Source organism: Dipodomys merriami, unplaced genomic scaffold, assembly GCF_024711535.1.
Source record: "Dipodomys merriami isolate MVZ:Mamm:240054 unplaced genomic scaffold, mDipMer1.0.p SCAF_9, whole genome shotgun sequence".
Taxonomy (NCBI): Eukaryota; Metazoa; Chordata; class Mammalia; order Rodentia; family Heteromyidae; genus Dipodomys; species Dipodomys merriami.
The window spans coordinates 22154704-22284526 of NW_027206512.1; the positions used below are offsets into that span (position 1 = coordinate 22154704).

At 39.3% G+C, this 129823-nt stretch overlaps 2 protein-coding genes and 4 long non-coding RNA genes across 7 annotated transcripts; 4 read left to right on the forward strand and 2 right to left on the reverse strand.

The window, feature by feature from the left end:
* Nucleotides 1-7669: 7669 nt before the first annotated feature.
* On the reverse strand, nucleotides 7670-9763 carry LOC138821074 (permeability factor 2-like). Its single transcript, XM_070013183.1, has 4 exons — nucleotides 9532-9763; nucleotides 9313-9436; nucleotides 9115-9198; nucleotides 7670-8456 (listed from the first exon to the last, which is right to left on the reverse strand). Exons 1-4 carry the CDS (start codon nucleotides 9635-9637, stop codon nucleotides 8441-8443), a joined length of 330 nt encoding a protein of 109 aa, XP_069869284.1. The 5' UTR covers nucleotides 9638-9763; the 3' UTR covers nucleotides 7670-8440.
* A 5791-nt stretch (nucleotides 9764-15554) lies between these two features.
* On the reverse strand, nucleotides 15555-17644 carry LOC138821058 (growth-regulated alpha protein-like). The gene is made up of 4 exons (XM_070013158.1): nucleotides 17426-17644; nucleotides 17207-17330; nucleotides 17004-17087; nucleotides 15555-16139 (listed from the first exon to the last, which is right to left on the reverse strand). Exons 1-4 carry the CDS (start codon nucleotides 17520-17522, stop codon nucleotides 16124-16126), a joined length of 321 nt encoding a protein of 106 aa, XP_069869259.1. The 5' UTR covers nucleotides 17523-17644; the 3' UTR covers nucleotides 15555-16123.
* Nucleotides 17645-32010: 14366 nt separating this feature from the next.
* On the forward strand, nucleotides 32011-54021 carry LOC138820685 (uncharacterized). Its single transcript, XR_011369947.1, has 3 exons — nucleotides 32011-32110; nucleotides 53431-53722; nucleotides 53883-54021. It is a non-coding gene; the product is annotated as an uncharacterized lncRNA (long non-coding RNA).
* A 20303-nt stretch (nucleotides 54022-74324) lies between these two features.
* LOC138820597 (uncharacterized) lies at nucleotides 74325-82557 on the forward strand. 2 transcript variants are annotated; one of them, XR_011369932.1, is made up of 5 exons: nucleotides 74325-74903; nucleotides 77031-77165; nucleotides 79939-80103; nucleotides 81325-81531; nucleotides 81806-82557. It is a non-coding gene; the product is annotated as an uncharacterized lncRNA (long non-coding RNA). The 2 variants fall into 2 exon arrangements; XR_011369931.1 differs by having other exon boundaries at nucleotides 81325-82557.
* A 14700-nt stretch (nucleotides 82558-97257) lies between these two features.
* Nucleotides 97258-104364, forward strand: LOC138820715 (uncharacterized). Its single transcript, XR_011369964.1, has 4 exons — nucleotides 97258-97379; nucleotides 100337-100469; nucleotides 103299-103518; nucleotides 104073-104364. It is a non-coding gene; the product is annotated as an uncharacterized lncRNA (long non-coding RNA).
* Nucleotides 104365-110739: 6375 nt separating this feature from the next.
* Nucleotides 110740-111868, forward strand: LOC138820914 (uncharacterized). Its single transcript, XR_011370018.1, has 2 exons — nucleotides 110740-110830; nucleotides 111768-111868. It is a non-coding gene; the product is annotated as an uncharacterized lncRNA (long non-coding RNA).
* The last annotated feature ends 17955 nt before the right edge of the window (nucleotides 111869-129823 follow it).

The following is a 129823-nucleotide window of genomic DNA, read 5'->3' on the forward strand; positions in this document are numbered from 1 at the left end:
CACAGGGCCTGGGTATAACCGAGGTGGAGTTGGGTGCTACTACCTGAGGCGGAAATGAAAAAAAAATGGAGATAACAATCCTGGCACCAAGGCACTGCTATTAACAGGTTGTCTAACCTTGGGCAAGTCAGTTCCTTTCTCTTTGCTCAATGCTGTTCACACACACCATATAGTAAAAATAGAGTGATTGTTACCATGACACCCGTTAGCCAAATAATACTTGAGGGACTGAGGAAATGACTCTTGGAGGCAGTAACATATAAAGTAATAGTGGAAGCGTAGGTAAAAGTTAACCACATGGATGGACTAAAGATTGAGAAGATGAAAGAAGTTCCAGTTAGAGCAAACAATACATGCAGACAACTTCCCCATTAATAACTAGGCTAAAGACTTAAAGAGAGATTTCTCTGAAGAGGAAAATAAGAATGGCCAATAGAAATGCTCAACATGAAGAAATGCTCAACATCTCTGCCATAAAAGAAATACAAATCAAACCAACATTGAGATACCACCTCACTCCAGTTAGAATGGCTATAATCAAGAACTCTAATCACAACAGATGCTGGAGGGGATGTGGACAGAAGGGAACCCTACTGCATTGCTGGTGGGAGTGTAAACTTGTTCAACCACTCTGGAAAGCAGTATGGAGGTTTCTCAAAAGACTCCACGTAGAGCTCCCCTATGACCCAGCAATCCCACTTTTGGCCATTTACCCAAATGATCACAAACAAGACCACACTAAAGCTACCAGCACAACTATGTTTATTGCAGCATTATTTACCAGAGCTAAGATATGGAACCAACTCAGATGCCCCTCTAAATCTATGGATCAAGAAAATGTGATATATATGTTTACTTGAAAATTGCTTTTAAATAGACATTGGGAACAAGAACAATAGGCATTCATAAGCATCATGTTATTTCAGATTGCTTCTTTCCCACAAAGATTAGAGCCAAAGCTGGGTACTGGTGGTTTATGTCTGTAATTCTAGCTGCTCAGGAGGCTGAGATATGAGGATTGTTGTTTCAAGCTAGTTCAGGCATGAAAGTCCTTGAGACTCTTATCACAATTAACCCCCCCACACACACACGATCCCGAGGCTCAGGCTCAAGTGGTAAAAAGCACTAGCCTTAAGCACAGAAGTTCGCTCTCCCCCCTTCTCTGTCTGTCTCTCTCTGTGTCTCTCTGTCTCTCTGTCTCTCTGTCTCTCTGTCTCTCTGTCTCTCTCTCTCTCTCTCTCTCTTTCTCACACACACACACACACACACACACTCATACAAGTTAGAGAAGGAACTCTATTATCATGCTAATTGAAATGGACCTTTGGGAAATTTAGTTGTTCTCTCTCTACCTAGCTTTGAATTAGCATTCTCAATGGCCCAAGAGTTAAAGCCTGAGGCACTTATGAGCAAGTGCAAATAGTTCATAAGCTTGTGAAAAGAGTCTCATCTTCATGCATAAAAATGAAAATGGACATGAATACCATACAATAACTTTATATCGAATCCTTTGATAACAATTGGAAAAAATCTGACAGGACTTCTAAAGAATGACCGGGAGGGGACTTCCTTGAATTGCTTTTGGAAAATTAGTAAATTAGAAAATTTTTGGTAAAATTTAAAAATTAGAAAATTTTTGGTAAATTAGTACAACCGTTTCGAAAACTGTATGTTATTTAGTGAATCAGACATCCATACCTTGTAAGCCAGTAATTCTACTTTTACATATTTATCTTTGAGGATGTAATCAGACATCAGTACAAAGGTGTAAGCAACTCAAATGTCCATCCAGCTGTGGATCAGATAAATCAGCATTGATGTCATAATGATAACCTACAAAAGTGATGAAGACTTGGAAGTTTTGTAAAACTGGATCAGCCTTTGATCGAATCCGTAAACATGCACCTGACTGAATCAAGTCAAATTTCTGTAGCATTTTCCTATTTGACCAGGAATCAAAAGCAAACAGAAGTAAGGAATTGTTTAGAATCTCAGTCATAGAAACAAATGGGAAATTGTGAACAGTGAACTCAAGATCAGAGTGAAAGTTGGGGAATGTAACAGAAACAGTATTTGGCTAAAATTCTTTTTATTAAGTTGTTTCTAGTTAATTTATTATGCAAAAGTAGAAGGATAAGAGCTGGGAAAGTGTAAGAGAGTGTGTCTGGTTACACAGGTAATGGCCATGTCTTGAAGTGGGAAATGCACATCATTATTTTGTTACTCTTCCTAGAAGTGCATGCCAAATTATGTGTGTGTGTGTGTGTGTGTGTGTGTGTATATATATATATATATATATATATCTGTGCATATCATAGATGTATGTATACATAAAATGTTTTATTTGATCTTTTATATAATTCATGTAAAACAGGCTTATATCTTAATACAACATGTGTTATATAGTCTCTCATGTTTGTGAATTTTGTGCAATTAGAGAAACTTTAACTCTGAAAAGTCATGTTGCATGAGGTTTTGTTTTTGGTCTTTTTTGTTTAGTTTTGTGGAGCTAGTCACAGCATGCATTTCCTTGGCTTGTTTGTTCATGGCTAGGGCCACAGCTCCTCCTCTGGGTTTTGCTAGTTAATTGGACATAAAGTCTCAAAGACTTTTTTTTACCTAGGCTGGTCTCAAACCATGATCCCTCTAGTCTTAATCTCCTAAATAGCTAGGATTACAGGTATGAGCCACTAATACCCAGTGACATCTTTTTAATATCTTCTATCTAAGTTCATAAGATTTCTGAATTACTTGCTCTCATTGATCAACATGTGTTATTGCTTAAATTGTAGATGCTCATGGAGTCAAAATTAATTCCCATTCTAATTGATACTTTATTCATATTACCATATCAGACTGCTTTTTTAAGGTTTCTGAAAGTTTCTATAATGGGAGCCTTAAACATTGAAGTTTGTTTTCTTCTGCATAATAAAAGAATGCCTAGACCTCAGACTCCTATATTCATAGTTGAGTGAAGTTTGTAAGTATTTTACTTCTAAAAACAGCCATGTAAATGTCCTTAATTTCTTCTGTTTTTTGTACTTAGTTTCTTTTGTTATTTCAGTCACAGCAAGAAACATTCATTACCAGGCTAGGTATGTTAGTATAATCCTGCAATCCCAGATACTCAGGAAAGAAAAAGAGAGCAGACCATTGGGGCAAAAAGTTAGCAAAGCATCATCTCAACCAATAAACCAGCTGGGTATGGTGTGGCCCATCTGTAATATCTATAATCCTAGTTCAATGGAAGGAATGAGACTAGAGGCTGGCCACAAGCAAAGCCACAGTAGCCTATTGGAAAATAACTAAAACAGAAAAACAAGCAAGAAAGAGAGGAAAGAACAAACGGAAAGAAAGAAGGAAAGGTGGGGGAGGGAGAAAAAGAAGGAGGAGAGAGAGAAAAAAATCTCAAGTATAAACTAGGTATTGTCAATGAATTTGGGAGAAGTAAACTATGTCTGAATATTGCAATTCTTAACCATCATCAGCTGTATGAGGTAAGTATAGTTGAAATTCTTAGTGAAGATAAACAGTCCATTGCAAAATTGTTTAATACTTGGAGTCAATTTGGTAAGTTCCAATATTGGATTAACATTCAAATCTTGATAGCAATAGCCATATAAATTATGAAATATCAATTGTTTGAGAAGTAAACTATGTCTGAATATTGCAATTCTTAACCATCATCAGCTGTATGAGGTAAGTATAGTTGAAATTCTTAGTGAAGATAAACAGTCCATTGCAAAATTGTTTAATACTTGGAGTCAATTTGGTAAGTTCCAATATTGGATTAACATTCAAATCTTGATAGCAATAGCCATATAAATTATGAAATATCAATTGTTTGCTAATACTATCTTAATATAATAATAAATATGCATTTATTAACCTGAAACTATAAAATAATATTGGATATACCAGAACAAATATTGATTCCCTAGAGGCTTTTATTATCACCAAGACAATAACTTTACATAAGTATAAAAGAAATGCTTGAGTCCAGTGAAAATTTTTTAAATGATCATTAGATGTTAGATCTCCTCCCATGTACTAATAAGCACTTTAGACTTAATTGGAGTAACAATTCCTACTGCATTTCTTACTAGAGGTGATAGTAAGAAATACAGATTTTTGTACTGAGGATTTCAAAGTAATTAAATATATTTGTTTCTATTTCTCTATGGACTTTGGTGCTTAACAACCTAAGGGCATTATGACTTTCTTTAACTTCAGACTTCATGTCTTACTTAAAGTAGGGTAGCCATGTCTCTTTGGTTTTCTTTTATTTTTAAAGAAATGTCCCAATAGGCCAAAGGAAAGAAGAAATTATGTGAACAGAGAGCAGAAAAGTGTTTTTTGTTTTGTGGGGGGAGGATGGAGGGGGATCCATGGCTTCGGTTTCCTGATCTCTCTGGATTGGCAATGTACCAGGCTCAAGAGTAGCTTTTATTCCCTTCTCCCTTCTTGTGGAAGAAGGAAAGGAGAAGTCAGTTTGGTCTGAGTCAATAAGGAAGTAGAATTTACTTTCTCCAGTTTGTTTTACTTGGAAGGGATGAAAAATCCCAAACATTACATTTGTCAATAAAGGTATGAACATTTTTTTCATTTCCTGGAGGTGGAGCTATAGACTTTTGCAGGCTCAAGGATATTTGAAATTAGTCATCATTTAAGAAAGGTTTTTCCTGAAAAAGAAATTGGTGTCTCTTTAAGGAAAAAAAAATCTAGAAAATGAACTGTATAACTTGTGGGGGGGGGGGGAAGGAAAGGGCTGACATTGACCAAAAGAAATGTACTCATTATGTGATTTATGTGACTGCAACCTCTCTGTAAAAACAGTAAAAAAACTGAAAAAATTATAGTGATGAATGCAAATCAGAAATAGCACTATTATATCTCTTTCATGGAAGAATAAAGTTTAAATGTATCAAGAAAGTTGACCTTCAGATCAGTTACAAGCTGTTCCCATATCCACTCAGTCCATTGTACCCTAGGCTCTTAATCACCTTGTGAACTAGCTGCATCTCCTTTTCTTCTTTCCTTCCGGGCACCAAGTTGTTAAGTTCTGGGAGTATCTACTTTCCATACTTTAAAATTTGATCCTGAGTGACTGTGAGAAGAATTGTGACCAATGACACATTTCTTATTAAATACTTTACAGTAACTAAGTCTGTTACACCTCTTGCTGGTCAAGACCTTGAGGCAAGGCACTGAAAGTCACATTGATGGCTCTGCTCTAGAAACCAGCCTCTCCACTGAATAGCTAAGAGAAAGAAGAACAGTGCTCTGCTTAGAAAGCAGAAGGAGGAGGCAGGGCATCTCCCCTCCTAAAAGGGTCTCCAAGAAAACAGATCACACCTGTGTCTTAGTTTTATATTAGCTTGGGTTCTATTTTGTTTCATTGTGGCCAGTACCTCACTATGGAGCCCAGGCTGGCCTCAAATTCGCAACCTCCTTCATGCTCCAAATTACAGGCAAACATCACCTTTCCCTCTTCAAAAACTAGACAGACATCCATTCACTCCCGACTCTCCCACGTAGAGCACCTCTCAATGCCTAAGGCTTCATCTCTTTTGACCTGTAAATAACTAGAAGGAGCACCCCTATCTCCCCATCCCTGGGACTTAATCTAGAGATTTAGTGCAAGTTGCCACTTTCCTTAGAGACATTGGGAAAATCTACAATCAAGAGCAATTATCTGTACAAAGGGCAGTGGATTTAATCCTCCTGGTTTGCAAAGGTAACTTTTCCCTGCTAAATCCTTGGAAGTTTTATCTCCCATAGCTGAAAGCACAGGTGGCCCTTGAAGCTTACAGAGTTGCTACGGGCTAACTTTGCTACAGAACTTCCGGAATGACTTGCATTTGTTTATCTCTGGACAATGTAAACACATTTTCCCATCCTTTTTCACTCATTTAGAAGCAAATCCTGTCAAAGGAAGAGTCTGGTATACTTTCTCTTCAGAGGAAGAAGCACAGTGTCCCTGGTGTGGTTGGTTCCTGCCTGCAGCTCTGGGGCTGTGCGAGGGGTGGATCAGCCCTCCTTCCTGCTGCTTCCTGCCGTAGACTAAGCTTCAGAGTCCAAAAATAGGTCAGACTCAAAAGCTCCCCTCCCACATCCACATTCCGTCTCCTCTCTTTCTGCAAGTGGACAGACTTCCCTCCTTTTCTGGGTTGGAGTGTTTTCCACACAATTCAGACCTTTTCCTACCATGAGATGGCAGCCTTGTCTTCTGTTGGCGAGGCCCCGTGTGCTTCTGCTTATTCCAGGCAATTTAAGTTCAAATAGACAGGCTGCCACTGCATCTAAAATAGTGCCATTTTGGAAACCATCAAAACGACATTAAATTCAGTGATTGTTGGTGGTCCCTGAAGTTTAGAAAATGAAAGCCTATTCAGCTACTGCCTTACTTATATAGATTTCTTTCCTGCTTATTATTATTATTATTATTATTATTATTATTATTATTATTATTATTATTATTATTATTATTAGTTGCACTATTTATGTTCTGGAACAGAATCCTCTTTATTCCAATTCAACTCTCAACTTCATTAAGAGGAAGCAGAATTAAATGGCAAATATGATTGAAAAACATTTAGTAATTTACCTAAAAATCTCTTTTAAAATAACTATTAAAATTTTTATTGTGAAAATACTGTACAGAGGGGTTACAATTACATGGGCAAGATAATGAGTACATTTCTTATCAAGCATTGTAGCCTCCTCCTTTGTTTCCCCTTCCCATCCCATCCTCCCCCCACTCCCCCACCCAATCCTCCTCCCCCCCACCATCAAAGTTGTAAAGTTCATTTTCAACATCACGACTTGTACGTCTCTTGTTGCAATGGGTCCACCTGTATCCCTATTTAAATGATTTGTTTTTTCCCTTCCCCTCCACAAATTATAACAATATCAAATACAGTGAAAGCAGGGTTTATACCATGGGGGGGCATACAAAGCAACAAAGAAATAATCTTATAAATGTGTTAGAAACAATCGCATGAAAGAAGAAAAAACATTTGAATACATATCTTAGGGTTCATTTCCCTAACATCACGTTATCTGACCTTTTCTGCTTGACTCAGACATATATTAGTTATTGCAAATAAGGGAAAGCATGGGACCTATGTTTCATTGGGCCTGGCTTACTTCACTTAATAGAATTTTTTCCAAGTCTTTCCATTTCCTAACAAATGGGGCAATGTCATTCTTTCTGATGGAGGCATAGAATTCCATTGTGTATATACCACATTTTCTTGATCTATTCATCTACTGAGGGGCATCAGGGGTGGTTCCATCTCTTAGCTATGGTAAATAATGCTGCAATAAACATGGTTGTGCTGGTAGCTTTAGTGTGGTCTTGTTTGTATATTAATTTTTTTTTAAAGATTCAAGTTCTAGAATTAAATAGGAAAGTGGTTCAAATAAAACATGATTAACACATTATGTAAAGTTAGGTTGCTTAAAGTGGGGACCACTCAGACTTTGAAAAAAAACATTAAACACACCTTTTGAGAGAAATAAGGGAAGTGCCAACTAGGGACAGTAGGTATTATGGTCTAAGGTCTGCTACGGGTTCCTGAAACCTGGTATCCCAGAGGAACAAAGAGTTGAAACACACAGAGTAATTTTCTTCAAGCAAAGTATGTTTATTTTGTGAACAGCTTTATTTTTTACATTATTCAAATTAATACATTAATAAATAAATATCTCAACTCCAAGACATGGAGGACATTGTATTATTATTGCTATGGAAGGCATTGTGCCTTACAAAGAAGACATAAAATGTCCAAGGGATAAATCGAACATCAGAATTCTTAAAAGTTCAGCATCAGAAACGCTGACCACATACTGGGAAAGTATTACAATAAGTGGCAGCTGACATTCTCCTAAACAGTTATCAAAAAAATAGTGTACACACACACACACACACATACACACTTCCCCTTAGCTTGACAGTGATCTGACTACATGCATCTGGCTCTTTCCCTACTGATCTTCAGTGTTCACCACAAGGGCTTACCACTGTCTACTGCCCAACCCTCCCCTCCAAAACTTAACAAACTAGCAACATCTTACATCCATCACTTCCAAAGAAATAACAAGTAAAATAAAAATTCATCATCCTCCAATTAAACATCATCCTCCTTCAGGACTGAAATACCTGATTGAGCATTTCAAAAAAGAAATGACCATCTATGATAGATATCAAGCCCTACAGTTTATCACCAAACACATTCATGTCTTTAAATATCACAATAAATAGGACTCCAAAAGCATCAATTAAATAAATAAATACAGATATAAATAAACAGAAAAGCTCTCATAAATAAACACATCAGACACCGATGGTTCAGCTATCTCCAGACAGAGCTTGCTTCTTTCCCTCTTCACTTTGATCTTTCTTCAGAGGATGAACAGAAGCAGAGAATTTTCCAAATCAATTGCTGTTGTCTCTGTGTTGAAAAAATGGTTGCTGTTAGTAGATATCCCCAAATAGATGGAGCAGCCCTTTCTCCCACCTTAATGTAGATATCTCCACATATAGTCATCCCCTAGCTCCACCTGACGATGGAGCAAACCCACCAGGCTTTGGATGCTGTGTAATTAGGGGTCACAATTCTCTCAGCATCCAACATCCCCAACAATATTGCAAAGGTATAAAGCTAAATGTATGTGACCTCACTGAAGCTTCAGAGTAGCCTTGAACGATGACTACTTTCCCATTGAATGACAGGACGAGTTAGAAGGGAAAGGTAGATTTCAACTCAGAGGGGTCTTAATACAAAGCCCCTGATCCTCCTCAGAAAGATGTAGAAGGACATTGGCATTAAACCAGGGGTTCCACTTTTCAGGTCTGAGGCTCCTAAGAGACTGAGGTAAATATTGCACCCCAATAGGTAGAAGACTTGCATTCCTAGACAATTCTACCTGATGTTTCAAGGACACATATTGGTCCATTTAAATATCTATCTGGCGCTGAAGTACATTAGTGATCTTAATAGCAAGATGAATCGTGATTGCTAGTCCCACGTTGGTCCTGAGTTTCTTTGGACACGGGCCAGCCTGAGCCTCGTGACTGCAGTCCCACGTGTAAATAGAAACCAGACTCACTTGTTCAACAGCTTCTGGATGATTTTCTTCACTATGGGGGCTTCAGGGTTGAGACAAACTTGCTGTCCATTCTTGAGAGTGGCTCTGCAGAGAGAAAGCGGGGAGCAGAGTGAGGCAGGAGTTGGGTCTGGGGTCAAGGGTGGGGTGATGGGGAGGGTCTGGTGACTCAGTAGCCACAGAGGACAGGGAAGAACTTACACGACTTCGGTTTGGGCACAGTGGGGTCCGGCGACCGTCACCTTCACGCTTTGAATATTCTTGGGGTGAATCCCTTGCAGGGTTTGCAGGCACTGGCAGCGCAGTTCACTAGCCAAGGGCGCCCCTGCGGGGAGGAAAGACCAGGTTAGCAAGGGCTGTCCTTGAGCTGGGCGCCCTCCCAGCCCTGTCCTTCCGTGGGACCAGAGATGAGGATCTCACCTGCAGTGCATTGGCTCCTGGTCAGCAGGAGCAGCAGCAGCAGCAGCAGCGGTGCCACTCTGAGTTGCTGCGCAGCGCGGGCAGAGAGGGAGGCAATGCGGGCCATCACGGAGCTTGAGCAAGAGGAAGGTCGCAGAGCCTGGAGCTGGAGAGCTGATGGTGATCTCGGATGGATCTGTGTCTCCCCGAGAACAGAGAACCCCTTTTATGCATGGTTAGTGGGAAATTCCAGGAGCCCCGGTGTTTCCCCACAGTCCGGAAGGAAGACACCCGACCACGCCCTGATTCAGAAGGAGCTGGTTGGGGACACGCAGTGACGTCGCTTTCACCCTCCTGCCGAACTCTGACTGACGGAAGCTGTGACTCTTGACTTGTTGGATTTCTGCTCCAAAGCCCCCAGGGGGAAGTGATAGGCTAAGGTGACAGTGTGTCCTGGGGCTCCCTGTAAAAGTCTGTGTCATCAGAGCACCCCTGACAGTTTGAGGATCTGTCTTTAGGGCTGGAAGAATTTAGGGAAGTGTGTGGAGGGGGAGAGGTGGTAGATTTTTTTTTTTTTTTTACTTCTGTAGATCGTAGACTCCTAAGTATTTCCGATGGAAGGTTTATTCGATCTGCATAGGTCTGCTTTGTTTCTGGTATTTAACAAGTACAAATACATCATTTTGTATCATTTTTTTTCTCCCTTGAGAGTTCAGGGGGAAAGGGCCACCAAAAGTTGTGTGTGTGTGTGTTTTTTAAAAAATTCCTGTGTAATTAAGGTTAATATGATGTCATCTTATGTAGCTTCCTTTCTCTGTGAAATTCTGGAACTTCCAAAACTGGAGTAAATCCAAGAGAACCATTTCTTGAAGTATGAATGCGCTGATAAGCCCTTGACATAGGATCTGGCCACAGTGCTACAGCCGCTGGGGGAGGGGTATGGTGACAACTCGCAGGTGTACACAGTTCGAGGTTTATCCCAGGGGCCCCCCACAGGTCACAAATACGAAAGACTAATACTGCAGTCATGACCGCTGCAATCGCTAAGAGGCAAAAAAAAAAAAAAAAAAAAAAAAAAAAAATCCCAAGGGGATATTTCATCTCACTTTGCTTTGAAGAGAAAAATTAATTCTCATCTCATTTCTGCCTTTTATAGACCCTTCTCCCTCTGGTAATTTGATTTTTGTTTCTTAGAGAAACAGCGTGGTTATGTTTTGTTAGATTTCTAATAAGACATTTTAGACCATTACCTGGTGCGTCCCGTCATTCATTGCTCCTTTTCCAGTCTCTGCTCTAATGTCAGGTTATAAGTGGGTGCTAGGTGGTTTCCTGTGGCTCTGAATACAAGCTGAAAGAGGTTGAGGGACATTCTGTGGGAAGGTTTGTGGGAGGGCAGACAGAGGAAGTTGGATGCCTTAGAGCTGCAAAGAAGTACAGACCGGGACTCTACTCCAGATGACTCCAATTACAGTCACAGGACATTCTACCTGTTCATGCCTCAGTTCTTCGTCTCTAAATGGCCATAGTGGTACATATCTACCTTGAAAGATCGTTAGAAACAATAATATGTTATTTGTAAAACACTATTACATATTAATGCTCTAAATAATTACACGTAAACACAATAGAAATGATTTTGTGTGTCAGGTCTGAGCACTGTCCTCGAGTTTGGGGCTCAAGACTAGCACTCTATCAATTAAGCCACATCTCCATTTATAACTTTTAGGTGGTTAATTGGAGATAAAAGAATCTCACAGATTTTCCAGGGCTGGCTTTGAAGCATGATCTTAAGATCTCATCCCCCTGAGTAGCTAGGATTATAGGCATGAGCCACCAGTGCCCAGCAGAAATTACTTTTATCCCTATGTCCTAAGCAAAACTCACCTAGAGATGAAGTTCTTATCCATAGGGGAAAGATTTTTTCTTTGTGTTATAAGCATCCTCCAATATAAGAAAATGTCATTTAGGTTTGGTTTTCTTAAGTGGAAATTTAGGATGAGTTTGCTTTTTTATATGTTTTTAATTATTTAATTATTTCTAATTATGGTTTTAGCAATTTCAAGTACAAAATGTGAATCAAAGTAAGGATATCCCATACTAAATGTTAGGAAAAATAACTAGATTCCTGTCTTTACTTACAGTGATCATTAGTGCAGTCTTGTATAAAAACAAAAAAATCCCCAAGAATTTAAAATATTACTTTTTCTAAACATATGAAAATTAATGTGAACCTAAAATGTATAAAGTATATGAGTAATTTAACTCATCAGTAACAGAGTATTTGTATCACAAATAATCCCTACTTTTCTGAAATTCACTGTGCACTCTTGAAATAATTAGTAGAAATGCAAGGTATTATTTAAAAATATAACAGGACCTTATGTTGGAAATGAACTTTACAACTTGAGAGGAGGGGAATGGGGAGAGGAAATCAGGTGAAACTGAGGAAGGGGGTAACAGTGTTCAAAAAAGTAATGTACTCACTACTTTACTTATGAAACTGTACCCCCTCCTGTCCATCACCTTTACAATGAAAAAGAAATGCAAAAACAAGTTGTAAGTACGATTTCATTTTTCTGCTTATACACAGAAACATGGATTAATGTAGGAAAATTATGAAGCATAGAAAAGATTAAAAAATTTCATTAACCTTTTTCTAGTTTAGCAGATCTTTGCTTTTCTCTGCAACATCCCTAGAAACTAGCGTATTTCATAAGATGCTAAGTAACATAAAATATCATAAATAACATTTCAATCTAACTGCCAATGTTCTTAGGAGAGAGAGAGAAAGGGGGGAGGGAGGGAGGAAGGAAGGGAGAGAGGGAAAGGGAGAGAAGGGGGAGAGAGAGAAAGAGAGAGGGAGGGAGGGAGAGGGAAAGGAAGGGGAGAGAGAGAAAGAGAGAGAGGGATGGAGGGAGAGGGAGAGGAAGAGAGAGACCCAGATCCTCAGATCTCAGCTTCCTGAATAGTTAGGATTACAGGCATGAGCCACCAGTGCCCAGCTCCAAGAGTCTTTTAAAAACACATTTCAATATAAAATTGATATTCCTATTTTCTTAAAATTGTGTTCTTGGAGTTGTTAGAGCACCAACCAAAGGGTGAAACATGACTGAGTTTGGTCTCAGACCAAAAAGAAATGTTCTAAGTTTTGTGAAGGTACTACTAGGGAATTAATTTTTGTTGTGTTCATATAATGTAAGTCAAGAAATATAGGATCAAGATGCATTGTACTCACAAACTGACTGTTGAATTGAAATCTCATTTGTAAAATTACTCTAACACAGTGAAAATAAGAATAAAACTTTAAAAAGAAATGACCTAAAAATAAAAAAGAAGAAATATGGAAATGCCCAATTACAGAAAGAGTATGTCAGATAAAAACTTCAAGAAAACAAGGACAAACAGTTTGGCCATGGAGATATTTTCATCTTAGGAGATATTTTGCCTGAATATGGAAACAGCATGATGTAAAGTAAAATTTAGGAAGTTGAGAAATGAGTTATAAGCCACAGGAAACAACACGCACAGGGTGTATTCATAGTGCCTTTCACAAAATTCCTTGTGCAGTGAAAAAGCAGATTGGATTTGTACAATTGCTGAGTCAATTGTACAAGTAGGCTTGATGGTATTGCTTAAGTCACGCACAATATTACTAACTTTTTACAACTCTGTTGATTAAACATTGAAAGAATTTGTTCACATATTTCATGTGTGCATTTGTCTAAGACTCATTTTTGATCTTTTCATTTTGCTTTATGTATTTTTATAATACATTACTAACTTCAGAACACTTAAGGGTATTTTGTCAATTGTAGAATTGAGTTAGTCTTCTTTATCTCTGAGATGACTCATTTCCATGATTCCTTATAGATAAATCAGACCATCACTAATAAACCAATTAGTAAATAATAATATATTGATAGTTATGAACAATGTATGATATACAGTTTCTTTCAGTTAGTTTTTGCATGATTCAACACTCAATTCTTTCAGTTTTTTTTAATTTCTTTTCTCTTCATTTTTTTTTTTATTGTGAAAATACCATACAGAGGGGTTATAATTACATGGGCAAGGTAATGAGTTATCAAACATTTCTTATCAAGCATTGTTGCCTCCTCCTTTGTTTCCTTTTCCTATCCCTTCCCATCTCCCCCCCTCCCCCACAAAGTTCATTTTCAACATAACAGGTTCCTCAAAAGACTCCACATAGAGCTCCCCTATGACCCAGCAATCCCACTTTTGGGCATTTATTCAAATGATCACAAACAAGACCACACTAAAGCTACCAGCACAACCATGTTTATTGCAGCATTATTTACCATAGCTAAGAGATGGAACCAACCCAGATGCCCCTCAGTAGATGAATGTATCAAGAAAATGTGGTATATATACACAATGGAATTCTATGCCTCCATCAGAAAGAATGACATTGCCCCTTTTGTTAGGAAATGGAAAGACTTGGAAAAAATTCTATTAAGTGAAGTAAGCCAGGCCCAAAGAAACATAGGTCCATGGTTTCCCTTATTTTCAATAACTAGTATATGTCTGAGACAAGCAGAAAAGGTCAGATAAGTTGATGTTAGGGGAAATGAATCCCTAAGTATTCAAATGTTTTTTTCTTTCTTGCGATTGTTTCTAACATATTTATAAGATGATTTCTTTGTATGTCCCTCCACCACGGTATAACCCCTGCTTTCATTGTATTTGATGTTGGTATAATTTGTGGAGGAGAAGGGAAAAAACAAATCGTTTAAATAGGTATACAGGTGGACCCATTGCAACAATGAGATGTACAAGTCGTTACGTTGAAAAACGAACTTTACAACTTGTGTTTGTTTCTTTACTGATACCAGTGTTTGAACTCAGAGCCTTACACTTACTCTACTGGCACTGTAGCCCATCTTTTTTGCTGATTTGTTTATCTAGATATTTTTACCCATACTGACTTCAAACCATAATCCTCAAGATCTCAACTCCCCCAATTCTTAATTTTAAGTATCTAATACTTAAAGTTACCATACTGGGGTTTGAACTCCAGGAACTTGTGTGCTAGGCAAGTGCTGCATCATTTGAATCATGGTCCTTTTTGTTTTTATTATATTTTATATCCTCCATTATATTTTTTTCAGTGATGATCCTGGGGTGCCATAGCTCCACTTGTAGTTTTTTGATTAATTAGGGATAAGAGTCTCATGGACTTTCCTGTCTAGTCAGGCTTTGAACTGAGATCCTCACATGACAGTCTAGAGTAGCTAGGACTACAGCCTTTTTTTAGGTTTTTAAATCCTGAAGTTTGTATTTTCTTTTTCAGGGTTGGCCTAGAAATTATTTGCTCTTACTCCATTTAAATTTTCTATCATTGCTTTCCTAACAATTGAAGGACTGTGTTAGGTTCCAAATCCATTAATTACATGTCATTTCTTCCTTTTGTCATATATTTTACTTTACAGTCTGTAATTACTTCCATGGCTCATGATTGTTGCTGGCATTAAATTACCTAGGTTGTTATTTTTTGTTTGAGTTCTCACTTTAAACAAATCCACTTTTCATTCTCTTGCTCTCAACTTCATTAAAAGGAATTACATAATTTTCTGAAAATTTACTTACTCAAACTACTTAATAGAAGTCATTATTAAAACATGTGTAAGTATTTAGAAATTTGTGAAGAACTACTTTTGAGCTTGATGGTGGTGTATGGCTGTAATCCCAATAGGCTAATGTGGAAGTCTCATGAATTCAAAACTAATATGCTCAATATACCAAGACATCCACCTCATATTGGGCAGTATGAGAAACAGCAGTGTTTCATTACCACTAGAATTACCAAGGTAATTACATCAGGGTAATGATTGTTTCTAACCATATCAACTTCCTTTTTAAATAATAGATTGTCAGGGGGAAAGTCAAGCAGGAACACTCATGAGATTAACTACAGAGATCAAAGAGAATAAAACAAAAGATATTCAAGTTACATTTTAGTAAAACTTTTATTTCCATGTCAGCTGTAAAAATGTAGCAGTAACTGCAACTTTTCTGTGCCAAGACAAAGAAAACCACTGAACAAAACATATTAAACAAGGCATTATGCCCTACAAGCTAGACATAAAATGTCCAAGGGAAGTTTCAACATACTGTTGACCATATAATACAAAGACTTCAATAAATAACAATTGACAACCATTTTCAAAAGTAAAAAACCAAAATAGATGCACATGTATTGCCATACTCTCACAATAGTCGTACTCTCTAATTGCTTGGATCCTAACCACAGACCCCAGACTTCCAGCATGGTAGCTTCTGGAAGTTGATGATTTTCCAATAAATATTAGTATAATAGCACATTTATAAACCCACCATCTTCAAATTCAACAATCAGAATTGAGCCATGTATGATGAAGTACATTTATCACTTTAAATAGTAATGTAAAATATTAAAATACAGGCTTGGAAAAATAAATAAATATAAACACAAATAAATAGTGTGCTCATAAGAAATAATAAAATTGCATTAAGGTCTTTCCAGGAGTCTCCAGAAGCCAGTTGTTCTTTGTTTTCCTGAGGATAGGGACAACAGGCTGGAATCACCACAGCAATCTTCTCACTTCTTTCTAGATCAGTTGGTGCTGCCCCTGTGAAGGAAAAAAAAATAAGAAAAGATGATTGTTACAAGGGTGAAGGAAAGTTCTTCTTTTATCCCAGCCCCGGAACCTGGAGGGACTTGTACATGCATCTCTTGCCTGGCCTTGCCCCCAGAGAGGGTGGGGTTGTACCCACTACCCTATGCAACAGAGTGATGCAGCTCCTGAATGTTTTTGTTCATGGAAAAGTGGACTCTAGAGTCAATGCTATTATTTACTGGAAAGAATCAAAATTGCTCACTGATCATCACATTGGCTTAAAATTTACATGCATGGATTCACTTAAGCCGCACACACAAACTATGCAATGGCTACAAGATCTTCCCTTTAGCATCATCTCCTCTGGATGTTTTTGAAGTGAACTCCTTGCACAGTCTGCAGCTGGATTAAATTGCATTGATAGAGGGTCTGACCTTGAACTCAGAAATATCTTACTGCACAAAGCCCTGTTCTTTATCAGAAAGATTAGAAGTAATTTTACAGGTCGAAGGTCCATAAAGGACAGAGGGAAACATTTTTCATTAATATATTATTATTACTATTTATCATCATCATCATCATCATCATCATCATCATCATCATCATCATCATTGGTCTACTGTAAAACTTTCAGTAGCGCCCATCCTACTGAGATCCATTTGAGTGGGGTTTGGACATGGGGGGTGGAAGGCATTGGAAATATCTTTTTGGCATCAGTCTATATAAATGATTGGAATGGCTGATGTAATTTAATTGTGAAAATAATCCTCGTGATCGCTAGTCTTGCCACTAGCCCTGAGTTTTTCTGATATTGTCAGGACACGAGCCCCATGAGTGCACATCGTGTCCCACGTGCAAAGAGAAACCACGACTCACTTGCTCAGCATCTTCTGGATGATTTTCTTAACCATGGGGGCTTCGGGGTTGAGACAAGCCTCCTGTCCATTCTTGAGAGTGGCTCTGCAGAGAGAAGGGGGGGGTGTCAGTGCAGAGTGAAGTAGGAGGTCGGGCTGGGGTCATGAACGGGGTGGTGGGAAGGGTCGGGGTGAGTTAGATCTTAGCAGCAAGGTAAGACTTACAGGACTTCAGTTTGGACGCAGTGGGGTCCTGGGGGCGTCACCTTCACACTTTGGATGTTCTTGAAGTGAATTCCATGCATGGTTTGCAGGCATTGGCAGCGCAGTTCACTGGCCAAGGGAGCCCCTGCCGGCAGGAGAGATCGGGTTAGTGGGTCTGCCCTTGGACTGGGTATTCACGGATCCCAGTCTTTTCAGAGGACCCCCAGAGGAAGGACCTACCTGCAGTGCATTGACTCCTGGCCAGCAGGAGCAGCAGCAGCAGCGGTGCGAGCCTGAGCAGCTGCAGAGCGCGGGGAGAGGAGGCAACGCTGGCCATGGAGCTGATCGCGAGGGTAGTGGCAGAGCCTGGAGCTGTAGAGAGCCGGCGGGGAGCTGCTGTGATCTCCGATGGACCTGTGTCTCCCCCAAAACAGGGAGCCCCTTTTATGCATGGTTAGTTAGTGGGAGAGGCCTGAGCTCCCGGGCAGGGGAAATTCCCGGAGTCCTGGCTCTTCCCACAGCCGGGAAGGAAGACACCGCCCCGCTGTTGTTGCCTGATTGACCTGGCAGCAGACTCAGGGGGAAGTTGCCAATGTGAGACCTTGGCTTTCTGCCCCAACCCTCCAAGAAGAGGGCATTGCCTGTGGCGCTGGGGGGATGTGATGGGACCTTGAACACCCAGTGACCCCAGTAGGCAGGAGCGGTGAGGAGGGGATGCTCAGACCCTGTGTACCCCGTGGGGGCTGCCCTGGGATCCTCCTAGAGCTGGCCCTGGTGGAGGGATGGGGGAAGGGCAGCCTCCCTTTCTTCTTTCTCTTGAGTTCTGTAGATTTCATTCATCTCTGAAATAAAGTGTCTTCAAATAATGAAGACACCTGGTATCTGAGACTGCCAAGTGAGAATGTTGGGTTCTTCCCCTTCTCCTCCTCCCCCTGCTCCTTTCCCCTCCCCCCTTCCATTTTCTCCTTCTCTCCCTCTCTCCCCTCACCCTCGTGTTCGATCACCTCAAATAAATCATTTGGTGCTGTGGATCATGGGAAGATCGTGAAGGGATCCCCACATGGTTATAATTCAGTGTTGATTTTGGAATATAGATGTCCCATCTGCCCTCTTTTGAATTCTGGAACTTCCCAAACTCTCATTGTTCTTTCGAAGAGCAGCACCCTTTTGTTGTTCGTGGGGCTGTGCTATTGATTCAGGAAAGTCCACTAGGGACCTGGGAGAGGTGGGTCTCCTATTCTAGTATTGTCTGTTCCGTAGGGAAAAATATCTGTAGAAAGCAGGAAGCTAGGGCAACGCCACCTGTTCAGCCCTGTAAGTGCCAATAGTGATGTCTTTGTCAACTATGTAATACTAGTTTGCAGGCACAAATGCCATCTGCCTTATCTACCTTGAAGGATTGAGTCCCTCTTCATAGATCATGATTGATATATGTTTTTAGCTCTCTGAGAATAAAGCACCAGTAAGTCTGTCTACCTGATGTTGAGGAGTTATGAATAAATGTTTGACTATCCGTGTGGAGGCTCATTTTTAGTATTCAGTTGTAGCTTCTGGGTAGACTACATTGGTACTCCAGGGTAGACATGGGACCCAGGTGAACTGTGAAGAACTGTGCAGTCCCATGAGGGGATGAGGAAGGGGCCTGGAGTAAGAAGTTGCTTGCCTCAGGAACAGGTGGTCCCTTTGTGCAAAGTGACAGACATCTTGGCTGCAAGACCTGCTGTGTGACAGTTGATCATTTATCCAACCTCTCTTGTGTTTCTCATCAGTGAATGGGAGTTAATAGGAGTACCTTAGTCACAGGGTTGCTACAAGTATTAAATGTAACATATATATGTACATCTATATGTATATATTTATATATACATATATTGTTTCCTTTGTAGGTTGCTTTGTACTCAGAGAATGCTAGAAAGTGAGTTTTATTTTAAAAGGAGGAAAAAGAATAACAAGGTCTTTCTTACAAGTAAAGCTAAATTCAAATCCAAGACTGTCTAATTGAGAAACCCATTGGCTTAAAACCAGTCTTTATCTAGATAATAAAAGAAGTAATGAGAAGGAAAGTTAAAAAAAATCTTAATTAAGTCTATGGAGGGTACTTGAGGATCATTTTTTAAAGCCTTCCTAAAAATCTGTATTAATTAAAAAAAGTCTACCCTGTTTGTCTTAGAAATCACATAGAAATGTAGAGATGAAAAAAACAAGTTACCTCCAGAGTCCCAGCAGCATGGGGCTCCTCTGCTGTGGCTTGAATGCCTCCTTCCAAGCTGAATGGTTTTCCTTCTTTTCTTTATCTCTTTCCTTCCTTCCATCCTTCCTCTCTTCCTCCCTTCCTTCCTCTCTTCCTCCCTTTCTCCCCCTTCCCTCTTTCTTCCTCTCTTCCTTCCTTTCTCCCCAGATCTCTCTTTCTCCCCCTATATCTTTCTCTCCTCTTTCTTTCTTTCTCTCTTTCTTACTGCCAATCCTGGGGCTAGAATTAAGAGCCTGGGCTCTCCCTGAGCTTCTTTTTTGCTCAAAACTAGTGCTCTCCCACTTGAGTCACTGTTCCACTCTGTTGTTTTTCTTTTTTGATAGTTTATTGAAGGTAAGAGTCTTAAAGACTTTCCTGCCCAAGCTTCCTGAGTAGCTAGGATTATAGGCACGAGCCACTGGCTCCCAGCTTTCTTGCTGGGAATTTAATTGCCACTATAATCATGTTGAGAGGAGTGGCTTTGAGAGGTTATTAGGTCATGAAGCCTCTGAGTGGATGAATGCTGTTATCTTAGGAACAGGTTGGTTAGAGCTGGAGTAGGTTCCAGATAAACTGATGGGTTGAACCAATCGTCTCATTATGTCACATGTTTTGTTTTCCCTTCTACTATGGTTTGGTGCCCAAGGAAGTTTATTGTTTGATGCCAGCACTACCTTCATGAACTTTCCAGTATCCAGAATTATGAGAGATAACGTCTTTTCTTTTTATTTTATTTTATTTTTATTTTATTTTATTTTATATCGTCTTTTCTTTATAAGTTACTCAGTCTGTGGTATCCTGTTATAGTGACAGAAAACAGACTAAGACCCTTACTTTTTTTCTGGTTTTGCTCCAGTATACTTCAAAGACTCCCAATCTAGGTTAGAATGTGATACTCAAATTGAGAGCAGACAACAGGCAAAGTAAATAAAAGATTTAGCTGGTTTGAGTATTGTAACTCTACTAGCCATCCAAGTGTCTTGGAAGGCACTAGAAAGTAGAGTCGGATACAGATAGAAAATTTGGTTCTGTCAGGAGAATAGAGAAATGTTTACTAAGTTGTGACCCCTGAGTGGAAAATAAAATCAATTCTGAAGGTTGTTATCATTCTTTAAAATATAATGGAATAAACTAGGTGCTGGTGACTTACACCTATAACCCTATAACCTATTACTCAGGAGGCTGAAATCTGAGGATCTCAGTTTGAACTCAGTCCATGAGACTATTATTTCTAATTAACAACCAAAAATCTGAGAGTGACTTGAGCGTAATAGTGCTAGCTTGAGCCAATAAAGCTCAAGGACAGCACCCAGGCCCTGAATTCAAGTCCTAGGACCAGCACAATTATATATGTAAATATATATATATATACATACATATATACCATGAAAAATTATATATAAATTATGTAGAATATATATATATATTGAGGGGGCTCAGGTCATGGGTCCTGAACTCTGGGCCTGGGCGCTGTCCCTCAGCTCTTCAGCTCAAGGCTAACGATCTACCACTTGAGCCACAGCGCCATTTCCAGCTTTTTTCTTTTTGCTTATGTGGTGCTGAGGAATCGAACCCAGGGCCTCAGGCATGCAAGGCAAGTGCTCTACCACTGAACCACCTTCCCAGCCCTAGAATATATTTTTTAAACCAAAAGGTTTTATCACAATGCATCCATAATATTAACCATTGTTTGTGATATTTTGTTTTAAATATATAAACTACCATGTAAAACACAGATATAGAAGATATAAGAAAACTTTCTGGAAGCAAAAATATCCCCTTAAATGATTTTATTGCATCAATCAAAGCTGTTGCTAATTTGTAGACTTTACCTGCCAAGAATTTCCAGTCAGGAAAAAGAAAACAAAGTTGAAGCACATTCCTTTCTGATTTCCTCATTCCTGAAAGTTTGCACAGCAAAGGGCTTCATTGAATTTGTGTGCAACCTGGGCTTTTCCCAGCATCAGGGCCTGATTTTTATGCTCTTGGTGGTAGGACAGCACCATAATGGCATCTTCAGTAGCTGTAAGATGAACATGGCACCAACATTGGTTGATTTGGAACAATTGGGGTCTTTTGGTCAGTTGGATCATATCTATATCATAACTATTATACTCGACTGTGGCTTGTGACTGGCAAAAAAGAAAACAATTAAAATCATTATGCCTGTACTATATTCCACTTTCTAGTAAGTTAATTATTTATAAAAGTCAGTTGAAATACTTGAATGTCCGTGTTAACGTTCTCTACTTATTTCTGCCACAATGTTTTCACTAAATCTCTTATACAATTCATTAGATGTTATTGTTAGTATATATATAAAATAATGTTCATATGGTAATTGTATGTATTCACAATCACTAACATTGGAGAAAAACATAGTTTTATGTCTAAAACAGGACTGAGATTGTACATTCATGTGTGTGTATGTTGATTAAAGAATCAATATATACATGCCATAACTAAACCTTTCAAGCAATTAGCAGTTTAACGATGTGAATATCAGGAAACAGAAACCAGACTGCGGAGACAGGGTTAGGGTAGGGAGGGGTAGATAAATGCAAAAGAGAACAGCCAGAATACACAACATGTGTATGTAATATGCGAATCGGGTCTTTTGGAGAGGGACAGATGGAATTGGAGAGCATGATGGAAGGGATGACACTGATCAGGAAGCAATGGGCACTTAAGTGGATATGATAACTTGTAACTCCCAAGTACAACCTTTTGAAGTCCAGAAACTAAAATAAAAATAAATTATTATTTATAGCCAAAAAACCCACTTTGGATCTTATATTGTAGGCAAAAGAGAAATTTTTAATGTGTGTCCCTAGTTGACTGCTAATGTTGGATTAGTATTTTAGCAAAATGAGTCTTGTGGCATTGAAGGGGAAAGCTCAAAAAATAGCAAAACTCTTAGAGAAAGAGTTTTCCTTTCTGAATCACATATCTGCCCCACCCTTCACATGCATTCCATATACAAAGACGCATAAACTATTCTCTAATAACACAAAGGCCCTTTGGCTTCAGTACAGCTAGAGTGGCTCCCCTCTAGCATCAGTTCTAGTCTTCCTGTGACCTTTAGCAAATCTTCATCATTCTATTCCAGTGTAAGCACATCTGTTGGTAGTTCTAGGAAGGAATTTTTTTATACGTCATTTGTGTATATGAGCATGATAATGGCATAAAATTGGGAAACCAGCCAGTTATTTTTCTGCTTGTCACATATTGTGATAAGTTGCTTTGGGTAAATTTCTTAAAGATTCTGAGATTGCTTTCTTAATTTTAACATGGGAAAGTCATTATCTAACTTAAATAGACTATGGATAAAATGTTTCAGAGATTAAGAGTTCAGATGGAAAGGCTGTGCTCAAGGTGAAATATATGTTTTGCTTTCAGTTATAATTCCTTGGCCAATTAATAAAATATTATATAAACCTATAATTAATTCTTGATAGCACAGTCTAATGTGGCATCAAAGAAAAAGACAAATGATTATTATCATGATTACTGGTCCCTCAAAAATCCTTGAGATTTTTTTGTAAGAGAAGATGGCCAGAAATTAGGTTTAGTGAATGAGAATTATATTACTCATCTGCTTTAAGACAGCTAATATGGTTTGGTTACTCCAAGTATTCCAAGATACTGGAATTTTGACAAACGGCAATTCAGCTCTGAAAGTAATGCAATCAGGCCTCATATAAGAGATATTTGCTTGCTCGTGAATTAATAGATTGATAGTTATTGTTGTTTCCTAGTAGCACACTTTCAGAGTGTGGGAGAAAGCTGAACACAAAGTACTCTTAGATATGTGTCTTTGGCTATAGTTTTGAAGGTTTGAGATTTACACTGAATTTATGAAAAACTATGCCTCTAAAATGAGTAGAGAGGTATCTGCATCCTAATGTGATTTGATCAAAGGGACAGGTTACATACTGATGTCCTCAATGAACTAACACTTCTTTCTTCCATGTACTGACTCAGAAAACACTGCTTCATGAGCTGTATCTACTTGTCAGTCTTATGACTCAACAGATCAAGATGTTACTCAAATGAATCCGTTGCACAATGCAGGATGCTCATTCATAGCACATGCTATATTGGATGTAATCATACACAACTGTAGATCTGCCTGCTTTTTGTCCTGGCTGCAAAGGGCAACAGGGTGCCAACAGACAAGAGGCCATGTTGTTTCCCTTTTCTATTGAAAGTCAGGCCTGCAGCAAATGTATGCAAATACAACATGGAAAGTAATTCTTGAAGGCTCCTTGTTACTACAAGATGTTTCCTAGCTTTCTTTTGGCCTGGCATATAGATGATATTCATTTATTTCTTTAAATTGAGGATATTATCAACTTCCTTGAGCAGCATTCATTTCACAGAAGGGTCCAGGTCTAAGATGCAACAAGGCTGGGGGCGTGAGGCTCCAGGACAAAGTGGGTTCAGGAAACTGTTTCACCGACCTCTCCATCCATTCTCTCTTACCCTCTGCCTCAGAGAAGCCAGAAGAAAAATCATCATACCTAAATCTGGAAACAGAAGTGTTGCTGCTTGACCATTGACCTCTTTACCTGATCCAAGCTCGTACTTGAAAATTTCCTCCTGACTAAGAGGATATGAATACCAACTCCCTAGAATCAAAGACATTGACCATTTCTCTGAAAAAGTAAAGAAAAGAAACCCAAGAAAAAAAGTAAGTATTCAGTAACTGGAATCATCCTCCCAAGGGTCTTTGGGAGGCAGTCCTTGGCCAGTTTTTGCTTCTCAGCATCCCTTGTCAATTCTGTGCTCAGCTAGCTACTCACAGGCCACAGAAGCTGATTGCTAAATGGTTGGAACATTTCTGGCGATTTACTACTACTACCAAGGATTTGACCATGGTAAGAATATCCACACAATAACAATCAGCAAATGTTTGAAACCTATGCAGTATGCTTGCTTTTTGAAAGCTAGTTTACCAACATACTATTGCTTGTAGCTCTGCATGAACACGATCTGTATATCAATGTGGTCCTTTGGTTTTTCTGATTATAGCCTCTGTCATCTACCTAGATTTAGATCATATGAATACATACACACACATATATATACATAAAAATACATATATACATATATACATACATATACAGACATATGTACAAACCATTACATCTAAATATATATACATGTATACACATGTCCCTATGCACATATACATATGTATGTACATACATACACATGTATCTCAAGTGGTTTTCTACCACTCGATCCATACCTGCAGAATATTTTCCTTTTTTTTGGTACGGTCTTGTTTTGTGTTTGGCCTCAGCTTGGGCTGCTGTGCTACTGCTGTGATACTGCTATTTGTTCTTCTCTGTGTCACTGGGAATTATAAGCATGTGCTTTCCTTGTAGGTTGAGATAGGCATAAGCCACTGTGCCCAGCTATTGGTTGAGATGGAGTCTTATGAACTTCTATGTCCAGATGGTCTCAAACCATAATTACTTCAATCTTTACCTCCCAAGCAATTAAGATTATAGGCCTGAGTCACCAGCTTCCCTAGACTTTTTTATTTTCTATTTTACTCATTGATTTTCCCAACTTATGCCAAAGATACTGAGGAGTTTATTCTTAGGTATTTCTTTTCTTTCTTTTTTTTTGTACAAAATCTCTAGGAATGGAATGCTATAGGTTGAAGGATTTCCTCCTCCAGGACCACATATATGGTTACTCCCTGCTTCATGTCCTGTGGCTGGGAACACATTCTACTGTCCCCCATATTACTGCTAACCGGCAATGAGTGGGAATTCTCAGTGACTTGTTCTCACAATCAATTTTTCCTAAGCAACAAAAGAGAGAAAACACACGAATATAAAATCAGGTGCAAAAATGAACACTTATTTTGTATAAGAAAGTAAACAATATCAAATTACAAATTTATAAAGGTGAATAATGCCACAAATATAACACACATGCAAGTGTATATCTTCATTAACAAATTGCCTATGTGTTGTCATATGAAGAAACTAAAGATGATATTTACATAAGAGAATTGGAACATTTAAATAATATTTGGGGACATTTTTAGTAAACTAAGTCAAACCAAAATTATTTAGTAAATGTCTGAGATAAGAGAAAACATTACCAGGTCAAATGGGCCATACAAAGCACTTATCAGAGTGATTTTATGTTTTAAACATGGAAACTTTTAATGTCAATTAAAGAATGCAAATTAGTGATACATATTTTTCTTTTTCTTTCTTCCTTTTTGCTGGTACTGAATGAATTAAGGGCCTCTTGCTCACTCAGGACTTCTGCTCTGTGCAACTGATTTTTTAAAGACAATGTTCCATACAAACAATAGAAGGAATTTATCTTTTCCTTTAGGATTACTGCTCAGCATTTGTTCTCATTTAACAAAACAAATAGCTGTTGGAAGGATACGGTCCATACCTATAATCTCAGGTATTGGAGGTTGGAGATCATGAAGATCGAGACAGTTCAGGCAAAAAGTTAGCAAGAAAACATTCAACCAATAAGCTGGAAGGCATAGGTAGGAGGATTGTGATGCAAGGTCAGCCGCAAGCAAAAATGAGGCCTTATCTAAAAAATAACTAACGCATAAAGGACTAGGGGAATAGCTGAAATGTATAGTGCCTGTTTTTCAATGGCAAGGCAATGAGTTCAAACTGCAGTACCTACACAAAGAGATAAATGAAGGACATGTTCTTGTGCTCTAAGGATGTAAACTTAAATAGTGAAATTACATTTATAAAATATTACATTATAAATAATATATAATAAAATACATAATAAATACAAAAATATTCATAGCTAGATGCATAAAATATACTTTACATACTGATTTGCTCCGTCATGATACTATATCAGCATGCTTTTTTTTAACATTTTTTTGGGGGGGCAGTCAGTCGTGGGGCTTGAACTCTGGGCTTGGGCGCTGTCCCTGTGCTCTTCAGCTCAAGGCAAGCACTCTACCACTTGAGCCACAACACCACTTCTGGTATTCTAGTGGTTTATTGGAGATAAGATTCTCACGGAATTTCCTGCCTGGGCTGGCTTTGAACCACAATCCTCAGATCTCAGCCTCCTGAGTAGCTAGGATTACAGGTGTGAGCCACCAGCGCCTGGCTTTTAACATTTGTATTCTATTACATTCTCTGTAACATGATCACATTCTAATCAAACATGGTCATTCCAATAAGAAAGGAAAATATAAAACATTTGCAATCACTGGCCCTGCATTATTGAGTGTATTTTAGACATGGAGTTTATTTTTATCTAGAATTGATGGAAACTTAACTCCCTACTTATAACTTTTGTTTCTGATAGTTGGAAGAGTTTCCACAAGCTTAGATTCCAGCTCTGTGCATATCAACCTCATTTCTCCTATTCCTGTGCCATTGTGCTTTGTTAGCAATAAGGAATTTGTAAAAGGCATTCTCACTTTCTGGTGGCAAGTCAAATCAATCTTATAATATGAATGTAAACCAAAAAAAGTGTCATTAAACATAACCAAAATTTACTTATCCCAACTCAACTTCCCCTTACACAAATCTCAAGAATGCTTACAACTAGTCCAATGTCCTCCAACCGGAAGAGAAGTATAAAGAAGTCAGGAAATGAGAATGAGATCGAGAAAGGAAGCAGTGACAACAAATTTGATGAAAACATATGATTTCAGCAGATTTTATTTAAAGAAAACAATGAACACATTGCCTCTTTCAAAGTTTGACAAGCTGCCCAACAAAGGGTTAATCGGCTTCACGGAAGACTCACTAATGAAGTTCTGATCCATCTGGTTGGCATTGTTGCTCAACTTATATAAAACCTTCACAGTGATATTTCTTAGTAATTTTGATTCTTGACAGTGACAGACGTAAGAAGATTAGGTTGTACAGCCAAAGAGATGAATCAGACCCATGTCACCACAATGATTTCATGGAACACTTCCATTAGCCTAAGTCTGAAGTGATTTTTCTTTCCTTGGCACCAAAGTGGTCATTTGAATGGGTGATAATTGATTCCTGTCTTTGTGAATCTCTACCCAACACAGTCTAATGTCTGCTCTGTTAATGGTTAAAACTTGCATTTAAGTTTTATTTCCTCAACTCTGTAAATGAAATGCTATTTTGTAGTTCCTTAAAGAAAAATGGTTGTGAAAAATGTTCTGATTTATCCGTAGAGTTGCAATACTCCATTCTTTTCCTCTGGGAGTATCTGTGCTAGAAATGCTTAGGGCAAGGGATTTTAAAGGGAGATTTTCAAGTCCTCGGGAAATTCCAGAAGTGGACTGTTTTGGAGCTGTGACAATAAAGGATAGTGTTCAAGACTTAGTCGCAGATCAGGCATTTGAGAGTAAAACTGAGCCAACAGGCAGAAGTTGGCTTTGGACCCAGTCATCCTTGGCTGACAAACCACAATGACTGAAAACATTAACTCTATTTCCGCAGATTTTTCTTGAATGTTCTCTATGTGTGCAGTTCTTGGAATGCAGCCTTTGTGGTTACAAGGCACAAACCTAAGAAGTCGCTATGGAGTGAGTAGAGAGGGTTAACAGTGGGTTCCCAGGCTGGGCAGAGCAGACCAAGCTTGAGAGCCCACTTAGGGAGGTGGTGGATGAAAGCATGAATGGAATTTCAGGAAGTGCCTGAGCAGTAATGCTGTCTTGCCTGCATGCTAAAGCTTGAACAGGTTATAAAATGCAGAGCAGGGGAATGTACTCAACACAGTCTTTCCATAAGCAAAGACACAAGAGATACGAGAATTTGAGTGACTCAAGCTGGGGGGTGGATGCAAGAGTCTGGTAAATCCAGAAAGGGTCCTGAAAGGCACAAACTGGTCACCTAGAGAAAAACTGTTATAAGGGCCAGGACATAAATTATATCTTGAAGAGAACGGGGTATGAATAGACACTGAAAGTTAAGAAAAGGGGAAGACATGGTTGTGTGTGTGTGTGTGTGTGTGTGTGTGTGTGTGTGTGTGTGTGTGTGTGTGTGTGTATGTTGGTCTTTGGGCTTAAAATCAGGGCCTGAACACGTCCCTGAACTTTTTTGCTCAAGGCTAGCATTCTACCACTTGAGTACAACTCCATTTCCAGCTTTTTGGTGGTTAATTGGAAATGAGAGTGTCACAGACTTCCCTTCCCCAGGCTGTCTGGAACTGTGATCCTCAGATCTCAGCCTCCTGAGTAGCTAGGATCATAGGTATGAGACACAGGCAACAAGCTAAGTTTTCCTTTTAGTAACTTCAGTTGGCAGAAGTGAGGAGAAAGCTTGAAATCAGATAACTTAGGAAATTTCTACAGTAATAGGCAAAGAAAGGGAGCTTGGTTTAGCACAGTGGGGCTACCAAGGGAGAAAGACTTCACTAACCAAATGAAGAAAAACAAGTCTAGGTCAAGTTGTGTGTTGCAATAATTTTCAGATGCACATAGAAATAGGAATAATAATGATAATAATGAAGCAGGAGTCCTTAAGGATATTATGAAGATAATATAAATGACAAAAACTGATAATACCATAATTTTTCCACACACATAGTAGGCAAGATTAAAAGGAAAGACATCTGAATACTAACAGCCTTAATCTCTGATGATGAGATGGCAGACTTTTTTTTTCTTTTTTTCTTTTTTGCCAGCCCTGGTGCTTGAAATCTGGGCTGGGCGCCGTCCCTGAGCTTCTTTTGCTCAAAGCTAGTGCTCTATCAGTTGAACCACAGAGCCACTTCTGGCTTTTTCAGAGTAGTTTATTGAGCATAAGAGTCTCACAGACTTTCCTGCCCAGGCTGGCTTCAAACCACAATCCTCAGATCTCAACTTCCTGAGTAATTAGGATGACAGGCACAAGCCACTGGTTCTTGGCTGTTTTCTTTTTTTATATACTTTTCTATACACTGAAATATAGGTGTACTAAGGAACAACAAGAAATGGTTAGAAGAAAAGAAGAATGGAGGAAAGGGAAGAAGGAACGGTAGAATGAAGGATGGGGGAGGAAAGGAGACACATTTGAGCGTCTTTAAGGAGAGGCACTCAAATGCACATGGTAAGTAAGTATGGTTCTGCTAGTCATAGTGCCTACAGAAGCCCTTCTACAGATGTAACAGTGGTTTCATTACACTAGTAGGGAAGAGTAGACAAGGTGTGGGGACTAATGTGGGAGAGTTGAGTCCTCTGATTGTCCATTTGTCGGTTTCTGATGTGACTAGGATAGAAAATGTGCAGTTGGAAAGTAGCAGTATCTGAGTCTGATTTCTTGCCCTGATGAAGTCAATCTCCTGATTGGCTACCCAGCAGGTGGTGTCTAGTCCATGACTAGCTTTAGTTTCCGCTTCCCCACACAAGGCATTTGATGCCCGGGTTGTTTGTATATTTGAGAATGTAAAATGTATGGGACAGGACATTGTGGTAAATATATAGCTATTAACTCCCTTGACAACTGCTTAGTTTTTTTCTTCTGAGTCCTTAGAAATTATGTGAATACTTACTATTAGGTGAAGAATAATAACGATAAGGATGATTAACAGAGGCAGATACAATATGTCTTGCAGAGGACTTAGGCAAAAGATTGGCATCTCTACTGAGTGAAGCTTCAAATATGTTTGGATCATCTTTTCACAAGAAGAGCCCGTAAGGGGGTCTTCGAGTCCATTTGGTGACTTTTCCTATTGCTGTAGACTCTGAAGCAGGCTTTGTGTTTCTGAAGGGCAGAAGACATGGAAGCAAGTACTCTTGTCTTCCTAGGAATTCTTCTCTTTTCTCCATGTCATGTTTGCCTTGAAAATTTTATGCTGAACTCTGTTTCTGAATTTCTAACTCAGTTCTCCCAAGACAGATGGGAAAGCCTGTGCTCATGCTCTGATGAGCCCCAAAGTTAGCTTTATTTACAGTTGCCTGCAATTGCTCTTTTCTTGCTTGTCCATAGCCTTACTACACTAAAATATTCACAAAGGAAGGGGTATTTTACTTATTGTTGGAATTATAACCCCTGGCACGGTGCTTGGCACAAGACATATAGAGAAAGTATTTTTTAAATTATAACAAGCACTAGTTTTAATCAATATAATTGAGCCAATGAAAAAATAGCTAAGTTCAGAGAACAAATAAAAGTTAAAAAACATTAGAAACTAAGTACTAAATGGAACAGAGACATTTGCTTTACTCTCCAATGAGCATATCAAGAGATTTCAACTTGTTTTTCCACCATTCCCCCATACGTACACGTGTCTTCCATTACCACATTAAGTTCTGGGAAAGAAAATACTTCCCAATTATAACAACATAAAGTTCTAATTTTATCCAGTGACTGAAGCTAATCAAAGCAAGATGGACAAAGGAGATTCATGTAGTAGTAGGGACCAAATTTGTGCATCTTCCAGAATTTTTATGCTGAAGTCTATGGCCTTCCTTCTAGATTGTATTTGGAGATAAAGCCTTTGAAGAGTTAAGTGAGGTCACACAAGCTGGCCTTTATCCAACCTGACTGGTGTCTTTATAAGAAGAAACACCAGGGATGCATGCCCACAGAGGAAAGACCATGAAAGGACAAGTCAGAGACAGCTGTCTGTAACTCAAGGAGACCCTCGAGATGAAATAAAATGATTGATATCTTGCACATTTCTAGAACTGTAAGGAAAATAAATTCCTATTGGTTAAAACGCCAAGTCTGAGGCATTTTGTCATGTCAATCCTAGAAAACTCACATGCTCAGCCTTTTTTCCCCTGGGCAAAAGTTGATACTTCAGCATTCTGTTTCTGAGGGGGAAGTCTTTATAAACTATTTTTTTGGCAGGTGGAACTAGGGATAGAACTTGATGTGATGCAGCAAGAGATAACATTTCTTTTCAAATTAGAATCACAAATTCATTGGTATCAGTGATATCACTGTTGCACTGTTGAAAACATAGACAAACTTAGGGCAAAAAATTGTTTTAGAATAAAGGAGACAAAAGAAAAATGGCTACCAAATCTAACAATGTGATACTGAATTGAATCTTTTATCTGATCTGTTTATTTGTCTGTCACTCTTTCTGTATCTATCAGTTTATCATTTCATCTATCTATCATTTACCAATCATCCATCCATCTATCCATCTAATGGATATTATTAGGCTCATTGCCATAATTTTAATAAGTCCAGACCATTGTGTCACCATTTAAAAATTTCTAGTTTTGATAAATTATACTCCAAATTATAAGAATTTTTTTTTCTTAGAAAAATCTAGGAAATCTTATGCTCCTTTTATTCCTTTTAATTTTATTTCTACAAGCTTAAAATTATTTCAAAATATTAAATGTCTTAATATTGGAAATATTTTTAAAAGCACTCAAAGTGAGCTGCATATACATCTAGCAAGGCCATCATTATACTAAATCAAATTAATATTTAAGCTTTCTGAAAATCAGTGAAAAGGCCAGAGTGTTGATTTCTCTCAGGGCTTGTTCAGTACAAGGGACAAAGGGCACAGTGGGTATTGGATTTTGTGAAATTTCCCGTAAGACTGTGTAAGAATGAAAGCTCACACACGTTTAGTGTTGCAATAATATAAAATGTCCAAGGAACTACTCTGCCAGCATCAGATCACAGGCCAGTATCTGGGGCTGTAGGAAACAGGAGATAAAGGATTTGGGGTAAACAAGACTTTCCAGCCTGCTGTTGCTCCATTTCACTTTGCAGTTTCCCACTGGGCACTGGGAGAAGGTAGGCATATCTTTCTGATAAATAGGATTTTATTCTGTCTGTGATTCACAGGAGGCAAGATTATTCCAAAGGTTTTGAGATTTGCTAAAAAAAAAATCTCTATTTGTATTCACTTAATGTTGGCTGTAATGCAGAATGACTTCCATAGGCTCCAGACATTTTTACTTTGTGGGATTCTCCTGCCAAAATATTGATATTAAAAGAAGAAGTATCTTAGATATAATTATAAACATGACAATAATCTTTTTTTTTGTTTTAGAAAACATTTAGAGATTTTTTACAGACCTTAAAAGTTTTATCTTTTTCTGTTGCAAAATAATATTTTCTTCAATTCTAAACCTTTATTTTTTTTCTTCTGACTTCAAAATAAATGAAAAAAATTGACTCTGCATAATGTATACTTCTTTACAACCACAACTACTCTACTTAAATAAAATATAATACTTGGTCATTGAAATTCAGAACTTGTATAGTGCACATGTAATACATGCCATTTACGAATAATATTGTATTCTGTTGGGGGACACAGTTGGTAATTATTGCCCATTAGTATTGAACCAGAAAGTCCATATAATTTTACATAGTGTTCTAGTGATAAAGATTCAGACAAGACTCATTTACTCTGTTTTGAAGCTCTCTAATAATTCCTATAATCTGAGAAAAGTGGGTGTCAGGGAGAAAATGCAGTCAAGAATTCAATACATATCCTACAACATTAAAAAAAAGTGAAGCAAGGGGTAGGATGGAAGGAATGAGTGGGAATATTGAAAGGGATAGCCTTGATCAAAATACATTATATTCAGAAACTGCTTGTTGAATGGCAACTCCTTTGTACAGATTCTTAAAGGAAACAAATAGATATGTAAATCACACACAAAAAACAAATACTGTTTTTGGTATGCTGTTTCTCTACTTGAATTTTTTTTTAACCAGAAACAACTATTTTTAAAACTGTAAGACATCTCTATGAAATTGTCGAGGTTTCTGTTAATTCTTTCCAAAGGTGATTTCTGCGTCAACGAAGTCTTAGTTTATGTCCTATGAACAACAGTTTGTTCCCATAGAAGATGCTATAAGAAACCAAATAGAAGAAAAAAATGCCATATGGACATTCTATGAATTTTAAATCCTATATCACTATTTAAACATAATTTTTGTAGAAAACTTCTTGTTACTCACAAACTAGATAATGAAATTAAAACCTTATATGAAAATTTAAAATTTTATGTTAAAAACACAGAAATTCTACTTGAGTGATTATAAATACTTGATTTTCTTAGAGAAATTTTTGTTTCAGAGCCTGATCATGAAGCACTAGAAAAAGCATTTCAGAATGTAGGCACTTTTTTCTAATGCTGTTTCACAACCAGTGACTGAATTTAGCATAGTTTTCTTCTTAGACTCTCATGGAAGACTAAGGAAAATGCAAGTTATGACTAGTTTACCAGCTAGATATAAAGAAATGATCCATTTGTAAAGTAAAGAAAAACCTCAGACAATAAGTTCCTACGGTATATTTACTAACTTTTATTGTGTAGTCCACTTTTTTTCTTTTCTTTTCTTTCTTTCTTTCTTTTTTTTTGGGGGGGGGGGTCCGGTTGTGGGGCCTGAACTCTGGGCCTGGGTGCTGGCCCTCAGCTCTTCAGCTCAAGGCTAGCACTCTACCACTTGAGCCACAGTGCCACTTCTGGCTTTTTTTTTTTTTTTTTTTTTTTTTTGCTTATGTGGTGCTGAGGAATTGAACCCAGGGCCTCAGGCATGCAAGGCAAGCACTCTACCACTGAGCCACCTTCCCAGCCCTTTCTTTTTTTTTTTAAGTCAACTTTTTTTCTTGAGTCAGTTTCTACATAACCCAGGTTAGGCATGAACTCATAATCCTCCTGCATCAGCCTTCCAAGTGCTGGGATGTTTTCTTATTAACTCTTCACAGTAAGGTCACATTTAGATCGTATTCCAATTTTACTAATGATTAAATTGAAGCTAAAGAAGTTTAATAATCTGCCAAGCTTATCCAAGTGGAAGATAAAGATTGAATCTAATCAGGGTGTTTTCATTCCATGCTGTTATTACACTACCTTCAGGACACCTGGAATAAATAAATTGTGTTGTATTGATTCTAAGCTACAATGCAGACATGCTAAACATTGGACCAGCTAGAGTGTAGATATGTTAGACATTTTGATCATTGCGAATTCTTAGCACTTGAAGAATTCATTGTTCCCCCCGCTGTTTCTTGCTCCTGTTTATTTTAAGATATCTTCATGAGAAGCTATCTCATTACATTATGGTTAACCAAAGTTTAAAAATATGGTCATGTGGTAGTTTCTACTGACAAATAATCTTCAAAGAGATTATCTCTCCTTTAGACATGACTTCTCTTCATTTTGGTTATGCATACTAACTAAAGCTAATCAGGAAGTCCTCGCAGAGAAGATTCTTAGCCTTGAGAGGTTTCATTTTTATTCGCTCCCCCCCAGATATATGATACTGGCCTAAGTGATCTACAGAGTAGAGATGAAAATTAATATCTGAATGAGTCACCATTTTATTTTATTTTTTATTATTATTATAAAGGCGATATAGAGAGAGGTTGAAGTTATATGTCAGGTAATGAACACCTTTCTTTTTGGACAATGTCACTCCTTCCTTAACTCTCTCCTAATATTTCCCTCCTGTCCCCACCCATAAGTTGTATCCCCACCCATAAGTTGTATAGTTAATTTTCCACATAGTGTCCAATGAGTACTACTGCTACATTTGTTCACCCTTTGTTCACCTTTCATAACCTTTTCAATAATCAAAAGTACTAATCTTCTTCATAAATACTTTCCATATCCTAAAGATAATAGAATATTTCCAAAGGTTCTAAACTCTCCTAGATATTGCTATATTATCTGGATGTGAGAAAATACACAAAATTAGGGTTCAAAACATAAATCTATTTCCCTCTAAAGAGACAAGCTTGGGCTCCTAGAACTTAAAAGAACAATATTAAATAATATTTCTGGCTCCATCAACAAATTCTTTTTATTTCTTTGTTCTGAGATAGGAACTTTATCACAAAGGCTGACTTCAAAGTTGTAACCCTCATACCTCAGTCTCCTAATTTCTGTGATTATAGGTTTGACATTAGACCCCTATCTCCATCAATACATTTTTTTATTTTTCTGTTTTTCTGTTTCCCCTTCCCATCCCTTTCCATATTCCCTCCCCCCCTCACCTGATCCTCCCCCCACCCCCAACCAAAGTTGTTAAGTTCATTTTTCGACATAACGACTTGTACATCTCAATACATTATTAAAAAGATAAGGAAAACTTGAGCTGGGGAACAAATAACGGTTGAATTGAAAGGAGAGAAACAATATTAAAGCAGGCCTATTACCAAATTTATCAAATATTTAGTATCAATATTCCCTTTCTTCCACAGGTAGCAGTAAAAAAGAAAAAACCCAGGACCAGTCTCAAGAATTAAGTCTAGTAATTTTTTTACTTACTCTGATAAAAGCTGAAATAAGACACTGTACTTTTAACTGGTATGATTCAGCTTTTTAGGCACTACAAATGATATTTGTCTTTATCTTTTTTTTTTTTTTTGGTCGGGCTTGAATTCAGGTCTCTGAGTTTTTCTGCTCAAGGCTAGAGCTTGACTTATTTGAGCCACAGCTCCACTTGCAGTTTTCTGGTGTTTAATTGGAGATTCTGGTGGTTAATTGAAGTCTCATAGACTTTCTTTCTTGGGCTGGCTTTGAACCATGATCCTCATATTTGAGCCTCCTGAAATTGCAGGCAGGACACACCAGTACTCAGCATGTCTTTATCTTAAACATAGCTAAGGGAAAGGACAAAAAAACCAACAAAATTTGTCTGAAAATTTTTAATTCTAATTCAACTATCACAGCAGTTTGCAGTTTGAATTCATATACTCAATGACTCAAATGGGCAACAAAATCCTTAGAACTCACCACACATCACCCCTCCATCTTGGCTTCCCATCTCTATTTGCTATGAAAAATAAGTTTCTGTTTATCATAAACTTTCTAGTCTTTGAAATTTTGTTGTTGTAGCTTAAGACACACTAAGAAATTAGGGTTATTGACATATAGGGCAAATGTAGTAACTTTGTTGCCCTACTTGCTGTAAGTTTATACACAGCAATTTGTTCTTTCTTTCCTTTCTTTCCTTTTCTTTCTTTGTGTGTGTGCCAGCGTCCCTGAGCTTTTTTGCTTAAAGCTAGCATTCTCCCACAACTCCACTTCTGCCTTTTTGGTAGTTAAGTGGAAATAAGAATCTCACAGGCTTTCCTGCCAAGGCTGGCTTTGTTGAACTGTTAACCCCAGATCTCAGCCTTCTGAGTAGCTAGGATTTTTTTTTTCTTTCGTGGGGCTTGAACTCTGGGCCTGGGCGCTGTTCCTCAACTCTTCAGCTCAAGGCTAATGCTCTGCCATTAGAGCTACCGTGCCACTTCCAGTTTTCTGAATGGTTTATTGGAGATAAGAGTCTCACAGCAGTTCCTGCCTAGGCTGGCTATGAACCATAATACTCAGATCTCCACCTCCTGAGTAGCTAGGATTACAAGCTTGAGCCTTCCATACCTGGTTGTAGCTAGGATTACATAACACAGCCTGGTTTCTATTAAAACAGTTTCTAATCCAGAATCTGCTAACATGAAATTTTAAACTTTTAAACTTTTCCTGAATGTTATGTTTATTTGCTTGTTAATATTTTTGTACTTAGAACAACTCTGCAGTTTTTCACATTTTGAGATGAAATATTTTGAGATTTCTTCAGCTCCTATTTGCTTTCTGCAGGAACTTGAGGAAATTACTTCTCTCTAGACATTAGTTGTCTCATCTGCAAAAATAGAGATGCAATGGTAGTCAGTAGAGTCTCTTTGTTTGATGGTATAATGTATACATTTATATATATTTAGACATAGATACAGATATAGCTACACAAGTTTTGTTGCAGTGTTGGTACATAGAAACAAATAGGGGTAACTGATAATTTTTTGTCCAATTAACAACTTTACATTCATAAAAATCAGCATCATGATATCATTTTGAAAAATGTATTTGTCAAAAAGAAATATGATCTAGAAAGGGAAACCAAAATTCAAATCTTAAGAATTTGACTCTAAGACTTTTCTAAATTTGTCACAAGGTGGCCCCAAATCCATGTTCTTCACAACTTTACATTCATGAGAAGCAGAATCAAGCAGCAAGAAGACAGTGCAGCAAAAATCCACATAAACAATAATTTAATTATGTATATGTGGTCCACTTAGTGATCAGTTGTTTATTTGACTGGAAAAGAGAGAAAAACAGCACCCATGTTCTAGAAATGGCAGAAGGGGGGGGGAAGCGGTTGCATTTTTTTCAAGGCTAGTCTCAGTTAAAGTAGTAACTAAATCAGCCTATTGGCATTTGATGCTTCAATTATTTATACACCCTAGTCATATGCAGGGCTGGAAAAGAAAAATAATGTTTAGCTTTTCCTTCTTTTAAAGCAAATATTATTTAGTGTTTTTTTTTTAGTTTACCTTCAGACTTATAAGAGTTTCAAAACTCTGTCCTGAAATACAAGTAATAATATATAGGTAATAAGTCATGTAAAATCCTGCCAAAAAAGCCCCAGATTAATGGTTTTATAAGATCATGACATTTCTTCTCTTAGAATCCGTGAAGCCTTAAGATAGAGCTTCAAATATGTTCTCCCAGACAGTGAAAAATTCCTTCCAGATAAGTAATGTAAAGCTAGAAGAAATGCCTGGAACTTTATTGCAACTGAAAAACAATATTTAATAAGTGGTAGAATTGTTAATTAGAAGGTTGACATTACTCTTACTGGTGATATGGTTTGAGCAAGTAACTCCATGATAATATTTGTTTCCTGGGTCTCTCTGTGTGCATATGTGAAATAAATGAAATAGAGGCATGTGGTAGAATCTTTTTTAAAAATTTAATTTTTTTATTATCTTTAAGTAGTTGTACAAAGAAGGTGTCACTTAGCAAAGCAGCATATAAATACAATGCATCTTGATCTGTGTCATCCTCTTTAATGGTCACATGCCCAATCTCCCTACCTGTTCCACTTAACATGTAGTATATACAACGAATCCTTAACTGTATCCTTCCATGTCAACCTTTCATTTCCTTCCCCCTATTCCCCTAGCACTACTCCTTACAAATATCCATTTCCTGGTGCTGATTTTGTTGGGCTTTGACCTAGTCTTTCTAGAAAATGGTACCATTTGAGCTCTCCATAGAGTCTATTTTAATTCATTTAATTCATTCCCAACTGCTTGCATACCACCTGGCCTTTATACTTTGTATACATATAGATTCATAGGTATTTCTCTCTACCAGTGAGAGAAACAATGCAAAATGGTAGAATCTTAATGCTACATTTTCATATCCTCCCTGCTCTAACTCACAATACAATAAAATAATTCCAATTATGTGTTCTTCAGTGGCAAGATTCATACACAGCACTGCTATGTGTTGAACAGTTGAGATTCTCACCTTTATTTTAAAGTAAGATTCAAATACCAACTTCAAATGCACCACTACTTTATAAATCGTCCCTTTGTTGTGTTTGTTTTCCTGGAGGGAGGGGGTAGTCACAAGCTCAACTTTAGAGCAATTCAGCCTGGAATTTAGTGGGATGCTCTGAGTATATAGTTAAATAAAAAATTTAGAAGCAAAGTGAGCCAGATACAAAGAAACATAGGCTACATGGTTCGCCTCATTTGTATCAACCAGAATGTTTCTATAAATCTACAAGTAAATCCAATGGGTAGTAAGAACAAATAATTAAACTTGGACATGATTAATTAAACAACACTCTAAACAGTCACCCAGTGAGAACAAAGGAAGTATTCTTAGGAGAGGCTCACAATGACTCATTAATAGCTATGTGCAGATGACCATATAAAATGATGCTTATCAAAATGAATGCCAAGAAATGGAAATAAGAGGATTTTTATTTTATTGTTTTCAGTTATTTTTTCCTCTTTGGTTTTCTCCCCTTTTGTGGCTGCTTTTTATTTCTGTTCCCTTTATCTGACATGATTTGGGGAGGGAAGGGGAATCACAGAAATGGTGGACAAAGGGTGAACCAATTCAGTAGTAATACTCACTAGCTACTATGTTGGAAATGAACTGTACAACTTGGTGGGGGGGGGAAATTTTGGAGAAAATAAGGGGGGAGGTGACACTGTTCAAAAAGAAATGTACTCGTTACCTGACCCTACCCCTCTGTACATCACCTTTACAGTAAAATTTAAATTAAAAAATTAGAGCTTGTCGTTTTTGAGACTACCACAGACATAATAATGAAACAAAAGGCTAAAGATATAGGTCAGTGGTGGACTGGTGCTTAGCATGTTGAACACTCTGGGTTCAATCTTCAGTACCAAATGAATAAATACAGCAAATGAGAAAGGCTAGGTTTGGCTATGCACTCTCTCCTATATAGAGAGAGGAAGCAAGCCAGGCACCGGTGACTCATGCCTACAATCAGCTACTCAGGAGGCTGAAAGCTGAGGATCACAGTTCAAAGCCATCCCAGGAAGGAAAGTTCCTGAGACTCTTTATCTCCAATTAAACAGGAAAAAAGCCAGAAGAGGACCTGTGGCTCAAGTGGTAGAGTACTACTTAGACTAGAATGAATGCTCAGGTACAGTGTCCAGGTCCTGAATTCAAGACCCAGGACTGGCATAAAGGAAAAGGAAAAAGAAAAAAAAAGAATGAATACAAATAATGGGATGAAAAATTTGACTATAGTAATCCTCCAAATTGTCTTCTGCTTCTGTCTAGTAAGTAGTAGACGGTAAAATTAGTCAATCTAATTATAGTGTAGACCATCAGAAGTTATAATCAACTGACTTACCTTATGCTCAGCTTATTGTCTAACGGTCCAATGTTTATGGCCAGCTATCAAGAGAAAGGCCTTATGCTGCCTTTGGAGCAATAGATGGAGAGCTACATGTTTAAGCTTCCCCAATATTTTAGAGAAAGCTTTGCTCTGATCATCTTTCCAAAATGATTTTCATCAAAAAATAGCTGTTCCTGAAACATTCCAAAGTGGATTCAAATGTAATATTCATATCTGATCTTTTGAAGCTCATCAGAAGCTAAATTGCACTTTTAAGTGGAAAAAACTCTCATGCTCCTGGATTGAAAGGATCAACATTGTGAAAATGGCAAGACTTCCCAAGGCTATCTACAAATTCAATGCGATACCTATCAATATTCCAGCCTCATTCTTAGAAGAGACAATCCAAAAAATTCATATGGAACAATAAAAGACCCTAAATAGCAAAAACCATCCTTAACAGAAACAACAGTGCTGGAGGAATATCAATACCAAATTTCAAACTCTACTACAAAGACAGAGTAATCAAAACAGCTTGGTACTGGCACAAGAACAGACCTCAGGACCAATGGAATAGAATTGAAAACCCAGAAATGAACCCACAGACCTAGAGCCACCTAATATTCGATAAGGGAGCTAAAAAAAATAGAATGGAAGAAAGACAGCCTCTTCAGTAAATGGTGCTGGCTAAATTGGTTAATCACTTGTAGAAAAATAAAGCTCGATCCTTACATATCACCCTGCACCAGAATCACTCCAAATGGATCAAAGACCTCAAAGTCAAAGCAGATACCCTGAAAACATTACAGGAAGGAAGAGGAGAAACTCTAGGAATTCTTGGCACCAGCCAACATTTTCTTAATAGAGACCCAGAAACACAACAAATCAAAAAAAGGTTGGACATATGGGATTGCATGAAGTTGCAGAGCTTCTGCATGGCAAAGGACATAGCTAGCAAGATCAATAGAAAGCCCACGGATTGGAAGAAGATCTTCACTAGCCATACAACAGACAATGGTCTCATATCTAAAATACACTTGGAACTCAAAAAATTAAACCCCCCAACAACAAATCTTCAAAGAAACAACTGCCCAATAAATAAGTGGGCTAAAGACTTAAAGAGAAACTTCTCTGAAGAAGAAAGAAGGATGGCCAATAGACACATGAAGAAATGCTCAACCTCCCTAGCCATAAAAGAAATGCAAATCAAAACAACATTGAGATACCACCTCACTCCAGTTAGAATGGCAAAAATCAAGAACTCTAACAACAACAGATGCTGGAAGGGATGTGGACAGAAGGGAACCCTACTGCATTGTTGGTGAGAGTGTAAATTTATTCAACCACTTTTGAAAGCAGTATGGAGGTTCCTCAAAAGACTCCACATAGAGCTCCCCTGTGACCCAGCAATCCCACTTTGGGGCATTTACCCAAACAATCACAAACAAGGCTATACTAAACACTTGCTTCCAGCACAACTATGTTTATTGCAGCACTATTTACCATAGCTAAGAGATGGAACCAACCCAGATGTCCCTCAGTAGATGAATGGATCAAGAAAATGTGGTATATATATGCACAATGGAATTCTATGCCTCCATCAGAAAGAATGACATTGCCCCATTTGTTAGGAAACAGAAAGACTTGGAAAAAATTATATTAAGTGAAGTAAGCCAGGCCCAAAGAAACATAGGTCCCATGGTTTCCCTTATTTGCAATAACTAGTATATATCTGAGTCAAGCGGAAAAGGTCAGATAAGGTGATGTTAAGCGAAATGACCCCAAGATAGGGACTCCGGTGTTTTTTTTTCTTGCTATTGTTTCTAACATATTTATAAGGTACCATGTCCTTCCCCCATGGTATAACACATGTTTTCACTATATTTGATATTGGTATAATTTGGGGTAGGGAAGGGGAAAAAATTGTTTAAATAGGGATACAGATCGACCTATTGCAACAATGAGATATACAAGATGCTAAGTGGAGAAATGAACTTTACAATTTAGGTGGGGGTGGGGGATGGGGAGTAAGGGGGGGCTTGGTAACTGAGGAGGTGGGAGGGAAGGGATGATTGGGAAAAACAAAGGAGGAGGAGGCAACAATGTACTCTGCTCATGTAACTGTAACCCCTCTGTACAGTATTTTCGCAATTAAAAAAACTTAATTAAAAATTTACAGAAAACTAACATTACAACTTCTGCTGGGCGGGGAGGAGTTGAGGAGGTGAGGAGGAAAGGGATGGTAGGGGAAAAACAAAGGAGGGGGTAACAATGTTCCATAGGAAATGGACTAATTACTTTGTTTATGTAACTGTAACCCCTCTGTACAGTATCTTTACAATAAAAATAATATATTTTTTTAAAAAAGTAAAAAATTAGAAAACAGATGAACATAAGTTACTACTAACTTAATTATATACCTACCTATTTGCAATCATATTACATATATACATATTTACATATATATACATATATATACATATATATATATATATATATATATTACTAAAGCCTGTTGCTTTTTTAGTCATACTGGGAATCTAACCCACAAAAGCATTTGAATGCTGAGCATGAACATTGTAATCCGATGCTTATCAAGATTACTGAATCTTCAGCGCTCTTCTATTACTCTGCCCTTCTGCTTCCAATCAAGTCAACTATAATCCTAAATTTTTACTTACTCTTTGAATTGGAAATACAACCATTTCCCAAACCTAGCCTAGAAATTAATTAGGTATAGTATATATTTTCATTTCAATAAAATTATATCAATGTGGTACCTGGTGTGGTGGTTCATGCCTATAATACCAGCACTTGAGAATCTGAGGCAAAATAGCAAACTAGAAGCCAGCCAGGGCATGGTATGAGACCTTACCTCAAAACAACAATAACAATAACAGCAGCAGCAAACTGCATGTTTTGGAAATCATGTATGTAATACAAATATCTTAGCATTATTCTCATATGTTATGAATTCGCCTCAGAATTTAGCAGCTGGTCTTGTGGGTTTCTTATTTATTTAGTGTTTAATCACACTTTCCTAACAATTGTGGAATTTGTGGTGACTTAATCAGGAAAAAAACAGCAGTATATTACAAAAGTAGTGTTCTTATAACTGGTCAGAACTTGAGATTGAAAAGAAATGATGAAATCAATTATGCTTTCCCATAATTTCCCCCACTTTATCCAAATGTCAGCAGAAATGCTGAAAAGTGTAATAAATTAAAAAAAAATTAAGCGTGTTCTGTGTTAGAGAACCAGTCGATACTTAGATTTTACTTATTTTTTCCTTAGGCTACTCTTAAACTATCCACGACATTCTATAATTCAGTATCCTCCATCTGCATCTGCAAGAAATGATAAAATAACCCTTCTTGCTTTCCCTGAATCAAATATTTATTGAGCACCCATAAAGAGCTGGAAACTGGAATAAAATGTAAGCCTTCAAATATGAAAGGTTATAGAGAGAATGTCAAGGAAGCACAATTTTTATATATGGTTTTTATTGTGAAAATACTGTACAGAGGGATTACACTTACATGAGTAAGGTGATGAGTACATTTCCGATTGAGATTATTATCTCCTCCTTTGTTTTTCCCTTACCATCCCTTCCTTCCCCACCTCCCCAACTCCTCACCACCCCCATATTAGTTATTGCAAATAAGGGAAACCATGGGACCTATGTTTCTTTGGGCCTGGCTTACTTCACTTAGTATAATTTTTTCCAAGTCTTTCCGTTTCCTAACAAATGGGGCAATGTCATTCTTTCTGATGGAGGCATAGAATTTCATTGTGTATATATATATAGCACATTTTCTTGATCCATTCATCTACTGAGGGACATCTGGATTGGTTCCATCTCTTAGCTATAGTAAATAATGTGCTGCAATAAACGTAATTTTGCTGGAAGCAAGTGTTTAGTATAGCCTTGTTTGTGATTGTTTGGGTAAATGCCCCAAAGTGGGATTGCTGGGTCACAAGGGAGATCTATGTGGAGTCTTTTGAGGAACCTCCATACTGCTTTCCAAAGTGGTTGAACAAATTTATACTCCCACCAACAATGCAGTAGGGTTCCCTTCTGTCCACATCCCCTCCAGCATCTGTTGTTATTAGAGTTCTTGATTATAGCCATTATAACTGGAGTGAGGTGGTTTCTCAGTGTTGTTTTGATTTGCATTTCTTTTATGGTTAGAGAGGTTGAGCATTTCTTCATGTGTCTATTGGCCATTCTTATTTCCTCTTCAGAGAAGTTTCTTTTTTAAAAATAAGTTTTTTTATTGTGAAAATACTGTACAGAGGGGTTACAGTTACATGAACAAGGTAATGAGTACATTTCTTACCAAGCATTGTTGCCTCCTCTTTGTTTTTCCCCTACCATCCCTTCGTTCCCATCTCCACAACTAATCTCCCCCTCTCCCCCGCAAATTTTAAAATTCATTTTTCAACATAACATCTAGTCCATCTCATTGTTGCAATGGGTCAACCTGTATCTTTATTTAAACAATTTTTTTCCCCTTCCCTTCCCCAAATGATACCAACATCAAATACAGTGAAAACAGGGGTTATATCATGGGGGAGGGACATACAAAGTAACAAAAAGAAGTTTCTCTTTAAGTCTTTAGCTCACTTATTTATTGGGCAGTTGTTTCTTTGAGGATTTGTTGTTGGGGGATTTAATTTTTTGAGTTCTAGATATGAGACCCTTGTCCATTGTGTACCTAGTAAAGATCTTCTCCCAGTCCATGGGCTTTCTATTGATCTTGCTATGTCCTTTGCCATGCAGAAGCTCTGCAGTTTCATGCAATCCCATTTGTCCAACCTTTCTTTGATTTGTTGTGTTTCTAGGTTTTTATTAAGAAAATTTTGGTTGGTGTTAAGGAGCCCTAGAGTTTCTCCTATTCCTTCCTGTAATGTTTTCAGAGTGTCTGCTTTGACTTTGAGGTCTTTGATTCATTTGGAGTTGATTCTGGTGCAGGGTGATATATAAGGATCTAGTTTTAATTTTGTAAAAGTGTTTAACCCATTTTGCCAGTACCATTTACTGAAGAGGCTGTCTTTCTTTCATTCTGTTTTTTAGCTTCCTTACTGGAGATTAGGTGGCTATATGTCTGTGGGTTCATTTTTGGGTCTTCAGTTCTATTCCATTGGTCCTGAAGTCTGTTCTTATGCCAGTACCAAGCTGTTTTGATTACTATGTCTTTGTAGTAGAGTTTGAAATTTGGTATTGATATTCCTTGAGCACTGTTCTTTCTTCCAAGGATCATTTTTGCTATTTGGGGTCTTTTATTGGAACCACACAATCTTAAGAGGACACTCATGAATGCACTCAGTGTTTAAGTCATTCAATAAAACATTTAGTTGAGTCCTAAAAGAGCTTATGCAGCCTTGTGGGTTCCTGGGATTGGAATTCCATTCTTTACAGAGCAGATGTGAGTAGAAGTGTGAGTTGAAGTACGAATTCCAGGCATTCCATGACCTCTTCTCCATGCCATCCTTCATGGCCAATAATAGGCACAAATGAGTTATTACATGTCCAAACAACTCAGATGAAGGCTGGCGAACACCTGAAGGGAAAGTTTAAGGTAAGGCTGGAAGGGCTCCTGGATACATCAGAAAGGAATGAAGTGCTCAAAACTAACACGCATGTGTCGTAAAGAAAGAAAGAAAAAGGACACCTGAGCCAGCTTCAAGAAATAATTCTCATGGGGCATTGGAAATGTGAGCAAGAGTTTGGTGGCTAGGGGATCCTTAAGTCAAGTTGATTCCTGGTAAGATTGAATTCCAGGCAGAATACAGAGTCCTAACATGACCACAGTGAAGGTAAGGGTAAAGAACAGTTTAAGGAGCCCCGGTCAGGGGTGGGGGTGGGTCGGAGCTGGGTGGAATCAACAGGCATAAAACACCATTAAAAATACCACAGAGTCATAGGGGAGCTCTATGTGGAGTCTTTTGAGGAACCTCCATACTGCTTTCAAAAGTGGTTGAATAAATTTACACTCCCACCAACAATGCAGTAGGGTTCCTTTCTGTCCACATCCCCTCCATCATCTGTTGTTATTTGAGTTCTTGATTATAGCCATTCTAACTGGAGTGAGGTGGTATCTCAGTGTTGTTTTGATTTGCATTTCTTTTATGGCTAGAGAGGTTGAGCATTTCTTCATATGTCTATTGGCCATCCTTCCTTCCTCTTCAGAGAAGTTTCTCTTTAAGTCTTTAGCTCACTTATTTATTGGGCAGTTGTTTCTTCGAGGATTTGTTGTTGGGGGATTTAATTTTTTGAGTTCCAAGTGTATTTTTGATATGAGACCCTTGTCTGTTGTATGGCTAGTGAAGATCTTCTTCCAATCCGTGGGCTTTCTATTGATCTTGCTAGCTATGTCCTTTGCCATGCAGAAGCTCTGCGACTTCATGCAATCCCATTTGTCCAACCTTTCTTTGATTTGTTGTGTTTCTGGGTCTCCATTAAGAAAATTTCGACCTGCACCAAGGAGACCTAGGGTTTCTCCTATTCCATCCCGTAATGTTTTCAGAGTGTCTGCTTTGACTCTGAGGTCTTTGATCCATTTGGAGTTGATTCTGGTACAGGGTGATATATAAGGATCTAGCTTTAAATTTCTACAAGTAGTTAACCAATTTTGCCAGCACCATTTACTGAAGAGACTGTCTTTCTTCCATTCTATTTTTTAGTTGCCTTTTCAAAGATTAGATGGCTATAGGTCTGTAGGTTAATTTCTGGGTTTTCAGTTCTATTCCTTTGGTCCTGAGGTCTGTTCTTGTGTCAGTACCAAGCTGTTTTGATTACTATGGCTTTATAATAGAGTTTGAAATTTGGTATTGATATTCCTCCAGCAGTGTTCTTTCTGTTGAGGAGCGTTTTTGCTATTCGGGGTCTTTTATTGTTCCATATGAATTTTTGGATTGCCTCTTCTATTTCCTTGAAGAATGAGGTTGGAGCTCCCCTATGACCCAGCAATCCCACTTTTGGACATTTACCCAAATGTTCACAAACAAGACCACACTAAAGCTACCAGCACAACTATATTTATTGCAGCATTATTTACTATAGCTAAGATATGGAACCAACCCAGATGCCCCTCAGTAGATGAATGGATCAAGAAAATGTGGTATATATACACAATGAAATTCTATGCCTCCATCAGAAAGAATGACATTGCCCCTTTTGTTAGGAAATGGAAAGGCTTGGAAAAAATTATACTAAGTGAAGTAAGCCAGACCCAAAGAAACATAGGTCCCATGGTTTCCCTTATTTGCAATATCTAGTATATGTCTGAGTCAAGCAGAAAAGGTCAGATAAGGTGATGTTAGGGAAATGAACCCTAAGATATGCATTCCAATGGTTTTTTTTTCTTTCATGTGATTGTTTCTAACACATTTATAAGATTATTTCTTTGTTACTTTGTATGTCCCTCCCCCACAGTATAACCCCTGCTTTCACTGTATTTGATGTCAGTATTATTTGTGGAGGAGAAGGGGAAAAACAAATCGTTTAAATAGGTATACAGGTGGACCCATTGCAACAATGAGATGTACAAGTCGTTATGTCGAAAACGAACTTTACAACTTTGGTGGGGGGAGGCAAGGGGGAAGAATTGGGTGAGGGGGTGGAGGGAGGATGGATGGGAGGATGGGAAGGGATGGGAAGGGGAAACAAAGGAGGAGGTTACAATGCTTGATAAGAAATATACTCATTATCTTGCCCATGTAATTGTAACCCCTCTGTACAGTATTTTCACAATAAAAATAAAAAATAAAAAATAAGAATAAAAATACCACAGACGTAATCAGGAGCCATGACATGAAAGGCCTTGTGACCTTGTGATTTATTTCTAAGCACATGGACATCAACTGAAGAGGAAGGGAGCTGGTGGTGGATTCTGAACAGAGGAATGACCCAGGCTGACTTAACATTTTGAAGAATCTCACTGGCAAGTGTGTCAAGAACAGATATAGAAGAGCTTAAGGACTTATAAAGCTATTGCTTTTATATGATTAAAAATGGTAGCTCAGACCAAGAAGATAACAGTGCTCATGGTTACATGTGGAAAGTAAAGGAATCAGCAAAATAGCCTATTGGATCTAGGGCTATGAAATGGTATAGTACTTGTCTAGTCCCAAGCCCTTTCAAAATTCTAGAACCATAAAAGAAATTACTGGTTAGATTCCATCAATACAATATGTGAGAATAAGAGGTTAAGGGAAAAATTTTTATTTTTTTATTTTTAATTGTATTTTATTTTATTTGAGAACATATTGTACAGAGGGGCTACAATTACATGGGCAGGATAATACATACATTTCTTACCAAGCATTGCAGCCTCCTCCTTTGTTTACCCTTCACTTCCCTTCCCTGCCTCCCCCCTCCCGCCACCCAATTTTACCCCCCTCCCCCCACCCAATTATACCCCCCTCCCTCCCCACACCGACATTGTAAAGCTGGTTTTGACATGACATTTTGTACTTCTCAAAAGGGAAAAATTTTAAGTTATCCTACAAGAAATATTCTAGGCCATAGCTATTTGGATAGAGAGAAGAAAGCACAATGCTTGGCTTGAATGTTAAAGATATTGTAGAGTAAAATTTATAAGAATTGGCAGTTCCATTTTTGTTCTACTTTTTATTTAAAATGTATGTATTTATCAGTTTAAGGAACACCTCATAAATAGTTCTATCTTTATTTCAAAGATCTCAAAATGTACCCTCTTCTGTAGATAACTTTGAACTAACTGTCTCATTTCTCTCATAAGTCATTGATTTCTTGGTGTAGTGTAAAAGTTGATGCCTGTTATCCTAGCTACTCAGAAGGCTAAGGTCTGAGGATTATGGTTAAAGCCAACTTGGGCAGGAAAGTCTATGAGACTCTTATCTCCAATAAACTACTCAGAAAAAGCTGCAAGTGATGCTGTGGCTCAAGTGGTAGAGCCTTGAACATAAAGATACTAAGGGACAGCACCCAGGCCCTGAGTTCAAGTCCCTAGAATTGACCCAGAGAGAGAGAGAGAGAAAGAGAGAGAGAGAGGAATAAAGAGGATATGTTCTAAAAATACAGGAGAAAACTGGGGCAATGAGCTCAAATACTCATCCTGTGTGTGTGTGTGTGTGTGTGTGTGTGTGTGTGTGTGTGTGTGTGTGTGTGTGTGTATACATGTGTAGATTACACAAACCTTTTTCTTTTAAGAAGTACTTCGAATTTTGAGCTCAGGGCCTTGTACTTGCAAGCAGGCACTCTTACTGCTAAGCCATGCTTCCAGCTATGATTTTTGAATGCCTGGGTAGGAAGTCCCTATAGTAAGCTTTTCAGGAACTACCATAACAGGTAAGAGCCATTGCATCCACTTCTTTGTTGAGATGGGTGTTGGAGGTTCAAAAATACTTTGCAGTACTGGCTGATCTCTAGCGTCTATCTTCCCAAACTGAGCCTCCCAAATAAAGTAGGGTTATAGGTGTGAGCTTTGAGCTCTTGGCTTCTAGCTCCTTTTAAATAAACCCATCCTTTTCTAGTTGGAACAAGACTTAATGGGAAGACTTGAGGGAGCTGATAAAGAGATTTCTAATCTCCCTCTCATCTCTGCAACTTTGGGATCTAGAGATTCATCAACACCCTCTGGAATGTCAGCATTTCCCACCTGAAGTCTCACCCCACTCACCTAATAAACATTTCTTCTTTTCTACCTCAGTGAACATTTCAATTCCACACCTATGCAGCACACAAAAGAAGTCATGATCTTGAAAAATAATCTATCCTCAGAGACACATAAATTAGCTAAATCCTTATCAAAGAATTCTATAGAGCATTTGTTGAACTAAATGCTATCACCAACAGGAAAGTAGATGAATTAATATCTTTATTCCAGACCACCTTTTAATTGCACTCAAACAGCACACATATAAACCCAGCACACACACACACAAACACACATACACACATGTACACACGTGCATGCATGCCCTCTACCATGCCACAAAGTAACCGGACAAGAAATAAAGTATGAAGCCACATGTGGCCTTTGTTCCCATTCACCTTCTGTCTCCCTAAGTTACAGTTTCATGCACAGATTTAATGCAGAAACATTTCTGTTTGTGTCCTAACATTGCACCATTATACATTTCCTGGGAATGTCCTGTGGATTCATACATTGGTTTATTGGAATATCTTCACATTCTCCACCACTGTATCAAAGTGCCAATTATTCAATAAAAGTACAAAAAGTTATTCTCTTATTGTATAGTTAATCATATTTCCAACCACATCAAAACATAACAACTAGTAGATGGACTTTAGATTTTTAAACACAAGAAAGAGTGATGGAATTCGGCCCATTCCTGATTCTCTAGAAGGCTTTCTGTTGTTAGCTCCTTTAATCCAGGATATAAGCGTGTTTTGGATGACTCTGGTACAGATTGAGAAACTGCCTGAGAAGGATAAGAGGTTTCTCAACATAATAAACAACATCATAAAAGGAATGAAAGCCTCTGACTCACTGTCTGGGGCTTTCTGAAGACAGATTATATTTTGATGTTTAAATTCATAGCTAAATATCACTAAAGCAACTTACTGCAGGGCCCATGAGGGAAATACACCATAAAACTGTAGCTTCTTGAGCAAGCGTTAAATTATCCCAGAATTATGGTGGTGTCTTAACTTTATTATACCACAAAGCCACGGCAAGTGAGGAGAGCATGGGGACTACATTCTCACCATCTTAAGACTAAAGGAAAATCAAAAAGTGAAGATAGGATAGGACCAAAAGAATGCAAACTGAGAACCTTGAAATGGATAATTGAAATATGGGAAAAAAAACATATGCTCTTATACTGTGTAGAACATGCTGAAAAATATTTGTGTCATTAGACAATTTTTATGCTTTCTTGAAAAAGAATTGCCCTGACTTTCATATTCTTAATATTAGAGCCTGAGGCAAGGACCTTGAACCTTGTAATTAATTGATGGGAGGCTCTCAGGCACCACTGGGAGGAAGGAGCATTAGATTAAAGAGGAATGGAAAGCCTGTATTATAAGTGTGACACATTGAGTTGCTACCATAGGCAACTTGGTATCTATTCCTCTGGGCAGGCACACATTGCCTACTAAATGTCCTTCTTTCTTTCTTTCTTTCTTTCTTTCTTTCTTTCTTTCTTTCTTTCTTTCTTTCTTTCTTTCTTTCCCTCCCTCCCTCCCTCCTTCCTCCCTCCCTCCCTCCCTCTCTTCCTTCCTTCCTTCCTTCCTTCCTTCCTTCCTTCCTTCCTTCCTTCCTTCCTTCCTTTTTTCCTTCCTTCCTTCCTTTCTTCCTTCCTTCCTTCTTGCCTGCCTGGCTGCCTGCTTGCTTACTTGCTTGCTTCCTTTCCTTCTGGAGAATGTATCTATCAGTTCTCTTTGCCCAATGGGTAAGGGTTTTATCTTCTCTATTCGGGAGATATTAACTCTCATTCCTTCTTGTACTTCTTGCACATGAGTAAAACAGATTCCCATTACCTTGTAGTATGTAGAATGCAGTCAGATAAATTCTTGCTTTAGAAGTGGGCAGCTATTAATACAAGGATCTGCAGTTGCAGGGAGCTCTTCACTGGGGTTGTGTCTGAAATCAGGGTAAGTTTAGGGGTATATGATTTGAATAGTTGAGAATCAGAATAGTCTGGTTGTATTCCTCGGGTTTAATACAGCTCAATCCAGAGTTTTTATGGTTACGGAGACAATGGAACAGCTATCCCCATCAGCAATGCAGCTGGCACCTAGACCATATCAATATTTATCATCTTCATGTATACTCTAGAGTTTCATTTTCTTTAGCTAGAAATTGAAATGTAGCCAAGTCCTAGTGTCTCATGCCTGTAATCTCAGGAGACTGAGGTCTGAAAATCATGGTTTGAAGCCAGGCTAGGCAGGAAAGATCATGAAATTTTTACCTCTAATTAACTACCTAAAACTATTGGAACTGTGGCTCAAATGGTAGAGTGATAGCCTTGACCACAAAAGCCCAGGCCCTGAGTTCAAGCCCTAGGATTGGCACAAAAAGTAAAACAGAAATTGAAATTATTTGGTTTGTTTACCTGATAAAGTAATATAGATTCAGCCTTCAAGAATTTAAGCCTCTAGGGCTGGGAAGGTGGCTCAGTGGTAGAGCGTTTGCCTTGCATGCCTGAGGCCCTGGGTTCGATTCCTCAGCACCACATAAGCAAAAAGAAAAAAAGCCGGAAGTAGCGCTGTGGCTCAAGTGGTAGAGCGCTAGCCTTGAGCTGAAGAGCTGAGGGACAGCCCCCAGGCCCAGAATTCAGGCCCCACGACCAGACCAAAAAAAAAAGAATTTAAGCCTGTGGTTGTCTTTCTCTTGTCTGAAAATATTGCTGAAATCGCTCATTTACTATTTTGTTACATACAGCCTGAAAGCATCACAAGTTCCATAAAAACCAGTGATCCTGACTTTCTCATGACAATTAGAGTCAATTATATCATGTAGAATAATAGTTAGTCCTATTATCTACATAAGGAGCCCAGAGTCACTAGTGGCAGTTAAAGGTTGTTCCTTGGGCTCAATGCAATATATTCGGTGTGGGCTGCTACCAATGCTATTCTCAGAACTATAACCTTTGCATTATTAGAGCATGGTATAGTGGAAACACAAAATCTGCAGATAGGTTACCAGGAATGGCGACCTGGTGGTTAGAGAGGTCAGTACTATGCGTTTGCCTTGTTTCCCAAACACTTCGTGTTCTGGCATTCTACATTGTTTGGCAGCCTATACCACTTCATTGTGGATAGTGTCCAAAACCTTTCTCTATTTCAGCTGCAAAGTAGTGTTAGTCATTACCAGAAACAGTATACTGTGTCACTGAGGAGAATCACATGGTTTGGGTTAGAGCAAAAGTACAGGAATCTAGTCCATTCAGCAATCTCGCTAAAGCTCTCTAATATTTCCTTCCTCCAAATCTGTCTTCATTGTCAATATAAAAAAGCCAAGTGCTGGTGGTTTACACCTGTAATCCTAGCTACTCAAGAGGCTGAGAGCTGAAGATCACAGTTCAAAGTCAGACTGTGAGACTCTTATCTCCCACTAACCACCAGAAAACTGAAAGTGGTGCTATATCTCAAAGTGATAGAGCACTAGCCTTGAGTGAAAGAGCTAAGAAACAGCATCCAGGCCACGAGTTCAAGCCCATGACTGACCAAAAAAAAAAAACAACAAAGCTTAATAGCACTCTACCAACAACCAAACAAAAAAATTTTGTCTTGGTTCACTCAACTCCTCATGTCTTTTGTCCATGATTTTCTAATCCCTCTCTCTTCTGGCCAGGATAATAAAAACTTGAAAATATTTTAATTCCATTAACAAAAGAGTAAGAAAAAACATGATAAGTACTTGCTCATGAATATTCATATTATATCTATTTACACTGAATTAGAACTCAAGTAATTATTATTTCTGTTCCAGTTACAGGCTGTTCTCTTTCTGCCATGACCTTGAAGTGATGGGACTTACTCCTCACAAAGGAGGGCAAGATCTATGACCTCCATATCCTTTGCTGCTGGATTTCCTGATGCTTAAACTTCTTTGTGAGTCCACATCAGACCATCACCCTCACAAGAACCACCTCTTATGACTGTTTCCTACCCAGGTCCTATGGCAAGGTGTTCCAAGACTTATTAAGGCAAGATTCTTCCTTGTTTATAAGTCCTCAGAGGAGCTCAATCTCAAGCATGGCATCTTGGTATAGTCATCCAAGGTAATAGGAGAGACAGAATGTTTTTCTTCACAGAGGCTAGCTTTTCATATCTCAGCAGTCACTGTCTCATCAAATGCTGACACTGAGTTGAAGGTTTACAGGAGGTAAAGGCTTATCTTGCAGTTGGAATGGTTGTGTGATTTCTATTTTGTGTTCATAGATGAGGAAACGTGGGGCTTGGACTCTGGGCCTGGGCACTGTCTCTCAACTCTTGAGCTCAAGGCTAGCGCTCTACCACTTGAGCCACAGCACCACTTCCGGCTTTTTCTACTTATGTGGTGCTGAGGAATCAAACCCAGGGCCTCATGCATGCAAGGTAAGCACTCTTACCACTGAGCCACCTTCCCAGCCCAACCACAGTCAAAAAGTTAGTGAAAATAAAAAGGCATATGGTCAAACACAGGTCTTAAAATGTTCATCATTATCTTATACTGTTTCCGGTGCTTTCAAGAAAATTTGGAAACAATTGAGAAGATGAATACCACCCTGAATTGTATTGTTACACGATAACCATTGTCTTTAATTTTAGTACTTCCATATTTATAGGGTATTATACCAGCACAAGGTATCTATGTTTATTTTTACTATTTCACACACAATTTAAAACATTTAGAGTCTCTTCTTTGGAGCCTCTCTCTAAATGGAAAGTCTCCCTACTTTCATGACTGTGTGTGTGTGTGTGTGTGTGTGTGTGTGTGTGTGTGTGTGTGTGTGTGTGTGTTATTGCTAGAGCTTAAACTTAGATCCTGGACACTGTCCCTGAGCAATATTTGCCCAAGGCTAGTGTGATGCTACTTCTGGCTTTTTGGTGGTTAATAAACTCTGCTGCCTAGGCTGGCTTCATACCTTGATCCTCAACCTCCTGAGTAGCGAGGATCACAAGCATGAGCCACCAGTGCCAAAGTGCCTTTAAATTCTTTAATCTATAGCCCTTGATAGTATCAAATGGCCTGTGTGTTAAATAATTGAAGAAGAGGAGCCTGATCCAACAGCTAGCTGCAGGGAGCGGAGATTGAGGAAGAAGAGGAAGAAGAGGAAAAGGACTCTCAGGCAGTGACCCAGATAAGTCATTTGCAGAGCAAAGGAGAAAATGCTGTCCATGTGTTGGCTCCTCTTGGTTTCCACATGCAAATGAAGTGAACATCTGGGGACTTCTGAGGTCCCCCCATGCCCCGAAGCTCATTTCTTCTGAATCTGCATCATCTATAACAATATCAATGTCTGTATCGATGAGATGAGGGAGCCTGCCTTTCTAGAATTCCTTACTACAGGAGGCAGGACAGTGCACATTTACCCTTGCAATTTACTTGTTGTGACCACAAGCAACTCACTTGTTCCCTCTGAGTGCCAAATCTCCTTAGTGGGACTAAATGACTCCCTGTCACTTCTTCATGCCTCCCAGACTACTAGGGTGGGGGGCACCATTAGAGAATGTACAGGGTCGTGATTTATTGGTTAGGACACAATCCCTTTCCACAGCTATTATTGCTATCAGAAATAAAAACAATAAGTAAAACCCCAAAAAACTAAAACTAAAAAACCCCTCCTCTTTGCCTGGCTTGTTGGCTTTTCACACAAAGTTCATGACCCCTCCACGTGCTTCGACGTGTTTCCCTAGCTCCCTAGCTCCTCCTCAGTATCTAATACACCACAAATACCTATTCGGAGAGTAAAAGCATGCAAGAATAAATGAATAAGTTCCAGATCCAGCAAATCCAGCTGTGCAAGCATCTTCCATTTAACTCAAGTAAATCAGCCAATCACCCATCTGAGTAAATTAAAGTTTTGTCCCTATTTGTCATTTGGTTATGATATTGTAAAAGCTTCCCAGAGGCAGAATTTAACAACTGGTTGTGACTATAGGTAGAAGTTGATTGCTATCCAAGTCAAAGTTATTTTTAACCCTTACATAAATTTAAAGAATGTTTAAAATCACATGGAAAAAAAAGAAACCAGTAAAATAAATAAGTAACTGAAAAAAATCACATGGAAAAGGTGAGTAAATACAGTGATAATATTCAATGTACATATGTGACAAAGGAACCAGGTAACTTGAGAGAATGGGTGGAGTTGAGGGAGATGGAGAGAATGATGATTTAATGATAAATGTACTTTAAAGTGATGTATTGTACTCACAAACTGACATTTGAATTGGGACCCTTTTGTATAACTAAAGATAAAGCATTACATTAAACATTTTAAAATGTATTGAATATTATGATGGCTTCTTTTTATATGATGGATTATCATTTACTTAACTATTTCCTAGACTTTAAAGAATTAGTAATTGACTTTGAACTTAAAGCCTCACACTTGCTTGGCTTGCTCGCTCATACAGCACTCTACTACTTGGGACATGCCTCCAGCCCTGCTTTTTGCTGGTTCATTTAGAGATAGTCTTGGGGACTTTTCAGCGTAGGCTGGCAGATCTTCCAGATCTTAGTCTCCTAGTAGCTAGAATTATAAGAGTGAGCCACTGGCACCTAGCATTCTCCTAACTTTTAAGAATTTGACTTGTTCATTTTTTTGCCACAAAAATACACTAAAATAAAAATACACTAAAATAAACCTCTTATTTCCATTTTTTGGAGTTCATTTTGATAAGCACCATTTTATATGCTCATATGCACATAGGTATTGAGCGGTTGTGATCCTCTGCTAAGAATATCCTTGGTATATTCTAGTTTTTACAAATGAGAGAAACCATGCATCCTGTGTTTCTTTGGGTCTGGCTTACTTTGCTTAATATAATTTTTTCCAAATCCTTTCATTTCTTTCATATCATTCTTTCTGATGGAAGCATAGAATTCCATTTTGTGTGTGTGTGTAGGTGTGTGTGTGTGTGTGTGTGTATTCCACATTTGTTTTATTTTTAGTGTACCATTTGCAGATATTTCTTTTTTCTTTCTTTATTCCTCCTTTGGTTTATTCCCTGTTGACACTTTTTTATTTCTTTTTTTGACCCATTGTCTTGTATATAAGTTTATTTGATTGGAGGGGAGAGGGGAATCATAGAAACAGTGGGACAAAGGGTGAACCAATGCAATAGCAATACTCACTAGACACTGTAGAGAGCTGCGAGAGGCCGCACCTGGAAGATGGTGCCGGCTTCCGCCCTCCGCCTTCCCGATGGCGAGTGCTCTCTGTGGTAAACAACTCCTTATATGGCTAAGGCAAAGAATCTGGCTTGCTTTCGCGCACCTGAACCTATTGGCGGTTCCCACGTGGCATATCAGGGTTGGCTACCCAGTGGGTACTTAAGGCTGTGGGGAATTCTCCCCGGGGTTGGGGGTCACAAGATTACTAAAAGGTCCTGAATAAACTGCAGAGAGAAGAGTCCGGTGTCGCGTCTTCCTTGCTGGTCGAGGCGGTAGCGACACGTGGCGGCCCGTACGGGGACTCAGCCATAACACCAACGAGGACTCAGAACTCTCTGCGGTCAGGGTGGTGCACCGGTAAGTCCCCAGGTAAAAGGGGAATCCGCAAAAAAAGCGGGGAGTAAGTCCCCAGGTAAAAGGGGAATCCGCGACAAAAGCGGGGGTAAGTCCCCAGGTAAAAGGGGAAATCCGCCACAAGAGCGGGGAGTAAGTTCCCAGGTAAAAAGGGAATCCGCGACAAGAGCGGGGGGGGGGGGGGGGGGGGATTTTTGCTCTTCTTGGTAGATAAAGAGAGAGCGAGAACCCGGGGCTAGTCAATAGAGTAGCCAAAAGTGAAAGTAAAAGTTTGTTTACCAGCTTTAAATGTTTAAAACATGGGCGCTTCTTCTTCGCACCCAATTTTTTTGGCTCTCAATGAGCTACTGCACTCAAAAAAGTTAAAAATAAAAAAGAGTACTTTAGAGAGATTTTTGAATGAATGTGACACCGTTGCCCCATGGTTTGCTGTCTCTGGAAGCCTCACAGTGGCCTCTTGGGAGAAACTAGGGAGGGACCTAGATTTTGCCTCTGAACAAGGAACGCTTAAGAGCGGAGTGAGACCAATATGGAAACTGATAAGAGGCTGTCTCGAGGACCAGCGTTGCAGTGAGGCGGTAGAGAATGGTCAGGCCGCCTTAGAAATGCTGCAGGAAGAAAGATCAGAAAGGGCAGACAGCAAAAAGGAGGAGAGCGGGGGGGGGGGGGGGGGGTCATACCCTGATTTTGCCGAACTAGAGACCTCTGAGTCTACAGACTCAGAGGAACTACAATCACTCGTAGAACAAATAGAAAAAACAAAGATAAGAAAGAGGAGGAAAGGGAAGGAGAGAGAGGACCCAGATAAAGACGAATGCATGCCCTCCGTGCACCGCCCCACACCTTCGGCCCCTCCGCTCTAGGCGGAGGACCCTGGAAGTGGCAGCCCCGGCTGTTCTTTCAGCCCAGGCGTGTGGAAAGCGGTCAGAACCGAGTTACATCTAGCCTGTCCAATATTTCAGGATCCACAGGGACAGCGGTATCATGAACCCTTAGATTTTAAGGTGATAAAATCTTTAGCTGAGTCTGTGCGGACATACGGAATCACGGCCTCCTTTACTGTAGCCCAGGTGGAGGCCCTAAACAGACACTGCATGACACCCGGTGATTGGAGTGGGCTCCCACGAGCTTGTTTGAGCCCAGGTCAGTATTTAGATTGGAAGGCCTTTTTGATTGAATTTGCTAGTGAAGAGGCTGCAGCCAATCAGGCTGCGGGGAACCCAGCTTGGGACAGAGATATGCTGCTTGGACAGGGGAGATTCGCCAATCAGCAGATAGGCTACCCGGTTCAAGTTTATGAACAAATCAATAAAATTGGCATAAAAGCATGGAAGGCCTTACCAAATAAAGGCGAGGTGAGTGGCAATCTCACCAAAATCCTGCAGGGCTCTATGGAGCCGTTTTCGGACTTTGTTGCTCGTATGGTCGAGGCCGCTGGCAGAATTTTTGGTGACCCAGACGCAGCCATGCCATTAATTAAACAGCTTGTTTACGAGCAGTGCACTAAGGAATGCAGAGCCGCCATAACCCCATATAAGAATAGGGGACTAGAAGCATGGATGAAAGTTTGCAGAGAGCTGGGCGGACCACTAACTAATGCTGGATTAGCTGCTGCTGTGGTGCAATTAACCCAGAAGAAAGGGGCTGGGAAGGTGGCTCAGTGGTAGAGCGTTTGCCTTGCATGCATGAGGCCCTGGGTTCGATTCCTCAGCACCACATAAGCAAAAAAAAATGAAAAAAGCCGGAAGTGACGCTGTGACTCAAGTGGTAGAGCGCTGGCCTTGAGCTGAAGAGCTGAGGGACAGCGCCCAGACCCAGAGTTCAGGCCCAGGAAAAAAACCTATTCAAAAAACGCTGCAAATTTGTCTAAACAATTGTCTAGTTATCTTTTAGGTAATTGAACTGGGGAGTTCGACAGCCTGATGGAACAGCTCAGGGTTGCCATCGTCATGGTGAACTCGACCTGAGTGGATACCGGATTGGCGGAGGGGTTATCTTCATGGATCTCCGCTGCTATGATTCATCTCAAGGAGGGGGCGGGTTTGGGAGCCCTGATAGGCCTCCTGGTGTTAGCCTCCTTGGTATGTCTGTGGTGCATTTGCCAAATTAGAGGTTCTCAGCGTCGCAGTGCAGCCATGATTATCCATGCCTTTACAGTCATTGGAGCAGGTCAGTCCCCCCAAGCGTGGCTTGCCACCCTAAAACAATGAACACAGATTGCAAAGCCAAAGTACTGCAGTCGAGAGGCATGAGTTTTGCCCTCGAGGAGAGCATGTTTGATTGCACACGGGTTCGATTCGCCTTTTCCCGTCCTTGTGAAAAACGAATCAATGGACAGGCTGAGTCATCCCTAGAGAAGGTACCCTCTGGGAGAAGGCTTGTATGCAGTCCTTGCATTGCACAACAGGGATCAGACCTCTGTTCTCATCTGTGTTCTTTAAACAAAAAAGGGGGAACTGTAGAGAGCTGCGAGAGGCAGCACCTGGAAGATGGTGCTGGCTTCCGCCCTCCGCCTTCCCGATGGCGAGTGCTCTCTGTGGTAAACAACTCCTTATATGGCTAAGGCAAAGAATCTGGCTTGCTTTCGCGCACCTGAACCTATTGGCGGTTCCCACGTGGTGTATCAGGGTTGGCTACCCAGCGGGTACTTAAGGCTGTGGGGAATTCTCCCCGGGGTTGGGGTCAGAAGATTACAGAAAGGTCCTGAATAAACGGCAGAGAGAAGAGTCCGGTGTCGCGTCTCCTTGCTGGTCGAGGTGGTAGCGACAAGACACTATGTTGGAAATGAACTTTACAACCTAGGGAGGAAGGGGAGTCAGGGTGGGGAAAAGTGGGAGGAAATGAGGGAGGGGTAACACTGTTCAAAAAGAAATGTACTCATTACCTTAACTGTAAGCCCTCTGTATATCACCTTTACAATTATTTTTTTAAAAATACATATCTTTGTGTTTAAAGCTTTTAATGGTATTATTTAAGATTATTTGTTACAATATATTCCCAGAAATATATAATTATTACAAGGATATGATTTAATGTAAACCTCCAACATGAGACTTTATTCCATGAGACTTTCTTCTCTTCCTTCCACTGACCTCCTTATTTGCTTTCTTTTCTTTTCTTTTTGTTCGTGCCATTCCTGGGCTTGAACTCAGGGCTTATAGACTGTCCTGCCTGGCTCATTAATTCTTCTGCAGTGATGTTTACTCTTAGAATTCCAAGTTGCCAATCTTTTAGAGGATAAGTGAATTTTCTAATAAAGGTTAGCTGGCATTAATTTACCAAGCTAATATGGTGTTTTCAATTTTTTCTCAGCTTCTTGGACCAGTCTTCTTACACTCAATTTTAAGTGCAGAATTCTTGCTTTCTGGAAGCAGATCTTTTTTCTGTACTGTTTCAACCCAACAGGAAAGTCATGCCATCCTTGACTATTACTTCTCTAGGTTCTTGTAGCTCTCTACCTCAGTATTACTCAAAAAAGCTCCTGCCTCCTGGTTTAAGCTCTATCGTTTAATTTCAAGGCTTCTCTTGTGGCTAAATAGCTCTTTCTTATTTTTTTTTCTTGAAACAACTAGAACCTGCTTTTGAGTTCAGTTGTCTGTTCTCCCGTGTTTCCTCCCTTTCTGTGGGTTCTGGTCTCTTTGGTTAGGCATTTACTTGGAACTGTTATGTAACACCATATCTCTAGCCAAGGGTGAAATAGAAAGTCTTCCAATGAGAGAAAGCTCAAGAGAGAGACAGACAGACAGACACAAAGAGACAGAAACAGAGAGACAGAGAGACAGAGACAAAGTTTTGGCACAGAGTTTATGCTATAATGTTAATATAATTCACCATTTGTGACTTTAGTTTTATGGGGAAGACTTCCCAAATACTAACAATTAACTTGCAAATAAAAATTTTAGAACATAACTTAGTTATTAATTGGAAGCTAAGATGATGATATAAAATGCAAAACTTGAGCCTACATTCTAGAATTTATTTCATTCTGTGTCTGTCTGCCTCTGTCTCCCCCCGCCCCACCATTGGTACATGTCAGCAGTAGTTAGGAATTACATTAATGGCCCAAGGGAACTTGCTACCTCATTCATTTTGAAATGGAAACAATAACTACCTTATAGGGTGGCTGTGAGCATTAAATAAGTTAATGGGAGCAAAGTCCTTTCTATGCTGAAACATGTTTATGTACTCTACTACTCTATGGTTCAGTTATTCTTTGAATTAAGTCACCCTTTCTGAGCTATTGTGCAAACTATATACCATTTATAAAGCCTCAATAGAAGAAAACTCATTATACAGCAAGAAAGGAGATGATGGCACTAAATCAAGAAGTTTAATGATCCCAGCTGCAGTGCCATTGTCCAAACCATCTGGCAGACAGAAATATTTCTTAACTTCTCCTTTCTTTCCCACATGGGAGGAAGGACTGTTATTTCCCAGAAAGCAATATATGTCTATTCTTTCTCTACTATTTATTACTTTCCTTATTCTTGTAATTGTCCAGACTCTATTCTCCAATTGTTTCATGTTTCATATTTTTAAAGAAAAGTTGGTATAATTTGTGGAGGGGAAGGGAAAAAATAAATTGTTTAAAAAATAAATAAGAAACGTGTTCAGTGTTGCTTATTAAACATTGTAAGGCAGATATTATCTGAGACTTCCACTATCAGTATGGGAACCATGACAATGGATTTTGTAAGTGGGGTCTCAACTTCAAGTACAATATATACACATGGGAATTTATAATGAAAGAGCAAGCTGGATGTCAATGGATGGAAAATTACTAAGAGGAGGTAACAGGGAAGAAGGGGATTCTGACTAAGATGACCTAACTGGATTCTTGCTAAAAACAGCCAGAATGACACAACATTACAACCAAGGTGGAGGTGGCGGAGGATGAACATGATTAAACAGGACTGATGATCATAAGGTAAGGAGGTTGCTGATAAACTGATTTAAAACCAGACTTTATAAGGATGTGCACAGATGTTCCTGGGTGAAATCTTGAGAGCAAGAATAAAGTTTGCAAAGCAAAACATCTTTGTCAATACATTTTTTTGGTGATACTAAGGCTTGAATTCAGGGCCTCATGTTTTCTAGGCAGGTATCTGTTGAGCCATACTTCCAGCTTCCAGGATTATTATTTTTTTCTTTGATTATACTCTAAAATGGTTGGAGGTAAAAATCAATATTTGTTTCTACAGACTCAGTACCCAACACAACTCTGGGCACACAACAGTACTAGGTAAGAGGACAGGAGGGCACTTTTTAGGTACACATTGGACTACCATAAAGCTAGAAAGAGAAAATGGACTTGCTTCCTCCCACAGTTATCTAGATTATAGAAAGAAGGAAAGGCAGCAGTATGACCCCAACCACACTGAGGTGTGGTAAGGGCTACATGGAAGATCTGCAAGCAGCAGCCATGCCTGACGTACGCTGAGAACTGTTAATCAGAGTAGTTTATCAAGAAACAGACATGCCACATATGAGGATTGAAGAAAATGAAGAAAAATCACTCTAAGAAAAAAACTTTAGTATGACTCTATGTTCAGTACATAAAATAATTAAATCATTTGTGGTGACTCCACCTGTCTCAGACATGAGTGCCTTTGCTCTCTTTATTTTAAGCTCTGTTTACAAAGATAAAAGCTTTAAGCAAGTTGCAATCGCAAGCATTTCTTAGCATTTACTGTGAATCGAATTATTTGCTCTGATTATATATAATTTAATCATTCACATAATAATTTAGGAACTACTGAAGAATGGTGTTGCAGAAATTTTAAATAATATAATCCAAGTTTAGACAGTTCACAGGAGTGCGTTGACCAATGAACCCTCTTTCTAAACCATGTTCATTAACCACTCTATTGCAACTCCAAAAAGTAAGGAAAGCTTATTTGGGTGAGTGTTTTATTTCTATATGTTTTGACATTAAAGATAACAATACCGTAGATTAAGCGTATTTTGCCCTCTGTCCAGACAAATTAAAAACATCTAGCTTAATGCTGTGGCTCATACCCGTAATCCTAGCTACTCAGGAAGATGAGATTGAGTACTGCAGTTCATAGCCAGCCCAGCTGCCAAAAATCTCAAAAATGGAGCCATGGTTCAAGTGGCAGAGCACTAGCAAAAGAAGCTTAGGGACAGTACCCAATCCCTGAGTTTAAGCCCCAGGACTGGCATAGAAACAAATACACCCACATATTTTCAATTCTCAAATGCTGTCTCTACTGGCACTTCCTTTTCTTCTTATGATTCTATATTTTAACCAAGTGAAAGCATTGCAGAATGCCTCACCCACTTCTTAGTGGTCTGTGCCTGATTTGGCTATCCATTAGTGAGGTTCAGATAATAAGAAGCCTGACAAGGAATAAGGGTTAGCATGGTTCTTTTTGTGTTCCTCTGGCTGAACTTACAACTCATGATTCAAAACAATGCTTGCAATAAAAAAAATAGGCATCTCACCAATCTTGGTAAGGCTAGACATAGCCAAGGTGAGGCTACATGATATTTAATCTCTAAGAATCAATGGAGAAAAATAATGTGTTTATGGTGCAAATACGTCTTATCTCTGGAGGAGCAAGGTGCTTCTCACTTGAGAAAAATGCTTACACTTATACTGTTTTAAGGAACAGAACAAAAGTTCATTTCAACTTTATCTGATTACCAAGTTTGTGCTTTTGCAGTATGTCACTTGTATGATAAAAGCCAAGAATTATCAGCATTATCAAAGTAAGAGACTACAAACTCCCTGAATGAGTCATTTCTTATTTTAAAAAAGTAACAACACTTTGTGAGTGATTGCTAGATACAAGGCTCTTTGATAAGGATTTTACATGTGTTAGCAAATAAAATCCTGAAGGAATCGTGTTTTTTTACTCCAATTTACAAAGAAGGAAAATAAAGCTTAAAAACATGGTCGAATTTATGGGACTGGATACCAGGTTATCTTTCCAGATACCACACACTTAGGCTCAACATCCTATATAGGCTTGGTACCAACTAGCTACTCTTATCCTTCCCTCCCTCCCTCCCTCCCTCCCTCCCTCCCTCCCTCCCTCCCTCCCCATCCCTCCCTCCCTTCCTTCCTTCCCTTCTTCTTCCCTCCCTCCCTCCCTCCCTTCTTTCCTTCTTCTTGTTTTGAGAAAGGGCCTTATATAAACTAGGCTGGCATTCAATTTTAATACCATTGCCTCAGTCTCTAAACTCCTGATATGACAAGTACATATAACTCTGTCTGGTTAAAACTAAGTACTTTGTTTCTTTCTTTGTTTCAATTACCTATGTAGCTGTGCATCTGTCTATGCTTGGGTGCCTGTGTGCATGCATGCATGTGTGTGTGTGTGTGTGTGTGTGTGTGTGTGTGTGTGTATGTATGCTTGTATGTCTGTGTCTGGGTTTGAGAGAGAGGGATATCATTTATGTGTGGTTTTTAGACTTCATTTGAACGAACTATCAGCCCCATTTCATGACTGGGGAGTACTAGGTGGTTAGATCAGTTGTTCATCACCACACAGATGTCACAGGGCAGGATTTCCTGTCATATATGTTTCACTCAACCATGACACTACCCTATATTACAAATTCTTTACAATTGGGATTTCTTCTAACATTCTATTTTCATTTTTCCTTCTATCAATTTCATCTTCTAGACTACTTGTCACCCCAAAAGTAGTCTATCATGCCCAGCAACTCATAGAACACGTCTCAACATTCAAGCTCCTTTGATGACCCTTCCTCATTCTCTGCACAGAACAGCCTTCACTTTCTGCAGTGATTTTTAGTTACATTAATGTTGCATCTTTCACTCTGTCTTGTTGTTACCTCTCCCATCCCAGGAGACCCTGCATGTTTAGAGATACAGGATGATATTTCATTAACATTTTCAAAATGCCTGGCCCATTGCACAGGTTGTTGACATTCAATAAAAAACTGCTAAATGAACAACTTTATTACATAAGTAAGCAAATGGAATTGAATGAAAACATTAAAAGTTCCAAGTGTTTATTGATGAATGTCAGTGGTTTAGAGAAGTTTTCCCTGAGTGTCCAACTCCCTTTTCTACTATCCAGCTGACAATGATGATGGTGGAGCCTCTGTAGAAGTGACCGTGGAAGATGGCAGAGCTTCCCTTCCAGCCAAGATCCCTGTGTAAATATATGAGGCACAGTTACCTGCCTACCTGCTCTTCTCTAAACTTGAAATACACTTCTATGTCATGTAGTCACTGAGCTTCAGGGTCCATTAACCATTACCCCAACTAATGTGATATACTTCTGAACCACCACACTCATGCTAAACTTGCTTGGATTAAAAATCCTGCCTAAAAGAGATTTAGCCTGTCCATTCAATCATTTTGCCTATTATATCCAATCTTAAGACACAAATCTGATTTTTAATAAACCTCATATAATTCCTATTTATTTAGGTGTTTAGGTTTTGTCTCTTTCTTCATCGATAGATTAGAAGCAATGTGAGGACAGAGATGTAGGGGGACATTCACAACATCAACACACTATCACATACACGGTTCCCAGTAACTCTGTCTAGAAAGCGCAGCTAATGATAATAATGAGAGGAATAATTATTCATCATGTTTCAGGATTTTTACTGAGAGTTTCACATGTATCATCTCATTACTTATCTCAACAATACATAGCAAAGCCACTTACCATGCCATTACCTAATTTTACCAAGGAAAGGTTTAGATAGAGAACTACAGTAACTCACATGGGTGGGTTACATAATTAGGGTTTATATTTTAAAGTCAAGAAGCTCCTCTGTACCATAGCTCATAAAATTATGGTTCAAAAAACTTCCAACAACATCACTAATTGACAAATTTAGAATTTCTGTTAATTTATATCCAGATGGCAATGGACAATGACAGCAGTCAGGCAGGCCAGTGTAAGGATAATACATCTCACTTTCATATAGAACTACAGTAGTTCAATCCCCATCTCTAAGAAATAAACTTCTTGCCACATATGATACTAAAATACTATGGTATTTTACTACTATTTCTGATTTCAAAATAGTTCAAAATTGGGCAGTTAATTTAAAACAAAGCATGAAGAAATAATTTTTTGGAATACTATATAATCCCCAAAGCAGTGCTACAAGGTTTTTTGTGTTGTTTTACCTTTGTTTTCTTTGCCTTTTCTTTCTTTCTTTTTTTGCATCGATTGGATCTAGAACTTGTTCATATTTCTTTTTTTAATTTTTTTATTGTGAAAATATTGTACAGAGGGGATACAATTACATGGGCAAGATAATGAGTACATTTCTTATCAAGCATTGTAGCCTCCTCCTTTGTTTCCCCTTCCCATCCCTTCCCATCCTCCCCCCTGCCCTCCCCCACTCAATCCTCCCCGTCCCCCCCACTACCAAAGTTGTAAAGTTAGTTTTCGACATAACGACTTGTACTTCTCATTGTTGCAATGGGACCACCTGTATCCCTATTTAAACGACTTGTTTTCCCCTTCCCCTCCACAAATTATACCGACATCAAATACAGTGAAAACAGGGGTTATACTGTGAGGGAGGGACATACAAAGCAACAAAGAAATAATCTTATAAATGCGTTAGAAACAATCACATGAAAGAAAAAAAAACATTTGAATACATATCTTAGGGTTCATTTCAGAACTGTGCCTGTTAATTCTCTTACTACATGTTGGTGGTTCAACCTATACTCATATCCTACATAAACTCAGCTAATAGTTTAACAAAATAAATCTCTTTCTAATGCAAATAAGCTGTATAAATTAGTGAGGGGTATATGACAACAGTAGACAGGCTCTGAGAATGTGCAACTGTACTCACTGGACTAAATAGCAACACAACCCACAGGTTTTTATACTTGTATTGCATTAAAATAAAAATTCAGTTCTACAGCTACATTTGCCACATTTTGAGTGCTTAACAGCCATATGTTCTAGTCTAGCCTTTATATGAGATTGCCCATATTTGTAAAAACATTTCCATCATTGCAACAAACTCTATTGAACAACTTTCTTCTCAATGGCAAATTGTAAACTTTTTGAACTCAAGCTACTTTCAAGCCTTTAAAAATAATCAAGAAAAAAAATAATCAAGGGCCCTTCAAGATCCATTCTTAGAATAGGCATTATAAACATTGATGTTTACTGTAATTGAAATTAAAACTGAGAACATTTTAAATAATAACTCACATCCCCTTAGCTGCCAGAGGACCGATGTCAACTATACATCTGGGAATCTCTTGTCGAGGGTGAGGGTGTAAAGGGAATGACCCATTGGGAAGATGTCCTTGGAGATGCTCTGAGAGTATCTCTGGGTCCCCGTATTACACTTGAGACCCACTGATATAGACTTTACTCTGTCAGTAAGGAGATTCCTTGTAACTAGTTAATTCCACATGCATGTGGTAACTGTTTCTCCTAAGATTCCCTAAGTTTTAAAGTCTGGCAACAAAAAATAAAACAATCATTGTCTCTTGGATGGGAAGGACATCAACGCTCTCATGCATGAACTATTCTTGCCTGAATTGAAGCCTAATACAGTCTGATAAACACATTAGCTGTGTTTGGATTAAGTGCAGCTTAGTGGGTAGAAGTAAGCAGAATATTGAATGGAACTATAAAGTGATTTCTGTCTTTTTAACATAGAGTATAGCATTTTTAGCATCATCTTAAATATTTTGAAATGTTTTCTTTGCTTTTTATGTTTTAAAACACTACTATCATCTTTCAGAAGATAGGATCAAGAAGTGGCATATATTTCAATTGATACTTGCCTGATAATATACTCAAATTGACTCTCTTCTCCTCTTTTCTTTCTTTCCTTCCTTGTTTCTTTCCTCCTTCCTTCCTCTTATTTCTCTTTCCTTCCTTCCTCCTTTCTTCCTTCCTCCTTTCTTCCTTCTTTCCTCCTTTCCTCCCTTCCTCCTTCCTTTCCTTCTTTTCCCTTCCTTCCTTCCTTCCTTCCTTCCTTCCTTCCTTCCTTCCTTCCTTCCTTCCTTCCTTTCTTTCTTTCTTTCTTTCTTTTTTCCTTTTGCTCCTAGAAGTTTATTCCCTAATTAACTAGTACGATATAGACCTATATCTTATGCCCTGATATTTATAGCTTACAGTCACAGAACATTCATTTATAGCAATGTCTTAGTCTGACAGTAAAATAGCCAGATCATCCTACTGTGTTGATTGTTAACTTGAATATTTACTACAAAATGAATGGAGGCAAATGACAAGAATAAATGCAATATTACTGGGAGAAAAAAGTAAATATGAGGTAATAGCGTGCAATGGACTACAATAACAGAATACTGCATAGGATTCCAGGTCATTTGTATCTTACTAATATGAAGACCAACATTTTAGAAAATATCTTCTCTTCTATGAGATAGGAGATACTTGCTTTTATTAGTGTTTAGATCCTTAGCAACATAAATGTGCTTTCTGGTTAATGGACCTTCGGAAAGGATCTGTAATAAATCAAATAAGATTAGAGACCAAACAATATAGTCTCATTTGATATGAAACCTGAAACTTCTTACAGAATGATGATTATCTCAGTTCTTGTATATACTATCTTATGATTTGGATTTGAAATATGCTCAAAGGCTTGTGTACTGAAGCTTTTCTCTCCAATGAGCTTTTGTGAAGTGATTGGATTACAAAGGCTCATCAATGGACTGATTCATTAATGGTTTCATAATTTGATCAACTGTAGGAAAGTGATGGAATCACAGAGGGGGACACTACTTGGACAAAGTGGGTCCTTGAAGTGTGCTCTTGGAGGGTATGCCTTGTTCCTAGACACTTCCTGTTTCTGTGTTTTCTGACCACCATAAAGTGAGTAGCTTTGTTTGGTCTCAAGATCTCAGTGATGGGGTTTTGCTCCAACATGTACAGAATGAGAAAGTTTATGAGGCCCAGGATGGGGCCAAAGTCCTGAGATGAGAAAAAGAGAGCTAAAATCAAGGGTAAAAATGTTCTTCACTATATAGAATTGAGTTGTTTACCTTAAAAAATCCATTTTCAATTGACAAATTAAAGTTGTATGTATTCATAAGGCCTAAGTTTATGTTTGAATACAATTATATGGAATATTGTACTACATTCTACAATGCAGAATATTGAAGTTTAATTAAGTAACATGTATATCAGTTCGTGTGGCAAGAAATGTGCCATTTCTCTTAGCTAGGCTGAAGTAATAATATACATTATTTCACATTATAATATATATATATATATATATTTGTTCAATATATCTCAATGAAAATGAACATTCCACTTATTTAGGTCAGGCTAGGTACTATTTGACCATCATTTTCCCATTTCCTTTGTCCCCAACCTTTGCTAATCATCATTCAACTTTCTACTTTTTTGAATTTGAGTGTTTTAGATGGTATATATTATTGTGAACATGTATCATTTGTCTTCCTGTATCTTGTTATTCCATTAAACATAATGGTATCCTATCCAACCTTGTATCTATAAATAACAAGTAATTCTGTTCTATATATTGCATTTTATTTTCTTTTTCTATTTATCTAATGATGAATATAGGCTTATTCTATATCCTAGCTGTTTGAAATATTGTGAGAAAGGAACAATGAAATATAATTTCTTCAATATGTTTAAATCAAACCTGATATAAGTATACAACACAAATTAATGGATAAATAAAAGAAGGCACATATGTACAATCGAATATTACTCAGACCTAAAGAAAAATGAAAATTTGTCTTTGGAGAAAAATGTATGCAACTGGAAATTATTATATGCAGTGAACTAAGCCAATCTGAAAAGGCCAAATATTATGATTTTACTCATTTGTGATATTGAGATTTGAAAGATATACATATGCATACACATGTCTATACACACACTGACAAATACACATGTGCACATGTGTGCATACACCCACATACATACACACTGTAAGGAGAAAAGGCAAATAAACTATTATAACAGTTGCCTAAGAACACTACACTTCACATGAACTTTGGATACCTAATGGTTAAAATAGAATATAAAGTCTGGATATCTCATTCTTCTGGCCTTAGGCAAAGAATTGTGTGGTAACTCTTTAGCATATCTGCATTGATAGCATTACTACTTTTGCATATGAAAGTTAGTATTAGATAAAATATGGGTTAACTGAACACTAACACATCAATACAGTTAATCCATAATAAGATAGGTACTGACTCCTAGACAGAATATGTGGTGTCACTGCTAAAGAAAGGTATGCCTATGTCCCTGGCAGGATGGAGCAAGATAGACGTATTTTCATCATGTAGCTCATAGTGGCATGTATTACTTGCATTTGGAATTTTGCATGTAATGTAGTTAGATGTCAGTTGACCACAGCAATCTGAATCGATAGAAACCAAACTGACAAATAAGGAGGTGAATAACTCCTGTACTGTCCTTTCATTTGGATTTTAATTGGCATTTATCTGATGATATTTGTCAATACTTTACATGATCATTATAATTTTCTGATAACTGTTTTACTCATTTTCCCATTGTCTTGTCTGTTTTTGTTGTTTGTTGCAACTTAATTAACATTATAGTTGCAAGTCCACTGACACACTTACGACCTTCGGGAAGCGAGACAATCCATCGAGGCACAGACAGTGAAAGGTGGACAAAAGAAGTTTATCTACACGATTTACACCAGACAGGGGTCTTGAGACTACCTTGTCCTGGGCTAGAGACCCAGAACCAAGAGCAGCCTCAGCCACAAACCTCCAAGCCTCCACCAGGCAGCCCTGACCCCCGACCTGTATTAGCCGGTCTGCAAACCTCCAAACCTCTGACCTCCAGGGCTGCAGAGCTGCACACCTCCAGAGGGGAGAGCTCTTCCCTGTCTTCCTTCTCCTTCTCTGCAGCCTGTCCACTCTGCACGGGCCGGCCTGCTCTGCTGCGGAGGCCTCTCCACAGCCTCTCCAGAGGGGCCCGAATGACCTGCAGAGGAGCCCGAATGACCTCCAGAGGAGCCCGAATGACCTGCAGAGGAGCCCGAATGACCTCCAGAGGGGCCCGAATGACCTGCAGAGGAGCCCGAATGACCTCCAGAGGAGCCCGAATGACCTGCAGAGGGGCCCGAATGACCTGCAGAGGAGCCCGAATGACCTCCAGAGGAGCCCGAATGACCTCCAGAGGAGCCCGAATGACCTCCAGAGGAGCCCGAATGACCTGCAGAGGAGCCCGAATGACCTGCAGAGGAGCCCGAATGACCTGCAGAGGGGCCCGAATGACCTGCAGAGGGGCCCGAATGACCTCCAGAGGAGCCCGAATGACCTCCACAGGGGCCCGAATGACCTCCAGAGGAGCCCGAATGACCTCCAGAGGAGCCCGAATGACCTGCAGAGGAGCCCGAATGACCTCCAGAGGAGCCTGAATGACCTCCAGAGGGGCCCGAATGACCTGCAGAGGGGGCCGAATGACCTCCAGAGGAGCCCGAATGACCTGCAGAGGAGCCCGAATGACCTGCAGAGGAGCCCGAATGACCTCCAGAGGAGCCCGAATGACCTGCAGAGGAGCCCGAATGACCTCCAGAGGAGCCCGAATGACCTGCAGAGGAGCCCGAATGACCTCCAGAGGAGCCCGAATGACCTGCAGAGGGGCCCGAATGACCTGCAGAGGAGCCCGAATGACCTGCAGAGGAGCCCGAATGACCTGCAGAGGAGCCCGAATGACCTCCAGAGGAGCCCGAATGACCTCCAGAGGAGCCCGAATGACCTGCAGAGGGGCCCGAATGACCTGCAGAGGGGCCCGAATGACCTCCAGAGGAGCCCGAATGACCTGCAGAGGAGCCCGAATGACCTGCAGAGGAGCCCGAATGACCTCCAGAGGAGCCCGAATGACCTGCAGAGGGGCCCGAATGACCTGCAGAGGAGCCCGAATGACCTCCAGAGGAGCCCGAATGACCTCCAGAGGGGCCCGAATGACCTGCAGAGGGGCCCGAATGACCTGCAGAGGAGCCCGAATGACCTCCAGAGGAGCCCGAATGACCTCCAGAGGAGCCCGAATGACCTGCAGAGGAGCCCGAATGACCTGCAGAGGGGCCCGAATGACCTCCAGAGGAGCCCGAATGACCTTCAGAGGAGCCCGAATGACCTCCAGAGGAGCCCGAATGACCTCCAGAGGGGCCCAAATGACCTGCAGAGGAGCCCGAATGACCTGCAGAGGGGGCCAAATGACCTCCAGAGGACGCCCCGAATGACCTCCAGAGGGGCCCGAATGACCTCCAGAGGAGCCTGAATGACCTCCAGAGGGGCCCGAATGACCCCCAGAGGAGCCTGAATGACCTCCAGAGGAGCCCGAATGACCTCCAGAGGGGCCCGAATGACCCCCAGAGGAGCCTGAATGACCTCCAGAGGGGCCCGAATGACCTCCAGAGGGGCCCGAATGACCTCCAGAGGGGCCCGAATGACCTCCAGAGGGGCCCGAATGACCTCCAGAGGGGGCCTGAATGACCTCCAGAGGAGCCCAAATGACCTCCAGAGGGGGCCCGAATGACCTCGAGAAGCCCCAATGACCTCCCGAGGCTTCCCTGCCCTCCACAGGCCCACCCGCTCCAGCAGGCTTTCCTCCCACCCCTGCCGCCTCTCTCCACTCCTCCTCCTCCCTCCCTCCGCATAACCTCCTCACTAATGGTTTCTTCCTTACTCTCCTCTCCTCAGGAGCCCGATAATGGCCCCTAACCGCTCCTGCGACCTCGGAGCACACAGCCTATATATACCCAGGCTGCATCCCTCCCCCACGAACGGTTTCAAACCACCGTTCATGCTCCGCCCCCAAGCTGCCCCCTCCCCAATCCCAACCCGCAGCTCACCATGTGGGGCTCGAAGCCCCACCCCCTCCAATAGCACGCCCCGCCCCCTTTCCTGGCATGCCACGCCCCCTTTCTGCAGCATGGGGAGCCCCTCCAGCGCTGGCGCCCTGTGGGGCTGTGATGTCAGCCTCTCAGAGTGGAGCGGGGAGGCTCACCTCCTGATGCCCCGCCCTCTCCAGCAGGCCAGGCCACGTGGCCACGAAGACTATAGGGCCCCAATGATCATGGGGCTCCATGGGTTATTACAGCACTACAAAATGATTTTTTTCTTCCAGAGTTGTGTCTTGTTTCAGCTTTCCTATTTTTTTTTTAAGTTTTAGGAGGCCTAAGTTGTCATTTTGCTTTCTTTTCTAGCTCACTTCTATCATTTTTCTATTATTTGTCTCCTCAAACATATTTTAGTTAATTTTGATGCAAACAATATAAGTATTCGTGTAAATTTCCTTATGTACATGTCTGGTTGTTCCAGAAAGGCAAACTGGTAACTGATACACTTTTTCTATTGCCTTCCCTTGGAATCCATGCTGAAACTCAATGACCATTATAAATCTAAATCTGGAACAGTTATTCGAGTCCAATCATCTACATGATACTGAATGACAGGATCTTTTCACATGGAAACCGCAGAAATGAGATCGAGCCTGATATGAGACACAAGGCAGATGATTTCTGGAACTTCAGCAGGTGCAGGCCAACATCAGCTTGAGCCAAAGGGAGAAGAAAAAAGTTCTTAACTCGGTAAAGAACAAAGTCTTATGCTGATGTTGCTTCAATGTATGGTAAGAATGAACAGGAAACACACAGGATAGCAGATGCATTGGGAGGGTCTTAGAATGTATTCTCCAACCATAAGGAACGGTTTCTCTGTATGCCTAGGAAAAAGATTAAGATGACTGCCCATAGCATCTAGTGGTGAGAATCTGGAGAAAGAAGAACACACCCACTATTGGTAAAAGTATAAAATGCTCTAACTTCTTTGGAAAATAATTTTTCTGTGTCCTCAAATCTCATATACTTAGCAACCCAAGCAGTTATCCTAGTTTTAGGTATCCACACCAGAGAAATGGAAGCACAGCATGTTTTTAGTGGTTGTGAGTAGACTCAATCAGAAAGCCCACACTTGCCATCGCTGGAGCTGAGGGTAGAACTGGCACAAGTGCCATTCCCTGGGGTGCCCGGAATCCCGTGGGGTCAGGAAGGTCACCGCGGCCCGAGACTGGACAGACTTCAGTTTAACGGTTCCAGGTGGTTTCTGGGGAAGGCCGCCGGGGCATCCGCGCAGGAGCGCAGCGCCATGGGTTCTTGAGTGGTTTCTTGGGGAGAGAACCCAGAGACCCGAGGAGGCTGCGAAGGAGAGGGCGCTGGGGAGGCTCTAGGAAAAGACGGGGTGCTGCAGAAAGTGGGCTCCACGGGTCAGACCAGCCTCCTTTCAGGCCCCAGCCCCCCCCCCCCCCGGGCCACGATGGCTGGAATATCATGTTGAGTCCACGGCGCCTGAGACCCTTGTCTATAGGTCTATTGGGAACATGAGAGTCTGTCTGGTTTGGAAGAGCGGTGAAGAAGGCAGCAGAAAAGCAGCAGCAGCAGCAGCAGCAGCAGCAGCAGCGGAGGCCGCAGTACAACAGTGACACATCAGCTGGGGCCTAAGGCCAGACCCTGAGCACTCATCCTCAGACTCTGAAAATTCACCTCATCGCCCCCCAGCCCTGCATCCCCCTCTCCCAGGACATCCACGATTCCCATCTCTCCTGCTGCACCAGCCTTGCGAGCTCTGGGATAGCACCCCAACCGCAAAATGTCGAGTCCATAATGCATCTGGTCTGTAAATTTGACTTCAAGTCACTTGCACTCCACGCGGAAATACTGAATAGAACCCTGAGCGGTTTGCGGCTCAACTGGTGAGACTAAAACCATAGGAGGGCGCTTGTGGTGCATGCCTGTAATCCTAGCTATTAATGAGGTTGAAATCTGAGGATTCACAGTTCAAAGCCAGCTAGGAACATCCATGAGCGTCTTATCCCCAATTAACTATCAAATAGCCAGAAGTGGAGCTGTGGCCCAAGTGGTAGAGTGTGGTAAAGTGTTTGTTATGAGCACAAAAGCTCAGAGATAACATCCAGGCCCTGAGTTCAAGGACCAGAAGAAAAACAAAAAAGAAGGAAGGAAGAGGAGAGAGGGGGGAGGGGGAGGAAAGGAGAGAGAGGAAGAGGGAGGGAGAGAAGGAGGGAGAGAGGAAGAGGACCACAGGGCTGATTGTTAGGCCAGTTTAGGAAAATAGGTAAAAAGGTGTCCGTAGGAGCCAAGAGTGAAGATCACAACATTGCTGAGAGTTGCTCCTTCTGTGCATCTTTGCCCATTTAGTTATATTTCAAACTCTGCTCTTTACAAGTTGGTTGGTTTAGTGGACAGAACTTGACGTATTTAAAATACCTGCATAATTGAAATTTTTGATTCTTTCCCTCCAAGGACCACAAGTTTTATATTTTAATAGAAAAGAAACTTTTAAAAAAGTGTTTGCCTAATTTGTAACTTTAAGTGTCATTTTGTATACCAGACACCTTTGCCTTTCCAATATTGCAGGATAGAATAGCTATATTCATCAAAACAAATGACTGCATATATTTTTCTTCAAAGTACTCAGCATAAAAGAGGTAGTTTATAGCTCTTTAGATTGTTCTGTTAAGATGTATTGTAAAAGGCATATGAATAAAGTGTTAAAGGTATAGTTTAGATATAATACAATTATACCTTAGATAGAAATATGTAATTATAGTTTAGATACATGTCCAAAAACCCTAGTAATCCTTCAAATATCCATTAGTAGTATGTGGATAAAATCATTGTAGTAAAAATACAATGGAATAATGGTCAAGAGCAAAATATTTTAAATCTCTAAAGATGTAAACTATAGATGGATATTTTCACAAACACATTATGTTACATGTCATAAGCTATACATTTTAAAATTGTGTGTGATATCATATGTATAATTTGGGCTGTTTGTTAAGCAGGAGTGCCATAAGAAGTTTGGGAATGATGCTAATATTGTCATCAATCTTCTGGTGATATATCAAAACTTATATGTTCAAAACTGTTTAGTAGGGTAACAGGTGGACCCATTACAACAATGAGATGTACAAGATGTTATGTCGAAAAATGAACTTTACAACTTTGGTGGGGTGGGGGATGGAGGGGATGGGGAGTGTGGTAGGGGGGGTGTGAGGGAGGGAGGGGGTGGAGAGGAGAAGGGATGGGAAGGGGAAGCAAAGGAGGAGGCTACCATGCTTGATAAGAAATGTACTCACTATCTTGCCCATGTAATTGTAACCCCTCTGTATGGTATTTTCACAATAATAAAAAAAACTTATATGTTCACTAGAAGTGAATCTCAGTAAATAATAAAAATTACATCAAATGCATGGGGAGAAGTGGGGGATTTTTAGATAAGGTACTATGTTTATCATTAGTTTCACAGACATAGTAGTTTTAGAAAACCCACAGATTAGTAAGATTGTTTACTGAGGTTCTTTTGCTTTCTAGTTTGTTTGTTTTGGAGGTACCAGGGATTAAATTCAGCGCCTGGTGGTTTCTGGGCTTGGGCTTGCTTAGTCAGCTGGCAGTGTACTACTTGATTCGTGCCTCTACTCCTGGTTTTCCTGGTTAATTAGAAATGGAATCTCAGGAGTTTTTCTTCCTCGGGCTGACATAGAACCTCAGTTCCAATTCTCCAGATCTCAGCCCCAAAGAACCTAAAACAGCAGGTATGAGACACTATGTTTCACTTCATCAGACATATTTGTTACTGTTATAAAGGTGATGTACAGAGGGGTAACAGTTACATGGTCAAGTAAAGAGTACATTTCTTTTTGGACAATGTCACCTCTTTCCTTGCTCTTTCTCATTACACATATTTCTGTCATACTTTTCAAGTATTAGTCACAGAGCAAAGGACAAACTATGTTGGCTGCTTATCTCTAAATCAACCAGGTTTAAGGGAATGATTTCAGTTTGTTTTCTTCTTTCAGGTATTAAGGTTCTTCATGACAGAAGGCCGCCATAGTACACCTGTGGTTTCAGTAGTGGCACTAAGATAGCTTCTTGCTAGAAAGTTCAATGCAGAAAGAAAACGATTACTCAGCCTCCCTGAGATGCTGGAGTAGGTAAGCACATCTGGACACATCACTAGCCTTTGTTTCTTTTCTTTTTTTTCTTTTTTTTTTTTTTTTTTTTGGTGATTGTGGTGTGGGGCTTGAACTCTGGACCTGGGCTCTGTCCCTGAGGGCTTCAGCTCGAGGCGAGCGCTCTACCACTTGAGCCACAGCGCCACTTCTACTTCTTCAATTTTATTATGAAAATCAGGGTAAGAGAGTGACTAGTGAGATTAAGAATCTTTGATATGTCATCTTCCAATAGAAGACCTAAAAATTCTTGTATGATTTGCAGTTACTACTTATAGTGATTTACCCATCATAACAGTGCAAAGATGGATCTTCTAGCATTTGAAGCATGAATAAGAATAATACAGCAGAGCTCTCTAGAGGTTTTACTCTTTATTCTTACAGTGGTGGGATTATTTTTTCTACCATGCATCATTTTGGATATTTATGTCATCTTCCGTAGGTTATATATCACACAGGCATATGGATCTTTAGTAGTCAAAGAGAAGCATACCTGTCTGTCCCTTTATGTAACAAATGATTTTGCAGGCTTTCTGAGGATATTGGGCCAGATATCCTCTAACCCTGTAAGAATTTCTAGATGAATTGTTGTTGTTGTTGTTGTTGTTGTCCAGTCTTGTCTATTCTAACCTAATGGTGGCTATAGATTATGAATGTTTAATTCTATTCTTTTTACTTAAAAAGTCATGCAGCGGGCCTAGAGCAAAACAAAGCTAACCCAAAACACTTGAATACTATCACTAGTTCAAAAAATGTCATCACTATTATTATCACCACCAAGCCAATCTAAATGAAATCCCCAATCATTTATCTGAAGTCTTGTATATTTCCCTTGGTGTTCTTATTGATTGATGTTTTCTCATTAAGCTAATAGGATATTTTTCAAGCTTGTCCTCTAGATCACTGATATGTTTGTCTATTTACTATTAACCCTTACCAGATGTTAATTTTTAAGGTTTCTTCCTAATGGCCATGAGTGAGATTTTCTTCTAAAGCAAATATGTGGGATATAATTTTTAGAAATAAATTAAATCAAAGATTTCATAAATATTGTCCAAATGTTTTCCTAAAACTGTTCAATTGAAAATTCCTCTGAGAACCTATGAAGATCAATTCTGCAAAGTATTAAACAATTTAAACATGATCTTTTTTTCTATTTAGTCCAACTGGTAGAAAAAGTATTTTTGTGATCGCATATTTTTTCTCTTCTCATATTCATATTTCTATTCACAAACACTGATCTGTGTAACTCTTCTATGACATTTCATATATATAAAGATTTGATATGTATGTCAAGTTGCAGTTTATTTAGTGAACTTCTTCCACTCTTAACAATCCTAGCTCTGTTTTGGTGAGGTCATGTGATCTGATGGAAGCAGCACCTGGTCTGGTGGTGGGACTATGGCAGAGAGCTTGACACTTGTGACCCCTGGAGAGGATTTAGGCTTCCATAGGAAGCCATCTGACTCATGGGTGATACTAGAAACTGAGTCTACAGGGGACATCTTACGATCTGGGGGCAGAGAGGTTAGTCATTGGCTGGGTTCCCTGAACAAGCCTCTTGCTGGGGTGCATTATTAAATCAGGTGCAACTTTTCTTCCCTTCCCTCATATGGAAGTACCTGTTGAGCACTCTGCTGCTTGGAATTGATAATCTAAAGTGAGCCTGAATTCCTGTTTTGCTTCATGCATCTTATTTTGGTGTTCACCTAATCTTATCGTTTAGTGTTGCCTTTTCCCATATTATACATCCAGTTAAATCTACAGGATATACCTTCAAAATACATATGACAGCCGGGCGCTGGTGGCTCACGCCTGTAATCCTAGCTACTCAGGAGGCTGAGATCTGAGGATCGCGGTTCAAAGCTAGCCCGGGCAGGAGAGACTGTGAGACTCCTATCTCCAATAAACCACCAGAAAACCGGAAGTGGCGCTGTAGCTCAAGTGGTAGAGCGCTCGCCTTGAGCTGAAGAGCTGAGGGACAGCGCCCAGGCCCAGAGTTCAAGCCCCACGGCCGACAAAAAAAAAAAAAAAAAAAAAAATACATCTGACATTTGTCCTTAATAACCAACCAAAAGCCACTCTCTAGTCAGGCCACGATCAACTCCTAGAGAGGCTTGAGGTTTTAGTCTTCTGTATGTTCTTCTTTCCATGTTTGCCCTCTAATACATGCTTTCCAGAGGAGACACCATTTTCCCAACCATGTATTTTAACCTCTTGCCTATGCTTAGAAATAAAACATGATTTTTCACCAGGGCTAGAGAAATCCCAGCTATAGCTAGCACCAAGTGATGCTGCCCTAGCAGCCATATCTGAGCCAGCCAAGCTGATTAATCTAGGTAGCCTTTACCTTATTATGTGCTGTGCACCTGCTAACAGCTTCCATCTACCCAAATTTCCTCCTTAAGACATCTCTAGTATTTTTAAACTTCATGAATATTTTCATTTGTGAATTGAATATAAAATGTCCACCATGTTGTAGGCTTGATCTACTGTTGGTGGTCTCTCAGGAGGTTCTGGAAACGTTAGGAGGTAGAACCATAGGCATATCTTTGGAGATTGGATATTGTCTTGAGGCCCCATTTTCCCTTCCCCTCTACATCTTTCTTATTTTCTGCTTCTGCCTGTCCTGAGGTCAGTATCCAGAGGCTACTGCTGCTATAATGTTTTGAGTCCTTATGGGCCCAGCCCCCCAAAAAAACAAAACTGTGATCTCAAACCATTAGTAAAAATTAAAATCCCTTCTTTTTCCCAGGTATTTGATGCAGTGACAGAAAAGTTACTAACACTCAAAACTGGTAATGCAAGTGGACTGTTTTACTATTTCTATTCCAAATAATGTGACTCAGAAGCCTTTGCAAATATATGTGGGAGAAATTTGGAAATGTTTGGATGCTGTCTAGAAAAGACTTCAGATGCAGTAAGTAGAGCTTAATGGAAAAGTCTTTTTTTAAATAAGTTTTTTATTGTGAAAATACTGTACAGAGGGGGGTTGCACTTACATGAGTAAGGTAATGAGTACATTTCTTAACAAGCATTGTTGCCTCCTCCTTTGTTTCCCCCTCCCATCTCTTCCCTCCCACCTCCTCAACTATCCCCCTCCCCCCACCCCTCTCTGCCTAATTCTGTTGAGCTCATAGACCCACAATGCTTACAGTATAGAGGCACAGACAGACAGAAAAGAGTTCAAATGAGGGCTCATATGGAGATGAGATCTATATTGGGAATTAGATAAGTGGCCATGTATGTTTACATTTTAGTAAATAGCATACTTATATTTTGCCCATGTCCTCAGGTGATAAACTAGTTAACATGACAGAGGAATTTTCAAGACAAACCACCCTGGGGCTGTGACATGGATATAGCTAGGTGCTTTTAGCCACACACTGTAAGACAAAAAAGGCACATATACAAAACTGGGACTGAAAAATAGTGGCTGTTGATAAACTAATATAATTAAAAAGAAACCAAAGAAAATAGGAATGATACCTTAAGGGCATCTTATAGATGAGTAGACTGCACCCATAGGTGAGCTCAAGCCTGAAAAGGTTAAATTCATTGAAAGTTCCATCGAGAGCTCGGGGGTGCCCTGGTCACAGAATGCTGCTTAGGGAAGTGTTTCCCTTGGTTGGCCATTCAGGTAGCCAGGAACAGCTAAAGCCATGATCCTAGAGGGCCCAGCTACTGCTTGAGCTGCAGCAGATCTTGGCATTGAGCTCACATTGCTGACCATGCAGGAATTCACAGTGTAAGAGTTAGAAGAACGCTAGGGCCTCCACCAAGATTTCAAAAGAAGATACAAGGTTGAAGCTGAAGATGCAATGGAGAATCCAGGAAGTTAATGTCTGTCAGGGAGTGGTATGAGTGGTATGAGCTGAAGGAAAAGGGCAAGCACCCAGGCTGCAGCTGGCAAGGCCTTGGAACAGAGCTGCCCTGAACCTTTGCACTTTGCAACTTACATGGCTCTACCACAGGCTCTGGATTGTACACATTTAGCTATTGTATTTAATGCTTGCCCTGCTGTTTCCAGTTTGGGTTTGGTCCTATTCTTCCTATATTACAACTCTCCACGTTAGGGAAGGTAATTCTGATTATGTACATTTGTATATTGTAGTATATAATATACTTTTTGGTTCTACAGGGCATCACAACTGAGAATTTGCCTTGAATCTCAGAAGACATTTTGGACTTGAACTTTTGTGGACTATTGGATCTGTGAAACTGTATGGACTCTTGGTTATGAACAGAATACTCTCTGCATCGCAATAACCATGAGCTTTTGGGGGATCAGGTGTCAAAGGTCTCCTCAGGTTAAATGACATGTGTTTGAGACCACAGCTGACAAGAGGTGAATTGTGATGATTAATTGGGTTAAGTAGATTCAATTGAGAAGTGGCTAGATTAGGAAAGAACATAAAGACTATGACAAGGAGCTTATTTCCAATGAGAAGTAACTCAGTGGGCCAAGCCTGTCCCAAACGAGGGTGACGCCATCCTATTCTAGGCTGGAGCCCAAATAGAATGAAAGAGGGCTAAAGAGTGCTCCATCTCCCTCCCTCCTCCGCTCCCTTCCTCATCACCTCCCTCCTTCTCATTCTCCTTTTCTCTTTCTGTTCTCACAGCTCCTCCCTGCCATAATGTCTGAAATACTGACCCAGATCGACCTTTACCAGCCTTGTTGTTTCCTCAGATGTGTATGACAGCAATGCAAAACGGATTAGCACAGTTTCATTACTTTACCCTTCCGCATAAACTCTTGAATCTTCTGTGTCTTTTTTGAGCTTGTGATAGCCAAGCCCCATTATCAAATTTACTATGAAATCCTTGGTATTCCATCAGGCCATCTCTCCTCACTTCTGCACCCCATCCCTCCTACACATTCTCTACATATGCCGTTCACTCTCACTCCCAGACACACTTTTTAAAATTATAATCACAAGTCAGCTTTTAATTATTTCTATTAATATATTTTAAAACAAGAGCACATGGGCCAGGAAGGTGGCTCAGTGGTAGAGTGCTTGCCTTGCATGCATGAAGCCACATACTCAGAAAAAGCCAAAAGTGATGCTGTGGCTCAAGTGGTAGAATGCTAACCTTGAGCACAGAGAGGCTCAGGGACAATGTGCAGGCTCTGAGTTCAAGCCCCAGGGTTGGCAAAAAAAAAAAAAAAAAAAAAAGAAAGAAAACAAACAGCACACATTATCAAAGAATGTAAACGCTAGCATTTAAAATTGCATTGAAGGAGAATGTGATGTTAGTTCAATTTTTTCTGAAGAAAATATTTTAAAGTTCTTAAAACTTCTTGGAAGCATAACTAAGTACCTATGAAAAATGTTAATACTGAAACTAAAGCACATTAAAGGAAAATGGTATCTTTAAGGCAATTTTATATGAATTTTTCATATGCAAATTAAGGAAGATTTCTGGGAAAGTATTTTTGAAGTTTTTGATTACTTACAACTTCTCAAAATTGTGCAGATAGATAGATTTACTCCATACTTCTTTCCAGAGTGATTGAACAAGTTTATACTCCTACCATGTAGTAGCATTCCCGAAGAGCTGGACCTGAAGTCTAGCTTGATTTATAGATAACTGTATTTTATATATTTATATGTTAATAAAATGGAAATTTATTTGGAGATTTTCATCACTTACAATTTCTGAAACACATATAATTGATTATACATTCCTATTAGGAGCATTGCTGAAATGACATATTCCCAGGTTAAGGTCCCCAATCCCATTAGTATTGACCAGCCATTTGTGGGACTGGAGAACCCTGGCAGTATTAACCTGTTTCCCAAATGCTGCTGGTATAGCAAAGTATAATCAACTTCATGTGTCCTAGAAATTGCAAGTGAGGAAAAATTTCAATGAACATTTTCTAGAAGTGTTTATTTGCTAAGATGTTCATCATAGTCTACAAGATTCTAGACACTTCAATAGTGTTCTTCATGAAAAATAATTAAAGAATTGATATTACATAGCTTGAAATAATGTTATGAAAAATTTCAAAATGATGATCTATGGCATTACCTGCAAATCAAAAGACTTTCTTATAGAGGATTTTCTGTATCTTCCTCTGGTTCTTAGTTCATGAGTAGTTTTGTAAGAAATACTTTGAATTCATTCTTGTTATCTATGGGCTGGTTCTATGTGGTTCTTGGAGTATTTTCCTTTGGGTGATGAGTACTATGCTCATATCTGTTTTTCAATCTTAATTTCTCCCTCATTAACATTCTTTTTTGTTGTTGTTGTAATCTTTATTTCTCCTTCCATTTCTACCTAGGTTTTTCTATCCAGCTGCAATTACTTATGGGTTTTCTGTTGTTTTCTTTTTGTCTATGTTGATATTAAGTATTCATAAGGATCTGCCTTGACAAACCCAAGAGGATTCTGTTTCTTAGGTATTCCCATTTGATTGACTCTCAGCTGGATGTTTATCAAGTTTTGGGGTTTTTTTGGGGGGAAGGGGTTGGTAGAAAGTTTCTCTGCTGAAGAAACTAAGTTGGGGAATTTCATTTCTGAGGACCACTATCATTGTCAGTGGGAGGAATTTAGACACGTTTTCGGTGCTGTTTAGAAGATTCTGTATCATCTATGACTCCTGTATGTTGTAGCCAGTACCTCCATTAGTTGAAACATGAAAGGAGGTTTGTTGTTTGTTTTCAGTAGTTGGTGTCTGGGCCTGGGAGCTTTTTCCTGAGCTCTTCAGCTCAAAGCGAACACTTTACTATTTGAGCCACAGCACCACTTCCAGTTTTCTGGTGGTTAATTGTAGGTAAGAGGCTCTCAGACTTTCCTACTGGGGCTGGCTTTGAACCATTTCCTCAGATCTCAGCCTCCTGCGTTGCTAGGATTACAGGATTACAGGCATGAGTCACCAGCTGCTGGCTTGCTAAGAGGTTTTAAACCTTTTTTATGGCTGGTTAGATGGCTTTACATAGATAGATGAAGAGTCCTTTTTTGTTCTACCTCTCTGTATTTTTGAAAAACTTCCTCTCAGCAGGTATTTTTTCTATATGGATGTTCCATACAAGATGCATTAATGCCTTTAACAGAGTTTCTTCTTGTAGCTGCATACTCTTTTGTTGCAGCTGTTGAGGAAAGATTCTAATTTCTTTTCCTACCCTTGGTTACGTCTTTCCACTTGGGTAGTTTCTGTTATGTGCAGCGTTTACTTTGTCTTTAAGGTTTGTTGATTGTATATGACTTTTGGGGCACTCAGGAAGCATTTCCTTAGAATCCCTGAATTCAGATGTATTCTGTTGTTCACCCAAGGTTACTGCTAAGGCATGTGAACTGGAGTGAGAGGTTGGGCATGGACCCTCACTGTGTTCAGATCTAGTTAGTTGTTGTAGTTCCTCCACTTGGAGAAGAGTACAACTGGGATTAATGCCTGAAATTCCAAGGTTGCACATGGCCTTATTCCTGCTGGTGGCAGCCCTCTGCCACATAAATTCTTCTGGCTTAACCATGGCAGTCAGAAGTGTAATGCCACCAAGGTGCAGGGTTTGGCACACTAGTTTTGTTGTTGAGTCATCTTCAAGTGGTTTAGCTTCTTCGGTTTTCAATTTACCCCTGGCATCCAAAACTCCGGTGGCTTGACCCTGTAGATTTATGGTGAGATATACATTTTTAGTGGCTATTAAGACCCTGGCAAGTTTGGTCTCTTGAGAGGAATTAAACCTAGTATGTGGGACTCCAGGGTATTGGCCCACAACTTTGCAGGGACTAACAGTTTGATCTGTGGTCTTTATGCTCTCAGTGGCTTCATCCACTGTAGTGACCTCTGCTATTGAACTAATTCCAGCAGCCTAGCTGTCAATGGCTCTGGCCTTAGCTCAGTGAGGGTTCTTGGTTTCTCGCATTCTCTTGCTGAGCTAGGTGGCCCCATCTTGGTTTACATCCTCTACTGCCAAAGTAGCTTTGGCAGCATGGGGTCTAGTTGTTCCTTTCCATCCTTTTTGGAGGTTTGAAGTTTTGTGTACAATATTGGTGGGAGAGCCAGCCTTGCACCATTGAAGTCCCTCAGCTGCCTCTCTAGTGGCCGGGTCCTCTGCTCTTTTGGGGTTTAGGTCCAACTTGGACCCTATAGTGATCTTTGAGGAGGACCTGGCTAACTTAACATCATCTGCTGATGAACTAGGGTTGTGTGTGTGTGTGTGTGTGTGTGTGTGTGTGTGTGTGTGTGTGTGTGTGGTGGTGTTTCCAATAAGTTTGCCCTCAATTCTTGGAAAGCTCTCAGTTTGGGAGGACAATGGGGGTATTTAAAGGGTTTAAACCTGTCCTTTGAGTATTTGTGTATTCAAGGTGATAGGCATCAAGGACGCCTTGTGGTGTTTTGCCTGTATGGCTATATAAATTAGCTTTGAGTGGGCAACTCTTTGCTTTATGCCCCTTCTTGGTGTTTGAGGTGGCCCGGAGCTGGTGAGTATCCTCTGCTGCCAACTTTTGCCTGGCAACAGGGGGTTCAGTACCTGTTGGGGTGGGGGTGGGGGGGCTAATGTCAAATCCCTCATTTTTACTGGCCTTTGACAACATTTTGCCCTTGCCTGGTTTAGTCTCTCTGGCTGCTGACCATTTCCTGACAGTCCCATTACCAAAGGCTCTGTTCTCAATTGATTGGCCACTGAAGGCATTTAAGGTACTCTTGGTAGTGGAGGCAGGCCATTGTAATTTAACTTTATCAACAGCAGATTTGGCCCTGGCAGACTGGAGCCCAACAGTTGGGTCTTCAACTGAGGGATTCACTGCTAATTCTGAGAGCCTGGGGCTTCGGGAGTCTTTTGTAGGGCTCACGGTAATATGTTCTTTCTTTTTGGTTGAGGAGGTTCTCTGGAGTTTAATGGGCCCTGTTGTTGTTTTAGGCTCGGCACTCCGGGAGTGCAGCGGCTTGGCCCTGTATGATTTCGCCTTGTATGTTCATAAGGTGGAGGTGCTCATCATAAGAGTTCTGCACGTGTCTCTGTCCTTTAAGGAGGAGATAAGCGCCCCAGAACCTGTCTGTCTGGTGAGCTATATCATCAAAGATTTGAGGGCATGCAGTGGTTGAAAGTTGCTGTTAGCAATTTTAAGTGAGGTTCTTCCCAGATTATTCTTATCTGAACCGCAGATGATGAGGAGGGGTCCACGGTGGTTAGACTGTTATAATTGTTGGTCATTGAGGAGGGCGTGTGCAGATTATACTACCCTGCAAAATGGGGAAGTGCCTCGGATCTGACCTCCACAGCTCTTGACATTTGCAGTCAGAAGTCCAGGAGGGTCTGTACAGCATTCCATCTTCTGGGGCCAAAACAGGATTTTCAGATTCCTGGTCGTCTCCATTTTTCACATTATGGAGACTCATAGTACTTGGACATTTGTCAGTGTTGGCAAACAGGAGGGACTGTGAAGATTTCCATCATCCGTGGCAAAAAAAAAGAGTGATGTTCTTACAGGGAATGCATTCTTCCCTGTGTGGGGACGTGTGGTCATTGGATATATTCCAGTGTTTAGAAGCCAGGAGGGTCTGCACAAATTCTTATCCTCTGGAGTTGGGCAGGGGTGGGAGGGGGGGAGGGAAAGGAGCTCCTCTAGATAATTTTCTGTGGGTTCCTCTAAAGTATTATAGCTGAACATTTGTCTGTGTTGATAAGCCAGGAGGGTCTGCACAGAGTACCGTCCTCCGTGGTAAAAACTGGAGCCCTGGCAGGAGTTTTTAATGGGGACTCTGTCTTCCCCTATTTGGGGACACAAGGAGACTGGATAGCTGCCAATGTCATAAAACCAGGAGGCTCTGCTCAAATAGTCCTCTCTTATGACAGGTAGGATCACCAGAATGGATGGTTTGGGGATTCTTTCTTCAACTTGGGGGCCCACAGTATTCATGCATTTGCCATGACCTGTTATGGAAGAGTCCCTGCACCAGCTCACTTCCCAAATGTCAATAGAAGTCACCTCTGCAGATGGTGTCAAATGGTGGCTTGACCTTCTGCTGTCTGTACGTTGGGCTCCATTGTTCTGGCAGCCCCTTTGCAGGCCCAGGGCTCTGTGGTTAAATTCTGTTTTTGAGCTGTCCGGTACACCATGGCTCGTACTCTTGCACCTGAAGCCAGTTAAGTGGACAACCTAGATTGCGAAGACCAGGCTGTAACTCTAGCGATACAGTACTCCTCTGAAGCTACGAAAAGAGGGTGGTGTCTAAAGTGACTGAAGCTGAGTGATGTAGTTTTCTGTTGATACCCTTTGTGTCACTCTAAGTAGTGACATCCCAATAAACAAATGCCTTCTAAGATTTACAGGTTATGAGGTTGTCTATGGTTGGCAGAAGGGTCCACAGAAACTGAAGTGTGGTTTGTCTTTGGGCAGTTGGAGGGTTCAGACATTGGGAGTCTTGTTATCAACTCCACTTCGATCCTCCAAAATGCTTCAGATCCTATCCTGGGTCAGTTAGGGCAGTCTCTCAGTTAGGGCTGTGTCTCAGTGCCAGGGACAGTTGAATATCTTGGACTGAAAAGGATGAAGCAAATGAGAAACTGTAGAGGAAACAGCAGAGTAAGCACATGAGTTTTCTAGGAAAAATTCCCTAAGAAATCATCCTTACATGTTTGCCATGTTCCAAGTACTTGAAGTTGTAAAATTCCTCCTTCCTTCAAGTTAATGTTTTAGTAGCTATCTATCCAAAGTATGTAACTGTTTCCTGAGGAGCAGGTAAGAATATTTAGATGTGTGTGTGTGTGTGTAAATTCTGTCATGGCTTGCCAAGCTGACATAACTAATTTAAGGGAAGGAAAGTTTCTACAGACATGTGACAGGGCAGCATTTCACAGCACTGCAGCCAGGAAGTACAGAGAGGAAATGCCTGTGTCCATGGCACACATTTCTTGATTTCAACACTTGTTGGCATTCGCTGAAGGAAACACTGACACTAACTCTTGAGCTACACTAATTAGCAGTCTTACCCCTCATTAATTCTGTACCTTTTAAGACAGCTTTGACTATTCTTTCCTTTAATTTCCCTCTCGTTTAAATGGAGATGATGTCAGCATCGCTCATGAAAATAATATGCTAGATAGCTTTTATGTTTGATTTTGTCTTATTACACTCTATCTTCAGCTACCTATTAAACAACATAGGGCCAACTGGGAATAGAAGGAAGAAGAGGAAACATTAAAATAGGATATAGGCATGTTAAACCAACATTTGTAAACATTCTAAGTATTTGAGGGAGTAAGTAGAAATAGGATTCGCAAGATATGAAGCAGGGCCAGACTCAGCTGGGCAACCAAGATGCCAGCAAGATGAATGAAGAGAAGAAAGGAGAACACAGTCAAAAACCAAGACATATCCTACAAATTTTAAGAAAATTGAGAGACTAGTGTATATTGGTAGGGATGAGTGAGAAAGATAATAAAAAGGGGTGACATTGATAAAGATGCATTGTATTTATAAACTTTTATTGAATGGTGGTAACTTTGTACAACAACTTAAAGATAATAAAAATGTTATTTTTGAAAAAGGAGAATGAAGAACACCAAAAGAGAAGTAGGCATTAGAAATGATACTTTGTTTTATCCTTATTCAACTCTGATGAATAATAACTGTGTGGTTGCTGTTGTATTTATATGAGATCATTTAAACACTTTATAGACAATTCTTGCTGAGAAATATTTTAAATAAATGTGATTCTGTAACATATTTCTTCCTTGTAGTGACTTTCCCCCCTGACACTGGGATATTGCAGTAACAGATTGATAACCACTGTACAGAGTCAGCTACCTAGTGTGGGGTGGCATAAACACTCAAGCCATTGAAATGGATAAAAAGTGACTTGCTCAGTTTCGCCCTTTATAATTAATTTGCGAATGAACCAGCACAGGTGTGAACAGCAAGTGAAATCAAACCACTTAGCTGTTGTGGCAGACACTCTGAATTTTAATTCAATCTTCCCAACCTTACCTACCTCTGTACCTGTTGGCCATGTTTTCCAAAACCAGTTACCATGGTGAGGAAGAACTTTATGTACACTTAACAATATTACAAGAGTATGTACCCAAAGCACCTTAGTGTATGCCTGGGCCTTGAGTCCCCCACTTCTTGATTTCTTGACAGTATTGAAACATGAGAAATCTTAAGAGTGCTCTATGTATGTGTCACAGGAAGTAGAAGGAATCATTTCCCCATGGGACAAACTTTGGACCAAGAGGAAATAAGAACTAGCTTTTAAATTTGTTTTTCATTCATCTATAGGTGATCATTCAATGAGTCCATCACTTGGAAGTCAGCAAGAAACAAATGTAACTTTTACTGAAAAAAATGAAATTAAGATTGTAGAATGACTGGGTTAAGCAGAATATTGCATGGAATTATAAAGTGATTTCGATTTTTTTAGCATAAAGAATAGCATTTTCAGGAATCATCTTAAATACTTTGAAATGCTTTGTTTTGTATTTACATGTTAGAAACCCAAAAACAATCTCTCAGAAGATAGTGTCAAGAAATAGCAGAGATTTCATTTGATACTTTCTTGGTAATATATTCAAATTCAGTCTCCTTTTTCTCTTCTCTCTTTCTTCTTTCCTTTCCTCTTAGTTGTAGAAGTTTATTCCAAATAAACTAATAAGATAAAGACCTATGTCTTATGCCCTGATATTTTATAGCTTATTCTGTCACAGGGCATGTCTACATATAGCAATGTCTTAGTCTGAACAGTAAATAGCCAGAAGATCATCTTACTGTATTCATTTTTGACTTACATATTTGGTAGACAACTGAAGGAGGCAAATGACAGGCATAAACACAATATTAACTGGGAGAAATAAGTAAATTTGAGATAATAGCTTGCAAAGGACTACAGTAACAATACTGCGTAGAATTCCACATAATTTATGTCTTTAAAAAATAAGTTTATTGTTGTTATAGAGGTGATGTATAGAGGGATTACAATTCAATGAGTCAGATAATAAGTACATTTCCTTTCATAGAGTATCTTCTCTCCCAGTACCTCCTGCCTCTACCCACAAGTTATATCCTTCACATTAACCAATGTCTAGTAAGCTCCACTCTGCACTTTTTCACTCTTTTTCCCTTAGTTCCATGCCCTCTCCCAACTGTCCTGAAAATATATACATGAATATACCATATATAAGGGAAAGAAGACAGAATCATCAAAAACTGAAAACTTAAAAAAAATTTTTGTTTCCCTATCTTGGAATTCATTTGAGTATGTATATTAATATGAAGGAGCAATAGATATTGCACATTTGTGTTTTCTGAGAGTATCCTCTTTTGGTCTCACTGTGATTATCTAGAATCCTATGTAGTCATATCCCAGAGAGAACATACACTCTTTATCTCTCTGAGCTTGGCTTACTTCAGTATGATTTGTTCTAATTCCATCCATTTCCCTGAAAATGACATTATTTCATCCTTTCTATTTTTTTAAAATTTTTATTTTTATTGTGAAAATACTGTTCAGAGGGGTTACAATTACATGGGCAAGATAATGAGTACATTTCTTATCAAGCATTGTAGCCTCCTCCTTTGTTTCCCCTTCCCATCCCTTCCCATTCTCTCCCCGCCCCCCCCCCCACCCAATCCTTCCCGCCCTCCCCCCACCAAAGTTGTAAAGTTCCTTTTCAACATAACGACTTGTACTTCTCATTGTTGCAACGGGTCCACCTGTATCCTTATTTAAACCGCTTGTTTTTCCCCTTCCCCTCCACAAATCATACCAACATCAAATACAATGAAAGCACGGGTTATACTGTGGGGGAGGGACATACAAAGCAACAAAGAAATAATCTTATAAATGCGTTAGAAACAATCGCATGAAAGAAAAAAAGAACATTTGAATACATATCACCTTATCTGACCTTTTATGCTTGACTCAGACATATACTAGATATTGTAAATAAGGGAAACCATGAGACCTATGTTTCTTTGGGCTTGGCTTACTTCACTTAATATAATTTTTTCCAAGTCTTTCCATTTCCTAACAAAAGGGGCAATGTCATTCTTTCTGATGGAAGCATAGAATTCCATTATGTATATATACCACATTTTCTTGATCCATTCATCTACTGAGGGGCATCTGGGTTGCTTCCATATCTTAGCTATGGTAAATAATGCTGCAATAAACATAGTTGTGCTGGTAGCTTTAGTGTGGTCTTGTTTGTAAACATTTGGGTAAATGCCAAAAAGTGGGATTGCTGGGGCATAGGGGAGCTCTATGTGGAGTCTTTTGAGGAAACTCCATACTACTTTCCAAAGTGGTTGAACAAGTTTACACTCCCACCAACAATGCAGTAAGGTTCCCTTCTGTCCACATCTCCTCCAGCATCTGTTGTTATTAGAGTTCTTCATTTTTGCCATTCTAACTGGGTGAGGTGGTATCTCAATGTTGTTTTGATTTGCATTTCTTTTATGGCTCGGGTGGTTGAGCATTTCTTCATGTGTCTATTGGCCATTCTTATTTCCTCTTCAGAGAAGTTTCTCTTTAAGTCTTTGCCCACTTATTTATTGGGCAGTTGTTTCTTTGAGGATTTGTTGTTGGGGGAATTAATTTTTTGAGTTCCAAGTATATTTTAGATATGAGACCCTTGTCTGTTTGTATGACTAGTGAAGATCTTCTCCCAATCTGTGGGCTTTCTATTGATCTTGCTAGCTATGTCCTTTGCCATGCAGAAGCTCTGCAACTTCATGCAATCCCATTTGTCCAACCTTTCTTTGATTTGCTGTGTTTCTGGGTCTCTATTAAGAAAATTTCGGCCTGAGCCAAGGAGACCTAGGGTTTCTCCTATTCCATCCTGTAATGTTTTCAGAGTATCTGCTTTGACTCGGAGGTCTTTGATCTTAACAGGCCCATATCAAGCATTGAAATAGAAACAACAATAAGAGACCTCCCATCTAAGAAAAGTCCAGGACCAGATGGTTTTATAGGGGAATTCTACAAGGCCTTCAAAGCAGAGCTCACACCAATACTCCTCCAACTCTTCAATGAAATTGAAAGAGAAAGTTCACTACCGAACTCATTCTATGAAGCCATCATAACCCTCCTCCCAAAACCAGGCAGGGACTTATCAAAGAAAGAGAACTATAAACCCATTTCTTTAATGAACATTGATGCAAAACTTCTCAACAAAATTTTGGCCAATCGATTTCAACAATTCATCCAAAAAAATCATACACCACGATCAAACAGGATTCATTTCAGGGATGCAAAGCTGGTTCAATATACGCAAATCAATTAATATAATTTATCACATCAACAGGAGCAAGGATAAGAACCATATGGTTATCTCAATATATGCAGAAAAAGCATTTAACAAGATCCAATACCTCTTTATGATGAAGGTTTTGGAAAAATTAGGAATCCATGGAACATTTCTCAATACAATAAAGGCTGTATATGACAAACCTACAGCCGGCATTATACTTAATGGTGAAAAACTAAAACCATTTCCTCTTAACTCAGGAACAAGACAAGGATGTCCTCTCTCTACACTTCTCTTCAATCTAGTATTAGAATGCCTAGCTACAGCAATAGGACAAGATGCAAACATAAAGGGGATCCAAATAGGGAAAGAAGAAGTAAAACCATCCTTTTTAATAATTGTGTAAAATTCCATTGTGTGTAGGTACCACATTTTTTCAGATCCAGTCATTATTGTGGGGCATCTGGGCTGTTTCTATATCTTGGGTATTGTGAATAGTGGGCAATGAGCAATCTTCTCTTCTATGAGATACTTGCTTTTGTTAGCTTTTAGATCCTTAGCAACATAAATGTGCTTTCTGCTTAAGAGAATTTCAGAAAGGATCTGTAATAAATCAAAGTAGATTAGAGACTAAATAATACAGTCTCATTTTCCTTTTTTCTTGGTTGTGGGACTTGAACTCTGGACCTAGGTGCTGTCCCTCAGCTCTTCAGCTCAAAGCTAGTGCTCTACCACTTGAGCCACAGTATCATTTCTGGTTTCCTGGTGGTTAATTGGAGATAAGAGTTTCATGGACTTTTTTGCCTAGGCTGGCTCTGAACCGTGATCCTCAGATCTCAGCCTCTGGAGTAGCTAGGATTATAGGTGTGAGCCACTGGTGCCCAGTTTATAGTCTCATATGATAAGAAGCCTGAAGATTTCTTATAGAATGACAATGACCATCTCAGTTCTTGGATGTACTGTGTTATGATTTGGATCTGAAATATCCCCCAAAGGCTTGTGTAGTAAAAATTTGCTCTTCAAGAGCTTTAGTGACGTGATGGGATTACATGGGTTCTGAATTCATCAATGAACTGATTCCATAATGGTTTCATAATTTGATAGGCTCTTGGGAAGTGATAGAAACCCAGGGAGTGGAACCTTCTTGAACAGAGTGGGTCCTTGGAGCTATGTCCTTGGAATCTATATCTACTTTCTAGATACTTCCTCTCTCTATTTTCTGGCTACCATGAGTTGATCAGCTTTGTCTGATGACAAAATCCTAGTAATGAGGTTTTGATCCAATATGTGCAGAATAAGAAAGTTTATGAGGCTCAAGATGCTGTTAACGTCCTGAGATGAGAAAAAGAGGCTAAAATCAATTGTAAAAGTATTTTTTAAACTATCTGGAGTTAATTTTTTTCATTTTAAATTGACAAATTACATGTGTATATATTCATACATTTCAAACTTATGTTTGAATCCTATTATATAGGACATTTACATTCTATGATGTAGAATATTGAAGTTAAAGTAACATATGTGTCAGTTCTTATAAGAACTGTAAGAACTTGTAAGAACATGTGCCAATTGCTCTTAGTATTATTGAAATAATAATGTACATTATTCTCTAATATGTATTTGTGGAATATAGCCCAATGAAAAAGAACATCTATTCCTCCTCTTTCTCTGAGTCTTTGTACCATTTGATTATCATTTTCCCATTTTTTCCTATCCTCCACCTTTGGTAAACATCATTCAGTTTTCTACTTTCTTGAGTTTAATTGTTTTACATTGTATCTATTAGTGAAAACAATAATATATAACATTTTTCTTTCTTTCTTCCTTCCTTCCTTCCTTCCTTCTTTTCTTTCTTTCTTTCCTTTTTTTCTTTCTTTCTTTCTTTCTTTCTTTCTTTCTTTCTTTCTTTCTTTCTTTCTTTCTTTCTTTCTTTCTTTCTTTCTTTCTTTCTTTCTTTCTTTTTTATTTTTCCAGAACAGGGCTTGAACTCAGAGTAAGATCTGTCCTTGAGCTTCCCTATGACCCCACAATCCCACTTTTGGGCATTTACCCAAATGATCACAAGGCTATACTAAAGCTATCAGCACAACTATGTTTATCGCAGCATTATTTACCGTAGTTAAGATATGGAAGCAATCCAGATGTCACTTAGTAGATGCATGGATCAAGAAAATGTGGTATATATACACAATGGATTTCTTTGGCTCCATCAGAAAGAATGACATTGCCCCATTTGTTAGGAAATGGAAAGACTTGGAAAAAATTATATTAAGTGATGTAAACCAGGCCCAAAGAAACATAGGTCCCATGGTTTCCCTATTCACAATAACTAGTACATGTCTAGGACAAACAGAAAAGGTCAAAAGCTATGTACATATGACCATATAAGATGATATTAAGTGAAATGAACCCCAAGATAGGGACACAAGTGGGATTTTCTTTCTTGCTATTGTTTTTAACATATTTATAATGTACTGTGTGATTTTCTTGTTTCTTTTGTATGTTATTCCCCCATGGTATAACCCCCGTTTTTATTGTATTTGATGTTGGTGCCCTGCATCTTGTGTATTCAATTTTCTAATTTGGGGAGGGAAAGGAAAATAACAAAATGCTGAAATATGGATACAGGTTGACCCATTGTAACAATGAGATGTAGAAGACACTACGTTGAATATGAACTTTACAACTTGGGGTGGGGAGGGGAGGAGTTGGGGAGGTGGAAGGGGAAAAACCAAGGAGGAGGTAATAATGCTTGATAGGAAATGTACTCATTACCTTACTTATGTAACTGTAACCCCTCTGTACAGTAATTTTACAATAAAAATGTAGTAATTGTAACCCCTCTGTATGGTATTTTCACAATAAAAAACATGTAAAACAAGAAAAATTACCTGGATTAAATCATAAGGCCAGGTTATTGATGCAAGATGATGTCATAAGCTGTAGAGTAACTTGGCAGTTTCTGAGCAAAGTTAACTGTCTGTTAGCCCACAGATAGACAGTCAGGGTGCTTGTGCACAAGTAGGAAATCATCTTTTGAAACCATGCCCATGATCAATGGAAAATTGACTCACTTTAACTCAACCTATCCAGTCAATAGTTGTTCACTGCTGTCTTCCTTCAGGGAGCAGTTTACTCTTTTGTTCTCACAATTTTTATTTTTATGTTTTGGTCACTGCTATCTCCCTCTGGCTCAAGCTGAAGTTAGCCAGCATGTGCTGAAGTTCCAATAAGACATAATCTGCCATGTTTGTAAGATTGGGCTCAGCTTATTTCTACTGTTTCCATCATCCAGTATCATGTAGATCAATGGATCTGAATAACCATTTCAAAAATGCCCTTAGACATGGTGACGGCATTCATTTTCAACATGGATTCCCAGGGAATGCAATAGAAAAAGAATGCTATTTTAAACATTTTTCTCCGAAACAACTGGCTATATATAAAAAAGAATTTACACAAATATTTATATTTCATGTATCAAAATTAACTAAAATGTTAGTAGCCTAAATATAAAACCTAAAATCATACAATTGTTGGAAGAAAACATAAGATACAAATATTACAACTTGTGTAAGGTAATGAATTCTCAGCACAGCAACAGATACACATGAGTTATAAAAGAATAAAAAAATAATTTAGGCTTCATCAAACTTAAATAGGAAAGGTTACAATGAAACAATTTTGGAAAAATAGTTAACATGCCAGAAAAGTGGACTTGCAACCAGAGTGTTTATAAACCAGCAAACAAACATAACAAAAAAACCAACAAAAACAAAAGCCACCAGACAATGAGAAAGTGTGTAAAAAGGTTGATCAAAAAAGAAGTGTAATAATCACATAAAGTGATTCTAAATATTATTCATCAAATAAATGCCAATCAAAATCCAAATGAAAGAACACTACAGGAGTCACTAGCCCTTTATTTTTGGGTTTGATTTTGGTTTCTGTTTATTTAGATTGCTGTGGCCAGCTGACATCTAAATGCATCTAAATACCAAATAAGAATAAAACATGCCATTATGAGCTCCATGATAAAAATGTGCTTGTCCTGATCCATCCTGCAAACGAAATAGGCATGCCTTTCTTTACCACAGTGATACCAGTAGTCAGTACCTCTCTCAGTCATCTCATTGATGGATGGTATTGTGCTGGTGTTCAGTTAATCCATATTTTATCTAATACTGGCTTTCAGATGCAAAAGTAGTGATTCTATCAGTGCTCACGTGCTAAAGAGATACCATAAAATTCTCTAAGGGGAAAGGCAAAAGTTGTCAACCTGGGAAGGAGAAAAGGTCACATGTTATGTTGCTTATATGTATAGTAAGAATGAATAGGGAAAACACAATAGAACAGACTCAGTTGCAAGGCATGGAGTGGGTGAGGCGGGGAAACCTAGAAAGACTAAAAGTGGAATGACTGACTATACCATATGCGGAGAATCTGGAGCAAGGAGGACTCATGCTTTCCTAGTAGAAGTATAAAATGTCTCTAACTACTCAGGAAAGTAATTTTTCTGTGCCTCCCCCGCCCCCATTTCATATACTTAGTAATCCCAGACGTTATCCTATTTTTAAGTAGCCACACAAGAGAAACGGAAGCATATGCCCACACAAAGATTTGAACCTAATGTTTTTAGTGGTTTTGAGTAAACTAAAAAAAAGAAATACTAATAATAACCAGACACAGCCCAGTCAGAAAGCCCACAACTTTTCATAGCGGTTTCTCAAGCCAGGACAAGCCGGCAGAACTGGCAGAAGTGACCTTATCCAGGGGCGCCTGGAATCCCGTGGTGTCAGGAAGGTCCCCCTTCCTCCCCCCCTCCCCCCCCCCCCCGTCCCAACCCCTCAGACTTCGGTTGGATCGTTCCAGGCGGTTTGTGGGGTGCTGCAGAAAGTGGGCTCCATGGGTCAGACCAGCGGCCGCCTCCTTTCAGGCCCCAGCCCCTGGGCCATGACAGCTAGAATATCATCTTGAGTCCGTGGCACCTGAGGCCCAGGTCTGTCAGTCTATTGGGAACACGAGAGTCTGTCTGGTTTGGAAGAGTGGCGAAAAGGGCAGAGCAGCAGAGCGGCAGAGAGGCAGAGCAGTGACCCAGGCCAGGCCCTGGCTGTTTCGTTCTCAGACTCTGAAGATACAGCTTGCGGGGCAATACCCCCATCCCCTCTCCCATGACCCCCACGACCCCATCACTCCAGCCATGCCAGCCGCTGAGAGGTCTGGGTCAGTACCCAGCTGCAAAATGCCATGTCCTGAATGTGCATCTGGGTAGTAGATTTGAGTTAAAGTTCTTGCACCTCAAACTGAAATACTGAATAGAACCCTAAGTGGTTTGCTGCTCCATTGGAGAGACTAAAACCATAGGTGGGCGCTGGTGGCTCTTGCCTGTAATCCTAGCTACTCAGGAAGCTGAGATCTGAGGATTCATGGTTCAAAGTCAGCCGGGAAAGTCCCTAATTAACTATCAAAAAGCTGGAATTGGGCGGGACGGTGGTGGCTCACATCTGTAATCCTAGCAGCTCAGGAGGCTGAGATCTGAGGATCATAGTGCAAAGCCAGCTCGAGAGCTTCTTATCTCCAGTAAACCGCTAGAAAATTGAAAGTGTGCTGTGGCTCAAGCGGTAGGGCGCTCTCCTCGAGCTGAAGAGCTGAGGGACAGCGCCTAAGCCCAGAGTTCAAGCCCCACGACCGCCCCCCCCCCCCAAAAAAGCTGGAAGTGGCTGCTGTGGCTCGAGTGGTAGAGCCCTAGCCTTGAGCACAAAAGCTGAGAGATAGCACCCAGACCCAGAGATAAAGCCCCAGAATCAGGAAACAAAACAAAACCAGAAAACTATGGATGCTAGGGAGGATTGTCAGATTGTCAGATTGTCATTTAGGAAAATAGGTAAAAGGTCCCGATAGGAGCCAAGAATGAAGATCACATTGCTGTGAGTTGCTCTTACTGTGTTGCTTTGTGGGGAGCATTGCCCACTTATATTTTAAGCATTGCTGTTGATCAGTTAGTTGGTTTATTGGAAAGAAATTGAAGTATTCAAAGCACCTGTATAATTGAAGTTCTGATTTCTTTCCCCCTTAAAACAGCTTGGAAAAAATTATATTAAGTGAGTGAAGTAAGCCAGGCCCAAAGAAACATAGGTCCCATGGTTTCCCTTATTTGTAATAACTAGTATATGTCTGAGACAAGCAGAAAAGGTCAGATAAGTTGATGTTAGGTGAAATAAACCCCAAGATAAGTATTCAAATGTTTTTGCTTTCATGCAATTGTTCCTAACATATTTATAAGATGATTTCTTTGTTGCTTTGTATGTCCCTCCTCCCAGGTATAACCTCTGCTTTAACTGTATTTGATGTTGGTATAATTTGTGGAGGGGTAGGGAAAAAAACAAATTGTTTAAATAGGGATACAGGTGGACCCATTGCAACAATGAGATGTACAAATAGTTACGTCAAAAAACGAACTTTACAACTTTGGTTGGGGGGGGATGGGAAGGGGAAACAAAGGAGGAGGCAACAATGCTTGATAAGAAATGTACTCATTATCTTGCCCATGTAATTGTAACCTCTCTGTATGGTATTTTCACAATAAAAAAATCAGAGCTTTTACATATTTAATAGAAAAGTAAGAATCATTTTTAATGCTCTTTTAATTTCTAACTTTTAGGGATCATTTGGTGTGCCAGATACAGTTTTGACTTTTCAGTACTGAGGACAGAATAGCAGTATTTATGAAAACAAATGGCTACATGTACTTTTCTTTCTTCAGAGTACTCTGTATGAAAGATACAATCTATAAGACAGGTGGACACTGGTGGCTCTCACCTGTAATCCTAGCTACTCAGGAGGCCAAGAACTGAAGATCACGGTTCAAAGCCAGCCCAGCCAGGAAACTCTATGTGAGATTCTTACCTCCAATAAACCACTCAGAAAACCAGAAGTGGCACTGTGGCTCAAGTGGTAGAGTGCTAGCCTTGAGCTGAAGAACTGAGGGACAGCACCCAGGCCCAGAGGTCAAGCCCCAAAATCTACCAAAAAATTTTAAAAAATTATAAAACAGCTCTTTTAAGTTGCTTGCAAAAGTCATGTGACTATTCTGTTAAAAATATATTATAGATGTAATAAAATTATGTTTTAGATATAAACGTCTATGTTTTACCTATATGTCCACTAAAAGCCCAGTATTACCCCAAATGTCCATGAATAAGAAAAGGATGAAAGCACTATAGCACAAATACAATGGAAAAATGATGAAAGGCAAAATATTTCAAATCTATAACATAAAATAGAGATGGATATATCACAAAGTAATATGAACAATGACTTTTCACATCCTGTGTGGTGTCGTATGTATAGCTTAGGTTGTTTAAAGTTCAACAAGTACCATAAGAGTTTGCTATCAATCTTCTGGTGATACATCAAAATGTATACGTGCGCTAGAAGTGAATCTTAGTAAACTAATAAAAATTGCACTTAATCCATAGGAGGAAATGGTGGCTTTCTAGATAAGGTGCTATATTTATCATTGGCTTTACGAGCACAGTAGTTTTAGAAAAACCATAGCTTAGTAAGGTGCTTTTCTGAGACCTTTTGCTTGTTTGTTTGTTTTGGAGGTATCAGGAATTAAACTCAGGGCCTTGTGATTACTGGGCTTGGGCTTACTTGGTCAGATGGCTACGTACCACTTAGTTCGTGCCTCTAATCCTTCTTTTTCCTGGTTAATTGGGGATGAAAGCTCAGGATCTTTTCCTCCTCAGTCCCAGTTCACTAGATCTCAGCCTCTCAGGGGCTAAGATAAAAGGTATGAGCCACTGTGTACATCTGATGATACATATAAGTTTGCAGCAATTTCTGTCATACTTTTCAAACATTAGCCAGCAAAGGACAAACTATATGCTGGCTACTCATCCCTAAATCAGCCAGGTTTAACAGAATGATTTCAGTTTGTTTTCCTCTTTCAAGTATTAGGGTACTTCATGACAGAAGGCTTCTATGGTCACCTGTGGTTTTAGTAGTGGCATTAAATTAGCTTCTTGCTGCGAAGTTTAATGAAGCAAAAGAAAGAATACTCAGCCTCCCTGAGATGCTGGAGTAGGTAAGCACATCTGGACACATGATTAGCTTTTAAATATTTATCTGCTCAAGATTTTAAGTACACCTCAGAAATTTATAATAATGAGGTATGCATTTTCTAAATTTTGAACACAAAAACATAGTTGTAATTTCCCAAATATTTTATTAAATTACTGATACAATATTGAGATGCATTTGAATGTGGTATCTTTTTTTAAAAAATGTCTTCAAATAGCACTATCTATGAGTTGCCATTTAACAAAGTCATTATGAATACAATGCATCTTGGCCTGTGGCACCCTTTATAGTAGGTATGCATTTATATTTGCAACTAATAAAATATTTTCCTTGGTCATCTCTACTTTTCCTCAATAGTCTCATTACTCCGTAGTCTCATTACACCTTTCTGTGCACCTGCCAAACCTCTCTCCCTGCTCTTTTCCCTTTCTCTAGTTTCCTTCACCTGGTAAAAAATAAATATCTATTCTTTTTGTCTGAAGGTTTTTTACTTGAGATTTCTTTTTGTCTTCTTCTGTGGGTGTAGGCATGAAATTTTCTTGTCTGTTTTAATGTTTGACTCTATTTATTGTCGGTTTGATACTTGTTCCTTCCTGGGTAATCAATTCTATACTTCCTAGATGCTTATAGAGTATTTTTTTCCTTACAAAAAAGTAACAAATGCCACAGAGAAATACCTTAGTACTTCAACAATTCCACAATTCCCATTCACAGGTTTCGATGTTGTTTATCATGTACTTCTTCAATTGCCACTTTGTAAAAATCAGGGTAAGAATGCTTTGGCACACATGCTTTGGCAAATAAGACTAAGATAATCTTTGACATGTCATCTTCCAGTAGAAGACCTAAGAATTTTGTGTGACTTACAGTTACTTCTTTTAGTGATTTGTCCATTGTAACAAAGATGGAGCTTCTAGCACTTAACCCACGAACGAGAATAACAGAGCAGAGCCCCCAGTGGTTTTGCATATGGGTAAGAAGTTATTCTAACAGTGGAAGGCATTTGTTTTTTCTGCCATGCGTCATTTTGGACATTTTCATCATCTTTCATAGGTCATGCATGATTATCAGTATGGGCAGATCGACCTTGGGTAGCTAAAAAGAAGCATACCTGTCTTTCCCTTCCCTTTGTTGTTACTAAGATTTTCTTGAAATGTTTTAGTGTAATATTAGTGGATCTTAAAATTCTATATTCTAAACCACTGCAATCACTGCAAATAATATCTTGCTGAATCTAATCGATAATGTATCTAACAATTTGTCATGTGAACATATATAAGTTGGCTAATACAATTAAAGTTGGAGGCTACACAACTTTGATATATTCGTTTTTCTGGCTCCCTTTTGGACTAGATATATGTCAGGTCTACCTTTATTCAGCAGAGTGGGGCAGCACCAAAATATTTAGTGGTTTTGTTTACATTTTCGTACTATGAGTGGCAAGAAACAAGAAAATTATAGGTTTAAGCTGTTCACAGGGAAGGCAATCCTCATAACATTTGTTGAACTGAAGCCACCAAATCCAGTCTATATTTCTACTTTGAGAAGCTAAGTCCAGTCAAATGAGTTCATAAATGGATTCAGAGATTCTTGAAAAGACAAACATGGGAGCCAAATAATGATAGAAACTATCAGTGCTTAGGTCAGAAAATGCATGCAGATTTTTATATCAATTTTTTATCTGAAATCCATTATTTTAAAATCAACTTAAATCCAACTTTAAATACCTCCGATAACATGATTACCTGTAAGTCAACTGGCTTTCATCATGTCAATATATCAGAGTTGTCACACTACCTGACAAGTGTTTACAACCATGTCTTCATTGTGTACAAGTGTAGATGCACAAAAACACAAATGTCACTCATTTAACAAAAATATCAATTGAGTCACCTCAAGACAGGCTTCTTACACATCCCCAACCAAGCCTTTAATCTACTACAGAGCTGACTTTACCAGATTACAGCACCATTCTACCAAAAGATGCAGTACAGACTAAAGCTAGGGAGCTAGAACCAGAGAGTCCCCAACCCGGAAGCCACTGGAATTTAGAGAAAAATTTTTTTTACTCAAGTATAAATATTCTAACTTCAATGATGATTATGAATATTGTAATTTTTATTTAAAAAGTAGTCAAACAAGTCAAGAGCAAAACAAACTCAAAACATTTGAATAGTAGTTCTAGCTCAAAAGAATTTCCATTATTATTATTACTACCAAGCCTATTAAAGTTCCTCCACAGAAAATTCTAATTGGAATTCACAACCCTTTATCTGAAATCTTGCATATATTCTTTACTATTCTTATGGATTTATATCTTCTCACTAGATTACTGTGGGGTTTCCTGAGCTAGTCCTCTAGATCACTGGCATATTGGTCTGTTTATTTACTACTAGATGTTAATTTAATAGTCTTATTAATTATTATAAGTAAGATTTTAGGAATGAAACTTTATCTTTTACAGATATTATCCAAATGTCTTCCTAAAAACTGTTCAATTGATAACTCCACTAAGAATTTATGAAGACCAATTGTGCAAGTTATTAAACAATTTTAGATTGCATCTTTTCTCAAAGATATTTTTATGATTGTATAATTTTTTCTTTCGGATATTAGTTTATATTTCTACTTACAATCTGATATGTATAATTCTTTTTTTCAATAATTATTTTTTATTATTTAACTTTCCTTTTTTTGGATATTGCTTTGAGGTTTGTAATACCTCTTGTTTTCTAGGTCATATAATCAATTTTATATGACATTTCCTGTCTATAAAAACTTAAGAGTTTCTGTTTAGTTAGTGAACTTCTTCCACTCTCTCTACTTTGCTCAGTTCTTTTGTGAGGTCATGTGAGTCAATGAAAGGAGCAGCTGATAGGATTGGTCTGCTGCTTGACTGATAGCAGAGAGCTTGAAACTTATTACCCCTGGAGTGGAATTAATGCTAGAGTTCACGAGGACCATTTGACTTGAGTAGTTCTAGAATCTTGAGTCTGAAGTGGACATCTTGGAATCTGGAGCCAGAGAGACCAGTGAGTTGGAGCCTTGAATCAGTAAGTTACTGGGGTCCATTGCTAAATCAGGTATGCATTTTTTTTTCTCTTGCCCCACCTATATGGATGTACCCATCCTGCACTCTGCTGCTTGGAATTGATACAGCAAAAGTGAGCCTGTCATTACTGTTTTGTTGTGATCCATAAAGTTATGTAAACTTGACTTTATAATCTAGACATGAAGAAAGATAATCCCCACCTGTTTTAGGGGTTAAGAATCACCTTATCACCCTATGCTAGAAGTCCCCATAAAATTCTGGGATCCAAAGTGCTTCTTCTTTGTGTCTCTTTGTTCAGTGTTTGAGAAATGGTGAGCTATCAGTACCAAGTTGAATCCAGTGGCTTAAAAGTACAAACAACGCAATAATGTGGTACTTCAAATATTTCCCAAAGGCATTATATCCTTGGGGGAGGGACAAAGAGTCAGGATTTCATTTTTATATTTGAGATGAACTTGGTTGATCTTACAAATTATAAAAAGAAAAACCTCTCAACTTTTTATTCTAGTTAAATAAGAATGCCCTCTAAAGTTTTCTTTTGAATTTTGATTCCAGAAGATTTGCCTCATGACCATTTGGCCCCACGCATTTGAATAAAATATCATGGAGTAAGAATGTGGAATGTGTTTCTTCACTTCATTGCAAAAAAAGAGACAAGAAGAGATCAGGCACAGACATACTCAAGGACTCAAGTCTGATGACCTACATCCTTCAGTTACACCCATATTCTAAAGCTGTTCTACACAGGAGCCAGTGGATCACTCTTCATATTCAAAAGACTGTCATAATATGTGCCAGGCTTCACGCTGCCAATAAAAACACTTTTAGATGGTTAAAAAAAAGAGAATGCCTTCTACATTTAAGGTACTTTGATTTTTTTTTATAAAAATGAAATTTAGATATGCAACTGCTTTGAAAAATATTGTGGCCTGTCATCTGTGAATAACTATTTTTCAAAATTAAAATTCTGTACTTTCAGGATTCAGATTAGACTTCAAAAATATATCCTCCAGAGAGCTAAAACTATAAAAATAACAAAAGTTTGTTCATTTGGTACCCAAATTGCTCATTAGTGGCAGAGAAACATAAAAGTATCAAGTGGGGAAGTGGGTTAAGATTTAGTGGGGTGATAGGTAAGAGCCCTGTGTAAATATCTCTCCTAATTATGGAACACTAAGGAGCCATTGGACACACCCCAATCCATACGGGGGTCCTCATTTTGGCTTAGAATTAATAAGAACTTTCTTTTGACAGTAAAAAATGTTAAAGATCAAAATGAACAAGTAGATCAAATAGGATGTCAAAAATAATGTACTGAAGCAGGGTGCCGGTGGCTCACGCCTGTAAATCCTAGCTACTCAGGAGGCTGAGATCTGAGGACCACTGTTCAAAGCCAGCCTGGGCAGGAAAATCTTATCTCCAATAAACCACTAGAAAACTGGAAGTGGTGCAGTGGTTCAAGCAGTAGAGCGCTCGCCTTGAGCTGAAGAGCTCAGGGACAGCGTGCCCACAGTTCAAGCCCCACAACTGACAAAAAAAAATTACTGAAATTGAGGACAAAGGGTGAACAAATTCAACAGTGATACTCACTAGACACGGTGTTGAAAATGGACTATACAACTTGTGGGTGGGTGGGGACAGGCAGGAGAGAGCAACAGAAGTGACATTGTCCAAAACGAAATGTACACTTTACCTGATTTATGTAACTATAACACCTCTGTACTTCACCTTTATAATAACAATAAAAAATGGTTGAAAGCTTACATTTTCTATAAGTTGGATCTTTTCTTGTCAGGGTATTCTGATACCAAAGCTCGACCTGAGTCTGAAAAAGCTCAATTCATTGAAAGAATATGTTTTTCCTAGCGAGCTCAGAGGTGCCCTGGTCACAGAATGCTGCTTAGGGAAGTGTTTCCTTTGGTTGGCCATTCAGGTAGCCAGGAACAGCTTAAAGCCATGATCCTAGAGGGCCCAGCTACTGCTTGAGCTGTAGCAGATCTTGGCATTGAGCTCACATTACTGACCATCCAGGAATTCACAGTGTAAGAGTTAGAAGAACGCTAGGGCCTTCATCAAGATTTCAAAAGAAGATACAAGGTTGAAGCTGAAGATGCAGTGGAGAATCCAGGATATTAATGAATGGTATGAGCTGAAGGAAAAGAGCAAGTTCATAGGCTGCAGCTGGCAAGGTCTTGGAACAGAGCTGCCCCGAACCTTTGCACTTTGCAACTTACATGGCTCTACCACAGACTCTGGATTGTAGACAGGCTGCTATGGTGTTTAATGCTTACATAATGCTGCTATGTTTTCAGTTTTGTTGTCATCCCATTCTTTCTATATCATAACTCTCCACTATGGGGAAGGTAATTTTTTTTTATTATGAACACTTGTATATTGTAGTATATAATTTACTTTTGGTTCTATGGAACATCACAACTGGGAATCTGCCTTGAATCTCAGAAGACATATATATTGGACTTGAACTTTTGTGGAATACAGATCTGTGAAACTGTATGGACTCTTGGTTATGAACAGAATACACTCTGCATCTCAATAACCATGAGCTTTTGGGGGACCAGGTGTCAAATGTCTCCTCGGGTTAAATGACATGTGTTTGGATGCACAACTGCCAAGAGGAGGGTTGTTGTGGTAAATCCAGCTAAATTGGTTAGATTGAGAAGCAGCTAGGTTAGGGAAAGCATACCTCTGGGTTGTCTAAGAGGTCATTTCCAATGAGGATTAACACAGTGAGGAAAACCTGTCCCAGTGAGGCTGGCACTATCCCATGGGCTGGGGCCCAACTGAAATAAAAGGGGCAAAGGAAGAGTTTTCCCTGTGTCTGCCTTCCTCTTGCCTCCTTCCCTCTTTTTCCCCTTCTTTTTCTCTGTCTCTCTCCCTTCTTCCCTCTCCTTTTCTCTTCTTTGTCATCCCCTCTTTGACTTAAGAATACGTAGGACTGGGGAACCCTATTCTGGCAGTACGAACCAAGGTTTCATGAATGCTTCTGGTATGGGAAAGTATAATCAACTTCATGGCTCTCAGAAATTGTGAGGAAAAGCTTCAAATAATATTTCCTGAAGTTTTTATTTGGTAAGATGTTAAGCACAGTCTAGTAAGATTCTGGACACTTCAGCTAGAGTCGATGTTAAATAGTTAAAGTTATAATGAAAAGCTTCAAAGTGATGATCTGTGACATAAATTTTCCATTATCTGCAAATCCAAAGGCTTCCTTATAGAGGGATTTTTGCACGTGTCTCTTCCAGTTCTTAGTTCTTGCTGTCTTTCAAATGGTTCTGTGTGGTGGCTTAGAGCATTTTCTTTTTGGGTATTGATTGTTATGCTAATATCAGTTTTTCAGGTTTCTCCCTTTTTGTTGTTGTTGTTATAATTTTGTTTATCCTTCAATTTCTAGGAGGGGTGTTCTATTCAGCTTTTGGGTAGAAAAACTGGCTTGTGTGTCTTCCGTTGTTTTTCCTTGTCTGTGATTACATGGAAGTCTTTATAAGGATCTGCCTTGACAAACCCAAGTGGTTTCTGTTTCTTAGGTCTTAGTTGGTTGTCTCTCAGGTGCATTGTGTCTAGTTCATTCACTTTTTTTTGTAAAATCTTTCTCTGTTGAATAAATTCACTAGACACATTCCACATTTTAGCAGCTTTGTGTTTATTGGGTTTCTTCTTCTCAGACTCCTGTATGTCTATAGCTGGTAGGTTTGTTAGCTGAAAAGTGTGAGGAAGTTTTGATAACTTATTTCTTACATCTAGTTCTAACTTTTTATAATTTTTTAAGTGTTGTTCTTTAAAATCTGTACTTAGCTTCCTGTGGCCAGATGTAGAGTCCTTTCTCTTTTTTTCAGTCATTTCATATTCTTCAAAAACATCTTTTGCTGGTTCTGCAGATTTCTTTCTATATGGCTCATTACTTGTGAGGGAATCTTCCAGAAAAGATGTGTTATGGCCCTTAACAAACAAAGGTTCTTCATGTAGCTGCTTCCTGTTTTGTTGGATTCTATTTCTTTTCCCTTGCATAGATATCCTTGGTGACTCCCTCATTTTCCCTTTTAAGGTATCATTCAATTTGTTCAGTTTCTTTTGTTCAAACACTTTCATGTTTGGTGATAGTGTATAGCTTCTGGGAAACTCATTAATTATGTCCTTATAATCCTCATGTTCACTACCTGGGCTAACTGCTAAGGCATGTGAACTGGAGTGAGGGGTTGGGCATGGGCCCTCACTGCGTCCAGATCTATTTAGCTGTTGTAGTTTATCCACTTGGAGTTGAGTACGACTGAGATTGATGCCTGTAATTCCAAGATCATGCATGACCGTATTCTCGCTGGTGGCAGCCTTTTGCTGTATTAATTCTTCTGGATTAACCGTGGTAGGCAGAAGTGTAACACGACCAAGGTGCAGGGTTTGGCACACTAATTTTGTTGTTGAGTCATCCTCAAATGGTTTAGCTTCTTTGGTTTTCAAATTACTTCTGGCATCCAAATCTCCAATGTCTGGGTCCTGGAGGTTTATAGTGAGATATACATTTTTAGTGGCTATTAAGGGCCTGGCATGCTTAGCCTCTGGGGAGGAATTAGGCCTAGTATGTGGGACTCCAAGGGGTTGGCCCGCTACTTTGGGGGGACTAACAGCTTGATCCGTGATCTTGATGCTCTCAATGGCCTCATCCACTGTAGTGACCTCTGCTATTGATGTAGTTTCAGCAGCCTGCATGTCAACAGCTGTGGCCTCCACAGATAGGGGTCTCTCAATGGCTTCATCCACTTTGACTTCCTCAGCTGTTGAATTTGTTCTAACAGCCTGGATGTCAACTGCTGTGGGCTTAGCTTCTTGAGGACCCTTAGCTTTGGCAGTCTGGGGGCTAGTGGTTTTTCCCTTTTCTCTTTGGAGGTTTGAGGTTTTGTGTACAAGATCCGTGGGAGAGTCAGCCTTGTACCATTGAAGGTCCTTGATTGCCTCTGTAACAGCCAGATGTTTTGTGGTCAGGTCCTCTACTCTTTTGAGACTCATGCTCAACTTTGGCCCCTTAGTAATTTTTGAGGAGGACCTGCCTAATTTGACCTCATCTATTGAAGAACTCCCTCTTGTAGTGATGCTTCTAGCAAATCTGTCATTCACTGTTTGAGAGCTTTTTGCTTTTCTGGTCAGTAAGATATGTAAAAGTTTAAAACCTTGTGCCTCCAGTAGTTGTGTATCCAAAGTTGAGGACGCCTTGTGCTGTTTTGTCTGGTTGTCATTACCGTTCATCCTAGCTCTGAATTCAGCATAGTTGTCCATGAATGGGCAACTCTTTGCTTTCTTCCCCTTCTTGATATTTGTGGTGGCCTGGAATGGTTGTGTGTCCTCTGCTGTCGGCTTATCCCTGGCAGCTGGAAGTACCGTATCTTTTGTGAGCCTCAAGTCAAATCGCACGTTCTTGTTGAGCCCGGACGGGGCCTTGCCCCTGCCTGGTTTAGTCTCGCTGGCTACCGACCATTTCCAGGCAGCCCAGTTCGTCATGGATCTGTCCCGAATAAATTGGCCACTGAAGGTGTTTGAGCCACTCTTGGAAATGGAGGAAGGCCAGTGTAATTTAACTTTGTGGCCACCAGATTTGGCCCTGGCAGACTGGAATCCAACAGTTGGGCCCTCTAGTAAGGACTTCATGGCTGTTTCAGAGATCCCAGGGCTTTTGACATCTCTTGGGGTGCTCACAGTAACCTGTTTGCTTTTGGTTGAGGCGGCTCTGCGGGGTTTCCCCTGCTCAGTGGTGGTTGTAGTCTCCACACCCTGGAGAGCATCTGCTTGGCCCTGAAGGACTTCACATTTTACGGTCAGAAGGGGGAGGTTGGTCACTGCCAGGGTTCGGTGCACATCTCTCTCCTTTAACAAAGAGGTAAGAGTCCCAGAACTTGTCTGTATGGGGGCTGCTTCATCAATGGCTTGAAGGTTTGCGGTGGTCAGCATATTGCTGTTAGAAATCATATCGGAGAGTCTGCTCAGATTGTCAGCAATAGGAGCCCCAAGTGGTGACAGGCGCGGAGACACCCCCGCGGCTGGACCCTCCTCTTCTTTGATCATTGCTGGAGGTGTGTGCCGACTGTGCCCCTCCTCAAAGGGGGGGTAGGTGTTGGGTTTGACCTCTACCATAAAGGGGTGCACTAAATTCTGAGTTTTACGGTGGTCAGAAACCCAGGAGGGTCTTTTCAGATTTCCATCTTCTGGGACCAGCACAGAAACTGCGGCAGATGATTTCCGGTGGGCTCTTTCCTCCACTATCTGGGGGCTGATGGTGACCGGGTATTTGTCCGTGTTGGTAAGCCAGGAGGGTCTGTGCATATTCCCATCCTTTGTGGCAAAAACAAGTGCCCCGGTGGATGTTCTTCTGGGCGTTCCGTTCTCCCCTGTATGGGAGCCCATGCTGGTGGAATACCTGCCGATGGTGGTAAACCAGGAGGCTCTGTGTAGATTTTGCTCTTCTAAGGCAAAAATGGGAGCCCCGGTTGATGATTTTCTGTGGGCTCCATAATGTACTATATGGGGACATTTCCCAGAGTCCATCTGCCAAGAGGATCTGCGCACAGTACGATCTTCCGTGACAAAAATAGGAGCCCCGGTAGATGTTCTTCTGGGAACTCCATCCTCCCCTACATGGGGACACAAGGACATTGGGTATTTGCCAATGTCATAAAGCCAGGAAGGTCTGCTTAAATAGTCCTCCCTCATGAGGGACATGGGATCATTGACAGTGGATGGTCTTTGGAGCCTTTCCTCCACTTGGAGGCCCCCAGTATTCGAGGACTTGCCATAGCTGGCTACCGAAGAGGCCCTGCGTTGGTTCACTTCCCGAATGTCGATCGAAATCGCCCCTCCAGATGGCTGGCTGGTGGTGAATTGATCTTCTGTTCTCTGTCCTTTGGCCTCCATTGCCCTCGCACCCCTTTGGGTATTAGCATTTTACTAAGAACTACACAAAAGAGTTCAAAATAAGCAGCATCGAGAAATGCTAGGACTGAGCTGGGGCACGGGCCAGGAGGTTCTCACTCTTGAATCTGAAACCATGTGAATTGTGTCAACAATCTGAGTCTAGATTGTGACCACCAAGCCATGACTCTCTAGCTCTGCAGCAGCTCTATGATGCTATAGGCCGGGGCTGGAGGAAAGATGATGTCACAAGTGAGTGGGGGCTGAGCCATGTGTTCTGTTGGTCCCCTGTGTGTCAGAATAACAACACTGGAGGAAACAAATGACTTACAAGACATAAGTCTTATCCTATAAAGGTCATGAGGTTGTCTGGCAGAAGGGCCCACAGAAACTGAAGTGTGGTCAGTCTTTGGGCATTTAGAGGGTTCAGTCTTTGGGAGACTTGTCATGAACTCGATTTTCATCCTTCAGATCCTAGCCTGGGTCAGCTGGGCTATGTTCTGTGCCTCAGTGCCAGAGACAGCTGAGCATCCTCTTGGACTAAAGGGGATCAGGGGAATGAAGAGCTATAGATGAGATGGTGGGGTAAGCACATGGGTTTTCCAGGAAGAATTTCCAAAGAAAACCTTTCTTATATGCTTATCATGTTCAAAGAACTGGAAGTTGAAAAGTTCCTATTTTCTTTAAGTTGATGTTTTAGTACACATATCAAGCCAATGTGTGTAAAGAGGCCCAGAGGAGCAGCAGAGAAGAGGTGTGTGTGTAAATTCTGTCACAGTTCTGCCAACCTGACATAAATAAGGAAGCAAAGTGTCGTTCAGACACAGTTTCTGGTGTTTCTGTCCATATCTCTAGAGAGTATGTGACAGGACAGTAGGTCACAGTGTAGCAGCAAGGATGCCGAGAGAGAAAATGCCTGTGTTCACAGCACATTTTTTGTAATCTTAGCATCTACATATTTGTTGGCATTCACTGACACAAACTCTTAAGCTACACTAATTGGTTTCACCATCTTTATCTTCATTCAGTATCTTTTAAGACAGCTTTACTTCTACTAGCAATAACTTGAGCAAGCAGATTCGGCCTTAAGCTAAACTTTTTCAGTTTCTAATTTATACTTTACATTCAGTATACCTTTGTTCTCCCTTTTGATTCTTAATACATTCCTTAACTTTAATTACTGATTATAATATCTTTTCATGTTAGAGTTTTGCCGATGTTCTTTTTTTAAAATCAGTAACTTGCTCTTGCAGAACTAGATGTACCATAAACTTGTTTGATCTTTTCCCTTTGCATTCAAAGTTCAATATCTCTAAATGTTATTCTGTCTTCTTGCAGAAATCCGTGCTTCTTGTTTCTTCTGATCTTCATGCTGGGACCTCTACAATTTCTTCCATGTACAGAGACCATGATAATATCCGTATAAATGGGCCTTCAAATCACATGTTAGGAGTTGTAAAGGGGAAGGGTTTATCTACCAGCTCCCATCCTGTGACACCAGGAGTCAAACTACCTCTCATTTCTGGGTGTCACTATGTCAGAGGGGCTCCAGAACATAAGGCAAGAATCACCTAGATGGGCACAGTGGCTCAGGCCTGCAACTCAAGCAGATTAGGAAGGTCACAGCTTAAGACTAGCCCAGGCAAAAGTTTAGCAAGATCCTGTTTCAACCAATTAGCTGGTCTGGTGGTTCACATCTGTACTCTCAGCTACCTGTGGAGTATGAATAAGAGGATCATGGCCCAGGCTAACCTGAGCAAAATAATGTGAGATTTCATCTGAAAAAGTTAAAGCAAATAGCATAAGATATATTGTTCAAGTGACAGAGTGCCATCTTAACACAGTAAGATCTTGAGTTCAAACCTTAGTTCTACAAAAAAAAAATCATGGAGTATAGATAGCTAAAACTATGTGCTGTCTGGTCATAAAAACCCAGGGCTGGGTAGCAGGTATGCCCAGGGGATAATTCAAAGCCCTGTAAAATAAAATAATTAGAGCTATTTTAAGTGATATACAACCTACAACCCATTTGGGATGCTTTCCTTGTAAAGAAAAAGAAAGTGAGCATCTGCCGGAATTTTTCTGAAGCAAATACAATGTGTTTGTTTCACTATAGAACATATGCAGGGAGATAGGGTAAGCAGAGAGATGGCTGATTTCCTTCAGCCTCATGTCTTCTCTAGCTTTCCTCATATCCACTTCTGGATATCTTTGCACAGTGACATTTGGTCTTAGTTTGTTAATCCCTAAAATATGACCACATGAAGCAGAATGTGGTTTATTATAAGATTCCTTAGGCTTCTAATTTGATGGCTCTCATTGAGTCAATAGATGGTCATTGTGGGGTCTTAGGTCATATGTTTGCTGTTGCAATAGGCCACAGCTGCATGATCCTTGGTTGATTTTGTTCAGTGCCTGGATTGCTTCATGGCTGACAGCAAAGGGAAGGGCAACTAAGTTCTACCATAAAGCACTGGATAACATTTCTAATGGCAGGACGGTATAAAAATCCATTGTACATGGACATAGACATGGGCATGTTGAATCAAAATACCTTTGTGCAACTATTTAAGGATAAGAATAAAAATAAATTTAAAAAGCAGATGGAAAGGAATGGTAGGGAAAAAAATAAAGGAAGGTATAACAATGCTCCATAGGAAATAGACTCATTACCTTGCTCATATGACTGTAACCCTTCTGTACAGTATCTTTACAATAAAAATATATATTAAAAACAGAGAAGGAAGATTTTTCTCTGCCCCCTTGGAAGCTAAGAAGTAAACACAGAGAGGTTGGCTGGAGTTGTGATCATACTGTGTTAAGCAGGGAGAAAGAAGGCAGAATATGTGGTAAATTGAATATCCAATGAAAGCCTGAATAGATTATGTTTATCATAGCTTTGTATTTGAATACAATGACAGGTATGCTGATTATTATTTTTAGGTAGCCTACAAGTCATGCCTTTTAGTCCTTGGAGTTCTAACAGTATTGATATTGGGCAAAAGTGAATTACACGAGAGAGCATGTATTATCTTCAGTGATGATAATGATACCAGAGCCTGTGATTTGTATCTGAGAGTGGGTGAACTGAAGAATAAGGCAGAATAACTGCAGAATAAGGCAGACTTACCTACCCAGCACCCAGCAGGGTTGGAAAAATGGAGTCATCTCCTGTGGGTTAGGCTAGTTTCATTCTCAACAGAGAAGAATAGGTGGTTTGCTACTAGTGGATGATGGTTTTATGAGGAAGGTAAAAGGGAGTTGTGTCTCATGAGCAAACACATTATGAAGAGATATAAGTGCGTTTATAAAGGAAAACACCTGTCTTATGGAGTAGTCCACAGTTCAACCTGCATTACCTGAATGGGTTACTATGCCTGGTACTAGGTCTTCAACATCCCTGTTCCCAGTTGTTCTGTTCCATTCATTCTGTTCCAGCACATTTTGGATCCCATCAGTTAGTATTGAGATTGGTAAAAGAAGAATGATAAACTAACAGAAAGAAATTATTTTTGTTACTTTGTGTTATTATTTTTATCTTGTGTTTTCAAGGTATAAAATTGGAGCTTTGAAGATGTAAAGACAATTATATTTCAGCGATTCTAAATAAACATGATATTTTTTGTAAAAATCCTCAAGTCATGATGATATGACTCATAGCTGATGAGTAGCATGGAGCATATGGCTAATTTTTTTCTGTTTTATCATTTTGTTAAACTATTTTTTTTCTTTTTCTTAATGGTATATGAAGTAATGATGGTATTTTACAATCTCTGCTTTTTTAGCCTCAAGAAGTGGTTCATAAAAAACAAGACTATATTTATCACTCTGCATGTATAGTTCCAACCTTTCCATTATTTTGTAGCAAGAATAATTTTGACCTGAAATATCCAAGCAATTAAAGCAACATTAGTTTTGCATATTATGAAAATTATTTCCTTCTTTTCCTCACATGATTTCATTTTTTGGTCTGTTGTTTGGAGTTTTGTATCTTTGCTTGACCACATCTGTATAGAACTATGCTCTTTGGGAGAAAATTCCTTCTTTTCCTGTAAATTGTCAATATTTAATGTGTTTGATGAGGTGGGCTGAGGACACATGTTTATAATCCTAATTTGAACAAGTAGTCATGGGATGGTCCAACAGCTGGGCTTTGTTGGAAAAAGAACAAATTGAAGCCACTCATATTTCTTTATACAAACTCCACTTAAGAAGATGCAAGAGAAAAGGTCTTGGCAACTTTCTTATTGCTCAAGACTATTCCTTGTTAGCAATTGAGAAATATGGGAAATAACTGAACTATTTTTCTTAATAGGTTCTCAAGTTACATTTTTCTGGAGTTTTAAAAAATTTTGTTCAAAGTAAGAACTAGATGCTTCAAAGAAGTCACCTGCCACTGGGAGTCCAGCTTAATCAGGAGATCACTGTATCACCTTAGGACATTTGCACAGGAAGCCAGCCAAGGTCAAAAGGCAACATATAATTTTGAAGGAGAGCTTAAGTATATCTATGGCAATCATATATTTTGTGGAAGCAATAGCAGAACTAAAATTTGGAAAACTTTTCTTTTTGAAATATTATCTTTAAGTAGTTGAACAAAGAGTCATCATTTGATCAAGAAAATGTGGTATATACATGCAATGGAATTCTATGCCTCCATCAGAAAGAATGACACTGGCCCATTTGTTAGGAAATGGAAAAACTTGGAAAAAAATTACAAATGAAGTAAACCAGGCCCAAAGAAACATAGGTCCCATAGTTTCCCTTATTTACAATAACTAGTGTATGTCTAGGACAAGCAGAAAAGGTCAAAAGCTATGTACCTATGACCATATAAGATGATGCTAAGCAAAATGAACCCCAAGATATGGACACAAGAGGTGTTATCTTTGTTGCTGTTGATTTTAATGTACGTATACCGTACTATGTGATTTTTTTGTTTCTTTTGTATGTTCTTCCCCCATGGTATAACCCCTGCTTTCACTGTATTTGATTTCAGTGCCCTGTATCTTCTGTATATTTTTCTAATTTGGGGAGGAGTAGGGAAATAACAAATGCGAAATAAGGATATAGGTTGACCCATTGTAACAATGAGATGTACAATACACTATGTTGAAAATGAACTTTACAACTTCGGGGGGGGGGAGTTAAAGGGAAGGGAGGAGTTGGAGAGGTAGGGAGGGAAGGGATGGTAGGGGAAAAACAAAGAGGGGGTAAAAATGCTCGATAGGAAATGTACTCATTACCTTACTCATATAACTGTAACCCCTCTGTACAGTATCTTTACAATAAAATTTATATTAAAAAAGGAGTCACCATTTAACAAGGCAGTTTATGAATACAATGCATCTTGATAGATGTCACCCCTTTCAACATTCTCATTCATCCTTCCCAACCCATTCCTTTCCTCATTTTTCTTAATTTCTAGGACATGTATTAAAATGTTGACTTTATTCTTTCTCCTTTCTCTTCATTGGTGTAACCCCACCCCCACCCCTTATCCCTATGCCAGCCTGTCCAAGTATCAGTTTCCTGGAGTTTATTTTGTTGAACTTTGACTTTGCCTTTCTAAGGAATCACACTGAGTTCATCCCTGAATCTACTATATTTAAGTTAATACATTTGTATACACTTGCATATCACCCCATGTGTTTACCTACAGATTTATAAACTATTTATACATTCCACATATGAGAGAAAAATGAGAAACTTTTGTCTCTATGGGCCTCACATATTTCACTTACCATAATTTTTTTCAAGGTCCTTCCTTTTCTTTGCAAATGATACAAAATCATTATTTCTAATGGATGAATAAAATTTCGTTGTGTTATATATACCAAATTTTCATGATCCATTTGTGCATCGAAGAGTATCTGGACTGATTCCATATTTCAGCTATGGTGCATAGTGCTACAATGATAGAAAATTGTTCACAATTAAAGACAGAATTGATATTTGGAGTTATATTCTCACACTCAAAAAATTAAAAGTAATAGATACCATTTCTTTAAAAATTTGTCAATAAGTTGAGTAGCTGAAAAGTATTGGTTAAACAATGATTTAAAGACCAGAAATTCAGATTTTAAAAAATGAGATACTCATTCTAATCCCCCAAATTTGACTTTAATTTTGATCATACACATCTCCAGTCTAATAGAAGATGATCTTCAGTAAACTCATAATCCAGGACGCTGCAGTTTATATCTGCAAGCCCAACGAAAAGTAACCCCCTTACCATGTTTCATATAAAATAGTCTAGGTAATGCTGGACTTGAAATGTTAAGGTTTAGCATGCTCTTTCATAGGTATCAGTCTGAAGTACAAATTAACTTGGAGAAAGACAATAAGCAGCATATAAACACTAGTCCTTGTTGATTTCAATATACTTTATTTGTAGTCATTAGGTACAAGATATTCCTGCCAGAACAGGGATAAAGATAAAAGGATATGCCCCCCACAATGATCTATGTGAAATTGTCATTTTCTCAAAGTAATGAACCATGCATATTTAAAATAAAAAGTTGTAGTTCAAGATTTTACTCGTTCATCCATGGTTTGGGTCATGAAATAGTTTCTAATATGTTCTCATTAAGCCATTCTAAAGAATTTCTGCCTTCAAAATACACTAATCATGGCTCATCCATTCAGAATTTCTCAGAAAGGCAACACATTTTTCAGAAAGCATCGGGGAAGTTTTCCACAATTATTTGAACAATTGTGAAGTGCCACCTATCTGATGCATTAAATCATTTGAAATAAAATATAAAATCCTAAGTTTTTGTTTTTCTTTATGGATCATTTTGAACTTCGACCTTCAAATGCTGGAATGTGCTTATCTTTATTTTATTTTTGTCTTTTTGTCTGTCGTGGGGCTTGAACTCTGGGTTTGGGCGCTGTCCCTGTGCTCTTTAACTCAAGGCGAACGCTCTACCGCTTGAGCCACAGCGCCACTTCCAGTTTTTTTTCTAGTAGTTTATTGGAGATAAGAGTCTCACAGACTTTCCTGCCCTGGCTGGCTTTGAACCACGATCCTCAGATCTCATCCTCCTGAGTAGCTAGGATTACAGGCGTGAACCACCGGTGCCCGGCTGTGACTTCTCAACCTTGACTACAACCAAGACCTAGCTAACTACTGAAAGACCTATGGTTTGAATTGCTAGCTGTATACTAATGATGTTTCCATTGATAGCTCTCATTTTTCCCCTGAACATCAGTTTCAAATATGAAGTTCTTCAACATGTGCATTTAGATGTGCAACAGGCATTTCAAATATTGCCTACCTTAAAAAAAAAATTTATTCATCCCCCAACACAAATCTACTATTCTTAGTCTTTATGTAGTAACCCTCACCATTCATTCAGTTGCTAAGTCCAAAACCATGATATCTCTCTGGATCCTTCACCATTGTTCCCACCCCAAACCCACTGGTGAATCTCATTGGCTCTATCTTCAGCATACATCTTTTGGATCCTTCTCATTTCCCCCATCATTGCCCTCCTCATCCTAAGCTGCCACTTTATCTGACATGAACGCTGTAAGCACACACCGGTCTCCCCACCCTCATTGTCTACTTTATTCTCGGCACAATGGCCAAAATAGTATTTTTAGATGAAGCAAAAATGTTTCACTGCCCTGTTCTCAGTTTCTTATATGGCTTCCTATGGATTCCGAATGAAGTCCCAAATCCCTCTGATGGCTGCAGTGACCATTAGCATCGCGGTCCTAGCCCTCCAGCTCCTTTGTAGACTCCCTCCTATTTGCGTTATTTCTAGTTAGAACTTTCTCCTCACAGCCTCATTTGGTGACGCCCGGAATGTGCATCTGCCAAAGGTTTACATGACTTTTTCCTCACATTTTTGTTTGGCTTTCTGCTTAAGTTTCCCCAGGGGGAGAAACAATATCTTCATGGGAGACATCCTAACAATTTCATCAACCAGCTATTTTGTTTATCACTTTATATAAGTAGCAACATTATTCAAATAGAATCTGATATTATGTGATATATTTATTTGCTCACTTGTTATTGTCTTCCCAATATGATATATCTGCTCTTTCACCATGAACATAAAATTTTGTTCTTTCTAGAAAGAGGTCCAAAAGGTGTGTACTTAACATACATTGATTGTTAAATGAGTGAATGAGTGAGAATGGGTGTATGAATCCCTAGGGTTCCAGTGAATGGCCTCAAGCTGACTTCAACTCAAAAAGCAAAATATTTTATCTCCTTTTACATTTTCTTGCCTGGGAAACTGGTTAAACTTGAATAGTAACATTTTTATTCTATATATGAATCTAGATATCTATTATACTATTGCTTATGGATATAATAGTATCAGCTTTGTAAGACTGTTGTAAATTGAATAAGTTCCTATAAATAAAAATAACTTCAGATGATACCCAAGGCTGGGCATAGTGGTACATATCCATAATTCCAGCTATTCAGGAGCCAGAGGAAGGAGGATTCTCAAGTTTGAGGCCAGCCTAGTGAAGGTAGGAAGACTTTATCTCAAAAGCAAAACAAAAACAAGAGGCTGGGGTTGATTCAAGTTTATAGCACTTTCCTATCCTGTGCAAACCTAAGGTTCAATCTCCAGTTTATAAATATGGCAAGCAGAAAGTAATCAATAAGTATTATTAAATACTATTAATATAATTGTAAAATTAATTTAAATTTAGAAATTATATAAATTTTTAGCTAGAAATGAGTTATTCACACTCAATAGCTGAATTTTAAATTTTTCATCAGGACATGAAATGATCTCTTAGCCATGAATGCATAGGGAGTGTAAGTTGTAAAACTAAAGTTTGTTTTAGACATTTAGATTTAAACAGAATAAATGCTGAGAACAAAGACCTTTTATTTTTGGGAAAAAATGATCCAGAATAGTTTGAATAGCATTTTCTTTGACCCTTTAAATTCCTTCCTTCTTTCCTTCCTTCCTTCCTTCCTTCTTTCCTTCCTTCCTTCCTTCCTTCCTTCCTTCCTTCCTTCCTTCCTTCCTTCCTTCCTTTCGTTCTTTCTTTCTTTTTTCCTTCTTTCTTTCTTTCCTTCTTTTTTCTTTCTTCCTTTCTTCCTTTCTTTCTTTCTTTCATTCTTTTTCTTCCTTCCTTTCTTTCCTCTTTTTCTTCATTTCTTCCTCTTTTCTTTCCTTCCTTTTTCCTTCCTTTCTTCCTTTCTTTACCTGGAGTTGCTCCACTATGTAATCTTCACTCTTCTTGTTACAATTACTGTCATCATTGATCAATCATATGTTTGTCTTTCCCTAAGTCCCCCTGGCTGTATAAATAGGATCTGGCTAGTGGCAGCAGCATAATCACTCCTGTGGCCAGCCCCTTCCTCTATATTTATATTTTGTGTAAAGATCTATTACTTTCAGTAGCTGTCTGAACTTCTCAGTCAATTCTCAACATTGGATGACCCTGATTTCTCAACTTACCATATTGGTTTATCACTGGGAGAATAGCTAAGTACCACAATTGCAATCCTTATTGTCTGGTTATGAACCGAGTAATGGCTATAAAATGGCTATACAATAATACAGCACATAAAGAAATGTCATTATTTGTCACTGTATTATTTGTTATTTTATGAGTTATTTAAAAGCTGAAAATCTAGAGGCCATTGGTTCTTTAATTACTCACATGACAGTCACTTTGATAGCTGAAATCTGACCTATGTTGGGGGATTGACATTAGTTACTGAACAAGACTAACTGGAGGTTTTTAGTGGGACCAGAATATGAAACTAGAATCATGCAAAACAAGAACTGCTACATATGAGACTAATATTCTTTATTTCCTACCTTGCTAGGATTGTGGGCTAAAACATATTTCTATGCTATATTCACAAGCTTCTTTATCATCTAGCTATCAAGACTGTTTTTGCAACTGCACAATAGTTCTTCGGTAGTGGTTTCTCTTTTGCTTTTAATGCAATTAAAACAGAACAATCTTCCATTGAAGTTTTTACAAGGTAAGAATTTGTGCTTTTATTCTCTCTGAAACCTCTCTAGCACTCCATGAACACAGGGTAACAACTTCCAGAATGCCCAACACTGGGATTTTGTGGAATGGTTAACAATTGTTGGAGAGTGGATATTGGGTATTGACTGCTTGTGCTTTCAAGCAGTGTTTATCAATGCAGTTTTTTTTGTTAGAGGTGATGGGGTTTAGTCTTGTTGTTGTTGTTTGTTCTTGCTGATGCTGGAGCTTGAACTCAGAGCAGGAGTGCTGTCTCTAAGTTTCTTTGCTCAAGGCTAGCACTCTACCATTTGAGCCATAGCTCCACTCCCATCTTTTTTTGTAGTTAGAGATAAGAGTCTCATGAATCTTCCTGCCTGGGATTGCTTCGAGCCACAATCCTCTGAACTCAGCCTCCTGAGTAGCTAGGATTATAGGCATGTGCCACTCATGCCGGCATATATTTTTTAAAATTATTATTATCCCACATACCTTCATAAAGAAATTAATTAAGCATATTTTCCTAAACAATCTTTACTTTCTCCTCTTATAGATATGCTGTATATCTGCCTAAGCATTATGGCCTGTAGCAGGCCACAGACCATTACAATATGTAGGATTATTTTACTTTGCAAGAATCAGTTGTCATTTGCCTCCATCTGTTTTCTTGAAAATGGATATCACAATGTAACACCAGGCTGCATATATGTTCTCATTAAATCTATGAATAAACTTTAGCAGAAAAAAATTCAGGTGATTAAAGAGAGTTGCACAAAGACCATCCATATGGTCATATCGTAAGTGATATGAAAGGCTTGTGTTTGTTCTTAGATTTAGCAGCATATTTTTGGTATGAATTCACTAAAAAATATAAAGTTCTTCCCATCTATCAGGCGATGTGTTGGATTAAGAACGGAATCTGCAGCATCAGATATTGAGATCTTCCCTAAAGAGAATTCAAAAAAATGCTAAAGCTTTTGGCCTAAGTAATTAGAAGGATGTCATTACATGGTAGATAAATCAGATAGTTGTGGGGTAAGACCAGGTGTTTGATTTGATGCATGTTTACTTTGTGATGTCTGTTATATATCCAAATGGAAATGTTCTAAGAACAAGTCTTGAATCTAAGTGTGGAATTCAGGTGGTAGTTAAGATTTGAATTACAGTGTGGGAATCATTGGCACATGGCTGAACCTACAGAGCCATAAGCCTAGATGAAATCTCCAAGATCTGTTCTTATTCTTTCTCTACTTTGAATTCTTCTCGTTCTTCCTGTTTATTTTCTAGAGAGATATGGAGAAAGAAGAAAAATTCTGTTTTACTCAGTTAATACTGCTTATGGTTCTTTCTTGGCTAACACTAGTTGGTCATGAGTTATTTTATAGAAGGCTATATGTTAGCTTTTGTGGACTTCTTGATTACTTCTCTAAATGCCCTTACACAGAACACTCTGTATCATTCTGTCTTTCTGATATGGGTAGGATGGATGCAGATACATGCTTCTTCAAAGTTTTGTCCTTCCAGATTTTTCCTGTGAGCTCTTCAGTTCCTTTCTGTTGGAAGGAAAGATACAACAAAGGTTTTCTTTATATAACATCTCTTTAAGATAACTGATGGGCATTGAACTTATAACATGAATAGTCAGGGAAAAATAGACTCAAAGATAACCCAAAATGATGACAGCAATTATGTTAATGTAGCCAGAACTGTATCATTACTTTGTTATCTGTTTTACAAATTATGATGGGATCTGGTTAGATTTATTTTTCAATGAAAAATTATATATATGGATATTATATCTGTAGTCAAAAATACAAAGTATGTATCACGTGCAAGTATGTATTATTCAGCAGTTTTGTATAAAATAAAAAATATTTGGCACATACTTAAATATATTATATGCTTGGTTTTAACTAATTATACTTGTATATTATATTTGCATGTATGCATACACCTACACACATCCGTTTTAAGTTTAAAGTTACCTTTATTGATAATGAGGGGTAAATATAATCAAAGTGAAATCTATACATTCATAGAAATGTCATAGTGAAACCTACAACTTTTACAAGTAATGAATGCTAAATTAAAGTATCTAAAAAGTATTATCTTTATTATTCCTAGAAAATGACACTACCAAAATAAAATGGTTTCTAACTCACAATGGCTCAAGTTATGATATTTCAACTTAACATGAGATGGAAGTAATGTGTATTTAATAGCCAGTGTTATAACAGCACAATAGTCTTTTGCAATGCTTGGTGGCAGCGGAAAGCAAGAGTTAATGGTAACCACAGGCTCACCTTTTGTACATCTTCTGTGAGCTCTCTATTAGGCTGACTTGGCTCACTGTCTGCGGCTGACTTATTGTCACATAATGAAGGAAGTGCTTTTATAAGAATGGAGGCAATTATGTTTTACTTAGAAGTAGAGAAGTATGCCTAAATTATAATCTTGTTTTGATTTAACTTGTTTAGCTGGCTTGATTTCAACCAAAGCTAGCATCACGCCTGATGGCAAAAATTTCACATCCTATTAAAGGGATGAGTAAGAACAAGCATGCTTCCACTTACTTTAGAAGTTTTGTTGAAAAGCAGAACATTCACTTTGTATTCAGTACATATGAGTACATGAGTGAACCTATGAAACAAGGGTACCTAAAGTGAATCTGAGTTATGGAAGACAGTCTCTGTTCTCTTACAACAAACACAGATGGGTTCTATATAATTAGATGATTGATCTAGGCTATGAACTTTGAAAGTTAAGAGTTATCAAGGCTGGCTGCTGTCAATTAAATAGGGTGGCAAAAATGGTTAAAATATCTGAAGTTCAAAGATATGGACCAGGTATTATTGTGTTTTTCAATGAGAATACAAAGTCGAATGAAACACTTATATGTTTCATATGTGTTTCATACTAATACAATGTGATATCATTATGGAATGCTACCAATTCAATCTAAGAAACAAACTGAAATCATAGAAAAGGCAAAACAATTGTTATGAGTTGCAGATGCCACAATTACATAGCCAGATAACTCGAAACAATGAGCCAAGTTAATCTCAATTTGACATGATTTATAAATGTAGTTAGTTATGGATATTAAATTAATACATAGTTTTTCCATAGCAAAGCAACTGCATACCAGAAATATAACAGAAGAAAAGACTCCATTATCAGTCATAATAATTATAACAAAAGTTGCTTTGGAACCAAACAAGCAAGAAGTGCAGAAGTTTTAATAAGGAAAAATCTAAACTTCCATTAAGGCACATAGACACGGCCTTACATACACAGGCAGGCACATGCACATGCACATTCAATAATAAAGAAAAAGATACATCTTAATTTTAGACTCCATATTATAAAGATATCAGTTGGTCATAAATTAACCCATAAGTATATAATTCCAAAGAAATTCAAGTAGGTTTAATTTCTTTGGAATGAGACAAGTGGATTCTTAAGTTCACAGAGCAAAACAACATTTGAAAGATAATGAATTTTTTTTGTAAATGAAGCTACAAGAGGAGGGTTAGCACCAGGTCTTGAAGCATCTACAAGCAGAGTCGTTTTTAAATTCTGATGTTGGCTGGTGAATACAGAATTGAGCAGGATAGAATGGAGAACTGGGAAGTCAATTCAGGTAGAAAGTGAATACATGCTGACAGAAGTGCACAGACCCCATGCAGTGACAGAGGAGGGCTAATGGAAAGTTGATAAAAGAAAGGAAATGACTGAGTTTATAGCCTCCTTTGATATAGAGCCAAGGAGAGGAATGGTTTGTGACATAATAATGGCTGCGCTTCTTCCTCCTTTCCCATGGGCTCTCTGTCTCATGAGATTGAAACACTTGTTGTCAAATATGTGTTTGTCCAGAGGGTACGGAGCAAGAGGTAGAAGAACAGTTCTTTTAATTATTTTTGTTTTTGTTTTTGTTTTTGTTTTTGGGTCCGGTCGTGGAGCCTGAACTCTGGGCCTGGGCTCTGTCCCTGAGCTCTTCAGCTCAAGGCTAGCAAATTGAACCCAGGGCCTCTGGCATGCAAGGCAAGTGCTCTACCACTGAGCCACCTTCCCAGCCCCCAGTTCTTTTAATTAATACAAGCAATGAACAAGGATGGAGGAAAGAAACCAGTCCTGGTGTAAACAATGAGTTCTGGAAGGATTTGGCTAAAAATTAAAAGAAGACAGAACGAGTCCAGACCCGAAGGACAGCACCTGATGATCTTGTGGCAGAGGCTGGCACAGCTGACAAGAAAACTGTCAGAGTGGCTCACTTGGTCTGTGGAACTAATTGTTATGCCACAAGGGAAGAAGTATTTCTCACCCAGCAATGCAAAGCAGGTCCCCTTTGATAAACCTTATCTCTTAGCATCCCACAGTGATTAGGTGTACCCAAGATGGAATTAAGGGATGTTCTTGGGCATAAAAATCAAAATTCCAGAAGTCTTGTTTTGGCTTCCTACTAACATGTTTTATAGTCTTTTGCAAGCCATTTACGTATGTGTTGATTCAAAAGCTTTCTCCATGAAATGAGGTTTGATATGAAGCAACTGTAATTTCTGCAGTTTATGTAAATGAGGAACAGATACGCTGGACTTCACTTGAAGAGTGTGGGAAGACATCCCAGAGTTGCTGTTATACAAACTAATGTCATTCGTCAGAATTATAAATTTTAGGTCAGGATACAGGACAAAGGGAGCTCCTCTGAGCAGAGGAAATAGTAGGTTTAGAGAAACAAGAAATTTGGTTGACATCTAGAGTATACGTTGGTGAAAGACATTTGCTTCTTTAGTTTTTCCAGCCAACTTCAAATAAAGTAGATAGCTGTCGACGTTATTCAGAACAAGTCTGAAACTTGGAAGTTACTTGCCCGGTTTTAACAATTAATTTTTACTTTTTAGTTATAAAATTACAAATTCATTCATTTCTTTCCCATTGGTAAATTGGTGGATGGATGAAATGGTATGGAAGACACAGATTTTTCCAATATACTCGAGTCATATTTTGAAAAAAAAAAAACCTCTAAATATGGAAATAAAAATCACAGTGAAAACACAAAATATCTGTGAGCAGTTAAGTGTGTATTTTTTTCTAACCACAGACATAAGAACTCAAGAAAAAATACTAGTAAAATTAGTCAATAAACCAACACATTGCTAACATCATTGTCTTCTGTTTCCCTTAGAAACTATCTCACCTTTAGGTATAACTAACAAAACCAAATTTAATGACCTTAGTTCTTCATTATGGTCCTGATTTTTAAAATACTCTAGCAATTTATTATTCTTCAACAAGTAGTTTATTCAGAACTACTTCATTTTAGAAAATTATTTCTCACCTTCTCTCACAGTCTGAAATTCCTTCCAAGATACGCTCACTCTAATTATTGCTATCTCTTCGCTCCATATATATATATATATGTAAAAAATATATATATATATAAAATACACAGAGAGATATATAATTTCTGTTACATCCTATATTACCTCAGATCTTCTAAAAAAAATCTTTAGCTTAAGAATTAAAGAAGTATTCAATGAATGTGGTGGCATTTACCGGTAGAATTTTCAGCATTTGTGAGGCTAACACAGGGGGATAGCTAGAAAGGTTAAAGCCAGGCTGGACTACATAGTAAGACCTTGTCTCAAAAAATAAAAATCCTCAATAAATTGGGAGCTGCCTGCCTCCAGACTGTTTCTCCCATGGCTACTGTGATGGCCGTGTTGGCTGTGTGATGTGTCAGGGAACTCCAGGTTGATAGGTGATCTCATTTCAGCTGCAGGTAGGATGGACTATTGTTGCCTCAACCGTTCTGGGTACAAATATCCAGAACCGGTATTGCTCTGTCTCTCACACTGGACCTCGCTTAGCTAAGTAGCTGCTATTTAGTTCCCATTTTACCAAAACCCAGGTAAACCAATTTCCCTGAGTCCCATAGCTAAGTCACTGAGCACAGAAGGCAGATTTACTCTCTGTGTGAAATCACACAAAATCCCTGCGCCTCTCCACTCAAGTGTAGAGACCCTGCCACAGAACACCATGGAGCTTGCTTGTCAATGCTTGTCAAAGAGGGAAAGCTTGAATGAGAGTTTTAAAGAAGGCAGTGATGCCTGCACTCATGGAATGAAGGTCTGAGACTACTGCATCTAGAAAATGCTGGAACTAGTCCTGGCAGTAGAGAAGATTGGAAACCTTGATGTTAATTTACATGCTAAAATAACCATCACGATCAGTAGTTCTGCAGCTAACTCTGAGTTTCCCTGAGAGAATTTTCAGGACACAGAGGTCAGTACTGGGACATGGGAATGCAGTCACATACATATAGAACACGCAACTCACTTTTCCTGCATTTTGGGAATACTTTCCGTAACCATGGGCACTCCAGGAGCAGGGCAAAGTTCCCATCCATTCTTGTGAGTGGCTCTTCAGAGAGAAAGGGAACCAGCATGAGGAAGAGTGGAGTTGGAGGTAAGATTGGGGTGAGGGAAAGGGTCTACATGCCTCAAATCATAACAGAAGAGCAAAGGGAGGGACTTACATGACTTGGGCACAGTCAGGTCCTGGAGGTGTCATCTTCAGATTTCATTCACCTTGGGGTGAATGGATTCTGTGGTGTGCAGGCACTGGCAGCAGTTCTGTGGCCAAGGGCATCCCTGTGGAGAGAAGAGACGAGGCTAGAGTCCCCTGGGCTGGGGACTTACTGAGCCTTATTCTTCCAGGAGACTAGTTACTAGGTCACTAATCCCACCTGCTAAATGATGACCAGTGGCCAGCAGGAGCAGCGCAGCAGCGTGAGACCCTGAGGAGTTGCAAAAGGCAACAGGACGGATGGAGGCAACCTAGCCAATGGCGCTGAGCAGGAAGGTGTTGGCAGAGCCTGGAGGCTGGAAAGCTGACAGGGAGCTGCTGGGATCCAGGATCTGTGAAGACAACCTTTGATTTATGGTTGGTGGGAAATGCTTGAGATGCCCCTCTTCCCTTCATCCACACCTAGGCAGTTCTTGGAGAGGCAGATGTCTGAGTTGGGAAGGAACACACTGCCCTCACCTTTTGGGGTTCATTAGATTACTGAACACAAGATGCTGCCTTGAATGGCCTGATCACCTCCCACAGAATGGGATTCTGAGATGTTGGTTTTTCTGCCTCACCCCTTACCCCCTACATGGCAAGAAGGAGTGTGTGGCCTGCTCAGCTGCAGGGGATGAGGGACACCCATTGGGATGAGAGGCAGGACAAGAGCGGAGGAGTGGATTGAACTGGAGAGACTCACTACAGGGCCACAGGAGGGCTTTAAAGGAAGAGTTAAACCTCCTTAGTCATCATTGCAGGTAGCCTTCCAGAAAGGCAGAGAAAGGATTCTAGATCTAGAAGAGAGCTCTGTAAATCCTCTGAGTCTGTTCTGTTTTGTCTTTAATTTTACATATGCCATGTACACACGAAACTAATTCTATCAAAAATTCAACCAACAGATTTCAGTGAACATTCCACATGTTCTTCACGTCCAATCACATTTAGAGACAGTTATAAACTTGCCATTGGGTGGAAACAGCGATCTGTTAAAGTGACAAGATCTCCCCTACCTCCCCACGTAACTTCCTTTTTCCCTCTACAATGTTGGAGCCCCACCCCACCCCAATCTCCCAGGAATCTCCTTTTCCTTGTATAAGGAATTCCGATTTGAGCTTGGATCTATCAGACAGGAGGCCACTCTCAAGCTTATGGAAGGACACATGGAACAGCAGGTAAAACAGTCTCACTGAGTTCATTTTCTCTGATCTGTTGGTGGACAGATAAAGCACTTCCAAGTCTTTTAACCTACTTTTTCTCCATATGAAGGTTTTAGAACTTTGCCTCATCATTAGCTCAGAGACTTTAGATAGGTTGAGAATGAAAAGAGAAGGAAAGGAAGTGGCGCTGTAGCTCAAGTGGTAGAGCGCTCGCCTTGAGCTGAAAAGCTGAGGGACAGTGCCCAGGCCCAGAGTTCAAGCCCCACGACCGACAAAAAAAAAAAAAAAAAGAAAAGAAAAGAGAAGGAAAGAATGACCCTACCCAAATCTCCAGGCCAGGGCTCCACACAGCTCAGCTTCCTCCTGGTGAGTTGGTGTCTCTGCCAACCACAAGGCCAGTTGCTTTCCCTGCATCTGGTTGCTCAGTATCACCCTGATTTGCTAAAGCTCTCTGTGGCTATCCCAAGGTGATTGTGAGAAATGACTCAACATTCATCAAGAGCTAGCACAGATTAAGTGCTTCATAAATGCTTGTTAAAGAAATAAAATGGATTAGTTTCTTCTAACTTGCCTAAACAAAAACTCAACCTGTTGTACAGCTTCTGACAAAGGGAAAAACAAATCAAATGGAAATGTTCATTCCACCATTTTTCTCTTCACAGTTTAATTTGTCTCTGTTAGTTTACTGCCATTCAAGCATATTGGTATTAGCACCACGCAGAAAAGCAGTGTATCTTTAAGAAATCAAGGCAGATCCTAGAAGAATGTTTACATCAACACCACAACCTCAGGGTCCAAAATGGCCTTAGGGGCACAGGTGCACAGGTAACAGCACCATCATTACAATATCATTGGCCAAGAGTGGACATATGGGACAGAGCATTTGTTCCAGTCCTTTCCAATAATTCCTCTTCTCACCTCTCCATGATGACTCAAATTCCTTGACAGAAAGGATACCAAAAGATCACTGACCATTTATGGAGACAGACAAATGTCTGCTTCCAATGTCTTCAGTTATTTCAAGTCATAGTAAATGCTGTAAACTTTTAAATTAAAAAAGGAACTCATGATTTGTTAAAAATAATAAAACATGCGGCGTGCCAGTGGCTCACGCCTATAATCTTAGCTACTCTGGAGGCTGAGACCTGAGGATCACAGTTCAAAGCCAGCCCAGGCAGCAAAGTCCATGAGATTCTTATCTCCAATAAACCACTCAGAAAACTGGAAGGGGCACTGTGGCTCAAGTGGTAGAGCACTAGCCTTGAGCTGAAGAGCTCAGAGACAGCGACCAAGCCCAGAGTTCAAGCCCCACACCTGACTAAAATATAAAATAAAATTAAATTAAAACATAAAATGCTTTATTTCAGGCTTTTTGAGAGGAAGGCCCATGTGTATGCCATTAAGTCAATTTTTTTTACTGTTGCGATGAATAATTGATTCATTATTTTGTCAACTCATATTTCCTTTGTTTTTTGCTTGCTGCAAGGCTGAGGTTGTCTTTGTCATTTCATTTTCAATCATTTTGTCTATAAAAAGAAAGCTTCAATAATGAATTTCTCATCTTTTTATCGGAAAAGATGTGGAAGGAGTCACTAACATTAAAAATATTTTTATGTACCAGTATGATTTGAAAAGCCAGAAAGATTAAAGGACGATGACACTTATACTAGGGACAGGAAATTAAAAATACTCTAAAGGATATAAACT

Excerpts from the sequence above, each read along its gene's own strand:
- LOC138821074 (XM_070013183.1), bottom strand. The coding sequence starts at position 9,637 with ATGGCCCGCATTGCCTCCCTCTCTGCCCGCGCTGCGCAGCAACTCAGA. Across the intron at positions 9,437-9,531 it reads CAGGAGCCAATGCACTGCAG|GGGCGCCCTTGGCTAGTGAA; the intron begins GTGAGATCCTCA and ends TCCTCCCCGCAG. Across the intron at positions 9,199-9,312 it reads TGTGCCCAAACCGAAGTCGT|AGCCACTCTCAAGAATGGAC; the intron begins GTAAGTTCTTCC and ends TTCTCTCTGCAG.
- LOC138821058 (XM_070013158.1), bottom strand. The coding sequence starts at position 17,522 with ATGGCCAGCGTTGCCTCCTCTCCCCGCGCTCTGCAGCTGCTCAGGCTC. Across the intron at positions 17,331-17,425 it reads CAGGAGTCAATGCACTGCAG|GGGCTCCCTTGGCCAGTGAA; the intron begins GTAGGTCCTTCC and ends TCCTGCCGGCAG. Across the intron at positions 17,088-17,206 it reads TGCGTCCAAACTGAAGTCCT|AGCCACTCTCAAGAATGGAC; the intron begins GTAAGTCTTACC and ends TTCTCTCTGCAG.